At 32.2% G+C, this 106624-nt stretch overlaps 1 protein-coding gene and 1 pseudogene across 1 annotated transcript; one reads left to right on the top strand and one right to left on the bottom strand.

Moving 5' to 3' along the window:
- The first annotated feature begins 8650 nt into the window (after positions 1-8650).
- LOC124365473 lies at positions 8651-65419 on the top strand (annotated as a pseudogene).
- A 16520-nt stretch (positions 65420-81939) lies between these two features.
- Positions 81940-90759, bottom strand: LOC124365231 (tubulin-specific chaperone E-like). Its single transcript, XM_046821193.1, has 5 exons — positions 90727-90759; positions 89717-89831; positions 85744-85875; positions 84703-84859; positions 81940-82118 (listed from the first exon to the last, which is right to left on the bottom strand). Exons 2-5 carry the CDS (start codon positions 89741-89743, stop codon positions 81955-81957), a joined length of 480 nt encoding a protein of 159 aa, XP_046677149.1. The 5' UTR covers positions 89744-89831; positions 90727-90759; the 3' UTR covers positions 81940-81954.
- Positions 90760-106624: the final 15865 nt, after the last annotated feature.

The following is a 106624-nucleotide window of genomic DNA, read 5'->3' as shown; positions in this document are numbered from 1 at the left end:
ACTCAACGTTACTTACAGTAAATTACTGCACTGTCCGAACGTTGACATTGTAAAGAACAAAATAATAATGACTAAATATTGTGTTTTGTGCGGGGTATGCGAATATACCAAGTAACAACGCCAGCACACTAGACAACTCTCTGATGTAGCAGTTGGGTTTATAAACACTCGCTTGATTAATATTTTATAATTCATAAATGGCAAACAAATAATTTTTGGCGCAGGTAATACCTGCCTAAGACCGGTTTGTTCTGAGACAGGAAGCTTAGAAATTGCACATAGTCCTGTTAGGATTTTTGCGCTGTTTCCTGAAGAATAGAATAATCTGGATGGATAAGTTTGGGGGTAGGAGCCGCCTCCTGTCGAGGTCCATGAGAAATAATTTAGGACAATAATCTTAAGTCATGTCCCCCTGAGAAGAAGGGCTGCTCTCAGCCAGCATCTCCAGTCAAAGCAGGCAGAGTAGATGGTATTTGTGTCCTGGCTAGCAAGAACCTTTGACTCTTAGTGAACGAACCCCACCAACTATAACAGTCATCTTCCGTAGTAGGCTAGACATAACGAATTACCCATACGCTCCAGAATCTCAAAATTTGCGGTTAGTGATGTGCCACTCCTGGATACCCATAAGCTTGCCCATATTTAAGTTTCAGATCTTTTTTTGCTGTGCCCAGCGTTGTTATAACTGGAAGGTATAAACCAGCCATAAGTGAACCGTTCTGGGTCCAGCAGCCCATGGTTTGACACTTTCGTTACGGTTAATACGTAAGTCTTAAGGTTATGCCCGTAAGTCTTGTGGAAAAGTTTACCAACTTAGGTAATAGGAAAATGTTCAACGTACGTTTGAATCTCTTGGTAGTCTTAAAAAAGGTAAAGAACGTCTTACTTCACCAGGCAAGTTAGAACTACGAAGCCTTCTCTGACACTTAACCTGAGGGGCAACGGCTTAAAGATGAATTCCGAAACACCATCAACGGCCGGACAAGGGGCTCCTTGCAAGGACAGGATCACTCAGTGGTCACTCGTTCAAGTAGCTGCAAAGCTCGACGTTGCTTATTCGATATCTTGCGATAACCGCCGTATCCGCTACACTGCCATATTGACAATATACTAACATTAGTAGTAGTTATCTTATTACTACAATCTTGCATATTGGTATTAAAATATCATATAAGGACGATTGAGAAATTTTTCCAGTTCAATTCACCTAATAGAGACTCAAACTGCCGAAAAAGGACGAGCTAACCAATATAGTTGCCCTACGTAACAGCAATATATTTTGATGATGAATAATTTTTAAAAAAATCCTAAAAACAATTTAATTTGATTCCTGACGTTTTGAAAGGTTTCTCAACAACATGTATAACAGATTTCACTTATTATTTAAAAAATATATAGATATTTAAAATTTTTGTTATTAAAATAGTATATAGTCGCGTTTGTTTCTCTAAAAAAATATATCACTATTACAATAATTTATCCTTATAGTAATGCAAATAAAACTTGACTTTTTAATATTTTTATCATCGTGTACCTACTTGTGTAAACGAGTTTTAAACTCCACAAGTTTATTTCAACTGTAACTATGCTTTACAACAGTGTTAATGAAAAACGACAAATTAGAAATGAGCGCCAGTTTTCGACATTGGTGTAAATCAAATCAAATCAAATATTTATTTGTTGTAAACATGTTCACATGTATAACAAAGTCAAGGCACCATTGAGGAGGCATGGTCGGCTTCAACTTCCTTAATTGCTATTAAATGAAAATGCCCTGTCTATTTTTTTTTTTATAATCTGTTGAGTGTGATCTTAGGCAGAGAAAAGGAGCACATAATTTGGTATCCATTGTATTGTGACACATAGTATGACATTCGACCCATTTAAAAATAAAGTTCTCGAGCACCTTTAAACAGAATTTACAAAAGTTTCTTTTTTTTAGTATTATTACACATGCTTAGATTGATTTGTTATAGGTATAGCGTTAATAATCATTAGCGTAAAGCTTAATGAACCAATATAATATTAAATACTATCACAAAATTTTCAACTTGGGTTTTGTTATAATTTTCAATGTATTTTACTGTTCAAATTGTAATTTTAAACGTGTTATATGCTATTTATGTTTTATTTTTTGTTGTAGTATCCTTAAGTAATAATGACCAAAGTCTTCTTGTAAAATGCGAGTTAATATTGAAACATGCCTATAAATTTAATTTCTCTTAATGTTTTTACAGATTTTTTGTAAGAAGACATATTTAGTAATATAATGAAATGATTACTTTTCAACAGTAGTACATTATTAAATAACTTTACTAATTTCGTAAAATAATAAGTAATAAAGATAGTATTACTATTCTTCATATGAAATATCTAAAAGGCAGACAAAGATAATGTCACAAAAACACTGTTTTGCAGGTTGCTGCTCTTGTTCTTGCTTCTGCACGTATTTTGTCTATGTAGTCTGTTTCTGGTTCTGTCTGCTAGTGTCATTTAGTGGAGATGTGCTGCTGAGTGTTTTTCTTTGTTAGTGTGCATTTAGCAACACATTAGTAGGGATTTAAGCCATATTTTCAAGTAAGATGTTACCTCTTTATTATGATTTCCATCAAATTAATGCCTCTTTTTGTACTCACGTATATGTAAAGTTATTATAATTTTTAAAAAACCTTTAACCTTGAGTATCATCCTAAAAAGATGATCAATTCCACAATTTATTTTCAATGCTATCAATTGAGCATGAAGGTCTATGAGGGAAATTTGTATGTTATTGATTCCAATGTCAATTCTATTTCATTTCTATTGGCAACTTTTATATAGTAGGCTAATCACCAATTTCTTTGAATTTCAGTATCTTATTTATGTCCCAGGTCATAATTGCCAGCAATATTATTAACTTTGATTAGGGAGCCTATAAGTAATTTTATCTCTGAAAAATCTGTTCTATTTATGTATAGAGCATTTTGGGCTGGAGTGTAATAAGCGACTATACTACCATGACAATCGACAATCAGATCAACTATCAATATTATATAAAATATCTAAACTATCAAATGTATGAAAACATTTGCGGTGTAATTTACATAGATCTATGATTATAATCATAATTAATAATCGCTAGTTGTTTTTATTTTACAAAAATACAAGGTTGCAGTATAATAAGAGGTCACCACCACAATAGAATCATATTTATGATGATCTAAAACTAGGCCTATATAATCAAAAATGTTGACATGAATAATATAAAAACTATCTGTTATGTGTATATATGAAATATAACAAATAAAACAGTTTAACATTTAGTTACTTTTTACTGTTTTTAAGGATATATTTGAAACTATGATTCTATTGTGGTGGTGGCCTCTTATTATACTGCAACCGAAATACAATATTGCTTAATATAAACCTAAAAGCTTATAATGTAATTCGGTTCAAATTATTGTTCCAAATTAATTCAAAGTAAAAATCATATGTATGGCATTAGAGTAATGGCCAGGAGCTGCAAATACAATGACATTTTAAACCTTCAAAATAGCAAAGTAACTACACATTACACTGTTTTCTTTTTTACATTTTGTAGCATCCTGGGTTATTCCATATCAAATCAACCAGTGAAAAAATAATTTTGGACCTTGAGATCTCAGATTTTGTTGAATTTTTGTATGGAAGTTGTACCTACCAAGACTAGTTAAAATGCAAAATTTTACATTTTTCTGCCTTTTGGTTTTCAAGTGGTAAGCTTTTTAAAAATCCACAAAAGGCAGTTTTTGGCCATGTATTTTGGAAAGTAAAGGTTGCAGAACGTTTTTATGTGAACCAAAATTTTAAAATATTTGAAACATAGTCATGTGATATATATCAAATTAAAGAGCATTTTAAATAGAAAAGAAAGCCAAACATTGAGCACTTTAGGTTTAATAGTATTTAAGCTGCATTACTTAAAATATTAAGACATGGCAAAAAACTGCCTTTTTTTGGATTTTTAAAAGCTTATCACTCAAAAACCAAAAGGCAGAAAAATGTAAAATTTTGGATTTTAAGTAGTCTTGGTAGGTACAAATTTTATACAAAAAAAGTTATCAAAATTTGAGAGGTCAAGGTCCAGACCATTAATTGATTTGACATAGAATAACCCTTTATATTTTTTGGGCTAAGTTGGTGTCAGATGATTTTAAGATTGTAGAGCCTGGCTCTAGTTTACATATCTATCTTTACATTATTGTAGATGATTTTAATCTATTGACATACAATCACAGAAGGGCTGTGTGAGGATATTAGAAATACAAGATCCATAACAAAATTATTTAAAATTTTATTACTTAAATAAATAGTCCATTTTCACGGTCTAGACAATTAGAGTTTTCATTTCGTCTGCTATGGTAACCGACATGAGAATGCAATGAATGAGCCAGCCATCTCTCATTCAGTTTAAAATCACTTTTTTAGTAACCCATAGTTAACGATAAATATTTTATTTCATTATATTTTAGTTTTAACAGATGCTTATGACCTAAAGCCTAAAGTTTTAATTTGTTGTTATTCTGTGTTTATGATCAATGTTTTAATATTGAAAATTTTAATTTGCAAATTTTATGATTTGAAAAAGAAGTTCTTACTAGATTTGTTTCCTTGTAGTGAATAAAATTTCGTATGCATATATAAGCCTTAGGTACAATTAACTATTTGCTTATTAACTAAATTATTTATTTGTTTTGGAGAATTTTGATTTAAACTAATATTTTGTTATGAAGAATGAGCATAAATAGAATTGTTTCGTAAACGATATATAATGTTAAGTAGTGCAACCAAATGCTATAAAACCTAAAAGTGTAAGAAGTAATAAACGATAATTATGAAAAATAAATAGTACTTATTAGTAGTAATGAGGAGTTAATATATTAATATGATGTTGGTTTACTGTAAATTATTAACCTTTTGATGTGCTGACTGATGATAAGTTATAGATGGATAATTCAGTAATTTTTACTAATTTACCTTTTAATAAAGAAGATTAATACTAAAAATCACAGAAAAAATATATCAAGAAATCTTAAGTACAACACTTACACCCAATTGTCAAAAAACTTTTCCTTTTTGTAAAGGTTCGATCAAAAGAGATGCTCACATATTTCAGACTAGGATCTAGTTCTTCTATTTAAGACTGATAATAATTCCTAAGAGACACCAGTGGTGGTACTGATGTCATGGAAGATAACTGTAGTTTGGGGTTTAAAATTGACCCAGAGGGCCAGTACCTATGATATGAGAAATTGAAATAACAATCGAGTAGCTTATCAGAAATACAAAAGCTATTCACAAGACTAGAGAAGTGATTTTCATCATGATGTCATGATCCCACCTTGTCATATTATTGCATTTAATCATCTTATTATTTTATGATTCATTAGTGTTCTTGTGGGATATTTTAATTTCTGTATCACACTGAAGCATACATTTATGTATCTTACTCTTACTTTGAAGGAAACAGGATTTTTCCGGACATTTGCTATCGTTCATTGAAACAAAAAAACACTGTTTCAAGATCTGCAATCTGATCTCTTCCTCACGTAAATAACTAACCTAATACATAACTACAAACTAGATTAAAAATAAACAAATCATACCAAAGCGTTGTAGCACGCCTATGTCAGGAATCACAACCGTCATGTTGTGTGTCAGCTTCACAAACTCTAAAACAAGCACTTAATAAAAACTATATACAACACTAATCATTAAAACTGAACTACAGAGTACAGGTCACTATTATGTCTGTATTCGTCTACCAACCACTTACGACTGACCAGAGGCCACTAGCAAATGGAAATCGTCACGGTAGACAAAAACAAGATGGCGGAAATAAAAAAGAAGTAGGACAGGAATGGGCCCCCTTCCATTGACTCTTATAATTTATAATATATATGGTTTGAATTTTGATTACTGATTTAAAGCTTTTGGTATATATTGCAATGATTTATTAATATATTTGTTCAACTTTTGTTAAGTAAGTGACATATTTGCAGTTTTTTTTTATTCTTTCTTCATTTTCAATAATATTATTACACCCCTATTTATTAGCAATTTTAAATACATATCACCTTTCCATTGAAGTAAAGTTCTTAATAGTTGTAAATGTATTTAGTTACTTATAAACTAGGATAAAAAATACTGTTCGTAAATGAGTCAGGCACGAAATAAAAAATAAAAATGTAATAAACAATATAATTCAATGAAATTTAACAATTTTTTAATATTTAACCCATTCTAACTATTTTTTGCCACTTTATTGTCTTGCAAATAAAGTTTCAAAAATATGTACTATATGCCAAAATCTGTATACTTTTATTGTCTTTGTAAAGATTCAAGTGTAAATTGGGATTAAATTCTTATAACATTTTTCTTGTTAGTACTATGTGATTATACTTAATTTTATCAATAAAATATTTATCAAATAACGTGTATGCCTATTATATATCGGTGTAGAGACCAATAACTATATGGTGGTGTGTATCTGATACAGGCAGGGAAAATGGGCTTTGTATGAAAACAATTAACTGTGCATCTTATCACACTTTGATAGAGGAAAAACATGAAATCTGTCCTTTCACAAAATGTAACATAACAGTTCATTGAACTGCACTAAATAGTCTATGTTTTCCCGCTTCAGTATCTCTAAACCTATTTACAATAATTAAATCTTATCATAACAAGCACTTGGTTCTTGAAAAATAACTTTTAAATTTATTTCAGCTGTATTAAAAAAATATATATATATATATATATATACAATTTTCACTATACATTCATAATACACTGGTACACTATCAACTATTGTAAAAAAAATTCATTGCTCCTTAAATGCCAACAGTTTTATAACATTGATAAAAGTTGTAAATATTTCCCTTTTTTGTACACTAATATTTACCAAACTTCTGAAATGCTAAATAAAAACCCTAGTGAAATTTAATATCGTTTTAAATGGTATGGAAGTTTATTGAAAACCTCAATGACATAACCTGTGTACTAGTTAGAAATCTTTTTATTAAATCTAATTAGAGTGAAAATCTAGGATCGATGTACTAATTTTAAACAAGATTAAAAGTTTGCCTTTATCAATATAAACAATATGTCGAAACATCATTTAAAAATAAATTTAATCAATTGATATGTATTAATTCCAAGTTAAAAAAATATATTACATGGTGTGCCTCAAGGATCTATTCTTGGGCCAATCTTGTTCTTATGCTACCTTAACGGCTTACCGCAGACTGTAAAAAAATTCGGGAACTAAAATGTGCTTGTATGCTGATGATTCTAATTTCATTATATCAAACAAATCTTAGCAGGTAATTGAAGATCAAGCACAAAGTGATTTGATCTCAGTCAGAAAACTATTTCTCCAACAAAAATTTGTTACTTAATCTTGAAAAGACAAATTTTGTCTTATTCAGTACTCGCCAAAATAAATGTGTATACAGTCCAAAGATCGAAATTGGACAAGTAAAACTTAATCAATTAGACAGTACTAAATTTTTAGGAATGGTTTTAGACAAAAACTTAACTTGGAATGAGCATACACATGCAGTTCTAAATAAATTATCTTCTGGGTTGTATGCTTTAAGGAGCATATCAAAATTCTATAGGTTGGATGTTTTAAAATTGGTTTATTTTGCCCATATACACTCCCATATATCTTTTGGTATTGTGTGTTGTATGGTGCAACAAGTGATCAAAATTTACAAAGTATTCTTCACATTCAGAAACAAGCCATTCGTATAATGATTAATCTGGAGGATCGTGAATCGGCAAAGCAACACATTTTCAAACTCTAGGTATTCTTACTGTGTATGGCTTGTATAATATTAGACACTGTGGTGGCTGTTAGGAAAGCTGGGGATAGACTTCCTGTATTGGGATCATCACATGGCTACTTAACTAGAAATCGAAACCAGTTGGCAGTACCAAAATTAAATAATTAGAATTTAAGAGAAAAAACCCATTAGTTGCTGGAGTAAAGTTTTACAATAGTATCCCCGAAAATATCAAAAGCATTCCTAATGTCAAATTGTTCAAATTAAAAATTGAAAGAATATCTTGTTGACAAATCATTATACTCATTTAATGAGTTTTTTTTAAAGCAGTGTGGAATAAACTATAGATTATTGGTTAAATATTAATTATACTTTTGTTTATATACATACTGTTTTAGCAAATTAACTTATGTATTTAGTTCTTAAATCTAAGTTCATACTATTGACACCATATTTGTATATTTATTCTTGTAATGTAATGTGCAAATGGTAAATAAAGATTGTTTTGAATTTGAATTATGTGAGTAAAACTCTTTCTGCACCGAATCAACAAGCCAAATATAAAAAACACTCATTAGAGGTTAGTTCCATAATAATGAACTTCTTAGTAACTTCTTACTGAATCTTTCTTGAGAACTGATTAACTTTGTGTTATCTAAACAATGTTTAGTGATGGCCTTATGGCTTTATATTAAATCTATGACAATTCTCTATGTACACTATGTATTGACTGAGAACAAAAATCTATTGTCTAATACAAAAAAGTAATCCATATAACAAAATAATAAACCTTTTCTATGTTGATGGTATAATAGACCCTATTAATTATGTTGTAGGTAAGTTCTCACCAAGACAATGGGCTCTGTATGGAAACGACTACAGAGGGTGAACAAACGAGCAGCTAAATTTCAGTTCACAGTTTCATACCATCAAATTACAGTTTGAAACAACATCAAAATGGTAAGTCAATTGTGCGTTGCTACATATTATATCCAGTTAAATTTCAGTTTAACATGAGCTGTACCTGCAGCTTTGCTTAATTAATCCTAGTTTATGAATCTAGTTTTTGAATATGTTCTGATATTTTATATAATTGTGAATAGATTTTATTATGAACAAGGCTGGACAGTATAAGATTGTGGTTTTTTTCAAGAACTCCTAAGGCAAAACATTTTGGAGATTTTAGATATGTTTCTATAGTGGACTTATAGTAATAAATTTGTTTATTTACATATTGATGGATTTGACATCAATAGGCGTTCAAAATTGTAAAAAAAAACAAATTATTATAGTAAAAAATTTCTTTTTTCGGTGAAATAAACATAATACTAATTATTTTTGTATTTATACTATTTGAGTTAATAATAATTGTGCCAGAGTGAGAAAATGCAAATTACACAATAAAATACATATCTTTATTATAAACTAATAAATGTGACTGTGACTCTAACATTGTATGAAATAAGTTTATGATTTTCTGGTATTTTTTATAAATGGGGTTTTATAAAAAAAGCAAAACTGTTATTTTCAAAACAACTATAATATATTCTCAACATTTAAAACTGTACACACAGGAAACTTGTCAACTATAAATGTGTGTTTAAATTAAAAGACTCTGATTGGAGCTTCTAGTACTGGTTTTGGAGGACAATTCTATATTAAATTAAAAGTTCCATTCAAACAAATTGTTCATAAACTATTAGATTAATGAAAAATGTACTTGTGTACTATCAAATACAGATGAAGCGAAAGTTTGGATACATTCCTCAAATGGAACAAGAAATCATAATGGCGTCTGGTATAGGGAATCTATAAGGCAGAGCGCACCTTTTAGAAACTACAACAACAGTCTTGGGATTTATGTAGAAGTTTTTCCAAATAGTACCCTTACTATGTTATGAAGGCATATATCCTGATAGAAAAATTAATTTATCTAAATAGAAATTTTAGTACCAGGCCAAAATGTTGTGTAAAAAGTTTTTTGTTTTGATTCGTGCTCCAAAAACTGTGTAAATGGAAAATGTGCAATTTTGTATCTTTTTGGGAAAATAATCATATCTATATTATCATTATTTATTCAAAGCTCTGGTTTTGGGCATTATTTTTTATCTATAACATATTCTACTGAAAATTATACACTTAGGCTTATAAAAAATGTTATATGTGTACAAAATAGTTTTGAATAAGTTTGAAAACCATTGAATTTAAAAATATTTTATTCATGGGAAATGTTATAATTGGATAACTAAAACAATATTTTTTTATCATGATTACAGACAAATTCTTACAGCCTACTTAGAAAAGAAAACTGAAAACATACATGCATGAATATGAGACTGACTTTCAGATAAAATGAACACAACTTTTATTCAGTTTTAAAACTTGACATATGTACACGATTTACAAAATGGCCAGATTTCTTTGCAATAGGCCTATTTACATATGTGTTTTATTAGACAAAGAGGATTGCACCTTATTTGCAATTTAAGCAGAGAGTTCTGGACTTATTCCTGCTCTTCTTCCAATTACCTTCAAATTATAATCACAAGTAAAGGGATACACATAGAATATAAAAATAATATTGATATGAGTTGTAAATCATGAATACATATTAAAAAAAAATGATAAAAGTCCGCGGCAATAGATCGCTCGGCTGGTCTTTTTTGCGTAAGTTCCGATCAGCATTAAATCGCACGGTTGGTCCTAAAAGGGTTTAAGAAATTCAATTACATACTTAGTTAAGTACATTACTTAAATCGTATTGCTTGATCATCGTGTTTAACAATATCTCCCGTGTTTTAGGAAACCAAACCGCTTGAGTATCATATGGACCAGGAGAAGTAGGGAGAGTGTATTCAGAGGCTTTGCCTTGGGAACCAACGATGAAAGATCCCTTGCGAGGATTGGTCGTGTGGCCTGTTGCCAGAGAATAAAGAAATATCTGTCACCTTGTTCAAAGATCCTCGTACACAAGAACTGGAGGACAAAGACTGGACGTTCGTTCTTGAAGACGTAAGTTTTTCTTGTTTTTCATCTGTCTGTAATTAAGATTATTCATGCAGTTAGAGTTTAGATCGATATAACATATTATTGATGTGTGCCTAGGTTGCTACACAACTGGTAAGAGACGACAGCTCGCCGTCGCCAACATCAACACATGCGGAAAGTACGCCAGTGTGGAGTCCACCACAGCATCAGCTGAACCTCATTCTCAAGCCGACCACCAAGAAAATAAACTCGGCTACTTTGGAATTGTACATTGTCATGTGTCTTTTTGAGAGAGGGAAAAAGCAACGTAAGTAATATTTTAGTATATATTTAACTCAATATTGTGAATTTAATCCATATAGTACAAATATGAATCACTAAATAGCTTATTAAGCACTAATCTTAAGAACAGCTGGACAAATTTGGATTCTTTAAAGAAATTTTTTTAGAAATCCGAGGAAGAATTCTTTCCAGGAGAAAAATTGAAAAAGCTCCCCAAAATATTTTGAATTTGGAAAAAAAAATATAGTATTCATTAAATAAAATCTATATTTAATGGATACCAAACAGCTGTTGATACTTTCAGCTGAAATTTGCAAAATCGGTTGAAATATTTCTTTACTTGTAAGTTTTTAAATCAGTAGTGTTAAGGCAGACAGCAAAGATAAGTTACTATCTAACTTTTATTGCAGATTGTGCCAGTGACAAATTTAAACAATTTTAATACATTGGAAATGCTACTTAAAACACTTTTTTAAAATCTACCTTAATGAACAAAGCTGTAAATGCTTGCACATAAAATTATGGTTGGCTTTCTTGGCATTTTTACAGTGGTTTAGTGAAAAAAATAATGGACACTATCATGCTTCAATGATCCAGTCTTTCTCAGATTACATAAGAAAACAAGATTTGACGTTTAAAACCCATTATAAATAATTATTTTTAAATGAACTTAGTAAGGATTTTCCACTCTTCCCCTTACACCAGAGGTAGATTACAAGGGCTGGAAGTAGATGTTTTTTTATTTATATTGGTTTCTAGGCCATAACTAGATATGTATATATTTTCCCGATCGGGAAACAAGGCAAGTTCAACTCTGTGGCTTCGACAATATAATTAATTAAAAACCAGAAATGAACCATCAGACAAACTGTCGCCCAACCAAAATACATGGATGGATATGCACCATCATCAAAGTTGTTGTTGAATATAGAAACTGAGCTCCATGTAAAAAATGTAACGTATCAAGTCAATTCCAGGTCAATTTGTTCTCAAGTATTGTGTGGGCAGACAGGCAGGTAGACATATATACAGAAGAGAAATTTTTCCAGTCCCCGAGAGTGATTGACTTTGCAGGTGCTCAGCCAATAAAAAATAAAATTGGATATTGCAATAATGTTTATCTGGGTACTTTCGTTTACTTTTTCACCATCGTTATTCGTAGATTTATTAATTTTAATTGCAAGAATTGAAAACTTTTGTTAATATGAACTCATTTAAATTAAAATGTTATGGTTTGCTTAAAATAAGTAACGTTAAATATTGTACATAATATGAATTTATAAATCACCAATAATCTAATCGGAACATCAGTGATAAATTAGAGATTTAGCATTGAGATTATGACTTTTTCATTTAGAGATTAAAACAATGATGAAATGTTCAAAATCAATATAGTTATGATGTCCTTTTTAAAAAAAAGTCGTACATGACAAGCAAATCTATTAGATTAAAAATTAAATTAAGACAATCAACCCTTTGTGGTCTCATTAAAAAATCGCACCAACTGTTTCCCAGGTCATATTTATTTTCTGCTTTGTTATTACAGATTTTTTACATTATATAAACCAAATGTTTTTAAATACTTTTTTCTGTAATATTTTGTATTTTCTGTTTTTACAAAATAAAGTTAAGAATTCCAAAAGAGCCTACATATTCTTTGAAAATACTTTGTTTATGGGTATTAATTTTTAAATTAAAAATTCAAATTAATAAAAAGTAATTTTTATTTCACACACATAAACATATGCAAAAAGTATGCCGATAAAGGTAAAATAGCACCAGAATAATACCATTAGGGATATGTTTTTACTCACTTTACAGGTTATTTGAAGTTTTTTTTTTTTTGGTGTGATATTTTTCCTCACATGGGATCCAACCTACGTTGTTCGAGGGGTATTAGAAAAATAAGGTTCCCATGATTTTTTTAAAATAGACAGCCCTATATTTCTACTTAGTGTTATACATCAATTTAAAACTTAACAGTTAAGCTATTTTTCCACCTAATCACCGTTTCTGTCAAAACACTCATGTAGACGATGCTCCAACTTTTCTATCCCCATGTAGTAGAATTCTGCCGCCAATCCTTTAAGGAATCGAGTAACCTCTTCCTTGACTTCATCATCGGTACTGAAGCGTTGGCCACCCAAGTGTTCCTTTAATTTTGGGAATAAGTGATAATCACTTGGGGCTAGGTCTGAGCTGTAGGGGGGATGGGGCACAATAGTCCAGCCAAAATTTGTCAGCAGTTCTTGAGTTTGACGTGAGACATAAAGGTCGAGCATTGTCATGGACAAGCCTCACACCACTGGACAATCTTCCTCTCAGGCGGTTCTGGATCACGCATCACAACGATAGCGAGCTTTATCTTTGAAGGCAGCTAGGCCGGCACTGTTGGATGTAGCGAGGCGCGAGTGGTATGGATAGAGAGAGGGACAGCGGATGAGTAAGACAGTGTTGCCAGATTTCTCCCAACATGTCGCATTCTGTCTTGGCGGCATAGGGAACCTTATTTTTCTAATACCCCTCGTAATTAGGTATATTTGGCCCGGGTCCAGGTTTTGGCCTACTTTTTAGTTACAAAAAATAAAAAAAAAACCAGTGACAATATCTGGTCGACCTATAATCGACAGCCAACCTCAAAGGGTTAATATAGATGCGATGTGCGAGCGCTTCACGGAAATACCACAGTCGATAGTCGGTTACCACAAAGTTTTCAGAAACATGTCATTCTGATTCGATTCAACATCACTATCCCTGTTTTCCTCAATAATTTGTTGTTCATTTTGAATACTAATATCAATGTAAAAGCTATCAAAATTCTTAGTTTATTTTATATTTCATCATCATCGATAAAACTTCTAGTAGAGTCGGCCATGTTTCCAAACAAAACACGAATGCAGACGACATCTGAAATGATTTTCTATTTTTCATTTTCAGTGCCTCCTCTTACATCATAAATAAAGATCAAAGTAGTATTTATTTAACACAAATAGAAGTCCAAAGTAAAAAAAAATCCAGCGACAATATCTGGTTGACTTATAATCGATAGCCAACCTCAAAGGGTTAATATAGATGTCATTGTAAGGTTTGAATGTTGGTATACAGGTGAGCTGTGCCAGTCTGATCAGGTCAGCATAGCGGTTCAAGGATAACCTTCTGAATCTTGTGTCAGCTAGTAACAAGCCAAATGGACAGATATATATTTATTTCTATAAGCTCATATCTATCCTATTTTATTTTTAATTCACGTTGGACGATAAGCGGAGGAAACCTCTTATTGCATTTAGTCCTGAAAAAACCTATACGTTGTTTCTGGAGCGACAGGATATTCAGATTGTGGATAGCGTCCACCTCTTGTCGAGGTCCTATGTTACATCCATCATGAGAATGCATTATCTCGTCATGCCATCGTGGATGTAGAGGGAGGGGGGCAGTGGTCAGGATGTGCAGCCCTTATGTTTGAAATTGGAAAGGTACTAAGGGAGCCCCACCCCTCCTCCACAGTCTAGAATTTTTGTTCAATCATGCATTGAAAGGGTGTAATAAAGGCATTTGAGGCAATTGATTGATACTATACTGTTTAATTTTTTTAGTTATGTCTTCTTTATCAATCTTTTTAAATACTAAAGAATTAATAATGAATAGATTAGTAAGTCAATATTCAGGTACAAGAACAAATATTCAATATAGATACAGTGATAGTCAAACCCTCAGTCGTGTTTTGTGATTGTCTTCCAGTGATGAAGATATGCAGAGTATGGCCAGTTTGATGAGTACCAACAACAACAGCGACATCGCTCCACTCGATGATTTTGATGAAGAAGATGATGGTGAGTATTTATTTTGTTAAATAAGGTCCAAAATAAGAAGTAAACCTCACTAATTGGTTATACAATAAAGATATTTTTCATTTCAATCTCCAGTCGTTATCGGTTAGCCGTTGCTGTAGGTCATACAGATAAGTTATAGCCAAGATTCAAAAAGTAATAAAATTAGAAATATTTTTACTGTGTGAGAGTATGCTTCAAAAGTTTTCAAAGTTTACCAATTTTCATGGAAAATATTGCACATATCAGTGAAATACAACCCATTTATTAAAAAAAACCCACACAGCACTGCATTCAGCATCACAGCTGACAATAACAAGTTTCCATACCAACATTTGAGAAGTTAAAGAGTTTAAAATCTTGCGTTGTTCTCATATAAAAAGTTTAGTTTTTAATTTAGGCTGAATGTAAAGAAGTAAAAATTGGATTGGCAGTTCACTGCTGCATGGTCTTTTTTGTCAGTTATGCAAACGGTAGTTTACTACCATTTGGTCCTAAAAGGGTTTAAATATTGAAAAAAACTGTTTTAATTATTATTTCCAGTACTTGTAGTGATAAAAACAAGCTAATTAGTAGATTGTTTCCGAGAAAAATATGATAAAAAAAAGTTGGGTTGTTAATGAGTATAAACAGTATTATCAGTTTGGAATTAGTTTGATCCTCTAGTTCTCTATATTAAAATTCTAAAGTTAGTATCATTTGCTTTTGTATTTAATTATTACAAATTCAAATTAAGAAGGCGGATTTAAGTGTGCACAGACACACATTCCATACAAACATGCACGCACACTCACACGTTCGTGCATGCGCGCACACACATACACACACACATTGTCTTCCCCTTTCCACATTCCTTTTATAAACATTCATTTAGAGCGTTTTGAAGACAACATTCATAACACCTACTGGTTCATGGTGCCTGTGATTCAAATAATCTGGTGTTACTTTTACTGGAAAATTTTCATTAAATGTTTAATCACTCTTAGACAATAAAGTGTGTTGGTCTGTTTCTACAGAGGGCTCTCTGAAGCACAGCCTACACGAAGTGTCAGATCTGACAAATCAGTTGGATATGCTGACAAACAGCCTGAGCGGGTCAGAGTTCGCAAGTACTCCGATGAGTGGTAAGTGTCTTGCTTCACATTCTTTGTGCTGACTTTCAATACTCAGAGGTCATTACCAGCGAGTCACAAGATGACCCCTAGACCAGTACACAGTGCAGCTGTGTATTGTAGTGGTATCACCTTATTTTGTAGTAGGCACTTATGTCAGTAATTACGTCTGCAACATTAGTGCACACGATTACAGTTAGTCTGAAGAGAGGTGATTAGCACCTTGAATTTGCCGGTATTGCAAAGAGAAGGTCTTCTCGTGACTCACCTACAGTAATAACTCTAGAATGTAAAATTTCAGGCCAAATATTTAAAAATAGATTAATAAAATATCATCAGCTTAGTAAACCTAAAGTGGTTTGCTCCTTTTATTTTCATCTCTTTTATTATAATAAATTTAAAACATAATAAATCATGATTTTTTATTATAAAAGCTGGTATTTTTTATTTTTAAAGGCCTAATTAACCTCACAATGGCTATGCATTTATTTGTTATAACCAAACAAAATACAGGAATTGGTATTTATTGTGCTTAATTTTATTTATTATTTCATATTAACAATGGTAGTACAACTTAATGTTGTAATATCAATAAAATGATTAAAATATTGTTTTATGCTGTGTCCGTAAAATATTAATACGAATATAACCTCAAAATTTATACAATTATGGTTATTTTAACCCTCTTGTACTCGTATCAGTTCTAGACACCTACAGTGCTACTAGAGCCTATTAATTTGTAACATTAACACGGAACACACTACTCCTGGTATCAGAAACTCCCACAGGTTTTGATATTGTTTTAGTATGATTTATTAATCAACCCTAACAATGTAAATACTTTGAATTAAACAATAAAACAAATATACTTTTTATTAATATACTCTTTATAAAACGTCTTTTTTTTCTCCACTCCTCTATTTCGCTGATACATCAAGAAGCATGGATGTTTACAGAACTTTGTTGCACACTGTTTGCAGATCCGGTAGCTTCTGATTGTCTTTCCAGAATTAATAGAAAAATACCACCATATTTATTCCAGTCATCACAAATTTCAAAATCGATTTTACTATTTCGAAGTTTTACAAATTGGCACAGCCATGTTTTCCCCTGAACTAACTAAAATAAAAACAATAAAAGTATTATTAGAGGGTGGAAAAGTATAAAAGTAATCTTCTTGTACCAAAACAACTGCAATCATTTAAAATACTGCTGCTAGAGCACAAAATTTGTCAAAAAAGAATGGTAAAGCAGTGCAAGTCAATCTTGAGTTGTGCATTTTGCAACTATAGTGGAGGGTTACCCTAACTTGTAGAGAATTCAGTATTCTATAAACTCCTTGTACTGCATCAGTCGGCTTGATCGAAACCTCTGAACAAGTTGTTTGCATTCAGTCACTGTTATATAAATTAATAATCTAAAGATATTGTGCAATGAAATGTGGATTGATTAGAAGTACATTCACATTGATATACTACTTGCACATAACTTGAATTAATCTGGTGGTTGATTTCTAATTTAGTTGCAAGTTTGAGAGAAGAACTAACTCCTTTAGCTGGAGACGAGAAAGGTTTTCCTCAGATCAGTGATGTGAACGTGTTGCATCCTGAAGACTCCGGCACTTGCCCTACCAGGTGAGTTGTTGATTGACTGTGTAATTAGCGAGCTTCGCACTGATTGCTAAATTGATTGTATTTGGTGGGCTTCACTCCAATTGAAACAATTTTTATATGGATGCAAAGAACAAGCTGATTGTTGCTTTAAAAGAAAGTTGTTATTGTTTGAACATTTCTATTTATTTGAGGTAAACATATTTTATTCTTTTCCATCCTGAATTTTTTACTTTTTTCAAAAATTAATCAAATCAATCAATTTGAAGGCTCAAGTCAAAATCCGCCTTCAAAACACATACCATAACTTGTGATCAAATCTGACTTGGATGGGTGACGGTTGTGGTAACTTAAAGGTCATATACAAGCTGTGTTTTCAAGTAAGTATCTTCTGTGATAGAAAATAATAATCAATCTTTTTGTAACAATTTTCATTTTTAAGAAGTCCACACTTGTATCTACTTTTCTACACAATTGCCATTAATATTAAGGGCTTATATACAAAAATCAACCTATTTTATAGAAGTTTGCCATCTGATTTAACAGTGACAACACAATAGTGTTGATACATTGTTGTCATCGCAATGCTGGCCTCTAAAATTGTATTCATTTGTAAATACACAAAGTAGTTACTGGGTGCCACCAGACTTGGGTTACATGGATTATAAAATTGTTCCATCAAAATGTTGTGAAGAGGTCTTTAGTTTGTTTTGCTGAATTGGACAAGCGTTTTAATGCAGCGAAATAATACTTTTTTTCGATAGTATTGAACATTTGATAACAGTTTCATAGAGAACAATTCTGTAAACTTGAGGAAACTCGTGTGATAATGAAAAAATTGTAAAACATCTCTGTTCATTTTCACTTTATCATTTACTTTCTCACCAAAGTGACAGTGATCGTTGAGGGTTATCAACTCCATTTCTGTGACCATCGTCTTTTGGACCATCTTTTAAGGCTCTTACATATTCACATGCTATTCCATCATTTATAAGGTTTTGTACGTACACTTCACAATTGCAACAGTAAATTTGAATTGCTTTCACACCTATAGAGCTAAGAAAACAACAGTGCATATTTCACTGTTGACGAGATTCTGAATTGACAAGAGGCATTTTAAATAGGCATAAACATTTGAAAACATGATTGAATTTTACCATAATGGCAACAGGTGAAGGAATGTAGACTGTTGTAACGCAAGGTACGGACAAGAACGCTGCAGCAGCGGAATGTTAAAACGATACTTACTTAAGTAAACATCTCTTACTTTATAAAATAGTCAAAACGGTGGCTTGTGACTTGTTCCATATATAACAACACATGGGTTAACTTTCAACGGCTTTACTACCATGTGTAAGAATGTATTTTGATGTATTAATATCTAATTTCTGTATTTAATTTGGTTTCTGTGTTGTAGTTCCAATTTTTATATCTGCATGTTATGTATTTTTAGGCATACTGTATTAGTATTATAAATACGTTTACACAATTTTACCTAATCGTTAATTTTAGTTTTAGTATTTTTATGGATTGTACATAATTTTATTTCCAAGTATTTCAAAGCTAAACCATTTGTAAAACAGAGTTCACGTTTAATAATTTATTTTAAAGTTTTCCTATTTATACCATAAATGAGCTATATTTTAGTTCTCATCTGTGTTTAAAATTAAAAAACTTATGGTTATATATTTTAAAATCATATTAAAGCATTAGAGCTTTTAAATAATTTGCGTGTATACGTGTAGGATTATTTTTGTTTCAAAAAAGTTTAGAAAAACCATTTGAATTGGGCCCGCTAAGTATAAAATATTATCAGATGTATTTTAATTAAAAAATTTACTTCATACTTCTACAACATAACATTGAGGTAATAATCAATCATAGTAAGTTACACAATATAACATTTTTAGTTATTTTTACAAAACAATACTTTATTTGTTAATAAAATGGTTTTAATATTCTCTGTACAGTTTCATTGACAACCAGCAGCCGAAGAATGTGCGACTTATGTTACAACCCCTCAATTTAAAAGAGGTAAGTGAATGTATAATGTACATAGGAAAAAGAAACATTTTAAGGTTATCTAGTAATTGTAGAAAATAAAAGATTATAAAAATAACCATTTATTTAATGAGAATAATCCTTGAAGACTCTTCGAGCAATTGAAAAATCATTTTTTAATAGTAAAACAATATTTTCCAATATTCTAATACTTTCCTTTCGAAACCAAATACCTCGTCCAAAAAATAAACCATATTGGAAAGGATGATTTTGTTCTAATGCCATATATATATATATATATAATTGCTTTTAAAAGAAGTATAAATTTTTGCTTTTGTTTCACATAAAATTTACTAATGACGAATTTGTAAGAGCAGAGATATAAATCAGTTTTATATCTTACTGTTACTTACTTTATACTTACTTAATATATTACTGTTCCCAAATTGAACGAAATACATTATTCCTACTTTATTTATAAAAGTGGTTATAATTTTATAGAAGTATTTTTTGAGTTGTAATACAATTACAAATCAAGAGAATCATATTTTTTAATGATGCAATGAGCTATGGAGTGGAATAAATATTCTTTCCATTTATTGTTCAAGTCAGTATTGTTATCTGTTCCTTTGTTATGGACAGTGACCAAGTTATCAGTACAACTTTGTTATCATTTTGTTTTAACGATGATTCACTCATTATATAGTCATAGGAGATAACCGACCACGAGTCTGTCAGAGTCAATGACTTGAAAAATATTCAAAAGTTAACTAAGGTCATTGTATTGTATTCATTATGTACAAGCTCACAGTATTGTGAAAGTTGGGTACTGTTTGTATGTAGCATCACTTTATTAATTTATCTTAATCAATAATCAATGTGTTTGCATGTACCTTAACACAAACCTGGTTATCATATACTAGTTACCCCTCTCGAACTTGAATAATCTCAGTAAAAATCATATAACCTTTTTTTAGGTTGCGTTGTGTGTCAACAACGTAGTTTTATATTGCGCATCATATTGTAGTTTGCTGATTCCTGTGGTATTTTAAAAATAAGCCTCACCAGCAATTTACATTTTATTTGCTATAGTTGTATTGTAGCCTCGTCAAACTCATTCTGGTTTTAACCCCCCATGGTTTATTTGACAGCAGCAATAATTTAAACAACAAGATTTATTTTTTCCAAGGTTTCCTATAACACTGATGACTGTGAAATGGCTAAGTATACAATTATAAAGTAAATCATGTGTATTAATTAATGGAGAATGAGGGTTATATTTAAAATTCTGTTGTGTATCGGAGATTTTAGTTTGGTTCTGGGTGTTAGAAAGAAAGATCGTAGATTCAGTACAACTTATATCACACATGCAACACCAATTCATTGTTCTGGTGTAATTTGTAAATCTAGACTCAATAATTAGGATTAGTCACAAGCAGCAGCCACTTTTACTTTATTATCAATTTTCCACAGCAGGGAGTATTTTTTGAGTATTTGTTTCAGTAAAAAAAATCTGTTTTGAAGATCCCCTCCCCCGGCCAAAAGGCAAACAAGTGGTTTTTCCAAAAATGTTTTCACATTTGGGTGGAATTAGTATCAAGCTTTACCAATTAAATTGACCTGTTGTGATCACATCTTGTATGTATGTATAGTTTGTTAAAACCATATATTACAAAAAATTTAATTTGCCATGTTGATTTGATTTTGCAAAATTTGATTTTGTTCAATTGTTTTAACTTTAAAAATGAACATGTACAGAAAATGTAGGACATTTTATATATTTATACACCATTATGTAGATCATTAACAAAACAGTGATTAATTCATAAAGCATCACTTTGTGTAATTAAACAGGCTCCTTTCATAAAAGATTGAATTTAAATTTTTGGTGAAATTAAACTGGTGCCATGATAGAAACCATACTGATATTCACTGAGATTGTATTATTGTAATTGTTAGTCACATGGCTGTTCACATCACTGTCTCTGTCTGCGTGTTGTTCACACATTGTGGCAAAAACCAATAAAGCTACTTTCCACGTAAATATATTTATGTACTCTTAGTAAATGTAAATTTTTACTTTACAGTAGATTGCTCAGTTATTTTGATATAAAAATTTATTTTTTAATTTTTTTTAACCGTCAGTTTGTTTTGTTTTTAAATTTCTGTTAACATGGAAGACGGAATTATTTATGTTTTACTCAGAGTAAAACAAATTTTACTACTTAACTTGTTATGTAAGTAAAGAAAAGTTTAGTACAAATTGTTCATTTTGTATTAATTGTGTAATAAATTGCTGCCAATGAGTCAGATTCACCTAAAGTAACCGTTTCCTTAGCCAATTAGTGAACTTTTAAATATATTATTTATTACTTATTATTTATTTATTCCCAAATGTATATATGTATTTTTAAACCGTTCATTTTAGTGGTTTAGGCAGAAAAAATGTCATGCAGAGAAAGATTAATGTTCAGTGTTTGTTAATGAAGGGAATGGAAGGAGTTTCTCTTCAAATATCTGTAATGATTGTAAATTCTATTTTGAATTGTATCTCAAGTACTAATAAATAAAACTTATCAGTGTTAGAGAGAGTTACATCGTAATTCACTTAACTTGTCTACATTTATAAGGTAAGCTAAATGATTTAACCACATGTCTTTAGAAATCCAGTATAAATGTTATCTTTGAATAAGGTTGTAAAATGAGGTGTTCTCATTCACATGCGGTCAGGATCTACTGTTTGTTTTAGGCCGAGGAGAGCCAGCCCCAGCCTACCAAACTGCAGGACAGTACGCCAGGTCAGGACCTGCTGGAGTGGTGCAAGGACGTGACCAAGGACTATCCTGGGGTCAAAGTCACCAATCTCACCACCTCCTGGAGGAACGGCCTGGCGTTTTGTGCCGTCATTCACCATTTTCGTCCAGATCTCGTGTCAGTGTTGCTGCAGTCTCAGTCCTAAATTATACTATATTTATCAGTAGTTAAATAAATTTAAAAAGTTTAGAAATCGTCCTAATTTGTAAAATATAGAGATTCAGTCCAGGGTGAGTTATCCTCTATCTGAGTATTTTAAGAACGGATCATTCCTGGAGTTGCAGTTTCAGGATGAAGGGATCATTTGAATTTCATTCACTGTTTTTGAAGATATTTAAAAATTTACATCATCCGTACAAAAAAAGTTGATAAAAAAAGTAGCAATATTAGTGCCATATGACAAAATTAGCAGACAATTGTTTTTTACACATTGTCCCGAATCATTTAATATAATACAATTTCTTTATTATCTTTCATCACATGACTCAAATATACAAATCATAACCCAAACAATATTACATAAAGTATAAAACAAAATATACATACTGTACCAAACTATGAACAACAAATTTACTTGCTTAAAGTTATATTACAAGATTATTATATTGATTATAATATGTAATATTAATTTATCTTTTTACAATACAATATGAACAAACAAAAAACCATTTTTATTTAAGAAAAATGTGTTGGAATGTTAATTAAATAGAATTTTAAAACCATCACTCATGAATGAGTAAAGAGAACAAATAGACCTTCTAAGGGACATATTTGTACCTTGATCGAAGGCGGTAGTTACCAAGTTTCTATATGAAACACAAATTTTGAAAGGAAGAAGTGACACACATTCACAAACACACAACACTATATATTAATTATGTAGTTTTTTATAACTAAAAAAAGGCAACTATTGATAGATTTGAAACATGGGCTCCAGATCATGATGAGTAAAAGAGATTAACCATTTCTTGATTTTGTTCTTAATGTTGATGCAAGATAGATTGATCTTGATTTTTAGATTTCTAGAGTTCTAGATTTGGGTCAGTTTGATTCATTGCAATTGATATGGGATGAATTAAAACCATACAATAGGATCAGTTGTAAGTATTTTTAAAAACTAGAATCAAATTTAGTTAGTTTATAAAAGAGAGCTATACATGAACTGAGATTTGTGTCGGGTCTATGGTGAAATAGGTTGTATGCTGCCCAAACAGTGGTAAGAGATGTGATAAAGATGGGCAATTTGATTTACCTCTATTATCAATTAAATACTCTAAAAGGTATATTTATTTTATAATAGTATGAAATATAAAATAAGCATTAAATTGATTTTACAAATATAAACTAGACTTATATCAGAAGGTCTGATAGGCAGTCTGATTTATTTTATTCTGCTTAATGTACTTCAAAATTTTAAACACCTACCTAATTTAAAGATATGGAGTTGGAAAAAATATTGAATCATTAACATTGTTTTTTTTTGTTAATAAGGAAAGTTTACATGTGCAGCAAATAACAGTTGTCGTGGTATCTTAACGATGCTAGCCGCTTGTGGTTATCAGTGTCTGTTTTCAAAGCGTAATTGTCTGTTGTTTACTGTCTGAACTGTACAAAACTTCAAGAATTCAGAAAGAATTAATACTGTTTATTTGTTAAGAAGATTTTTTTATCTGTTTTAGACAATAATATTGCTGCTTTCATCAATTTTTGTAAGATATTTTTCCAGATTTTATGTTGAGATTAAAAATTGAAGATCTTTATTAGTCTTTGGTGAGGTACAACAGTGCAATTGACTTGATCTGAATTATAAATAACAACCCAAACGTACAGAAACACATAAATATATGTAGGAACACATTGTACACTAAATAGTCTCCACAATAATAACCAGACAAACTACCAACAAATTCAAATAAAAACTTGTCACCATATTACATTAAACATTCTGTGTTTATTAAATAAACATAATAAATATGCTGTTAAAACTTCCATGTTAAAAGTATTGTGAATTTATAGCCAAGACAGTTAGCTTATTAATGCTATGTTCAGTAACTTAGTTGGGGGTACAATATTTTACAGGTATTTAAGAGAACCAAGATCTTTCTACTGAAAAAGGAGCAATATATACTCTTGCCAAAAAATTTAGATTTTAATTTCTTCTGTCCTATACATACGAAAACAGCCATTTTTGGTATCTCAGCCCAACTCTTTGAACTAAAGTGCATAATTATGAAACAAATTATTTTAAAAATTTATCTTATGTTTTTAAAACGGGAGAATTGTATGATGTAATGAAATTGTTAAACTGTTAACGACTAAATTTAACCATTTAACTTCTGTAGACAACAATTCGTATTGCGGAGCCCATGGCACTGTTCACTTAAAATAAAATTTAACAACATTTTACGACAAAAACTCCTAAAAATGGAAAAAAAAATACTCAGTGCAGGAGGGTCCTAGTATGTAACTAAACCCGGCACACGGGTTGTCACCGCGAATCCAGGAACGCAACGGTGAAAGGGTTAACACAGGATAATATGTTTGAATAGTGACTTAACATTTTTGCTATATATGCTGTCTTAAATGATAGACACTATAAGGACCCTAGAAAGCATAATTAAAATCTTAGAAAATGACAATAATCTAGGTTATCAAGAAAAAACCAATACAATAAAAACTGCGGGAAAATCCTCATACCTACATTCTTCCCCTCCTCTTGAGGGTAGTCCCAAACAGCAAACCCTCCCTGTTGCTAACAAATGGCAGAAAGTTTCTACAATTTGCGATCGTAAGCCACGCAATTATCACCACACAAATAAGAAAATAATAGAACCTGACTTTACTTCAAAAAATCCTTATGATGTGTTACAAAATGATTTTGTATTTGACAAGTCTGTTGAACAGGACTGTAACAGTGTAAACACCTCAAATGTCAGCCAGCGTTCAGGCCTAAAGAAAGCTAACTCAGTACAAGAAAAACCTCTCCACAAGTACAAAACCGTCAATAGCACAAGAAAACAAAAAATGCTTGTATGTGCTGATAGCCATGGGCGCAACTTAGCTTTTCACTTGAACAAACAATCAAAATCATTCGAGGCCGTTGGTTTCGTTAGGCCTGGGGGTTTGGCTGGGCAGATATTAAATTATGATAACATTGATGGGGAGGAATTAGGTTCTGAGGATGTTCTAGTAATAGCATGTGGGTCAAATGATGTGGCTCATAATGAGGCTGAGAGAGCACTCGGTCCAATTTGCAAAACATTGAAAAAATACAGTGATACCAGAATAATACTACTAGATTTACCTTTTAGGCATGATTTAAAGGGATGGTCCTGTGTTAATAAAGAAGTCATAAAATCAAATACCGCACTTGAGAATTTAAGTAAAAAATTTCCTAATGTTTCTCTGGTCAAGATTAGTAAAGCAGATAGACTTTTCCACACAAGGCATGGAAGACATTTGAATCAAATGGGAAAAGATTGGCTTGCAAAGAGAATCTGTGAGGCACTGATCAAAATAACTGAACCGGAACTGCCCTTGTCCCAGGGCACAGACAATGACCAGACGACAGGATTACTGCCACCTTCAGCACGAGTAGAAGATCACAGCAACACAGATCACAGTATGCTGCACAATGAGACCATCAACTCTACCATTGCTGCTGGTGTCACGGACCTTACATCAAGCCCAAAGCTACTAGTTGCGGAAGAAGAGGAGGAAGAGGCATCTTTAGGAAGATTCTCTAGCGTCAGCAATAACCAAGAAACCTACACTTTAAACTCAAGTGTTTGGCCTCCTTTAATACAAAAGTGACAAATAACAATGGTTATAACATAAGTAGAGGATGTAACTATGTGTACAAGGAAAAATTAACGGAATTTTGTACATTATCAGTGGATGCTGTAGACAAGATTTATAATGCTGATGGTTACGAAAACTATATTGATAATTTAGAAATTTTAGAGAATACTTTTGTGAACAAAACTAATTGGATAATGCATTATAATGTACAGGGTCTTATTTCTTTGGCTAAAATAACAGAATTACAAATATTTGTAAATAAATTTCCTGTAAGAATAATTAGTCTCAACGAACATTGGCTTAACAAAACTCAAATATCAAAATTAAATTCTTTGGAATGTTTTGAATTGGCTTCTCATTATATTAGAGAGAATGGTATCAGGGGAGGTTCTTGTATTTTAGTTAGAAAAGGCATGCACTTCACTGCTAGGGATGATCTGTTGATATCTCTAAAAGAAGATTTTGTTTTTGAGAGCTGTTGCATTGAAGTTTCTGGATCCTGTCATGAGAATTTAATAATTGTTTCCATTTACCACAATACAAATGTTTCCAATGTGGATCAGTTTCTCTTGAAACTTGAGAAGCTATTTAGGGCACTTAAAAAGGAATCTAAAAGGAAGAAGATCTATATTATGTCAGACTTCAATATTGACACTTTGGAGTCCTGTAGAAATTACAATATAAGAAACAGGTTTATTAATTTATTGTCTGCATATGGTTTTGTAAATAATTTTAAAATGCCAACCAGAGTGACGAAAGAATCTAGATCTTGTATAGATAACATTACCACTAATAAGAGAGTTAATGAAAGTAAGTTGTTAAATATTGAACTAGGATTGTCTGATCATAGGGCTTTGTTGATGTCTATTGAATACAGAAATGACTTGTCAGCACAACACTTTTCGACAAGAAAAAGAATTTTTTCAACTCAGAATATGGCTTGTATGGTAGGCTCTGTTAGTAAGAGTTCATGGAAATTTTGTGAGTTTAGCACAGCACAAGAGAATTTTAATAGGTTTCTAGATAGTTTTAAAACATGTTTTGAAGTTTCTTTTCCTTATACATCTGTCAAATTTAAATGTGGTTCCCAAAGTGCATTTAAAAATAAGAAATGGGTTACGAATGGGATAATTGTGTCAAGTAAGAAAAAAAGGGCTCTTCACAAAATGGCAAAATATAGCAATGATGTAAATTTTAAGAAATATGTAAAAGATTATAAACATATTTTTAAAAAAGTTTGTGCTGCTGCTAAAAGAATGTATAATTGTAAATATATCAAAGATTCTGAAAATAAAAGCAAAGCTGTGTGGAATGTGATAAAAACTGAATTAGGTATGAATACAATTAAAAAATCTGACTGCATGAATCTCAAGGTACAAGATGAAATGTATACAGATGCTAAGCATATTGCACATTATTTCAATACAATGTTTGTAAATATAACTAAGAATATTGGTGCCAAACCACAGATCAATTCAGCTGTTCAGCTACTAAGTAACGTTTCTTGTAATAAACAAGCCTCATTTGTATTTAAGTGTGTTTGTGCTCAAGAGGTTTATAGTGTCATAATGAGTCTGAGAGACACGAAGTCTGTAGCATGGGATGAGATCCCAGTGGGAGTGCTCAAAGCTACTGCAATGTACATCTCACATCCTCTGGCTTTGATTATTAACCAATCATTCATGTCTGGTGAATTTCCCATCCAACTGAAATATGCAGATGTAAAACCAGTTTTTAAAAAAGGTGAAAAACAGGATCCAAACAATTACAGACCAGTCTCCATCCTATCCAGTATCTCCAAAGTCTTTGAAAAAATAGCACACAAACAGTTATGTAACTACCTAGAGAGTAATAGTTTTCTGTGTAAAAGTCAGTATGGTTTTCGCTCTGGCCATAGTACAGTTGAGGCTGCCTCTAATATGGTTGAGCAGATCCTGGGGGCTTTGGATGGGTCACAGAGTACTGCTGGTGTATTCTGTGACCTCTCCAGGGCCTTTGACTGTGTAAATCATTCCTTACTTGTTAGTAAACTAAAATTTTATGGGATTTTGGGCAACTCTTTAGCATGGTTTCAATCTTTTCTTCATGGTAGAAAGCAAAGAACGCTAATCAACAATAATGGCATTAAAAGTATATCATCATGGGTGAATATATGTGCTGGTGTACCACAGGGGTCCATTCTGGGCCCTTTGTTGTTCATTATCTTTATAAATGACATGCCACATAATATTAGAAATGACCTGATTTTGTATGCTGATGACACAACATCTCTGGTAAAATGTAACAGGGAGCAAGATTTAAAATTAGAAATAATTAATTCCCTAATAGACTTAGAAAAATGGTTTACTTGTAATGGGCTCGCATTAAACAGTGATAAGACACAAATTGTAAAATTTCAGACTGTACAAAATAAGGCTATGTCCAATTTTAATATAGATTTTAAGAACTCGGTGATTGTTACAGTAAATACCACTAAGTTTTTGGGGCTAGTTATTGATAAGAATCTTTCTTGGAGACCACACATAGAACTGCTAAATAAAAAACTGAGCTCAGCTTGCTACCAAATGTACACATTGAGAGAGCTGGTTGATATTAAGACTAGGCTCATAGTTTATTATGCTTGCTTTTTTTCATTGGCACAATATGGGATCCAAGTGTGGGGATGTAGTTCAGGTATTTTCTCTGTTTTTAAAGCTCAAAAGAGATATATTAGAACCATGCTATTTTTGAATCAGAGAGATTCATGTAAAGATATTTTTAGAGATATGAAAATATTGACCATTCCATCATTGTATATCTATAGCTGTTTAATATTTATTCATAATCGCCTAAATTCAGAAACTATAATTCATCATGAACATCAGTATGGCACCCGTTTTAAAGACAATCTGCAATTTCCTCTTCACAAATTAACATTATTTGAAAGCTCTCCAAATTATATGGGAATTAAATTTTACAACAAATTACCTCTACATGTAAAGCAGCTAACACTGTTCAGTTTTAAAAAATCAGTGAAAAGCTTACTAATTAATAAGGCCTATTATAATATTTCTGAATTCTTGCAGGACAATCTGCAGCTTGTGTAGTTTTAGTGAATTTGACAAAAACATTGTTAATGTATGAAATGTTGTACAAACTGTTTTTACCATATAGTATGTATTATTGACAAGCAACCTGTTCACACAAACATGTATAGTTGTATAACTGTGGATGTTATGTTGCAATAAATTTCTTGATTCTTGATTCTTGATTCTTAGTAGTGTATTTTTTCCAAATGTGACAGTGTAAAACTGAAATATTTTTGTTTATATAACACTGTTTGTGTAATTAAAAAAAAAATAAAAATAACTTTATAATAGAGTAATGAAATGTAATCTTAAATTTTTAACATATATTTATAAATATAAACTGCATTAGAAATTACATTTATGAACATGCTTTAATTTTCAACATTATCGTTATTAACATAAAAACATTTCACAAAGATATTAAAAGTTTCTTTCAACAAGTGATCACTTTTAAATCGTTATCTACCTAGAAATCTTTTATGTTTAAAAAGAATCTGATGTGCTGCCAGGACTGCGTGGTGGGTGGCTGGTTCAGTAATTCCAAATGACCGTTGTCCTGTTGTGTCTTTGTTTTAGCCGCAGCATGAAACCTAGCAATTATATAAGAACACCAATAGAGAACCTCTGCTGGCACTTTTGAAGGTCGTGCTTAAGCTTTAATAAGATTTTTACAATACCTTTCAGCATATATTGTTGTTACTCTGGTGGAAAGTCTTATTAGAATAATGCTTTTCCAGTCTCAAAAATAAAATATAGTAATAAACTAGAAAATGGCAATATTAATTCATCCTCATACTATCTTCATACCTTTCGAAATACTGTCACTAGACTACAGATAATTTTAACTACGCATAACGTCAACTGGAATTGTCGTTGCTTACAGGAGTTATGTAGTTGTTGTTGATAACTAAAGTAGTTTTGACTTTCCTTTTGTGCTTTATTTAAGATTTTTAGATTTGTTAAAGGTCAAAAATATGTAAAATACCTAAAAAGACTCTTTTTGGTGTTTCAAAACTCACCTGTTGAAGTAATTTATTTGACTTTACCAGATTTTTAAGCTTTTTCAGTGGGCAAAACAACAGTCTTTTTAAAATGAAATGTACAAGTTGTATGTATTTTTTATGTGTAATAAATTTGTCTTTATTTTGAACTTTTATTTGAGTGACTTTGGTAATATGCTATGCTGTGCGAAATGTAAAAAAGTAAACAAACAATTTTTTTGTAAAAAATAATAGTTAATATCTTTTCAACATAATGGTAATTAATTGTAATGTTATTTCGTTATTCTGTAGCTTTTGATGAAAGAAAAGTTATATAACATGATACACTTGTAATTTTATGTGCACATTATTTACTTTCAACATAAGCTTGCAAAACTCCTAAAAACGTGTTGAACTACAGGTGACTGTAGTCAGCACTTGGAGGATTGAGTGATGCCATTGACATTGAGTCTCTATAGTACACTACTGCTACGTCTGCTAAATACTTATCTATCCACTTCACAAACAGTCACTTCAGTCAATACAAGAAATAAACTAAGTGATAAATAGTCATGCAAAACATATTTTGGCATCATACTATTTTCGTAGTAACTGGTAATCTAAAAAAACAGAATAAATAATTATTTAACTGTATAATAATTTGTGTTTTATATATTTATAGAGAGTTTGACTCGCTGACCGCTCACGATGTGAAGGGGAACTGCAAGAAAGCGTTTGATGCCGGCGAGGCACTGGGCATACCGAGGGTAATCGAACCTGCGGACATGGACATGCTCACTGTCCCGGACAAACTAGCCGTCATGACGTATCTCTATCAGTTGCGAGCACATTTCACAGGTACAATACGAGAACTGAGATTCAAGTGAACAAATTCCATCTCGTAAAAACTATCTTGCTTTTGATATTCCACCACAAAAGAGTCGTATCAAATCAAAACCAATTTAAATTCGAATCATCTACATCCATTTTCTTATTCATAGTGTACATATGAATGGTGTCCATGAGTGTATAATTATAATCCACTGAATCTTCAAAAAAAAATTAGAGAATTGATTAACAACTAAATCTGCTAAGATTCGCCATGTCACTAATTATTATACAGAAGTCTTGTTCATGTCCATTCCATTTTGTAAACGCTTAACCAAATTAATATTATTTTAATAATTATAATTTTGTTGCAGACCTTTTAATAGTATACAGTATGAACTAAATTGTGCTGAAAGGATAATACAAATTCGGACATTTGCCATCGTTATACAAGGTTGAAAAAATAACAAATATTTTCATTATTTGAAAAAAAAATGTTTCTTGTACATTAATGTTGTCACCTTCAAAATACCCCTATTATATATTATACACTTGTGTCAGCACTTCTTCCAATCCTCAAAACACCTCTCAAATTTGATCTTTGGGGTAGCCTTTGGCTCTTTCAGTGATGCCATTTTAATGTCATCTATGCTTGTAAAACAGCGGCCCTTTAGGGTTCTCTTTATTTTTGGAAATAAAAAGTCACACAAAGTCATGTCTCGAGGATATGGAGGCTGGACATCTTTACAGTACTGTTTTTGGCCAAAACTTCGTGAACAAGCAATGAAATGTGTGATCCAGGCGTTTTTTCTGATTGCTTCACCCAAATGGTGTTGAACTTGCAGGTAGTACTTCCATTAACCATTTGACCTTGTGGTAAGAATCCATGATACACTATGGCATTAAAATTGAAGAACACAGTGAGTATAATCTTCATATTCAACTGCACTTATTGAGCCTTTTTCGGTCTAGGCGATCTAGAATGCCTCCACAGAGATGATTGAGCCGTAGTTTCTACGTCATATCTGTAACTCATGTTTCATTACCTGTTATAACACATTTCAGTAGTTCTGTATCATTGTCCTGAGCAATTTCTATTTGCCGCTGTTTTTGTTTAATACAACAATTTTGAAACAAATTTTACTGCCACACGTTTCATATCCAAAACATTAAAAACATTTCAAGGCACAAATCAATTAGTATACCAACATCATTAATGACTTATCTGATCGTAATCGTTGGATAGTGCCAGTGAATGAATATTAACTATTTAATTAATGCATTCTGGTTATTACTTAAACACTGCTACAGATTGAATAAAATTACTTACCTGGATGAATAAAATTGAATGTGTACTGACTGTATCTTGAATTTAAAAAAGTAAACAAATGCATGAAGTCAAGAAAGGTATCGACGGGCTAATGGGTCCATTTAGCATTGATGAGGGGTACATGATTAATAGGTACATAAATACTAATATACAAGGGCTGTCCAGAAAGTATGTAGGTTTTGAAATAAAAAATTAATAACATGAAAGAAAAGACACCTATAATGTACGTTTAACACTTCGCACGCCATTAATAAGTCCATTAACTTTGTTATAACGCCAAGAAAAGTAAAAAAAAATCTTTTTCTTTAAGTTGAAAGCAAATTTTTATTATAACTAAATTATAAAAGGTAAAAGCAAAAAAGTATAAAACAGGGCATCTTATTTAAAATTAGCGTATATATTGATAAAAAATAAACTATTTACAAAACTGTTTTCTAAAATAATTCTGCTATTAAAATTAAATACACCTCGTCGCTCTATAAGACAGGATAAATATTTCAAACTAATCACAACACTACCACACGATGAAGAATAATAACGAGATACGTAGTTTATGTGCACTCGTGACAACCGAGAAAGCAGTAATACACGCCACGGATATGTTTGGTTATGGCTCTGTAGAAGACAGAACTGGCAAGCAGGTGGTCGGAGTTAAGCAAAGGGTACTCCCGTCCCTCTGCCGCATAGTGAAGGTTGTTAATAAATACATCCGTGGATAAGGACGGAGCGTGCACCGGGCATTTCAAAGGCCTTTTGTGAACTAAAAAACTTTTTAAGAGACAATCTATAATATCGGATATAACTGTATTTGGCGTTTTGGTCAAGTCTACCATTCTAATATATCTATCTACGGCGTGGGAAGGGTTAAAAGCTACATTCCTAGGCTACGTATCAAAGTAATCGCTATTTAAATCATATTGTTTGACACAAATCTTGTTGACCCCATCTTTGAAGAACTCCAACTGAAGCACTGTATTGCATGGTCTTCATCGCTGGACAGAGGTGGTGTCACTTGGTGTTAGGTCTAGTTGTATGGGGAATGATAGAACATCTCGTATACAAAAAAAATCTAAGAGCTGTCTGGTAATATTGGCTGTGTGTGGAAATCGCTTTTCCCTCAACGCTTGTACGTATCACCTGTTTTAGTTCCTGCACTACTTCACAATACGTTTTGCATTGAACAAAAATAATTTCCCACATTAAACTTTCCAGAGCTCTGGTAGCATGGAAACAGAAATATACAATATACTGTGTTAACACATTGAACCTTAAACCTATAACATCGAATTTACTCAGTATACTGGCTGTTTTTTGTGATTTAAAATTTTTTTAAATTATGAAGAATGTTTTAATCTAACATATTATATATCAACTTAAAGAGGAGAACACACAGTTTAAGAAAATGTGCCTTTTTATGATAAAATAACTATTTGAACAAAATTATAAAGTAAACAAAATTATGGAAAAAAATAAAATTTGAAAAATTGTAACTTTGTATAAACATTTTATTTTTCACCCCCCTAATGTTGTATAAACCGTTTTTTTTGATATAAAATTAACATAAAAGAAAGAAAGTATTCATGTTAGTACTAATGGAAGGCCTATCATAATCATACTCAGCACCATTCACGTCTTGATCATAAGGCCTAACCTCAAAATCTGGATCAGGATCATTGTCGTTGAGAAAATTCACCCTCCGATCAAAAATCATAAATTTGACCGAAGAGTTTTTCAAACTGAATCGCAGATCTTTTATTTTCATTAAAAAGATGATCATCCTCCTCCAAATCATGCTCAGAATCTGACATATCATGTATCATGTGCATTGTTATTTTGTCTAAACGATTACTCATTCTACACAATGATCAAGAAAAATAAAACTTGTATCACTAAGAAACCAGTCAAAATAATCACTAAACTAACATTTATCACTTTATTCAGTAACAGTGAAACTTTGTTTATAAATAACAATGCTCGCATCACTGCGTCGTCAGTCGGTTACATAACTAAGCAGTTGTGCAATAGTTGAAAATACTAATTTTACAGCTGCATAACTGTTACTTGTCATAAAAAGACATATTAATATAAACAATATAACATAGGAAATAGTCTAAAACAACTAAAGCCTGAGTATAGGTCGGGCGTATACGCGTATAACGGCGTGCGTGCTAGCCCGACCTATACTCGGGCTCCATATTCAATGTGTTAAGGAAGAAAGTTTTGCCATATTCATCCACTGTTTATTCAACTAGATCTATATTTTTCTTTTTTCAGGACATGAACTGGAGGTCCAGCAAATCGGCAAGACAACTGATGAGTCCTCGTACATGATTGGTCGGTTCAGTACAGACACGGACACCGATGTCACGGTTCAGCTGTTCGGTCAGGAGATCATGAATCTCCGGTCCAAGAGAGAGGGCTCTGAGCAGAAATCTGTTACAAACAGTTGGAGGTAGTCTATTGTTGTTAATTTATGTTTGGTTTAGAATAGTACAGGTCACAAACGATTATACAATCACAGTAATATGATCTGTTATCAATATGGGTAATAGTGTTTTTGAAGATGATACTGTTTTTATAACAAAAATAATTATTTCTGTGCTGTGATTCTCAAACTCATATACTTTCCACGGCACTGCTTTGGCTTGGTTTAGTAGTTATTTCAAAGAAAGGCATCAAGTGGTTTCAATCTCTGGACATAATAGTGACGAACAAACTGTTGATTACGGGGTAATCCAGGGCAGTACATTAGGACCAGTTTTATTTTTTATTTATATCAATAATATTTCCAGACTTAATTTATTTGGGAAGCTTTATTTGTTTGCCGATGACAGTTTGATTTTCATTTCAGGTGGTAAAAACTGGCGAGATGTTAAATTAAATGCAATGAGTCAAATCAAATCAAATCAAATCAAATCATTTATTGTCAGGACACTACAATAGTGTATAACAACGTCAACAAGTTATAACATGTGAAACTAGTTAAAGAAGCATACTATTACTAGCATTGTAAAATTCATTTACACTATATATACACTTCTTAAGCAACATGTTTTTTTATGGAGGTTTCAAACCTAGGTCTAGATAATATTTTTATATGTTCAGGTAAAGCATTGTACAATTTGATTCCCAGATACCTAAAGCTACTTTGCGTGCTTGTGTATTTACACTTCATCAGCAACAGATCATTCCTATTTCTCGTAAAATAGTTATGGTTATCACTAAGGCTAACAAGGTCATTCAAGTTATCTTTAACATACATCAAAACACTTAATACATAAACGGATGGGCAGGGTTAAAATATTAAACTTTGCAAACCAAGCTTTACAGTGATCTCTGTTAGATACACCGGCAATCAATCTAACAGCCCTTTTTTGCAGAATAAAAAGTTTTGTTGCATACTGTGTCTTGCCCCATAAGGTGATTCCATAAGTGATAAAGCTATGAACATAAGCATAGTATACAAACAATAAATAATCAATTGAAATTGTGCCCTTTAATGCCCTAATTAAGAAAACACCTTTAGCAGCTCGAGAGGCTATATAGTTAATATGATCATGCCACTTGAGATTCGACTGAACATATATTCCAAGAAACAATACTATTTACACTACTTTTACTGTACAAATTAAGAGGTAGGTCCTGAACTTTTCCAATATTTATGCAAAGTTTATTTGCAGAACACCAATCCAAGACAGTAGAATTCTTATCGCTAAGTTTATTTTACATTGTCCAAGGCTGATTCAGTACTAACCAACAGCCCCAAGTCATCTGCAAAGAGATAAGTATTTACACAGCTGTCATTTAGATTTCCTGGGAGATCATTAATATAAAGAATAAATAATGTTGGCCCCAGTATTGAGCCTTGTGGCACTCCAAAGTTAACAGGTTTAGTTACTGAATATGAGCCATTTAAATATACACATTGTGACCTATTTGTCAGATAAGAGTTAAAAAAATCTAAAACTAATTGATTAAAACCATAAAATTTCAATTTATTGACTAGAATACTATGTTCAACAGTATCAAAGGCCTTTGAAAGGTCATAACTTCTAAAATTAACAACATTTTTTTGTTCAAGGCCATCAAAACAAGCACTTACAAGAGCCTGTACCGCTTTTATGGTACTGCGATTAGAACGGAAACCAAACTGACAGTCATTGAATAACTTATTTGACTCTAAATAAGCCACAATCTGCCCATGTACCAACCGCTCAAAGACCTTCGACACAGCTGGAATAATAGAAATAGGTCTATAGTTGCAATGCTTGTCCATAGGACCTTTCTTATGAACAGGAATAACCTTACTAATCTTAAATATATCAGGATAAGTTCCACTATTAATACATTCATTAAACAAGTAAGTCAAGACCTCACAAATATGTTCGGCAGCAGCTTTTAGTACATGTGCATTGATACCAAAAACATCCAAACATGTGCTATTGCTTAGGCTAAGAATAGCTCCATAGGTTTCCTCCACCTTAATTTCCTTAAAACTAAAGTTAAAATTTATAGTCTCTGAGTTACAGGACTTGTCAAGATAATAAAAATAATCATAGGTACAATTACCAATGTTTTTACAAGTATCTTCCACAGAAGAGACAAAAAAATCATTAAAAGTGTCAGGACTGAGAAAATGAGACTTGGGAACTGGCCTGCTGTTGACTTTGGCTGACTTTTTTATTATGCCCCAAGCAGCTTTGCTTTTATTTTTGGATCTATCTATTACACTATTGTTATGACAAAGTTTAGCTCTATTTATCTCACGTTTGTACACTGCTTTGAGACTTCTATATTTTGCCATTACATCCTTCTTATCCTTAATTGTATTTTGAGTAATAAAATATAACCTATCCAGCTCAGACTTAAGTTTAACAAGACCATCATGATACCATCTAGTACATGAACTTTTAGCTTTTAATTTTAATTTTTTAATTGGAGCAGCACAATTTAAGGCCCATAAAAAAGGTCAAGAAACATTTTAAACTTTACATTGATACTTAAATTAAGGCTATATACATCTAACCAGTTAATTTGGCTAAGATAATGCACAAAAAAGGATACCCCAGACAAGCTCAAAGGTCTAGTTAAGTGTTTAATATGAGACTACTTCCCGTCGATCCATCAATCTCGATATCCGCAACAAAGAAAATGATGTTGTGATCAGAAGCAGGATTATGGAGCACCGACGATTGTCCTCTATCAGGATGTAGGGAAGTTAGTAGGTTATCAATGCAGCTACCCGCAGTTCCACAAGAGTTAGTATTTGGCCTCGTGATATCCGACACAGTCACATTCAATCCAAAACTATCAATTAAGTTTAATAGTTCATGGGTCTCTTCATTGTCTGCCATAAAGTTTACATTGAAGTCCCCAACTACAATAATGTTCATTTTGATGCAGTATAAAGAGTGACTTAAAGACGTTTAAAAAAAATGGTTTGACCAAAATATTCTTTCATTGAATATTTCCAAAACAAAATTTATGCCTATTTCTCTGCATTCTAATACAGAATATACAGTGTCGCTAGAAAGTTTAGGGACACCTGTCTGAAAGAGAAATGTTACAGTTGGCCCTAAACTAACTAATTTCTCAATGCTATTGATTGTTGGCTGTTTTAAGGACATCAATTCAAGTTTTTATTCAAAATTTCAATATTTTAATCTCCAAAAATGTGGAAGAAGCATGCATTAATGTATTTTAAGGAACTGCCAAAAAAAACCTTGTTTTTTAGATATTTTATTTTTATAACTTCTTAACGGCTTGCCATATTGTAATGAAACTTGCACAGTACTTTTATTATAATATGATGATCATTTAAAAAAATATGTCATGTTACAAAATAAATTTTGTACTCAACTGGTCAGGGTACAAATAAAAATTTATTTTCGAACATTTTATAACAAAAAATGTGAGTTTTAATTTCGCTTCTACAAGTAGACGCCTTCATTTACAGACATGCGGTCTGCACGTCATTGTTCCTCTGGCGGTTGTTTTGTGAAACAAGCCTGCGCGCGCATTCCACACTGCCATTGTGACAGTTGTACTGCAATCTTCTTTGTGATTTGTTTATTTTCGCTGTTTTGTGAAAGTTAAAGCTGTGATTATGGGCCGCTCATCTGTGTCCGAGGACATTAAATGGCAAGTTATCGGTATGTATAAAACCGGTAGTAGTTCATACCGAACAATTGCATCCAAGTTTACATGTGTCTAAAAACATGTGTTGAAAATACAGTGCGACGTTTTAACCTAGCCGGTACCGTGATTGATGCCCCGCGGAGTGGTAGGCCACGTAAAACCACGCCTCGGCAGGATCGTAAGCTACTCGTGATGAGCAAAAAGGACCGAAATGCAAGTGCACCTGATTTACTAAGCAGCATGAAACAAGATGATGATCGTTACAATGTGAGTGTAGCAACTGTGAGTTTCCAGACTTAGAGATGCAGGTATGAAATAATTTTACGCTATCCGCAAACCTTTGTTAAATGACAAGGCCAAAAAGACACGCCAAGTTTGGTGCAAGGCTCGATTAGGGTGGACAAAAGAAGCTTGGCGGCGTGTTTTGTTTTCTGATGAAAGCCGTTTTGAACTATTTCCAAGGCGCAGAGTTAGGGTACGACGTACCAATACTGAAAAATTTCTACCAGCATGTGTAGCGCCTGCAGTTCAGGCCGGTGGCGAAGCAGTAATGATATGGGGTTGCATTTCAAGTGAGGGTCCTGGGAGCTTCAGTTCGTTGAAGGCACAATGAACAGTATTAAATATTGTCAAACTCTAGAAGAATTCATGTTACCATCTGCCAATAAATTGCTTGGTGAAAATTACATCTTTCAACAAGACAATGCACCGTGCCACAAATCAAGACACACACAAGAATGGTTCAGTAATCATGATGTTGAGGTTCTGAAGTGGCCACCACGAAGCCCGGATCTTAATCCGATAGAAAATTTATGGAATACCATGGCCAGTCGTCTAGCGAAGAACAAACCCAAGAACAAAGCTGAACTGAAGTTCATGTTGGCACAGATATGGCGGAGTATCAAGAAGGAAGACTGTCTGACACTCATTGATTCGATGCCAAAACGGATCAAAGAATGTTATAAAGCTAATGGAGGACCTATTGATTACTGATTTGTATGTATTCATGTCCATTTTACTATTTTTGTATAATTTAAATATTTGTTTCCATTAAAAACAAACTTTTGTCAGAAATTTGTGTTTTTTTTAAGCCTGTCCCTAAACTTTTTAGCGACACTGTAATTTGACAGATCTAATAATTCATCAGTGCGATAGTTACTTGAATTCGACATGTGGGTGCAAAGAAATAGAGCTCGTAAAACGCTACAAATACCTGGGAGTTATTTTTTGACTCTCGCTTAAAAATGGGTCTGAGCACGTTGATTATGAAGGAAACAGGATTTTTCCGGACATTTGCCATCGTTCAGTGAAACAATAAAAAATAATAAACTAACATATTACTCTAACATATTTACTCTAAACTAACAATAAATTTATTGTTTCACTGAACGATGGCAAATGTCCAGAAAAATCTTGTTTCCTTCACAATCCTTCCATCGTCAAAAATAACCTTCAAACAATGAACGTTGATTATGTCCTTAACAAAATTAGAAAGTATATTTATGCATTTAGGAAACTAAGTGAAATTTTAGACGGAAACAAGATAAAATTAGCGTATTATGCTTACGTTCAGTCACTTCTTTCCTTCGGTAACATTGCGTGGGACGGTGTGTGGAAAAATGTGCGTTATCCAACTGTGTCTCTCTTTCAGGAATCCTCCCTACTTTCACTATGACAGTTATATATAAAAAATTTACTAATTCACATCTACAAAAATGCTAATACAATATTACCAGAAATGTTGCACTATTACCAAACAAGATATTTAGAACATGTTGGTATTAGTAATTAGATTAGATAAATCCTTTTCAAAAACCAATTCTTACTATATTTCACATATTCTATTTAGAAACATATGTAACAAATTTTCAGCATTTAAATTTATTTGAATCAGGTAGTATTGCAAAATTTAAATATCATGTCACAGAACTGTTGTTACAAATTGGAGTCCAAGGATCCGAGACTTTCATTCACTCAGGCTGGGGACCAACCTGACCTTGACCCCTCCTCATCCCCCGGCGCTTGTCATATCACGGTCTTGTGTATGTGGTCTTAATTCTACCGATGGTTTTGTCTAATACGACAATATTATCTCTTATCTTCTTCATCACACAACTACATTTCTACATCTTATGCCTTAAAACACACCGACTCGTAACAGTAACACTTTTTTCGACATCTAGATAAAATACACTTTTTAGTACGACTCTAGCCTACGCACAGGCTGCTTGCCCATGTAGGCTAATTTCCATTTTAGAATATATGTTAATATGTAATAAATAGTTTACTTAAATTATTTAAATAATAATTATCCAACTACTATACTTAAAATTAAGTTGTTTTATTTTATCGCCACTTAGTAAGTATAGTGAAAGGGTAATTTACTATTTATCAAATGTAAATAAATCTAATATCTATGTGTATATGTTTTTCGAAATAAAAAATGTTTCTATTTTATTCTATTTACTCAACATAAAAAAGTGTTTACAACATAATGTATATAAGATATTGGATTTATTCATGAAACCTAAAATCTGTGCATGGTATTGAGCCCTTAAAGCTTTTATAATAAAAATATAAAAATTGATAGGATACTATTAACAAATTTAAGTATAAAATAACTAGCAAAACCAATTATATGACACTGACATCGTAGTTCAAGCCTTCTTCTTCACATTGTAGGAGTAGTACATAACAAATGTTTATTGGAATAATGAAACAAAAACTAAAAATATTCAGTTAATTAAAAAATAAGATTAGGAATTGTAATCAATTCTAAAAATGCATAGTGAATAATAGTATCAGTAAGAAACAAACAAAATAAACATATTTTTACAAAAGATAATTATACAGGATGTTCACAAAAGGCTGTCACAAACTTCTGTAGGTGATAGTGTTCATCATTTCAAACAAAGAATGTCATAATAAATGTTGCCAAACATGTCACAGTTATGCTCACTTATGCGTTGACGGATTTCGTTGGAAAAACTACCATTGAAATTGTTATAAAAATTGAAAAAATAAGTAATTTTTTTTATAAATTATGTAAAACAGCTGATGCCTTTCAAATTACAAAATGTTTAATGCTCCCGACTTGTGCAAGCGTACCTCTAAAGTGGTCATGCTTCTTATGCATTGACTTCACTCTTCTTATTTTCACTTCTTATTCATTGAAACAAGTACTGTTGGAATTGTAATGAAAATGTTCAAATAGTCGGTATCTAGTAAAACTTTTATAACTATACTGGTTTTTTCGTTATTTGATTTTTAAAATTTTCAAAAGATACCATTTTGTTAATACTAAAGAAAATAGCACATTTTTTAAAAAAATGTTTCTCTTATCTATTTAAACCTATGTGCCAAGTTTGATTTCTTTAGCTTAACTAGTTTTAAAGATAATAATTTTTTGCTATAAAAGAAAAAACAAAATGGAGTCTAGCGGCTTAACAAAACATTTCTAAACCTATGTTTATATGACATTTTTTTGCTTGAAATGATGAATACTATCACCCCTAGAAATTTGTGACACCCTTTTGTGAACACCCTGTATACATTATTTATTCTAGAAATATGTATGGAATAACCGTCTTAATTTGAATATGACAAGTTACTTCTTTAAACTATAGCAAATACCTTCAAGTATATTTCCATTACAAGTGTTCTTGTTTTCCAGCCGAAGTATTGATTCATCAGAAGGAGAGACAGAGCGGGAGAGTCTTCGCAGCACATTGCGGCTAAAACTGCCCCTGGTGTCGGATATAAGCGACTCCGGCGAGAAATCCCCATCATCTGTCAAAGATGTAATATTCGCTAGTTCCAAGAGTATATTGGGCAAAGTGCTTTCTCCAACTAAGGAAAAATACACAAACAGAGAAAAAGTAAGTGATTACAGCTTGTTTGATCGAATCTTTATCTTAAGTCTACTTTAATTATAATTGATAATTATATTTATTACATGACATACTCAAAGTTTAATGAGTACATTGTTAAACCTTAAAACTATACTACTTAAATGTATATATGAAATAAATAAAGTACATTTTTCACAGCTACAAAGTACAAAATTAAAAGTATAGGATGGAAGGTAGTTTTTATTAATGCAGTAAAGAGTTTTTTTTATAAATTGGGAGCATTTAAAGTTCTATATGTAAAATATGTTCAAGTTCAATTAACGAGTCTTTAATATTCAAAGACAACATATAAAAAAGTACCAAAGTAAATTGGTGGTGTTCAAGTTGACCGAAGAAGTAAGAAATAGTAAGTAAGAAATCCAAAAGGAGAAAAGAAATAAACATAATTTTGGTACTCTTGAAACAGCTAAGACAGTACTGGAAGTCCTAGCCATTTATTTTGTGTAAGACAAAAATCTTTGAGAAACAAAACAATTTGGCAGAAGGGAAACTAAACGATTGGTAGGTTAAAAATTCTCTCTATTATTTGCAGCCTAAAAAAACAATAGCCACTGGTAACATCAGTTTTGTCAGTAATATGGTACATCGGGTCTGAATTGTCTACAAAGCAGTCCAGGAGGGTCTTGGCCTTTAAGTGAGGTTATCTTTAATAATATTAACCCTTTGCGCTCGAAAGGCTAGTAGCACTGGCAATACCAAGATTGCAGACAGCTTGTGTTAGCATTGCCGTAGTTTGTCCTTGCAACTCGTATGGCCAGTACAGAAAGCTGCACTACTTTCATTATCAGCAGCCATATTTTTTGTTTGCCTCCCCAGATTGAAATTATTTTTCTATATCCTCTGCGTTATTTGCATAGTTATTTAAAATGTTTAAAGAAGAAATGAAAACTAATTTAAAATTTACTTTTAATGAATCTTTCTAATACAAAGAAAAACATACATTTGAGAAATGTAATTCTTAAATATATATATATATATATATAATATATATATATATATATATAGACAAAAAGATATGTAAATAAAATATTATAAAGTAGGCATTTAAAGTTGTGTTATACTCAGACATGAACGATTTTACATTTTTTTCAGTCTTTACATTATTCTACGGAATAAAACTTTTAAAAAATATACATCTATATCTTGTAGTCAAGAATAGTTAGCACATGTCTTATAATAAAACTTTCTAGGTCTCTATCCCTTCAATTAATTCAGTGTATAGGTCCACTACATCATTCGTCTTATTTGCACGGTCATTGTTTAGAAAAGAATTATAGGCTAATTTAAAGTTTACTGCTTTACCTAAAATTTACTTTAAAAAACAGCTGCTCGATAGATTTAAGCACTCACTATTCATTATAAAACAAAGAGAATATTATAAAATAACTGCTATGTTTAGTGGCCAGTGGTGATGGCCGTACGAGCTGAGATAACATTGCGGCAAAAATTAATCCGTGCTTCCGACAAAATGGCGGCAGCCAGTAGAGCTGGCCAAACGACCTCCCAGGACAAATTATAAATACTGCCTTCTGGTGCATAGGGTTAATGATGGTGAAAATTACTTGATTGCAAATACAATAACAAATAATACAGATGTTTGTCATCTGTGTACAGAGCAAGTCTCCCGTGAACTCCGGATCCAGACCTGTATTGATGACCAGGAGACAGTTGACGGACCCTTTTGGATCAGATGAGGAGGAAGAAATGTAAGTTAGGTTTTAAATGTGAAAGTTTGGTTTTTTTTATTTACACTGTTGTAAAGTCTTATGAATAACAATGATAATATAGAAGCACTGCATATGTGTGAAACATGTGGAAATAGCTAAAGAAAAGAAGACAGTTGATAACTAATAATACTGTAATCTGATCAGATTAGTTCTGTATTCTCTCTGCCTACCAATTCCAACCGTTCAATGTTTTTCTCCTAAATGTTGAATTTGAGTGAGGTTGTGTAAAGCTGTCGGGAGATCACTGTTAAGAGTGTAGATTTTACAATAAGGGTAAATTGTAAAAAAATATTTGATCAATCATTGGGTACGAATCAGAATTGTGGTGACACTTCTGGTGTTTATAGTCCATGTGTCACAGGTTAAAAAAAAGTATTTAGTATTTGTAAATGTATTGTCGTAAAATTTTGCCAACACTTAAACACTTCAACACAAAAACATCATCGCTAAACACAATTTCCAATACTATAACAACCAAATCATTTGACGGTATCATGGTTTTTCAATTTTTAGACTATGTTTATGGTTACGGCTTGTTTTACTTAAAATTAAATGACTGTCATCTCCACGGTTAAATGCAAACACAATCTTAAGTGAATATAGGTTTTTTCCTCTGTGTGTTTTGCTCAATAACAAGAAAAAATTTATTTTCAGAAACCAACAAAAAGCTGACAACGAACCAGGAAATAAAGCTCCACCTTCACAAATAAACGTGAGTTTTAAATTAGTTATGTCTTTGAAATTGGACTTTATTAGGGCCATTATTTAATAATTGAATAGCTCATTTGTAACATTTATTGTTGAGATATTACAAAACGGTTTGTAGCCAAAAAACATAATTTTTGTGTTTGGGAAAGAATACAGATAAAACATTTCAACGTCCAAAGTTTGTCTCTTAGAGCACGAAAAATAAAATGCATATTTTATATGAAAATAGAGGCAAAGTAATTAAACAACAATTGAGAATGATAACACCATAATGTACCCCATATATGTGTGTTTTGTTCATAAAATACAGTTTGAGGAGTAAATGAGTTACAACATTTACCTCTTTGTTACAGTTTATGTTGCAGGCAGTGTAGAAAATTGTAATTTTCATAGAGAAATCAGTTATTTACTTGTTTAGATCAATTTATTTCCAACACTACCAGCAATTCGTTTTATTTATAACTTCTGTCTGGACCATGAAACGTCATCTCAATGAAACAATGTTGTATTAAGCTATTCTTGATTTCTTTCTCCAACAGTCTTGATTTAATGAGTCGCTGTTGGGAAATTGCTGTTTATTTATTTATTAGCACAAAAGAAAATTACAATGATTTAATAAGGCTCGTCAAGAAAAAAATATTACAAACTAAATAAAATTAAAATACAAACTTAAATACTATTTGGTCCAAACAGGAAGCAGAGGATATAAACATATAATACAGTATAAGAGTATATACTATATAAGAGTATTTAAACATTAATTACATACTTGTACATACAGTTACATTGCAAACGAACCGATACATAGGTACAATTAGTAGTTTGAAATTAGAGGTTACCCATTTCTGGTGAATCAGGACTGTAATCATGTATATGTGTAAATTTCATTTCAAGCAGGTACTGTTTAGTTAATGTTTTGATAGTATGTAATTATTGAATTTCCCTCCATGCTAAGGAAATTTAGTACATCGGTAGTGTCATGAACAAACTACATTTAAGTTGACTATCTACTCTTGGTATTGTCAGGAACTCCTCCAGAGTGTATATTGGTCTTATCACTAGAAAATCTCGAACTTCTCTCTTGAGTCTATTTCCTAATAAGATCCTGAGGTTGTATGGTAATTTTTGAGTTTTTAGTCAAGGTAAGAAAGTTTTTTTTTTCCATAAAGTGCAGTCCGATGTTGAGATAATACGTATCTGGAGGTGTGACGAGTGTGGTAGTTGTGGATACACCCTTTTGTTTATGGGCTGAACCTATAGACATGTAAGATGGCTTCATGGATGTGAGGACTGTTACAGTGAGTATGCTAAGTGACTGAAATGCTTGCTGACAGCTTTGAAGAGGTTCTAGGCCAAGGAGAGATTCAACTATTGCATAATAAGTTGTTTACACAGCTTCCTGAGTTCCAATCTATTTCTCCATTTTAGTTGTGTAACAACATAGATACCAGAGCTGATCTATTTTAGGATGTCGTTTACATGCTCTGTCCATGAAATATTACTGTCTAGAGTAACCTTTAGGAAATAACCTTGTTAGCCACCGATACATCATGGATACTTATATTTGGTCTTATCTTTTACTGACGTGTACTTGCTTTGTTTTTTCAGGGTTTAGTGCTAAGTAATTATTTATACTGTAAGTGAAGGTAGAATACAAGGCTGTGATGTCAAGAAGTTAAATTAAAGTTTTTTTTTGCTAAGTCGATTTTTATCAGAAGGGTTGTGTCATCTTCATACATTATACAGTGAATGCTGTGGTTTTGTATAAAAGAGGGAAAGTCATTAATAAACTTATAAATAGTGCAGGGCCCAGCACAGATTCCTGAGGGACTCCTCTTGTGACTTGTTGCGGATTTGATTTGATTGTGGGTTGAAAGTATGTATGCGGTGTATTGTAGCTCAACAACCTGAGATCGTCCTTGCAGATAGCTCGTAAACCAATCTTTTGCAATACCTCTAAGTCCTAAGGATGCTAATTTTTTGAAGATCAAGCTGTGCCCCAAACAATCAAAAGTCTTGCTATAGTCCAAGGAATAAAGCTGTCACGTGTTTTTTGTCATCAATGTTGTCAATGATGATCTCGACTATGCTTGATGATAGCATTGGTTGTTGATCTCAGTTTCTGAAACCCATTTGTCTTATTAAAACTATTTATCAATAATTTGGAAAATGTTGAGATCAATGATATTGGTTGGTAGTTTTCAGGTTCTGACAGTGGTCTTTTTATATTTGGGGTGTATTTTAGACATTTTCAGTTCAGGAGGAAAATTATCCTGAAAATTATTTATATATAATTGTAGTGAGGGGTGGAATTAATTCTTCAGCAGAGTGTGTTAAGGTTTTAGGTGAGTATTTATTCACACTGCTAGATTTATATTTTAGGCTTCAGATTGCAGATTTGACCTCTTTTTTGAGTTGTGGGATTTAGTTCGAATGGTCGTGTGAGAAGAGTTGTAGTTGTAGTAGTCATGCCCTTCCTGACTCTTTGCTAATGATGAGACTTCTGCAGAGTAATTTCTGCTATCTGAGCAAAGTACTTGATGAGGTACTCAGACAACTCTATTCATTGCTTTTATTATTGGACAGGAGATGTCTCGGGCAATGTGCATTACTTCTTGGAATATTGCAAAATCATTATCAGTATCCACAGTGTAGTATCCCAGGTGTTTATTGAGAGTAAGGATTTAAGGTAGTCAGCTCAGTAGTAGCTCATTTGTCATTGGAGAGTTTGATATACTCCTTACGGCCAAAATGTAGATACTAGAAAAACTAGTTCTACATGATGGGATATATTTTAAAGTTCACTGTTCTGTTCGTTTTAAGTAAATTCAAAATCATGTTTTATAAGCGGTGAACTACTCCAAGAAATAATGTTGTCTCATAACCAAAGTAAAACCGTTTTTTTTGCTGTTCTTAAACCAGTTAAGTCTTGAATTTAACGAATTTCATAGCACGCTGAGTAAAATGTTCTAATAGGATAGTTGATAGTTCAGGATAGTTGATTTATGTGATTTTCCCATTTCAAGGTATCATCTAATGTAACTCCAAGAATTGTAGAATGTTTTGTGGAAAATAATGTATTTTCAAAACATTTTATTTATATTGGTGCTCTGGCATTTTTTAATATAGAAATTAAGTACGGCTGTTTTTGAAGAAATCTTTTACTTTTAAACCAGTTAAAAATAAAATAACGCGTTCAGAAATACTTTAGAAGCAAGCAAAATTTACTGTGTAACTAATAAACTTGTAGTGTCACTTATAGATAAACTGTATTTAGAAACTGTAAATCGTATTACTGCTTTCAGTCTATAAAATAGGCACATAGCAGAAGTTGTAGTTACAGTTGATATTGCAGTGTGAGAAGTTTTGAGATATTAACCTACAGTATATTGTGACGGGTCTCAAATCTAACTAGTGCTTTTAATTGTGTGTGTTATAAGATAAAAAAAATTATATATAAACACATATAAATAACAAAATATATTATCAAGCAAGACTTGTTAATAAGAAGAATTAATTTTTGGACAGAAAATAATGAATAATAGGTAAAAATTAAACACTAAATTGATAATGTTGACAGGAGGGGGTGATCAACTCTAACAACGCAACACGCAACAACAGCAGAGAGGGCTCAGAGACTCGCTCACATCACACATTCTCTGAGCAACGATCTGGGACCTAAAGTAAGTTTAGTTGTTTGCAGCACAAATTGTGTTTGTTTTTATTAATGGATTGCTTTTCCTACTAATTACTGTGTCAACAGTATTAACTCTCCAAGAATGACAAATATATCAATATATTCCATCACCGTTTTCAAGGATACAGTTTCTTGGCTATACATAAAGGAACAGATTGTCATAATTTATTTTTGTTTCGAGTCAATTTATTTATTTACAACCAATCGCAAGTATGGCTGATCGATATAGGATTGATTTAACTTAGAAACATACATAATGTAGCTATGGTGATTTAATGCAATGCGGATGTAGAGTGAAGCTCCAATTCGAATTTAATTTAATCATATTACATTTTCAAAATATTTACATACATGCAGTACTTAAAATAAGATAAAACTTCTTGAGAAAAATTTAAATAAAGTGTAACAATGAATCCACAATAAGTAGTTATAAATTTAGTAACTATTAATTTTATGAAATTAAATTATATAACTAATTGGACATTAATTTATTATAAATTTATTTCCATTATCTTATTACTATAATATTTAAATGTTTACATAAAAATATTATACACATAAATTTAAAGTGGCCTAGGAAATGAGCCTTCATGGGCAGAAAAGCCTGTGTGTAGGCTCGAGTTGCTTCCCTAGAAATTTTGGACATTTTGTATTTGGGTGATTAATTATATAACATCAACGCACGCACGCACAATGTCAGACTTTAAACAATACACTAAGTGAAAGGTGAAATGAAGCTAAACTTACTTGCATCAGTAATATGCTGTAGTTATGACTCTTTTGTAAGTCAAATTTTGCGTAAAGACTCTTCATGTTGTTATTATTGTCCAAACATGTTGGTTTTATTTTCTTTGAATTATATATCTTCTGTTACCGTTTTGCGTTTTTAAGTTAAATTAATAGATTTGATCAAATCTCAGTTTTCTTACATTTTTTTATATGATACAGGACGTATAAAACAAAAATTATCTACAGTCTAGTGCTTTACAGAAATTTCAGCATATAATAGTGAATCATCACGGTTAATCATGCCATTAATGCAAGGTAATCTGAAATAAGTGTACATTATTAAAAAGAAGAACGTCTTTCACTGGTCTGACTGGACTCCAGCCAGTAGAGTTGTAGAAGTAGAAGTGTTGACTAAACATAGCTGCAGTACGGCATGATGGTGTGGTGTGGTGTGGTGTGTTGACTAACGCCGTGTGCAGGGCCCGAGGGGAGGGGGAGGCAACCGTCACGAGGAGCTGAGGGAGCGCGCCAGACAGCTGTTGGAGCAGGCGAGAAGGGACGTGGCTAAGAACTCACAACCTACTTCACCTGTACAGGTCTGTACTGTCTGCTGAACAACAGTAACTGTAGGTGTACCATCGGAGAAATTAGTTGATTAATTGAGGTCAAATCATTTTCATAATAGTAAAAAAAAACACTACATAATTTGTTTCCATGTAGATATACTAGGATACAATAAGGATGTTGCATCAGCCCTTTGTAAATATTGTGTATTTGTGCCACAGACGTTTTATCTCTTATTACAAGGATAAATTATGTGCTAATATCACCACTATGAGTGCTATGTACGTTTGTCTCTACATCTGTTCTTGTCGTGTTGCACCATGAACAGAGTTAAGTTGATTTTTTATGTTGCTAAGAACTGATAGTACAGAGTCCCTTGTGCAAGTTAGCTGTCTAATATTTTTCTGGACAATTTTTGGGATATTCCGTGCAAAGTATTTTCTAAGGACCCTCATACAAACAGAATGTCGACCAGATATTGCCACTACATTTTGATAATTTGATAATCATATAAATATTTAACTCTATAAATTAAAAAAAGGGCTGGAGAATAAACCTACATAAATACAATCTGGGGACAATGGACACATACTTAATGATGTTATTTTCTCCTAAACTTCTAGCAGTTTTTTTACCACTTTTTTCATCTCCTTTTTCTTTTTATTTTTCATTGACTAATGATATTCTCATCTTACAAAGAAGATAGATTCAATCCTCAAACCATTGTTTTATACATGTTGTAATATATAACAAAGGCAAATGTCCGAAACCCTATTATCGTTTTAAACCTTGCATCGTCATTAACGAAGTTTGAACAAAGAATTACATTATCTACTACGCAGACTTGTCGTACCTAAAGGGTTAACTACAATAAAGCTGTAAATTGATTTTAACTGTAGACTACAACTGGAGACAGGTTTTCTCTAGTAATTATCACATCAAAAATACAAAATACAAAAATATATATAAGTTAATGGTAGCAAGGCCCATTCGTGTAAAGAGATTTATCAATGAATTATCAATAGATTAATTGAAGCAGGATAATCCTTGGGGAGGAGTTTGATAGTCAGAATAAAATAAAACATCAATTTAAAACAGATTTAGGGCATAAACCAATTTTAAGTAATGAAATGACATGAAAAATGCCTTTATTAACTAGGTGGAGTTAGGGCTATCAAGCCCTACCACTCAACCTCATATCGTATAATAGTAAATTTACAATAGTTTGAGTTTGATACAGTTGCAGTAAATTATTAACTTATACTTTAAATATAAAATAACAACATTGCTTTATGTATACAAAATTAAATGAACTTAGAGTAAAAATCTATATTGAAATGAATTCATAACTTATAATTCAAAAGAAAAACAATATATCTTATATCATCGGGGAGAGCATTCCAAAGGCGACAAACCTGAACAGTAAAGGACGTACTAAAATCTCTGATCGATGAATTGGTGAATGTGGCTCCCCTTCTTGTAGTTTGTTCACCGATATCAGTCATAAAGTTGAAATGATCAGATAGATAAACAGAATATTTGGTTTTGATAATTAAACATATAATAGAAAAAATGTGAAGTTTACGTAGTTGGTGAAGTTACTAAGAATGTTTATTCAGTTGAATAATATGTGTTACTATGCGATAAATAGCAACAACAACAAATAGTGAACATTGTGTATTGTTTTAATTTACTCAAGGGTACGAGTGTAACGTTGCCGATTGTTACAGGCGGAGGAGGAGCGCCAACAGCAGTTGCGGGAGCGTGCGCGGCGTCTGATAGCTGAGGCTAGGCTGGGTGTCGTCACCTCCCCTTTCTCTCCCAGTGAGTTGTCAGTCACCCAAAAGTGACATTTTGATAAGTGCACAGAAAAGATATTTCGTCGTCATTGTATGGCAGATTAACTGTCTACATTATGTGAATGTTTATTTACATTCCTGTAGTACCACAGGGTTGTTTAATTCAAAATTAATAACTAATCTTCTTCATAGTGTTAATTTAGTTTTAACATTATTCTCTGTTAATAGGTAGTGTCAGTACTATGTACCCATAAACAATTGTGTCTATGATGGTGTCAGAAAGTTCCCAGACTGTACTCGCACTCACTATTTCTTTGAAGCGACTGTACAATCAAGTGCACCAGTAGCCCTCTGCAGCAATAGTTTTGTGCCTAGTTTTGTTGTAAGTGGTTAGTTTATGTGTTCAAGTTGTGATTTGTTGTGTGTTATCATTACATAGCGATTTATATGATGGTTGATAAATTCAAGCAATGAGCTTGCATCAAAATAGCAGTCACATTGATGACTACTGTTTTGTTTCTGAATCATAACCATAAAACCAACTTTTATCCCAGTTATGATCCTGGATATGAATGTGGGGTCACTTTTAGATGTCTGAGTTCACTGCACACATCAACACGTCACTGTTCAACAGTCAAAAGATGAGGCACAATTTTTTCGGTAACCCGATGCATGCCTAGATTTTCGGTTCAAATTTCTTAACTTCTATTGCCAATACCAACACTGCTACACAAGTCGTTTTTTGTTTTACGACGGTCATCATGAATGACGTGCAGAATTTTTCCAACAGTTCTTCTGTTTGGCTGTTTGGCAAGTACAGTCCGGAAACTTTCTGATATCACCTTGTATAATTGTTTATGTAAAAAAATATTAAGAAACCTATTAGCTATATATATCAATTCAAACAATATTTGTACTGTATTTAACATTGTGTATTTTAGCTAGTAAAATATTGCTATATAACACTTTCAGTCCCAAGTGTTAATGTTACTCTACATCGAGTGTATGTATCCCTACTATGAAACTTCACGTGGTGCTGAGAGTGTTGTAGAGTATGGATGTGTAAGCAGGATTATTTTAGTTCAAACTTTCAAACTTTAATATTGTTCTTATGGGGTACAAAACAAGGTCATTTCACTGTGATAGCAGTTTAAATATTTGCAGTGTCCTTATACTAACACAAAGTACATAATTGTTTATTAATAAATAAGATTCACAATTAAGCTATGAAATTAGTAGTATGAAAAATAGTAATTATTTTTTAGCAGGCTAATGAATTCCTATGAACATTTCAAAAGGTTTTTGTATGTAATTTGATTGACAAAAACTATTGTTATAGTAAATTATATTTTTTTCAAAGCAAAATAATCTTTGCATGTGAGTTAATAATTGTTTCTTATTTATTATTTGTCGTATTTTAACTAGGGGTACATTGTTTAGTTAATTCATTTCCAGATGGATTCTGTAAATAATTTAAACACATTTCATTACAGTATTTATTTTCATAAATTGTTAAATTAAGTTAAAAAAGTAAGTGGCAAGTAATATAATGTTAAATTTTTTTTTAACATTAAACATTTTTAAAACAATTGCTACTTACAAAACAACATGAGTTTTACTAGTTTGGCTCTACAAAGAATGGTTGTAAAACTATAGATTATATTATTTACTATTCTTACATTATTAATGTCAGTAATTCATAAACAAATTTGATGTATGATGATGATGCAAAGCTGTTGTATAATAAAACTTCAACTGAGGACTTGGCAATCACTTCTGGCGTACTAGTACTGTCACAAATAGTGACTTAGCATTTAACACCACCTGAATAGCCCAAGACAATCTGAATGTGTGTCAATTTACCAGAGGTTGCAATGAATAATGGATTTTGTATCAAACACCAAAATCATTAACCCTACAACTGGCAGTCGCCTGATTATCAGTCGATATTAATGTTTCTGTAGTGGCAGTCGCCTGAAAATCAGTCGATTTGACACGTGCCCGTTTGACATCTGTTATAATTAATACACGAACTAAACTGCAATGATTCATATACCACTGGAATCAGAAATAGTTGCTGGTTTGTTCGATGTATTTTGTTTTGTTTTGTATGCCATGATTTAAGTATGACATATTGAAAACGAGAGTTGTTTGTAAACAGTCGGCCATTGTTGTTGTATTGTTACCCGGTCGCGTTATTCTTGTCCATCTAAAACGTAAGTTTATTACATGAAATAAGTGTTTTTATGTAATAAGTGTGTTTATTTATGCGTATAAATTCTCGTATATTGTGTTTTATCAGTTTATTTTGTCATGTTATGAAGAAATATATGTGAAAAAATATATTAGTGAGATTTTGTGTTCTAGGCTATGTGCAGTGTTGTGATAGTTTTAGTTAGCTTTAGGATCATTTTCATATGCGATGATCATGATATAAAGCTTCTTTATTTATTTTTATAAGCTTAATTTTAATGTATTTTATGAATTTTTCGAGTAATAATTAAGGTTTTGATGAATTTTTGTAACACAGTCGTATCCATAGCAACGAATTTAGCCGTATTGTACTATCTTCAGATTAGAGTATTTCATAATTGTTTTTAATTAAAAAAAGTGTAGTAAACTATACATTTTCTAAAACTATAAAAAATTTTCAACATTTTGGGTATTTTGGAAATATTTTTTTTTCACACAATATGTCTTTTATAGGTGCACCCCCACCACTTTTACATACCTTTTTTATTTTTTGAAAACAAACTTAGTAAAAAAAGTGATACATTTCTTATATTTTTGGGTTTTTATTTCCATGAATAAAAAGTAAATTTTCTTGTGAAAACAGTGATATATAATACATATAGGTTTATATTCAAATTATATTTAAAAAAAAATAAAAACCAATACTACTGCAAAACACCTCAAAATGGCCTGCCACTTGAGGAAATTTCAACTGCCAGCTCGAGGGTTAATAATTGAGTTTTTGTCAAAGTAAAAGGCGTTACTCATATAACTGGAAAAAAAATTTTTATGCATGAGTAACACACATTTTAAAGTTAAGTAACTTTGCTTTTGTTTATTTGTATCGATTTATTAAAATGTTGCAGGCAAAGAAAATACACCAAGTGATAAGTCCAGTGAGCACAGTTCTCCGCTGCATTTAAAATCTCCTTCAAAAGTAAGTTGACTAGATTCTATAGAAATTGTCTCATATCGTTGGCGATCATAAATCACCCCTCAGTGATAAATATAAGGCATTGTGCAAGTTTTCAAAAGTTTATGAAGATTGTTCCGAAAGTAAATTGTTTTATTCATAAATAAAAACTTACTCGTAACATTACAGTTTTTTATTATATATGTTTGAAAAAATTACTATCAAACTATTTTTTAACTTTTTTTGTTCTCTTAGTAGCTGAAAAACGCTGGGTTCTCATTGTACTTAGTCCTGAATGAACCTTTGCGTTTGCTTTTGGAGTAACACGATATTCAGGATGGGTAAGATTCGGGGAAGGGACCGCCTCCTGTAGAGATCCACGAGGAAGGATTTTAGGGACTATAATATTTCAGTCATGCCATTCCCAGCAGGAATCACTTCTGGCTGGTTTATACCTTCCAGTTGAACCCACCACTGAGCACAGCAAAAACCGATGTGTCACTTAAATCTGGGCAACCTTATGGATGTCAAGGAGCGGCACATCACTAACTGCAAATTCTGAGATACAAGGGTAAATCGATAAGTCTAGTCTACTGCGGGAGATGACTGTTGGAATTGGTGGGGTTCGTTCCCTAAGTATCAAAGGTTGTTGCTAATCTCAACAAGGGTGTGCCACCCCCTGCCTGCTTTGACTGGAGAGGCTGGTTCAGAACTGGCCTCCCCTTTTTTCAAGGGGACATGACTTGAAATTAGTGCCTTAAATTCTTCCTCATGGATCTCGATAGGAGACAGCCCCTACCCCAAACCTTACCCATCCTGAATATCCTGTTACTCCGGAAGCAGCGCAAAGGTTCTTATAGGGATAGTTGCAATTTATAAGCTTCTTGTCCTAAGAAAACAAAAAAATATGCCTCAAAAAAGAGGAGAGCAGCTATGACCATTGACTGTGTAACAGCCATCCCCAGCCAGTGGGCAGAGGTAGCACACTCTTATGTCTAGGATATCAACTGCTTTTAGCACTTAAGGACCCTACCAACTCCAACAGTCATCTTCCACAGTAGACTAGAGCTATTGATCTACCTTGCAACCCATTATCTCGACATTTATGGTTAGTGATGTGCCACTCCTGGTTATCGATAGGGTTGCCCAAATTGAAGTGACACATTGGTTTGTGCTGTACCCAGGTAGGTTCAACTTGAAGGTACGAACCAGTTAGAAGTGAACCCTCCCATAGAATTGTTCAATATAGTAACATTTACATAGAAGCACTCATCTTATTTAGGTACAAGATGTTCAATACCTATTGAATAAAATTCTCCCCTATGCATGTAACCAATCGTGGCAACGAGATGTGAGCCTACTCTGTTAATTGGCTTTTCCGTTTGATAGTGAGATAAAAAATACCCATCTTTTATAACTATGTGATTAAGAATTTTGTCACCTTCTTCATAGTAACAAATAAGAAACAGCTCTAAAGCTGGTCCATTCTGTTTGTTTTGAGTCCATCATCCTAAGTTTGGTTACCCATCAAGCACAAAATTTACAATATCTAGGTTTCTCAGTCTTAATTTCATACACTACAGTTTTTCTATATATGTAGAAATGCTTTGAACAACTCTGAACCTTTTGATTTTCCGTAACATGATTGATTTGTTCGGTGAGACCGTCGATACTACAGGCGGTCTGTGGTAATTGTGAACATATAGGTTGTATATAAATAACTGTCTCTACCAAGTGTTTATAAATCAATCCCCATCTTAGATATTAAATCAAATATTTTATTTTTTATGGTGCGAAATTGTGACTGCCATAAAAAACAAAGCTTAATTCTTAAGGTTTATTCCCTATAAATTAATCAATTTAGTTCAATATGTACTACAGTGTTGGCAATGCATTTCTCCAGCCGCTGTCGAACATCTGCCACTGAGGTTTGCAGCATCTGTGCTGGAATGTTTGTTAACACTTCCCGCACTCTGTTTTCGAGATTCTGTAAAATGTTTAGCCTGATGTTGTAACTCTTCTTCTTTCACCCAACACCACAAAAACAAATTTGGGTCATTTTTCATTAATTTGACATAAAATTGGGTATTGACTTATCGAACACACTGTAGATTAAGCTAGTACTAAACTTAACTTTCTCAACAGTACAAGTTGCTCGTACAGTCTCTACATAGGTCATCCACCCGTCAGTCTGAAGCCAGCTAGGGCTACCAGAACATTGTTAATACTGTAAAAATATAGTGGTTTAATACGGCCGAAAACAGTTGATTTTTGACCGTTGTTAAACAGGTTAGTCAAACCCTGCTGATGATGAGTCATTGTAATAGTAGTCCTGCTCAGTAGAAAAGAACAGCCAATTCAGACATTTGGCTCATGGACTCAGTGCGAAGTTACCATCCGTAAGATTGTCTAAACGCCTCCAAGGCCGAATCCTGCCTAATGGTGACATTTACATGACGTATTGATATGTACAGTAGCACCGAGCCATTACCGCGGCTGATTGGGACAATCGTGGGTTCAAAGATAGATGGTGGATATTGGTACACTTATCAACAATTGCTTGTACTTAAAATAAAAAATTATTTCTTTGCCAACATTTTAATAAAAAATTAACTGGTTATATAATCCTGTTATAATATCCACCACTTTCCGACAACCAGATGTTTTCGTTGTTTAACTGTGAACTGAATTCTTCAAGAAATTTCCTTATTTTTCATTTGTTATTGTGACTATTAGCCGTCTCACATGCTGAAATGAACAAATCATAAAAATCATCACACAACAAAACTTACACAGTGCTAATAAATTGCAGTTAGACAAGAGCTAATATTTTGATATAAACATGTGCTCTTGACATAGTAACATAGTTGTAAACTAGGCTAAGACATTTGTAAAGCAGCACTTCATTCATCCTAGTACTTAAAATAGCCACCAGAGAGCAGTTAAGGCCTGTAGGTAGGAAAAAATAAACAATAACCTCCCGTGTCTAAAACAGTTTTAAGATGAGAGTAGCGCTGGTGGTGCTCGGTTGCCTTATTGCGCAGCAGTTAAGGGGTTAAAAGAAAAATAAATTTCACTGAAATTCAATAAAAACAGTATATTCTTCAAGTAAATGGACACTCTCTACTCTGTAAAACTGATCTGGATAAGCCGGAGATACGGATAAATAAGATACGCTAGCTTATGAATTTGTATCATAATTCTGTAAACTCCAAATAACTTGAAATAAAAACTATGATAATCGTATTATCATCACTTCTCAGCCACGTCTCTGATTTAGCACAAAATATTTGTATGTGTCTGCGCTAAATAAAAAAATTTGTTCAGCTAAAATTATTCTCATGTTTGTTTTTTAATAATTATTCAATCTGGAATACCTTCGTAAGTCAACAAGAGGTCATAAAACATATATTTTAACATACACTGTGTTATAAAGAATTCCGTTTTTTAACAAAATTTAATCTTCATTGTGTCATATTTTTAGGGTGACAATGAAGAAAACACACCCCCTTGGGTCTTGAACAACAAGGAAGAAAACGTGACAAAACCCGTTGTAAATTCACCTCTTCACTCTTTCACTTCGTTAATGGAGAGAATATCACCAGAGAGACAGCCTCGAGGGGTAAGTTAAAGTTGTTTAGTTATATATTCAGTTAAAACTTTCACATTGAAATTAATAACTGGATCTTGTGTAACCAGTTTTCTGGTATTTTTTCTGTGAGTTTTGATCATGAAATTTGAATAACTTATCCAGAGAGTGCATTGGATACATAAATTGAAAATGTATTCATTGGGCAATAAACCCATACTATCTCAATTAAACCAACCCATGTTGGTAATTAAATCATTGATTATTTCTCTTTTTGTGCTTGGCATACTGCTGATTTGTACATTTCACTTAATTGCTGTATAACATTAAATCTGGTATATCATTTACAAAAATCTTTTTAAGTTTAACACAAATTTGGTAGATCAGAATAATTATGGCAGTGACCAAGTTAGATAAAGATCATCCTTTGTTCATATTTGACATAACCAATGTTTTAAGTAAATCCAGTTGCTACAATAATAATTAAATTTGCAGGTGAAATTGGACTGTTAGGGTTAAATTAACATATTGCGATATATGATTTCAGCTTGGAAAAGACGTGATCAACTACATTCAAAATGAACTAGAGGCGTTAGAACGAGAACAGAAACAAATTGACAAACAAGCTGCCATATTAGAAAAAGAAATTCGGAAAGTGATGGAAACAGGTAAAGTTTGCGTAGATAGTACAACACTGATCTTGATTAGTTTAAACCTGTTGATGCTCTCGTTTGACTCAGCATCAAAATTAAGTTTAGATTTAAATAGTCTTTCCAGCTCAATTGGAAAAAGTAGATAGATTTTGTGTCAGCAACATATTATATATTATCAATTTATCCTAATGGGATTTTATATACACCTTTTCAACATCTCAAAAAATAATCGAGACACAAAAGATTGTTTATGAGTTTAGGAAATGTTTAAGCATTTCAGAACACATTTTGTTTTTCTCTAGATACATAAATAACAGAACTGGACAATGAGCATAGCCAAAATATTTAAAAGATACCAAAATTTCAACTTGTTTGGGCTTTTTTGGTATACTTATCATTTCTATAAACTGTGCTGTATAAGGTAGATATACGAACTTTTGAATGGAGAGTGGTTTTGTGTTCTGGCAGCCACGTTCAGGGAAGTTATTCAACTAAAGGGGCAGTATATCAGTCACTACCTCTAACTTCATCCATGTATGTTTTGCTTTTTCAAATTGTATTTCACTAACAAACCAAATTATTTTCTTTTTTCTGGTGGTCATAATGAATTATTTATGATCAAACATTTTAAATATTCCACATTATTATGGCAAATAAAATTAGATACATAACCATAAATAAAATGTATGACGTGACCCTAAATTCAGACATACAACATGTTTAATGTTCAATATAGAACAGCAAAGAAACAACTTCTCACAGCCAGTTGAAGATTTTATCAACAGATTTGAAGAAGTTTTAAAAATATCTTAAACACCGATATCTGGACCTCTTCTTCAAGCGTTAAAACCTAACCTTAAATTTAAGCACTCGTTAAAGTTAACAAAATTTAGTGTTTAATTTAAAAACAATGAACAACTCAGTTTGCCCCACTGGTTGTGTTCAATTGTACGTTAGGACATTTGAAGTTATCTACACAGCAAGTTACAAGAACTGTTATTGTTGGCCAGTTGCCAAGTTCGAGAATTTAGATTTTTGTGAGAAGTTATTTTAATCAGATTTTGTCACCTCAGAAATGTTATTTGCTTGGGCTACTTTTATGTCTTCCTGCATGTACTTATGATGTTAAGTGTTGGAGTTGATGTAGGAGGGAGTTTAATAGTTCTATAATCTTGTTGTATTGTCCAGGTACTGACAAAGACAGAGAAGAAAGTCTGATGGCAAAATGGTTTACTCTAGTCAACAAAAAGAATGCCCTGCTCAGAAGACAAATGCAGTTAAATATACTGTAAGTATGAGACGGTTACACCATACTAGACTTTTAATTATTTACTAGGATCTTAAAAATGGTTTTGAGTTTAGATTCTGATTATATTTTGGAGAATTTATTTTTAACCCTTTGATATTATTTGACGTTATATGAATGTGCCGACGTACAACCTCATTATGTGGTTTCATCTTGTGGCCAGTTCTGGAACTTTTCCAACTAAATATGTATAAGAGAACGTTGTAGACAAAACAGGAAATATATTATGTTCATACAATTTTTTATTTAGTTTGTTTTATTTTGTTGAATATTAACAGGTTTCAGTCATCTATTTTGTTGAATATTAACAGGTTTCAGTCATCTGATAACAGTTATGGTGGTGTGAGTAAACAAAGTGTTGACATTTGTGGATTATTTGCATTAGTAAAATTGTTTTTTTTTCTGTAGAAAGGTGTTTGATAGTGTAATATGTTATCTGAAAGCTATAATAAGTTATCCAAATTACAGCTCAGGATAGGATGTTTCTTTCCTGTCTAACATTAATGAATAACTTTATTTTAACATACAAAAATAACAAAATTATTATACCAGATTTATTGTGGGTTTCATTATGAGTATTTGAGTGAAAGATCATGGATATTTTACCAAAATTAGTAAGATATTGAGGCTGTACTAAACCTCTGTGTATTTATACTAGCTTTTTTCATGAAAGCCTGCAATAGTGGTCACCATGCACGCTGAAAAAACCGCATCAAAGGGTTTACATGTTATAGGAAAAAGTTTTAAATATAGAAAAAATAATGTAATGCATCAGTACGTTTATTGACATATTATTTCAAACTTCCCAGTTCTATTGCTAACCTTCATCTTGAGAGCCTGTCCAACAACATTAACTTCTTTCTAAAGTTGTGTATATTTTCAGAGAGAAAGAAGATGACTTAGAAAGAAGGTTCGAACTTCTCAATAGGGAACTTAGAAGTATTTTAGCAATGGAAGGTGAGTTGTAAATGTACGACTAATGCATAGTTATTATATAAAACAATATTTTTAAATAATTTTATTTATAATATCTTTGGCCCTGAAGTTGGTAGTCGTTTATTTTTGAACAACACGAATCACCACTGTAGTGTGGCAGTCATTCAAAATTGAACTTCATGATGTCGTCAAATGATTAAATTTTTATAACATTTAAAAATATGTTTCAACAAGATTGTCAATGAGTGGCACCCATATTTGGAATCATCTAATAAATTAAACTGTTCTAGGTATGATTTTAGTTGTTAACATACAATTTTCTCATACATTTATGATATGGAAGGAAGTAAAGCTATAAGTCTATAATTTGAAACATTCTTCACATTGTATTTTTGGGGATTGGTATAATTTTAGATATTTTCAGATGTGAAGGAATACACCCGTGGTGAACAATGAGTTTACCAAATGAAATAAAATTCTGCCAATGCTTTTTTTAATCCCTTTTTTAATCACAGTAATAAGTATATCATCATATCCAAGAGTTTTTATTTTTTAAATAATGGATTACTTTTTCCACATATTTACACATTTCAGTTAAAAAGATGGTTTTAACAGGCAGTGCTCAAATGAATGATTTTTAAAATTAAAGTGCCTATTACATAAAGTGCTTCGAGGTTCTAAATCCTTAACTATATTTACAAAGTAGTTGTTAAACATATTAGAGATTACTTTAGGATCTGTAAATTTAGTAACCCCTTCATTCAAAGTTATATATGAGTAATTTTGTCTTTTTGGCCCCTACTTTGGAGTTTGTTATATTCCATACAGCCTTTTGTATGTTACAAGATTTAGTTATTTTTCGATCAAAATATTCAAATTTAATTTGATTTAATTGTTGTCTTAACTCTGTCTTTTTGGTTTTCACAACATTTTTTAAAATTTATATCTTGCTTGGTGTTTTTCCTTTACTCTTTTGTTGTATGATTTCTTGTTTTGTAGTTTAATTTCCTCAGTCAACCAGTTGTGGTTTTTCTTATTTTCAGTTATTATTAACATTTTGGGGAATGCTTGTTCAAATTAAAAGCAAATAAGTTGTTAAACGTATCATATTTATTTTTAACATTGGCAAAATATACCTCTTTCCAGCTCTCATTTTCTAAATGTTTTGTGAAGTATTGTATATTTTCATGAAAAAATGTACGTATTTCTTTTTTTAATTGGCTTGGTTTTGCTTTAAAGTGTGATATTATTAACTGCAATAGTTGATCATTGTGAGCTGACAGGCAGGATATAATTCCTTTAACTGACAAGTTACATTGTTCTATGTTTTATACAAAAAAGTTGTCAATTGCTGATTTTGAACAATTGGTTACAGTACCCTTGTTGGAAAATCAACTACATATTTTATTTTAAGGCTATTTAGAGTATATTTTGGTCATTTGTATTTATTGTCATTTTTAAACATCGAAAAACAAGCTGACAAGCTTTCTTTTAAACCAATTAATCGATTCCTCTCAATACCAAGATTTCTGAGCTTCTTGAAAAGTTGGCGGAGGTCCATACAGACAAACATTTTACTGTTTAAGTCTGAAGGAGTTTGGCCATGGGGATATTGTTAGATTCTATTAAGTCAATTCATGCTGAGAAAATTGATTTTCAAGGATTAAAGGCATGTTTGTAGTGAGCAAGTTGGGTTGTTATATATGTGTAATTGTGAACGTTTGGAAAGGATCAGTTTTGTATCACTTTAAAATATGTGCTGATAAAGACATTGAGTTTGCAATTGTTAAAACAAATATATAAAGAGCACAGTCACATTTAGACCAAGTCCTGAGACAGATTACAGGTTTTTCTTAATTATGTGTTCTCTTATGATGTTTCTAAAGGAAACTCGTTTGAATCATTATTATTGTTCCAGACTGGCAGAAGACAGAAGAACAAAAGCTCAGAGAGAATCTCCTACTGGCTGAATTAGTTAATATAGTAAATAAGCGGGATGAACTTGTGCATCATTTGGATTCCCAAGAAAAAGCGTGAGTTGCGGATATTTTTATAAACATCGTTTTATATAAGAGTTATTTTACTTTTTATTATTTGGCAAAGTAACTCAAGTATTACTTTATTCAAGGGATAATCAAACTAAGTTAACTTTTAAATAACAAATCACTGAACTATACTGGTCTAAATTGATTAATGCAGATAAAAAAAGAGCTGCAGAATAAAATCTAATCTAATAATTTGTGGTGTCAACTATGTATTGTGTTATTTGGTGGTATGAGTTGTCACTTTTATGCTAATGTACTTAACATGTTGAATGCACTGACGCATGGGAACATAGGGAAGGTATTAATAACGTTAATCTAGATTTTATGGTGAAAAACATTGGGTTCAGTATTAGTTGTACTATAATGTACCTTTTTTTTATTACTTTCTATTTCCAGTATATCTTATCAACATAATGTAAAATGTTGACTTTTCTCATTTTTATGGTTTCAAATTAAATTCAACAATGAATTTAAATCATTGTTCTAGTTGAATTTTCCAGTGAGTGCTTTAACCAAAACTATCAATGAATTAGATCGAAATTCAAAATGTAAAAATATTTATTTTATTAGTGTTATAACAATTAAACAGCAATTAAAAATTCATTTCCATGGAAATTTCTGTTGTTTTATAGAAATTAGGCTATAATTTTCTTTTAACCCTTTCGGTATGAAGAAATCCCAAGAAATACAAATGTTGTGTTTACATACACATGTGCCTGTAAAGTTTGAAAAAAACTAACTTTACTTTTCTATTAAATTAATTGTATTTATTACTAATATACAATATTTCTGTGAAATATGGGTTTTCATTGAAATTTGTGATTGTAAATACATTACAAATTATCAACTTTAAAAATGTATGAAACATGAGACACACAACTTTTTCAAAGTGCCATAAAAATTGTATATTGTAAAATTGTAGTGTTTATTGAAATAAAACATTTTGCATCCGGAATTTTTGTTAAGAATCTTTTTACCCACTCAACGTAAGGTTTATTTTTTATAAGTGCATTTTTTTTATTATTGCTCTTAATTATTACATTGGTTTTGTAAGAAGATAACAAACCAATAACTAATAATAAGAAGATAATAATTGGTTTTGTTGTTAATTTGTTTACTGACATAGAATTGTTAATGTACAATTTAAAAAAGGAATAATTAATTTTTATCAAATAATAAGGGAGTTACGGGCATAGATTAAAAATAGTGTTGAACATCCTAAAAAGAGTTTTTTTTTTTATATACTAATAAAAATCTATATTTTTCAGTAAAAAGTTGCCAATATTTCTCAGACACAAATAAAAATGTTGGTCTGGTACCCAAAGGGTTAACCCTAGACGTGGCAATGTTACCAACTATAATACATCAACACCTTCACTGAGTGATTTCGACTGCTGTCTTGCACTATGTAAATAAGTTCATGTCTGTTGACAGTATCGAGGACGATGACAAGATCGAGAGAGACCTCAGCCGAGTGGGGGTGATACACCGCAACCACAACTGTGTGCTACAATGAGAACGCTATCGTCTTGTGTCCCATTAATTGTAACAAATCAAAAGTTACTGTCTTGATGTATGTATTCCACATTGGAAGTATATTAGTAATAATCAAAACAATAATCTAGGACCTCCTTTGTTAATCCAAACCATTCTCATCAAAAATTTTATACTTCCCGCGACATGACATTTATTTTAAGGCGAAAAGAAGCAAAAGTTTGTAAATTTTGTTATCGTTGTTGTTATGTGTGTTTCATTAGTTGACGATTTACAGGGTAACATTTATAAGTTTAGTGTTTTGTTTATTGAGTTAGTCGAAAATCAATCAAACAGTTTTGCATTGTTCTTATGTAAGTATTTATTAACCACAATAAGGGCAACAAGTGTAGAGATAATGATTTTGGTACTTGAAAAAAGTAGTACAAAACTAAGTTGTGAAGAGTGGTTGTAGCCAACCATGAATAAAATAGTTTTCAACTCAATGGCTTATTAAATACATACATTATAATATTTCTGTTTGAGGATGTTATATATAACTAACAAGAACAAGAAAAGTTGAAAGTACCAAGATTACATCTTGCCATTGGACAGAAAAGTTGTGAAAAAGTTACTTTGCTTACCGTATCATAGTTCTACATCATAATATAGCTTTTCCTTCTAAAAGAAAAAGTGTTTACTTGTAATTAATACCATAATAAATAGTAGATAATATAAAATATACATCATTTAACACAATACTCAAACTAATTTAAAAAAATAAACTAACATTTTAATTTATATTTAAACAAAGTCAGTGAGTAATGTTTTGTCCTCTATGACTGCTTCTGTGTGATAAAATTATGGTACCAATTAAGTGCAATGATAAGGAATTTATTATGGATTTAGTAACTATATTGCTAGTTGTATTTTTTTTAACTACTGTTTTGTGTGTTTCGTTGTATCTTCAGTTGTCGTAGAGACAATTTTGCTAAAGTTCAAAATAATATTAAAAATAGAGTATACCCGTTTTGTTGGTGAAATAGTGTAGATGTGTTCATTTTATTTTTTAAACATTTTGTTAACTCACTGGCCTACTTTAATAATAGTAAAAAAATGTATTTTTAAATAATTAAGAATTGCATTATTAAAATATTAATTCAACCCGCGATTGTTTACAATTGCAGTCTGATATGCACCCAGCTTTTGGAAAGCGCGTTGTATGCCCGTTAGGCAATATCCATTTACTTATTGCGTTTTTATTATTTGCCTGTCTTGGGTTTTGTAAAATTTGATTCTGCACTTAAATAAATACCTTACACTATCGTGTACCCTGTCAGGCGCACGATTCTTTAAGTTTCAAGGTAAATTAATTCTTTGGGTACTCTTTGGGGTACATGGAAAAACATATTGAAATCTTTTTTTTTAATTTGCGAAATCTACATACATTTTTCATTATTCTTAGATGTTTAATGTTAAAAAAGATTACGGTTTTGAAAAATATAAAAATTTGATGGCAATTTAAAAAGTCCTAAAATAAGCCGTCGTCATGAACATTTTAATTGGTGAAATATCTCTCTGGAAGTTTGAGTCAGAAGTAGGCCAATGGTTTAACACAATTATCTCACTATGACAGTTAGCCATTATAATTGTTTGTCTTCTAGTCATGGAAAGAGACATTTGTTGAATGAGACCAATTTTTGCTGTTTTAAAGTTCCTTCACCATGCAGACAGACGTGCTAAGTTGTAAGTGCTAGTTACAAGTATTCATGAAGTTGCTTCTTTTAAGCAATTAATTTTTTTGTAAAAATCTGTTTTTTCTAATTAATTGCCTGATTGATAACAATTTGTGTGTCATACTTATAGTTTAATAATGCTGAGATTTTTGTACACAAAAAATTATTTGTTGATGCATGTTGTTACAAAATTGAAATGTTATACGTTGTCTCCAATTTTAAGAAGTGTTATTTTCATTTCCATCCTAGCATTATATTGTATATTTAAAGTACACAAATATTATCAAGCAATGTTTGGTCGTGTTGGACGATAGAAAGGGGATGACTGGGATGATTGTACCTTTGTTTAATTTAATTAATTCATTATGTTATTAGCTTCTTGTAATATAATATAATTAATGCACTTTTTTTGTCATGCAGCTATGAGACCACAACAATCATAAGGATTACTTACGTACAGTTTAACATCCTTGCAACTCTTATAACTACACCATAATTAATTGTGTAATAGTGGTTTAGGTTTGCGCAACCATCACATTATGATTGCCTTAACGAACAGGATTGAAATGAGGTACGACACGAGTTGAAGCAGAATGTTCCAAACACGAACCATAAAAAACTATTACATAAAGCTTTTAAGAACTGTAATGTTGGCATCATTGTAGGTTAACCACAGTTCAAGACAGTTGAACAGTTGATTGTAATGGAACAAGAACCTATAAATTGCCTTATGAAATTAACACAATACAAGATTTTAATACTTTCAAAAGTAAATTAAAATCATTGATGCTGAGAAAGTTTCTGTGTGCAATAGAGAAACTTTTTGATTAACGTAATTTAAATGTATGTTTTAATTAGCCTTTTAAGTTTGCAATATAATTTTCATAAATTTTAAACAATCTGTTTTACATTATTAATTGATTATTTGTTGACAATTTAAGTAAGCACTATTGTAAAAAAAAAGATTCATGAAGGCCTAGCGTACTTTTGGTCTTCATAAATTATTTTTGAAAACATTTTATGCATATATTATCTTGAAACATTTTCCAAATATATATATTCTTAATGTTTTTATATTCTGTACATGTTGAAATTTGAATAGCGGATTTGAATAGAATTGAACTGCTGTTTGTATCATATTATTTAATTTACTTTATTACATTTCTGCCGGATATCATTCAATTGTCTTTTCCAGTTATTTGACTGCACAAACTAACCAAATAATTTTATTTGTTAAGGATGGCTAGGTTGATTATTGCTCTTGTTTTTATTGGTTTCCTCTATTGTATGTTTGGAACAACTGATAAGTTTTCACATACAACTGTTGTTTTTACTGTCTAACAGTTCTTTTACATTACATATAATTATGAAACGTGAATCTGACATGATTCTGCAACTTCATAAGGTGTTGTAGATAAAAAATAATTACACGTCATCTAAACGCAATTACTCATTATTAAAATTTTGACCAATACAGGTAAAAATATTTATTACTGAAATAAATACATACTCTCTTACAAAACATTAGAATAAAGGGATAAAAATGTTGAAGCAATTGACCATTTAAAAATAAATCAGATCATGATCTCGCACCAGTGTCATTGCAAATTTTTGATAACAGCAGACTTCAACTGAGGCAATAGATTACTGTTTAAACTTATGAAATTCTTGATGTATAGAATGTTTTAGATGCTCTACTTGTAATGGTGGTTTGTATGGGAGTTGTTGTGGTCTCATCGATAGATAGTTAGACACAACTAGTGTAAATATCCTGCGTGTTCCTTACAAGTAAGAAGTACTGATCAATTACTTTGTGTGCTTCTGAGTGATAATTAGCGATTAAATTTACGTTAGTGAGTAAATTATTTAAATAAAGCTTTAATAGTTTTTGCGTCTAATTGTTAGAATATTGCCTTCAATTTTGTAGTTAAGATATGGAATATTTTTTGTTACTCTTAGCCATATGTGTATATAGAGTGTAATATCGCTTGTGTACAGTCGACTCGGAAGAGAGTGCGCAGCACAAATCTGTATAGTTGCTCAGAGTTAACATCTGGTTTTTTAATTATTTTTATAAGCAAACCTTATATATTACAGTTGACCTTAAGATTTGTCATAATAAGTTGCATGTGTTAAATTAAGGATCAGTGCACACAGGTGGTCTGTGTGAGAGTGTAGCAATAGAGGATCATTTTATTTTGTGACACAATTATAAACTGTTATTTGAACCTCCAAGTCAACGTTTTGGTTGTTAATTTTGTCACTAAACAAAAGTATTCATACCTATATAATACAAATTTTAAGTAATTTTTATTGTATAAGAAAAGTAGTCTTTCAAAATCTATGTGAAATAACTTTTCGGTTTTCAAAAGATTGTCTTACATTTTGTAAAAATAAGATATTTGTAAAGAACATTTTGAGTGGTACTTATTATTGATCAATTCTATGAATGAAAATATTTTTAGTTACATATACCTAAACAGATTTTTGGCACAAAATGTTAAACTTTACCTTTTTTAAATCTGTTTCTGACAAGATTCTCCCCGATGCCATCTACTTACACTAACCAGCGCTGTACTTCCTCCCAGTGTACTCACCTCACACTGTATAGTATTTCTTAGTTAGCAGTTGATTCTCCGGCTTGTCACCCCGAGTTGATCCACACCCCTAACTTGAATCTGTACATTGGTTATCTTTTATGAATGAGGTATTAATTTTCGGCCCCAGTTCATGTTAATATTTCAAAAATAATTTTGTAATTTATTTGCATTCCGCATATATCTTAGCTGTGTTATGTTTGTTCTTTACAACTGTTATCAAGAGCCTCTTTGTTTCCCATAAATGATTTGAAATTTGTTTTCCATTATGACATTTGTTGCTAGATAGAAACTGTGCACAAGTACATGAATTGTACATAATAAACACATTGTCTAAGTCTCTCAATCACCATTGTTTTTTTTGCCAAACGCTAATAACAGAGATGGTTGTTACTGTGATTCTTATAAATTTAAATGGTTTCAACGTCACTGTTGTGTTTCAGATCGTTGTAAGCTACCTTTGGACTCATTCCAAAACATTGAAAATTTGTTTTTAATTTGTTTTTCCTCTGACTGAAGATTTAGTATTGCATAATAAGTCAAAATGTATATTTTATTTATTTATTTCTAGTACTAATTATATAAGTGATACAAATATGGCCCATATTCTCCATTTGGTTATTTATTTAGAGAATAATTGCACTTGGTGTACTCATTTTCGTTCTTTGAATTTTCACTTGTGCTGAAGTTGTGGCTCAAATACTTGTGTATTATCATATTTATACAAGAAATAATGTATCTAGAGAAGAAAAACTCATGACGAGTGTGTAATCTTTAAAGGTTATTATTAAATGAAAACAGGAGATTTCTGAAGTAATAAAGTAATATTTTACCAAACACAACAAATTAGTAAATCATAAGTTTTTATCTATGTGCTAATGTAAAATTACAATTAAAACCATATAAATACAGGTTCCTAATTATGTATGGCAATTAAAGATGCCAGTCATTTACTCATTGTTCCAATATGCTTATACACTATGATTACTAACTGAATTGTGTTTGAACAAATGCAACGTGTAATGTTTCGTCATTGTATACTTATTAAGAGCTTATTTCTAAGCACTAGAACTGTGCATTACGAGGTGATCTTTAAACTTATAGCAATTTAAAACTCTAAAAGTAATACATTACATCAATACTCATCTGAGGTTATATGTAATACTTTCTATAGCTCCTTAATATATACAAATCTGTAAAGTGGTTGAAAATAATTTTTTTTATAAATAAACTAATGTCTAAAAGAGACTGAATGCATGTTATTGTATCTGAATTTGAAACCCTTAGCAGTTGAATTATAACACTTTCAAGTCCAGATCGTAATTTAGGACAACAACATTTTCCTCGTCAATCAAAGGTCCACAAGATGGACCGTGCAAGTTATCTCAATACAACTTGTCATGGTTTCTTTTATTTCTGTATTCAGTATAACTGTTATATCTACACCACCTGTTTGGCAACTCCTCCGTTCGGCAACATTATTGTACTAGCTCTACCGTCTCCACCAATGTACTCTACAGCACACTTCAAGGTGTTTAATTTAGCAATACACCAATTCCGACGTTTCTGTGTTAAAAATGTATCAACTGATAAAAATGGATTATTTCTTTGTTCTGCTGCTTCTTAATGGCTAATACTGACAATTAGAGATTGATGATTTGAAAACTGCAATATTTGAAGATTTTCAGGATCTTTCTGTGGCCTTGCAGTTTATATGTGATTGTAACGCATATGTATCGGCACTGTATACTAATGTAGGTGGAAATAGAAACCAATTGGCAGTACATAAACACTCGTTGGAATTTCATTATAAGAAACAAAGCTCAGCAGGAATTAAATTTATAAATAAAATTCCAAAAGACTTACTCAGTGTAGAAAATAATTTATTGTTCAAAAATCACCTAAAAATATTTTTAACCAATAAAGATTTATATTCATTTGAAGAATTTATGGAAATATATAAATATTTTAAATAAAATATGACTGATCCCATTCTTAATTTGTATAATTGTAAATGTAATTGTACAAATTATAAGAATAAAGTTGTTTTGAATTTGAATTTAGAGCAGAGATAAGTGCAGCATGTCATAACATTGCACCATTCTAAAATTAAAAAGATTTTTTATGTAAATTCTGCATAAACTATTTTTCTTTCAGTACTTAATTCAGTAGTGCAGCATTGCAGACAAAACTGTGGTTAATATGGTGGCTTATTTTCTCTTGAGAAGAATGCAAGAGCTATGGAGTGCAAATCCCATGGATTTTTTATATCCATTTAAAGGAGAATACGTGTTAGGGGGACCTAAAATACATTGTGTACTGAGGTCCATAGATCAATGTCACATGACTTTAGAATATGGACTGGCTCAGGTTACAAATTCATTATTTAAAAAAAGACAATGCTGAACTTTTTATTATTTGGAGAGCTTAGTTCATGTTGTTTATTGGATCAGGGATAAAGCATTGAGTGTGCATTAAGCCTGAGAAATATTCCTATGCATCAACTGATTATACTAATTTAGTGGCAATCTCGTGATCTGTTCTCAGAACGATCATTTGAGATAGAATCTGTTGTTACTGAATTAAAATAAAATTGGCAATGAAATCACATATTACTGGCTACACTATACACATTTGCAAATGCAATATTTAATAATGTTGAAAGCTATCCAAATTGGAATAAAATTTATTTATTTAGAACTCTTTGTTTAAAGTTTGTTTTGACGATGGAGAGATTGTGGATTTTTCCGTATATTTGCCATCATTCAGTGATTACAGTAATTCAGTATCACTAGATCTGCAATTTGACCTCTTCCTCAGATGAATACAAACCTAAGACACGACTACAATTTAGGTTAAAATAAATAACTCGTAACAGTGTTGTGACATGTATAAGTCAGGAATTACAACAACCATGTTGTATATGTCAATTCAATGCACACTGACTATAAAACCATGCAATTTATAAAAACACAAAACACTAGTTATTAAAACTTAACTAAAGAATACGGGTCATAATAGGTCTCCAACAACCAACCTCAGAGAACTGACCAGAAGCCAATAGAAAATCATCATGTCAGGTTTTGAGAAGTTCATCCAGAATGAACCAATAATAATAAAGGCCTATTCCTGTTTATTTGCCACCGTCTTTTTTCTGCAGTAATCACTGAATGTTGTAAAATATCCGGAAATATACTGTTTTAGTTAATTATAACTCTTATTTAAATATATAGGACTATACAAAAAAAACTTTTCGACTTTACTCCTTTCTTCTATTACCCTTCTAGGATTACTGCATGGTCAGGTTGTCTATACAAAAGACCTCAGCTATTTTCCCCAACCCAATTTTTTAATAGTGTTTGTATAGTATATCTTAATGAGTCATATGTTGGTTGTTCTCATATATCGATAGTTATATTTTAATTAAAAATAATACCTTTTGTCTAACATTTATTTTCTAAGTTATAAAAAAATGCTATGAAATCTTAACAAATGCCACAACAAAGCTTGCCATCACATAATTGTGTGTTAGTCAATTAGGTATAGTGGCATTTAATATATAAACATGATTGTTATAATAAGTTATAGACAGAGAAATGTCATTGCACATTTTCCATCGAGATCTTCAAAGAAACGTGAAGGAAAAGGCAGTTCTAGTGTTTAAAGCAAATTTTATGTAATTTGTTGCTATATCTTGTACAAATAAATTTCTATAAAAATTTAAAATCTGTTATTTTTCCTTTGTAGATTTTATATGGAATTAGGTATAGTTATAAAAATACAATTTAACTAGGTTGTAATCAGGCCCGTAGCTAGGCCCTTGGAGGCCCCGGGGCAGAAAGTCCATTCGGGGCCCCCCTTTGTTATATATTTCGCACTTTTTTTAATTACTAGATATAAGCATACAGTAATTGGATCTTTAGGCTTAGAATTTATGTGCATTTTTTTATTATTATCCTATTATTATTATTATTATTACCTTTTTTTCTTATTAAATCTATAATACTTAATTGTTTGCTTAAACTATGTTTACAAATTTCTACGGTAAGTCATAAACTGGTAATGATTTTATATGCAAATTTGTATGACTCCTGGCCCTGGTGCCATTAGTTTGGTTTTTAGAGCCATTATTTTTTCAGCTTACCATTGTGATTGGTATTCTATTTATAGTGCTGAAAGGAAAATGAAAAACATAATTATTTTTTCAAATTTTATTCACAATAGATAATAAATAAATAAAGACATAAGTGCTGATGTCTTAAAACTTTTTAGTCTCTTCTTAGGCCTACATCCAAGCAATGTAGTTTAGTAGATAAACATACAAGTAATATAATTAATTATGTAATACCTTTGAATACACAATAAATTGTATATTTATTTATGGTGTTTATGGTAATACTGGTAATACCATTAATTATATATGATCAATGGTGGTAATACCCACTCATTCTCAAGTTTAAAATTGCCCAACTAGTTTGATAGTGAGAATGCAACTGAACTTACTAAAAAGACTTTCTTCTTGACTTGACACTAGCAAAAACATCAATAATTCGGTCAAAATCTATTTTTCGGGCTCTGTCATTTTCAATAGACAAAAGAGCCAAATCAGTGAGACGTTGTTGGGACATGGAGCTTCGCAGGTAGTTTTTGATGAGTTTTAATTTTGAGAATGATCTCTCTGCTTTGGCTACTGTCACAGGGACTGTGAGGTACATAAAGCATGCTGTTAGTACATCCGGGTAGGTTGATGCTAGGGAACTGTTTTCAATGAGTAGGAGATTTGCAACTTCTTTTACTTCTTTGAAATCCTTTAATTTGGATTGAAAAGCATTCCTTACTGATAAAATCTGAGCTTTGAACAATGGCGTTACATCATCTGAAAATCTGCTTACAAAATTATCAGCTTCACAACGCAGTTCTTCATCTGAACATGAGGCCAGGAAAGAAGGGTGACAAATTTTATAGGCATCAATCACTTGCTTCATGCCTTTAAAACGGTTGTCAATTTGTGACACTATAGTATCAACCATTGGGAAGAATATTGTCACTCTGAAATTGCTTTTAGGATCTGTCAGTCTTTGGTCTTCACAAAGTTCATCAAAGTGCTTTTTTACCTTTCTTGCACGTTGGCCAATAAATTCATGGGTAATCGTAATCCCCCATTTTGAACATACTTCTTCTGCTTCACTACAGACTTCTTCAAAGGACCAACGAAGTTCGGTTACTTTCAATAAAGCATTGCCTAGGAGATCGTACGCTGTCATTAAATCAATAGATTCCGTTTGCAAGGATTTTGAGGCAATGTTTATTTCCCCTAATATTTTGCACTGGACAGTCAAGAGCAAAACAAAACTAAAAGATTCTAACCTTTTTTTGAGCCCCTCAGCTTCATTCCTTTCCTTTGGCTTTTTGCTTGTCAAAATTATTTTATTTAAGGCTTTCATTACATCACCGAACCTTTCCTTTAAAGCGTACACAGCTTCATATCTCCCTGCCCAACGTGTAGGGTTTAAAGTCTTTAATGTTACCTTGTCTTTAGGAACAGGAGCCTTCGGATTCTCTGTACAACCAGAAACGACTTTTAGTTCTTGCCACCGAACAATGCTGTGGCCAAAAAATCTGTAAATATTTTGCACCGTCTCAAAAAATTGTGCTATTTCTCGATTGCATTCAACGGCATCTTTAAGAACCAAATTCAAATTATGGCTGGCACAGTGAATGAAAATAGGCATGGGGTGCAAGTTCTTGGATTCTCTTTTGTACTCCATTATACACACCACTCATGACCGATGCACCATCGTATCCTTGTCCTCTGCATTTTGTTATGTCAAGGCCTTTTTCTGAAATTGATTTTATGATGACGTCTTCTAGCCCCGAAGCGGTTTGGTCAGTAACTGCTGTGAAAGATGTAAACGTTTCACAAATTCTCAACTCACAAGGTTTTCCGAGTTGGTCATGGTCAATCTTTACATAGCGAAAAACTTCGCTTAGCTGATCTACTTTACTTACATCTTGTGTTGTGTCGTAAATTATGGAGAAAAAAGGCGCACTCAAAAGCTCTTCTTTAATTCCACTAAGCACTTCACTAGCCATCAGAGAAATAATTTCATTCTGAATTGTTGGACTGAGATAATTAACAGTACCACTTGGCCTTGTAATTAGATCTTCTAGGATAGTGTCATATTTTGACAGCAATTCAATCAATGATAGAAAATTACCTTTATTTCTATCAGTGATATGCCAACTGTCTCCACGAAAAGGAAGGTTGCATGTTGCCAACATAAGGGAGACATCTAAGACCCTCTTCAAAACTTTCCTCCAAAAATTCCGCTCCTCCTTCAAACCTTTTTCTAGTGCATCGTCTATTGAGCCATGACGTCGCCATTGCTCATAAACCAAGCAGGAATCAGCATGGTGCTGTGAATTCTCATGTGTCTTTATGCGATCAGACAAATGTTTCCAGTCCCTTAATCCTGAATCCCATCCTCCTACAGGTCCTTTCTGGGGAAACAACCAGCAAGGTTGGCAATAAACACAATCCAATTTGGACGAATAGCACAACCAAGTTCTTTTCAGTTTGAGCCCAGACTTTGACTTCAGGGTAAAATAATTGTCTGAAAAGGACCTACCTTGTTTTCCATCATATGGAAATGGGCCAACTGGTTGATAGGGTCCTAGTCCTAATTCAATAATTCGTTTTTTCACCTCTGGATCGATGATCTGGTCTGGAAAATGGGGTTCTCCGGTGTTTAAACAAGTTTCATTAATTTTATTCGTCCGGCTACATTCCACCTGTAAGTAGATTGCAATGCATTAGTATTTTTTTCTTACAAACATGATCATAACAATAGGGACTTACTGTAATTCCATGTTTACATGGAAGTAATACTGTTTCCTTCCATGTAACCATGGAATATTTTATCGTAGGGATTCCATGTTTAGGGCGATAAAACAGCATATGTTGTTATGTTGAAAAATATAATATAAGTATTCTGTACTTGGCATGTCTACTTACTTGATCATTTACGCCGATCAGTTCACTGCTTGACGTAGGACTTGTTGGAGGTTTGGCACAATTTTCTTGTTGATGCCCTAGCCCTAGGCATGTTACTTCTTCATCAATACTTTCTTCAGCGTTATCTTGAGCTGTAACTTCCTCTTCAATCTCATTTCCTGGGACTGAGGCTGCAATAAAAAATAGCAAGTCAAAATAACATTAAGTTACATATAACATATAATTTAAAGCCAATTTTAATAACATTGTAAAGATATAATAAAATATATAAAAATATATAAAAAAATATAAAAAGAGTAGATACATGGCCTCATAAATAATGAATGTGCAAGCGAGTGTGGTGCATTTTTTACATCATATTATCACAAAAAGATATAAAATTACTATGATAGATATTCATGCTGTGCTGCTGTGCATGTATAAACAAATAAAATACCTACACAGAAAGAAGTAGAAACCAAAGGAATCATAAAAATCACATAAAAAATTAAATGACCACTACACAATAGTAGGTAATATGTAGCCTATATATGACTAGTGATAAATTCACAAACAAACCTTGCTTATTAGATTAGAATAGATTGCAGTCTGAGTCAGACACAGTGGTCTAAACTCAATCAAACATCCAAACTCTAGTTAAATTTTAACACAGTTAATTTTAACATAGTTAAATTTTAAGATATTAATTATATAGTTATTGGCCAAGCTAATTAATTAGGCCTAAATACCGTATCTAAATTCAAACCACTCACCAATTATTGGTCTAGTTTTCAGTACTAGATGTAGATGTGACATTAGTACTTTTAGTTGTAGTAGTACTAGTAGTAGGACATAACCAAGCAGATAGGGTGGAAGAACACTTTGAAGCATCCTCTTCTCTTTTCTTCTTGTCTTGCCTTTTCTTTGCCCCACTTTGATAGCTTCTTTTCATTTTAACAAATACAAGAATAAGAATACAAATTGTATAACACTTTAACACCGTAACAAACGAGTAACGGACGAACGCCAAAACGTCAGTTTTTGGTGTTAGTTTACCATCAACATAACATAAACCTTATCCGGGCTGTCTGTCACTAGCTCACTAGTCGTAGTCACTCTCACTGTCGTCTGTCAGCTGTGGCAGAGGCAGACGGAGCCGTCTACGTCACGTCGACGTCAGGACGAGTTTATTACTGTTGGGGAGGGGGGAGTAAGGCATACTTAAAGTGCAAACTGCATTTCTTTAATTGCGTAACAACTGACAGGCTGATTGATAGTCTGTCTATTTTTGTTACGAAATCTCTGTGAGAACAATATCTGTCCATTATTTTATATTGAAAAGCTATTTAAATATTTTTTTATAAAGACATTTTGATGATTCGATGAAATATCCCTACGACCCTACAGTAATCAATAAATTTCACATAAACTTTAATTTCATTTTCAATTTTTCCACCTTCATTTGGGGGCCCCCCCTGGCCGGGGGCCCCGGGGCAATGCCCCGGTTGCCCCAGCCTAGCTACGGGCCTGGTTGTAATGTATCTCATCCTTTTGTGCCTATCAATATTAGCATCTTGAGAGCTTGTCTTATCCTTTCTTCCTATGTTTCAGCACAAAACCTTGACCTGTTAAGTCCGCCTCATTTTTCATATATGGAAATAATACATTTTTCCTGGATTACTTCAGTTATTATTTTCTGATTCCTCAATTGTGTACATATTAATTAACTCATTGGCGCCTTTACTACTGGACAGCTGCAATGCTCTTGTGGTTTTAGTGCCAAATGCTAGCTTTTACTAGAAAACATTTCCCAAACTTATTTTAAGAGTTTTTTTACTGAAAGTTTTACCAAATTGTTGTTTGTAATTATAAATTATGATACAATTCTAAACTAACATACTATTTGGATAATCAATTACGAAAATGTCAGTAACAGTCATTTTTGGACTGACCTTGTCTGATAATTTCTATGTTTTACTAAACAGCTGATTCCAACACTGTGTACAGTGAAATATCAGTCAAGTTTACCAACTATACGAATAGTACAATAAAAATTCCCTTCATACAATCGTACAAAAACGTGTTTTATGAATTATTTGATGAAAAGCACAAGAAAATTACAACGCATATGGTATTTTTAAAATCAGTAAAAAATCTACTTTCTTTTGATTAATTAAAAAATGGGTCGTATTAAAAAACTCAATACCTCCTGCCTGCTTGCCTTGAACAATTTTTCATTATAATATTTAAAAACTAGAAGAACTAATGTAAAAAAAGTTTTAATATACTTACTAATAAGAGAGCTCTGACAATTTGAAAATTTTGAAAGAAGAAAAAGTTTTTTGAGCGCAGCGAGTGAATGATGCAACCAATAATCTATGTGACCACATTAATTTGTTGGTTGTTATTACACACAACTTGGTCCGTTTAATCTTTGCTGTATCTCTTATAGTTTCCAAGATCCTTTCAGTGTGCATAAAATTTGGAACACACTGTATATGAATGTAGCTTTTTGATTTTTTAAAATTTTATGTTTTTTTAATAACATTTAAATTTTCAGAGCTCTGCTATTTTTTGTCCCATGAGTACAAACTGGTGTGGGGTATGCGAGAGGGAGGCCGTGTTGCATACCCCCATATTACATCTCAAGAATACAAGTCTGTTAGGCTCATTGGTTTTACTAATTAGCAAATTATATTTTTTCTACAACATTATAATAGTTTGTCTCTTTTTTTAACACTTTCCAGCTGAAAGCTATGGCTCCTTAGCTGTTTAAATTAGTCCATTTGGCATTTCAAGCTCTTGTGTTACATGACTTTTTATGTGATTTGCTTTATTGTTATGGTTCAAAGTAATATCCATAGAAACACATTTAATCATTTCCATTGTGAGAGTATAAGTTCATTTTGAAGCCTCATAAAAAATAAAAATACTATTTTGCACACTTAACAAGTAGCTATAAAATAAAAACCAGTTAAGAATGAGAGATAAAACTCGGTATGCATTCATATGAATGAAAAAAATACAAATGAGAAATTAAGTTTCATCTTAGTCTGAGATCGTGAGTAATAAATAATACTTCATCTGGATAATTAGACATAGAATGGACCGTATAGGAAAATAAAACCTCTTTTACATGCGGTAATACTTTATTTATGTTACAGGGAAAATTAATATTAAACTGTTATTAAAAAATACAACAAAATAAACTATAAAAACCTTGTTAAATGTAACAAAGAAACGTAGCATTACCACCGTACTGAAATCTCATCACCGTCCTCGACAGAGTAGTAATCCAGTGTCTTCAGCGGGCTTGTTCATCTCTACAATAATTTTGGCGTTCTGAAACAGTCCATGAAAAATAAATTTGTTATTTTTAGTTGCTTTAACTCGAAAATTAACACATTTGGTTGCTAATTTGTGCATTATGTAATTAGTAATAAATAGGGAAGTATAATTTTTTCTAATTATAGTTATAAATATTGTGACTGTTTATGTAAAACCACCATGCTTTTAATACATGGAAACTTAGTTAACTCTAGCTAAGAGTATAAATTACTATAGATCAGGATGTTAGGGGGGAATGTATGACGATTCAATCGGAACTGTTACTATTTTTAATAGTGACTGTGTTATATGAAATCAAACAACCAAAGGAGGTGAGTTAACTGATTACAATTTTAAATTTAAGACAAATTCAGTTATAAATAATTATTTTTTTATTATATAATCTTATCAAAATGATATATATAGTGTTATACAAAAATATAATGGTGGCTCTGTGTGTGTGTTTTACTCAATCATGTACAAATTACATTCTATGTATTGTGTTCTCAATGTTTAGTGTTTTTACTGTTTATAGTTTTTGAAGGAGTTTTTAGTTCTTCCGCTACCTCATGGAACAAGACAATTTGCGCACTTCAGAAGTAGACAGATACTTGGACAGTGATATTGAGATATCAAAGATACTCAAAGACTGACACAAAAGTGAATTATAAAAAGTAAATGAATCGTTATTGTATGTAATGTAAATACTTGATTTTAATTATCATTTTGATAATAACAATAGAATGTAACACAGTTTTATCTCATCTCCCTGACAACCAATTTAGGAGCTTATCATAAAAAAACATGAAAAATGTAAGTGAATTTTGATTGTTTTGTTAAAAAGTATGCTTCATAATTAAGTAATCAAATAAAAAACTGGTTTTACACGTAAAAAACATTGCGCTGTTTTGAATAAAAAATATTAAAACAGATAAAAAAAAAAGTAATAGAATATTGACCGTTTGCTTTTGATTTTTTTTGTTTTTCTTACTTAAAATTTTTTTTAAATATATACTAAAAAAATTAAATAAAAAATTATTTGGAGAAGCAACAAACACTATTGTTGAACAACCAAATAGACTAAAACGTCCTGAAAAATTTACTAATTTATCTGTATCCAAACTCATTTTATTAATATTTTAGTACACGCATGCATTTTTGCTAAAATCAATTCAAACATTCTGTCCTAAAGAGGCTAGGTTAATTAATTCCTCAATGGGTTAAAAATGTATTCAACTGTTATATACAGGGAGTAAATTAAGTTCTGACATGCCTGGATATATTCCAAACGGATTAAGGTATCGATGTACAATCTTCACCATATATATTAAAATACTTTTTTGGACTTTTTGAAGGATACAAATATTTTTCCCCTCATTTTCAGAGAGGGTAGAGAGTTAAACCCTTTGCACGCCAACGTACCTATATTACGGCTGTCGGCTACTCAACTGAAAATCGCCAACGGCCGTAATATAGGTACGTCACTTTTTTTCGCCTGTAATTTTCTTATAGTTCATCTGATTGCAGTGAAATTTTGACTAATCGATAGTCGATTAGTTGCTTTGAAACCACAAAGTAGTTTATTCCTCTATGGACTGTTTTGTTTGGTCGTATTTGAGCTTCGCAGCTGTTGGATTGTTTGGTCGAGAGTGAGGTTACGTTCGTGTTGCTGTGCGTTGTTTACGTTTGTATTTCTCTCATTACTTTTGTTGTTAGGGCATTTTTATTATTTATTTGTACTGAAAATTTAGTAAAATGAATAAGAGAAAGAGAGAGCAGTCACCAGTGAGTGAAAATACACTGTTAGGTGCATTACATGACACAGGATTCATGGCATTCATGCCATTTGTTTTGGCAAACACCAATGTTAGACTCCATCCGTGTAATGTAAATATTGAACATATTCTCCTTTAGTTATAGTTTTGTGATTTTTAACAGTGAAAGACTGAGGGAAGATTATTTTTGTTTTGTGTTTCTGTAAGATTTATTTTAGCATAGTGACAAATATTGATTTGTGAATATAGTATAACATTACATACAACGTCCATGCAACTTACAAAAACTGTGCTCGTGTCACATTTAGTGAAAAAATCACAACTGGACTTCTATATAAAGGTAGGCTTTTGAAATTTTGTAATTAGGTTAAGGAATAGATATAGTTTACTAGGATATAAAAGGAAATCAGCATAAATTTTTTTGAAAACACTTATTTGTGCTAAAAAAAACTTTTTGAAAATTTTACAAAATTGTTTACAAATGTATACACAAAACCCACTTGCGGTTAGAACAAACTATAAAATTAAAGCTAAAGAGAAATTACTAGATAAAGAACCAAATGGTTTTGTTACAAACTGAAAATTAACTGAGTAGGGTTAGTATAAAGCATACCTTTGAACTCTTCCGACAGAGAGTTGGAACAGCACCCCCAGTATTAAAACATTTTCGCCACCAAAGGCAACAAATTCTTGATCTGCATGGTTTTGGGCAATGACATGGTGACCGCTTTGTCTGGCCCTTGCAATGTGACCCGCACCAGTGAAGAGGCTACGGACTGGTTTGTCTTCTTTAACTCAGATTCTTCTGCTGCTCCATATTCTGTAACCGCAGATTGAGAATCAGAATAAAAAAAATATATAATTGACCATTAAATCATTTTAACTCAGTAACTGTGATTGTGTTGTATTCACATCACCTTTATTGTAAAGCTTGAGCTGAAACTTTTCACTAAAAGTAATATTTAATTTTTTTATTATTATTTCCTACGTAAGATGTTAGGAATATAATTTGGTGATTTAATATACAATATGTATATGTATAGTTTACTGATCTCACTGAGAGTAAAACGTTGGACTCTGACAACTTGTTGAATTTCATTTAATGAGGACAATCATCTGACAACAGGAAACACAAGATTGTTTTGTAACTGTAAGTTTTGAGAGCAAGGAATGTCACATGAACAAACTTGATCAACTTCTACTACACGTCGGCAGGCAGGGCAGGGGAGAGGGGGTAAGGGAGTAAGATGGGGACGTTGATAACTTCATGATGACCTCACAAACTGTATTTTTAGAAACAATGATCTTGTGATATCGGTGCTGTTTTGTCTGCTTCAAATGTGCATTAAGACATATTGTAGTGGTAGATAGTTACATTTTTAACAACGTAAGATCTGAGGTTTAAATATTGCACATTTCTGAATGGTTATCGTTTTCTATTTAAAACTCATTCATAACCTTTAGAATTTTACGTAGGCAAAAAAAAAACTAAAAACAAATTGAGTACATTAGTTTAATTAAATAAAAAAGTTTAACGAAACAAACAGTGTCCCGTTATTTTTTATAACTACAGAGTGCTTTCAAAAAGTAAACTGCAAACAGCGGTTTGTACTTGCTGTAATAAATAACATGTTCTCAAATTACAATTCCGTATCGGCTTGTATAATATCATTTCAAAAAAATATATATATATAACTTGTAATGTGCAGAAAAGAGGGTAACCTAGTTGAACCTTTAACCCTTTAAGGACCAACCGTCTGATTTATCGCCAACGACATACTATGCGAAAAGGACCAGTCGTCTGATTTATCGCCGGCAGCGTACTATGCGAAAAGGACCAGCCGTCTGATTTATCACCGGCGGACTTTTCATACTTTTAAGAGATATTTTAATATTCTTTATGGAATAAATATACTATTTTCTATTCCCTGTATGTTTCTTACTATGATATCAAATTTTAAACGTCTTTGGAATCATCAGCTTGGTGAAAAAAAATATTTTACGGCCATGTTGCATCGTAATGTTGTGATGGTACTTTGGGATTATACCGACCACACCCAGACATGAATCGTTATTTGACATTTTGCTTCTACTGATTACTAGATTAGCGTATAACAATATTTCGTCAATATAAAACAGGAATTGTCTTATTGCAAACCCCTCCCCATCCTCAGACAGAGGTCAAAGTCGAGCGGGTCTAGTAGATAACATGATTGCAGAGTCTCGCCGCCCGTTCAGCTGGTGCGTCGCTTTGTTGTACTTCCGTGTTTTATCCCTACATTTCTACAAACACAAAAATTCAACAAAAACAAACATTACCAAACAAAAACTAAACTCTTTATTGAAAAAAACACACAAAACTTGTTTTTATGTACCGTGCAAAAAACTTAAATAATCATGTGATGCCGCGCGGCCTGCCGCAATCGGGATTCTCGAGAAAGATAAGATAACAGCGACAACAATACCGATCACAATACCTGGAAATGCTTGTTGATTGATGGAATGTTAGTTCTGTTACTCAACTACATCGTTTTATAACGTTCTAAGTTCATTGAAAAAAGTATAAGCGTTGGGGGCATATAACGGAATCTGACCCCATTAACAATTGATAATCGTTGTAAGTTTGTAATTTTGTAATTAAAGAGTTGTTTTTTCGTTCTATCATGTTTGTTTCTATAATAAATGTATATTTTTGTGTTCTTCATACTGGTGTGGTCGGTATAATCCCAAAGTACCGAATAATATCCTTAGTAGCCTATAAGGTTTTGTATGTTAGGCTAATGCTGAAAAGTGTGTTGTAACTAGTGTTACAGAAAAATTTAATTCATTTACAAACTTTTTATATTTTATTCCAGGGCTTTCAAATTTTGTACAGTTATAGAGAATTATATGTAGAACTAATAAATACCATTTACAGATAATTTATTCTTATTTTTAGTAGTTATTGAAGATCAAACTCAATTTTTTTAATTTTTTTCTTATTTTTATTTAATAAACAGAAAAATCAAATTGTATTTTGCTATATAATGACTTAAATTTATTTTTTCACAATGAACAATTTAATTATAAACATTTTAAGCCTAAAAACAAATCTGTACAGTAATTAGTTCTGAAGATATGATTTTTCTCTCAAACGCTTGAAAAATCACACATTTTTAATATGCACAGTTCTTGGAGCATGGCCAGAAAAACGCAAAAACTTTCTTTGCACATGTCAAATTTTGGTCTGGTCCTAAAAGGGTTAACATGCACTAGATCGAGGGCTAATATTATTTAGCATATTATATTGCTGTTATCAAAATAACATTCCATATGATTTTTTCAAATTCGCTTTTTAGAACATTGAGCACAAATTTTTTAAAGATTATGTTTTAACATGTAAAGGAAATAGAAACCAGACTTACTTTTAACAATAATGGGATATCTTGGATGCGTAGCGACAAACTTTGTCTTGAGGGCTTCATCGTTTGATACTTCAAGCCATTCTCTGCCACATTCCTTCAAATACTCTAGTTCTGCACTCCTCCTTTCTTCTCTGGTAACAATTTTACGGTTCAGCACCTTCAAGCACAATAAGTATTGAGGCACTTTGATGAATTTATGAAGATTATTGGATTTAATGCAATATGAAGATTAAAAGGATAACAGGATTGTTACAGCTATCACTTTATGTTAGAACATAAAACCTTCATAATCTGAAAAGCAAGAACATAGCCTGGAAAACATTTTGAGAAGGGTCCAGATAACTGATATATTCCCGTAGTGGACAGAGAGGAAGGCCCCATTTTGTTTCTTAAAAAGTTCTTGATCCGTTTATTAGTTGAGAACGATCTTTCAGCAGTACATGTCAGTAATACTGAATTATTAAAATAACAATCGTTTACTAAAAAAGTAATTGAACAAATTATAAATTTGGGGGTCCGGACTCTTTGAACCCCATTGCTGGTTACGTCCTTGCTGACAAGTTTTATAAAATACATATGTGTATAAGTTTATACAATATAATGCTATACAAGATTATACTTAAACAACAGTTTAATGTTTATCAAACTCAAAAACCATTTGTTGTTTATTTATTTAAGATCCACTTGCTTTTCGGAAACACGTCTCTGTCAAGAATTTAATAGTGAAGTTATTTTATCTTTTATTTTAATCTTATTTGCATTAATGCTTTAGCCTTTTACAAGTCTATTACAGAAGAAATACTTAAGAGTTAGCCAGTAGCAAGTCTGGTAAGACTTTGGTTATACATAAAATAGAGACAACCCTTCAGACAGTAACACTATAAATTATGTTTCAATAGAACAGTGTAATAAATCAATAATTAGTTAAATCTTATACAAATTTATACTAATAATTACTTTTACTCTTTATTATTCAATGTTTAATTATATTTTACCTTATTCTGGGAAATACAAAAACTAATACAAAAATACAATTATTACCTTAAGAGTTCCAATCCTGCAGACAACCTTGTAGTATACAGTCTCGACAGAGAGATTATCTTGCACAGGATTATTAGTGAATTTCAATTCCTCCAGCTTTGGAAGTTTTTCAAGTTCAGAAATATCATTCCACTGAAAATATCCAATTAAATTAAATTTACATTTAACTTGTAAACATGAACAATAACACAAAAATACAAGATATTACGTTACTTCTACAAGTAATATCATTCAAAATTTAATTTCATTTGGTAACATAATATTTTTAGATTACATCATGTTTCTTTCCACTTATAATAAATATATTGCTTTACACATATCATCGTGGAATATTTGAATTTCAATATCACTAACAGCAGCGACAGTAGGTATGATGTGTCTGTCCCAGTCAATATTTAATAATACATTTACTCCCTATCTATGGCACATATTCTCACAACACATTTACTGCGGATCAGTACTGCGGAGGTATGTACTCCAGTCCAACACAGGTGGAGGGAGGTATGTATTCCAGTCAACACAGGTAGAGGGAGGTATGTACTTCAGTCAACACAGGTGGAGGGAGGTATGTACTCCAGTCAACACGTTATGAGGTATGTACACCAGTCAATACATAAGGAGTTATGTACGCCAGTCAATACGTTACGAGTTATGTACGCCAGTCAATACGTTAGGAGGTATGTACTTCAGTCAACACGTTATGAGGGTATGTCCACCAGTCAATACATAAGGAGTTATGTACGCCAGTCAATACGTTAGGAGTTATGTACGCCAGTCCAATACATTTTTTTTTCTCTCTCAGGAAAAGTAGCTTATAAATTGCACTAGTCCTATAAGAACCTTAGCGCTGCGTCTGGAGTGACAGGATATTCAGGAGAGCTAAGGTTTGGGGGTAGGTGCCGCCTCCTATCGAAATCCATGAGGAAGAAATAGGGCAATAATCTCAAAATCCCCTCGGAAGAAGGGGAGGCTAGCTCTGAACCAGCCACTCCAGTCAAAGCAGATGGGGTGGCACACCCTTGTTGAGGCTATTAAGAAACTTTGATAGTTAGAAAACGAATCCCACCAAACTCCAATAGTCATCTCCCACAGTACACAGTAGACTAGGACCTATTGAATTACCTTTGCACCCCAGAATCTCGACATTTGCGGCTTCTCATTTGGACAAGAAGCTTAGAAAAATTGAACCTAGTTCTATAAAGACCTTTGCGCTGCTTCCGGAGTGACAGGATATTTTGGATGGGTAAGGTTGGGAGTAAGGGCAGTCTCCTTTCGAGATTCATGAGGAAAAATTTAGGGCGCTAATCTCAAGTTATGTCCCCTCGTAAGAAGAAGCCAGCTCTGAACCAGACTTCACAGTCAAAGAAAACAGGAGGTGACACACCTTTATATCTAGGATGGCAACAACCTTTGACTCTTAGGGAACAAACCCCACCAACTCCAACAGTCTTTTATTGCTGTAGACTAGACCTATCAAATTACCTTTGCACCCCAGAATCTCGACATTTGCGGTTAGTGATGTGCTGCTCCCTGGACATCCATAAGGTTACCCAGATTTAAGTAACACATTGGGTTTTGCTGTGTCCAGTGGTTATGTTCAGTTGAAAGGTATAAGCCAGCCAGAAGTGATCCCTACCAGGTTCAGTCAACACGTTTGTATGTACTCTGGTAACATTTTAGGAGGTATGTACTCCAATTAAGATGTTAAAGATTATGAGCAGAGTAAAAATACAGAGTGGAGTTTCTATCTGTATCTCTTTACTGCCTGTGTTGTGTTGCCTGTTTAGACTAGTTTGACCGTGATTTTGAACTTTGTTGCAAGGTATAAGGTATTGTGTAGTGTGCACTGCTCATGATTGGCTGATTAGGGGATTAGGTTAACTGCTTAATTAAGAATTGAGTATTTTATTAAATATTATAATATTTATCATAATATATTTTATCATATTATGAGAACTGTACTTGAGAGTATTATTGAACACGAATCTAATTTAAAATTTAAACAATTTTTTTATTTAACCTTATTTGTAAAAACTGTAACTTGTAAAATCAATCTTAAAAGACCATATTTCTAAACAGAACACTTCCAAAGATATGGGCTGTCAACCCAAAAAATCCTGGTCTTCATCCTGCAGAGTGTTTTGAACGATACCATATACCGTGCTAAAATATAAAATTATTAGTGTAAGTATCAAATTTTATATCTCTATGCTATAAATTACAAATAAAATAAAATTATTATACAATATAATAATCTATAATATACTTTATTGACTTCCAGTTTGCTAAAAAATGGGTTTTTACCGAAAATATGCTAAAATAAATACGAGCTGAGGGGGCAGACTGGTGAAAAAAATCCGAGAGTGGAAAGGGTTAAATTTCTTTTCTGAAATATCCTTAAAGCTGCACTGGAGAACTATAACAGACTATGACTATGAGTCACCTGATGGCCCCCAGGAGGGTTCGCTTCTGGCTGGTTTATACATTCCAGTTGAACCCACACTGGGCTCAACAAAAACCCGATGTGTTACTTAAATCTGGGTAACCTTATGGATGTCCAGGAGCGGCACATCACTAACCGCAAAATGTCGAGATTCTGGGGGTGCAAAGGTAATTTGGTAGGTCTAGTCTACAGCAATAAAAGACTGTTGGAGTTGGTGGGGTTTGTTCCCTAAGAGTCCAAAGGTTGTTGCCATCCTAGATATAAAGGTGTGTCACCTCCTGTTTTCTTTGACTGTGAAGTCTGGTTCAGAGCTGGCTTCTTCTTACGAGGGGACATAACTTGAGATTAGCGCCCTAAATTTTTCCTCATGAATCTCGAAAGGAGACTGCCCTTACTCCCAACCTTACCCATCCAAAATATCCTGTCACTCCGGAAGCAGCACAAAGGTCTTTATAGAACTAGGTTCAATTTTCTAAGCTTCTTGTCCAAAGAGAACAAAAAAAAAAAATCACCTGCTGGGGAAGCATTGGTCCTCTTAAGCGCTTTAACCCCTACTTGGTGGCATGTACTGGACCTGGTATAATGAATGGGATGATCCAACTAAACTAGCTGTACACTCCCACACAATTCTATATCAATTCTTAAAAATACTCTATGACCCTCTGTCAAAATTGATATCATTCTATGCATGTTTGCATTTTGTGTTGCAATTTGCACAGAGCTACTCTACAGTCAACATGCACGTGTAGCATGTTTCTCGTCCATCATGATAAAACTTCAGCGATTCCTTCATTCACTAAACTGCCATTAGAATCACCAGATTTGTCACATCTTGGTTGATAAATTAGGTCTGCATTCCGATCACTGCAAACTCAAAAACTAAGAAGTCAGAAAAATCTAAAATTGAAGAAATGTCCTCATCGTTATTATGACTACTTCATACCGTACTGACTGGAGCACTATCAAAATGTAAACAACTTGAAAAACTATAAAACAATAACATTCTGTTTGAAACAACCTGGTACGAGTACAACTTCACCATATTCTCCCGTTACAGTTCCTTACTTGGCCCTTAGCCGTCAAATGTTATTACAGTGTTTGCAGTTTGTTAGTGCAATTAAACAGCACTACTGTGGAGTACTGTAGTTCAAGTAATAAACACTACTAGAGGCTAATGTTTTATCACCTCACCATACCAGGAGTTTGGAATCAAGCAACTCTTGGGAACCTGTTACACAAGTATGGTAGTCAAGGAATTAAACAATAATTTGTACTCCTGGAATATAAAAAATATAAAAGATGCTCTTGTAGAGGTTGCTCGATGCTAAACAAATCCGAAAGCCTACACACAAACAGCTGTTCTGTAAAAGTACAGACGGGTGAAGGCATGGTTTAGAAACCCAAGTTCACTATTCATATCAAGTAATTGGTATATAGCCGTTGTTTGTACATACACATAGTACAAGAGGAAATCAAACAATGAGAAGTTGTGCATGCATGTGTGAGGTGTGTTTGTTTGATAGAACATACCTTTGAAATATTGTTACTTGAGATCATTAGACACTGAAGACTTGGAAAGAGGTTCTGGGAAGCAGGTATGGAGATATTTGTGAGACCTAAGTCACATAGATTCAAGGTCTCCAGTCTGAAATCATAAATATATTTTAACTTGTCTATTTCAACAACCTCTCTAACATTTTTTGGTTATAAAAGTATGTAATGAATTGATTGCAATGTATTTAATTTGTTACGGACATTGCAAAATAAATTGTTACTAAACTATTCCAAATAATCTAATTCTGAAATCAATAGATACATTTTTCCTAACACAGAAATTAATCCTCAGCAAACTAGTTTTGATAGAGGTCAAAATGGGAGTTAAAAATATGAAACGATAATATTTTATCAAATTATATTTTTTTTTAGCTCGATTCACTTACTATTATTTATATTACACAATTATGCCATAATAAAAATAAATGTACATAAAAAAACCATCAGACAATTACAAAAGGAAACTGAAAGTTATCACTTTAGGGGGCCTGTATATGGTTATCTGATGCTGATTTAACATGTATTTATGTAAAAATCTAAGAAAAACATATACCTGACACTTTTTATTTCATGTTTTTATTAACCCTTTTGATACTCACCCATTTCGGCCTTCAAGCAAATTAGCACGACTTACAATATATTTCTTTTCTAGGGAAAATTTCTGTACCAGTTTCAAGAAAAACCATATTGTGTGTTTTTTACAATGCAAAAATTGTATTCTTTAGGCTCCAGAATACATGTCCACTAGCCTACTGATTCTGTTGACTAGTTGGATCATTGAGAGTATACCCTGGAAGGTTATGATTGAAAGAGTTTAAAATAATTCTGTTATTTGTACACATATTCTTACAGATATATGTCATGTTTAACATTTACAGCAAACCATTACAGTAAGAAAATACTTGTATGTTAGAGTTACAACAAACCCCATCAAGGGTTTAAAATATAGAAACAAATCACACTTTAGTAAATTAAATTTGACTCACTTTTTAAGCGTACCCAATTTATTTATTTTCCTCCCACTGAGCTATTGAGTTTCCTTCCAAATCCAACTCTATCAAGTTTTCTAGTGCATACATTGGCAAGCTGATGTTTGTTATTTTGTTAAATGGCACCTGAAACATTAAAAAATGATAAAGTCGTCAGGAAACAGTACATACAGTAGGTGATAGGCTACATCATTTGTCATTTCATTATAACTAGTTTCGTATAACTAGTTTAAAATTCAATATCATTAAAATAATTTAGGTACACCTCTTCAACTGATTAAAAGGCTTTCGTTTTCAGCCACTTAACCAAAAATTTCTTAAAGTTCTTTGTGCACACTGTTTTGACACTATGAGGCAACTTATTGAAAAGATTTGTACCAATGTAGACAAAGTTATGTTGGGACTTGATTAACCTAGTGTGTCTCACTGTCGATTAGATTTGCAGACCTGATATTGTGAAAATGTACAGAATTTCTTAATCTAACCAAGGTCAGATTTTCTTTGTCACACGAAGATACGTACGAGAAATCTTTGACAGAAGCACAAGGGGGAGAATCAGGATAGCGAGATCATAAGTGACTTATATTATGTGCATCTAAGACATCAAGACAGGATGGCGGCGTGGTATAAGGTGCTACTCTAGGATGCGATAATTGCCCTTGGTCGTATGTTTGATTCCCACACCTGACATTAGGGGTTTTTGCGGTCTGCTGTACACTTACGAGAGTCACAAGTGTATGGTAGAGCAGGCTGGATTGGATGGAATTTGAAAGGATCAGTGTACTCCTGTTTAAATGTACTGGACCCAAAACACCTGTTTTATAATAGCTTTTAAGAGTTAAAAAACCATTTCAACTAACACCAAACCAAGAAATCCTGTGCTTAAACTGGTGCATCAAAAGTTGAACATGAATAAGTATTAATCTAGCTTATTGAACATTGGTATTACTGTTAAACTACATGGTGAAAAGAAGTATCAGCTATTTGTAATACTTAGCCTAAACAATTTTATTAGTACCTAGCACACAACTAATATAAAGAATAATCAGAAGGAGCAAATTATACCAACTTGCAGTCTTTCTAGTTGAGGCCACATTTTGGAACATTTCGCAGATCTGATCCCAAGTGTAATTCATGTGCCCGGAGACTAAGTGCGTCATTTGGTTGAAAGCACTCGTCAAGTTCTCTGGGTTGTCTGGGATTTCTAATCTGTTGTCACTGAAAACAGTAAAACAATTACTACATGAGGTATGGGCTTTTACAAGTGACAGCAGTTATAACGAGTTTATTCACAGAGATATGTAATGGTGCACATTCATTTTTTTGCTTCATTAGTTTTTTAAGCCCCCCTCCCTACAAAAAAACAGTACAACACAGTATATTTTTCTGAAAAAACACAGATTTCGTTAACAATATATAAAAACTGTTAACAATTTTAGGAATATACAAAAAAATCAATGTTTTTCACTAATACTAATAAATCATCTTAATTTTTAGTATATTTTAGATCAATAGAAGTTTTTTAAATACTTGATTAGGTTTTTTACAACTTTGAATCAATATATTAATGAGTAAAGGCTTCATAAAATTTACAGAAGAAAAAACATTTTGTATTTATTTATAAATCTCCATCCCCAAGGCAAAAATACATTAAGCACAAATTACCACATTGACTGTAGAGTAGAATTATCCCCAGGGATCCAAAGAGGGTTATAAAAATTCAATTTATTTTTATCCATATGAACATTGATTTAGAAATGTTAATTTCTATTATCAGTTTTAACTACATTAGATAACATGAATCAATTGTTTAACAAACATTTTCAATCATTCTTTAAAGGGAAAAATAAATGAAATAATTGATTAACTTACTTTATTCAAGATTAGCTGTTCTTTTTTTTAACATTCCCATTATTGCAATATATTAGATTATAGTTTCTGTAAAAGGATTTTGCTTGCTTTGTTATACAGCAATAAATTGGATGGTTAACAACAGTTTGCAATAATTCTTCACTAAGTAAAGTAGTTCAAAAATATTGATTAGATTTTTGGCGGCTACCACTTTTATTTTGTTGTCGTCTGAAAAATTCAGAAAGGTTTAGTTACTGTTTTAGTGTTTTTATCTTATCTCAGTTCTGGTTATTAGAGTCTTCTACATCTGCATGAGGTTGAGCTATCTTTCTTGCCTTCTTCGCCTAGGGCGAACCTGAGCTAAAACAATTATTAGACAGAGTAATATTACCAAAGTGGACTAATCTGCTCCCTCAATGTCCTGGTACGGTGTAAACCGTACCTAGCCTCCTTACAAGGTCCACTTAACTTCTGAAATTAATGATCAAGCCTTTAGTATTCTTAAAATTCAGTAAAATATCAGTAATTGCCGAGATTCAATTTTTGTAATAGCTAATTATTTACCCCAAAAAAACTTACTTAATGATATCAGCACAAAAGATCATGATTACAATACAAGACAGAGAGACAGACTTACGTATCCAATCCATAGAACTAAATTATTTTATATGGGTTTTAGTTAAGGGACTAAAATTTTACAATAAAATTCCAATATCGCTATCCTCTTTGCCTCTACAAAGTTCTCTATAAAATTAAAAAATATCTTAATAGAAAAAGAATATTATTCAAAAATGATTTTCTAATTGATGCAACCTTCATTGAATAAATTACTCTCCAACCATTTCAAAACTGTTTAATGTATGTATATATAACATGTACTGTATAGTGGAGTTAAGTATATATATATATATGATTGATAATGATTATTTATTTATCAATGAATTATTAATTATGTATATACATTTTTTTTTAGGATAAGGATATTTTAAATTATATTGACAAGATACCTGTTCATTGCAGATCTTATCTACTACAATTATGTAATGTTTACGTGACAATACATTTCCGATTTTACTATTTTTGTAGAATAATCATCCCAAAATTAAAATACAAGTAATTATCATATCGAGGGTCATGAATGCTAAGAAATGTCTCAAGATTGTAGTAAAACAGACCTGATATTAAGAAATTGCATGGCCGGAAAATTGACAGTGATCTCAGCCAGCTGGAGCCAAGAGTTGAGCAGATTCGAGGCAAGGTCCTACATGTCTGGCTCTAGGACACATGGATGGCAGTCCTTCTCCAGCACTGCTTACCTGGAGCTTGGACAGGCAGACTATCTCCAGGCTGGAGAAACAGCTGTCAAAAACATTTGTGTTAATTTCTTATCATAACCACATTTCAATTTAACATGAATGTTGATGTCCTTCACCCTAAAATGGTATGATGTGATTTTTATGTTACGAAACACAAATATGATTGTACAGAACTGGTTGTCTTGTGGATTGTACCAGCTGATTGTTTTCCCTAGGTCAGTGTGCCTGCAACCGTCTTGCCGATGGGGTTACTGTTGTTGAGCCCTTGACGTCACTTCATGAATATTACGACATCACACCAACAATGTAACTTTTTCACGTGGTGCTGTGTTTTAGTTGTAATTTGATTTTTCTCAGTTTCTGTGAGTTTAGAGTGTTAAAACTGTATTTTTATCTATCGAAATTAATTACCATCATCCCAGGTTGACAGACTTTTCACATAGTGAATACTTTGATACAGATGAAGATGAAGGAGATAGTGGAAGTAAATCAGAAGATAACATTTTAGCCTGCTCTGAAAATGATAACTATGTACCTTCCTATATAGAGAATCATCAGATGACAAATCTCATAGACAATTCAAAAGAAAACATCATCATTATGCAGGAAACAATAAGGATTCATCATCAACACTAGGGAATTGTTGGCCTGTACTCCTAGATTTCACAAGTTCTAGAAGCAATGGACACCCCTGAACCACCTAGTTATTGTGAAACAAACTTTGTAACAACTCCATCTGCTGAATCTGGCGGTAATAATACTTGTCATCCTCAGTTAAGACTTGACAGCAGTAATACTCAAACTACTCTTAGTGCTAGTCCTAATTTTTCAGGCTCTGCAAGATTGACTGCGCAGTGAACAACAAAAAATAAAAGGAAAGCATGGTTATTTCTGGTCTGAAGAGCCATCAACATGTAGAACAAAAATTGCCCCTAAATAACCTAAAGGTAAGGGTTAAGATCTTAACCTTTGGATGTGTTTCATTTATTTTTTCCTGACACTGTGATATATTTATTTGTAACTCACACAAATGAAAAAGTAGATAGAAAACAGATTAATTACAAAACTATTCAGTTTTCTAACAGTCAAACCTCTCCTACAGAGATAAAGGCACTTTTGGGTGTTCTGACATTCTCTGCTCTCAACAAAGACAACACCCTAAATACAGCAGTAACATTTGATCCTTCTGTAAGTGGTTATGTTTATAGAGCTTCAGTGAGAAACAATTCCAATTTCGATCGGGCTGTCTAAGATTCAATAGCAAAACTACTCGAGATGAGAAAGAAGCGACAGATTGCTTTGCAACTATAAGGGACCTTTGGGAATCATTTATGAATTTGTGCATTGACAACTATGAGGGTGGCATGAACCTTACAACTGATGAGCAACTGCTCCCATTTAATGCAACTACTCATTGCTGCAAGTAAGATTAACAAAAAATTTGTAATTTTTAAATTAAATATAGTGTTTTGAATTTTTCTTTCAGACAGACCACACTAAAGATTACGTTAACTTCTAAAAGATTTTTCTTTTTACTTATACACACTTTTATAAACATATAACATACAAAAATAAAAAATATATAAATATATTTAAAAAATCAAAATATATACATATATATATATATATTGTATGTATTATTTTTATATATTTATTTTATATATATATATTATATATATATATATATATATATATATATATATATATATATATATATATATTGGTGTGGTGTTTTTTTTATATGTATATTAAATATATTTTTACCTTTTTTACTAAGTTTTTGGTTTATCATTTACATCTTACAAAAAAAATAACTTTGAAATTATGAAAAATACGACACCATACCAATCAAGTAAATTTGTAATATCATACCATTCCAGAGTTAAGAAAGCAATGCATAAAAAAAAAACTGGTAGATCAATTTAGTAACTAACATACACTGTTTTTAACTTTTGATGATTCTTCGCACTTTTCAAGGTGATGGAGAATTTTCAGTGTAAGCACGAATCAATTGGAGAATCTTGTTAAGGGACTTCAAGGAACAAAAATAATTATATACAAAATTAAATATGGATACATAGTTATGATACTTTTGAAATTGAATTCCCAAAGTGTTCTTTTTTGGAGTTTAGGTCAAACAAAATAGACTATTAAGCTAAAAAATTCAAATGATGCACAAGTGTTCCTGTTTTAAAATTGTTATATATTTTAAAACAAAATTGTCAGTATTTTAAAACTTGGTTCAATACCATAAAAACATATTTTAAAGGACTCTGAACCTAATATATGTTAAGGCAATAAATAGTAGGGGAATCAGCAAGATTTATCTAAACAGAGCAGTGGAAAAGTTACACACAATGTCACAACACTGATGTGTTTACTATTACTAATGGCTTCCTGAGGCAAGATGGTGGAATGGAAAATTCACAACTCAACCTATGGAACATAACCTATATTGACTTGTGAACTTTCTATTTTCTCACCAATATCAATGTTTATTATTTCATATTATGTGTAACAATTCTGTATTTTCAAACTGTTTCCTTTTTTTATTCCTTTTATTTTTCCTAGTATTTTTCATATACAGTATCTCTCCCTTGTGCATCTAATGTATCAGAATCAGAAGGCTTTGTTCTTGAACATAGAGAACAGAATTGGTGTTGGTAAACATTACAATAATTAATATACAAGAAACATATAATAACTGAACAGGAACAATGAATGTTTGATAGTCACTTAAGCTGAGCAGTGAGTCAAGAACGTGTTCATCGTGTAAATTGGTGTTGGTAAACATTACAATAATTAATATACAAGAAACATACAATAACTGAACAGGAACAATGAATGTTTGATAGTCACTTAAGCTGAGCAGTGAGTCAAGAAACGTGTTAGATCGTGTAAATTGGTGTTGGTAAATTACTAGAAACATCATTAAACAGGACAATGGAATTATATGATGAGTCACAAGCTGAGCAGTGATCAACGTGTTCATCGTGTAAATTGGAAACATTACAATAATTAATATACAAGAAACATACATAATAACTGAACAGGAACAATGAATGTTTGATAGTTCACTTAAGCTGAGCAGTGAGTCAAGAACGTGTTCATCGTGTAAATTGGTGTTGGTAAACATTACAATAATTAATATACAAGAAACATACAATAAACTGAACAGGAACAATGAATGTTTGATAGTCACTTAAGCTGAGCAGTGAGTTCAAGAACGTGTTCATCGTGTAAATTGGTGTTGGTAAACATTACAATAATTAATATACAAGAAACATACAATAACCTGAACAGGAACAATGAATGTTTGATAGTCACTTAAAGCTGAGCAGTGAGTCAAGAACGTGTTCATCGTGTAAATTGGTGTTGGTAAACATTACAATAATTAATATACAAGAAACATATAATAACTGAACAGGAACAATGAATGTTTGATAGTCCACTTAAGCTGAGCAGTGAAGTCAAGAACGTGTTCATCGTGTTAAATTGGTGTTGGTAAACATTACAATAATTAATATACCAAGAAACATACAATAACTGAAACAGGAACAATGAATGTTTGATAGTCACTTAAGCTGAGCAGTGAGTCAAGAACGTGTTCATCGTGTAAATTGGTGTTGGTAAACATTACAATAATTAATATACAAGAAACATATAATAACTGAACAGGAACAATGAATGTTTGATAGTCACTTAAGCTGAGCAGTGAGTCAAGAACGTGTTCATCGTGTAAATTGGTGTTGGTAAACATTACAATAATTAATATACAAGAAACATACAATAACTGAACAGGAACAATGAATGTTTGATAGTCACTTAAGCTGAGCAGTGAGTCAAGAACGTGTTCATCGTGTAAATTGATCTTTCCACAAACCATTTTCACAGGATTGTCTTCAGCTCGGCAGGAATTAGATTGAAGTGCTTTGCTCTCGCATATGAAGGTTTCTTTCAAATAGGGCAGTTCTGTGGGATGAAATAATGAAGTCTTCTGCATGTAGTGTAGGCCGTTTATGAAAATGTTTGTTTTTTTGGTAATTCAAAATTGCAGGTACGTGAAGAGACTTGTGAATTTTCTATTTTCTCACCAATGGGGATACATAAGTTATTTGAAGGAATCAGGATTTTCCGGACATTTGCCATCGTTCAGTGAAACAAAATATCAGTAACACTACGTTTTAAGATCTGCAATCTGATCTCTTCTTCAGGTAAATAGCTAACCTAACACATAATTAATTACAAACTAGGTTTAAAATAAACAAATCATACCAGAGCGTTGTGACACGCACATGTTTGTGTGTCAACTTCACTAACTTTAAAACATGCACTTAATAAAAAACTAAAACACAACACTAAATATAAAAACTGAACTACAGAATACAGGTCACAATACATCTGCCTTCGTCGACCTACTACCTACAGCTGACCAGAGGCCAATAGTAAATGGTGATTGTCACAGCAGAAAACAAGATGGTGGCAATACAAAGGAAGGGGGACAGGAATGGGCCCTTTTTCATTATTGGTTCATGCTGGATGAACTTCTATAAACCTGGTGGTTTTTTCTGTAAAAAGCATTGGTTTATTACAAATATCTAATCTGTGTAATACTTTTGGTTTTCTTTCTAGTTCATCTTTTAGAATTGGTAACCAAAGCAGCCTAATCTCGACTGATGGTTGACTGATTGGTTGATCTGCCAATTTAATGTATGTTGCCTCTATTAATTTCCTTTGAAATCGAACAGTATTTGAACAATCACATATCCTACCTTTGTAATTGTTTCACCTCCTCAAAGCCAACCATTTCCACAAGGGGAGCGTTTCATAGCCCTCTGGAGCTCCTGCAGCTCTTCTACAGTCAGCGTCAACTCATTACTGCCATAACGCTCCTGGATAGCAGAGACACACGAGCGACCAAAGTCTGCCTTCTCTATGCGGATGAACGATCCGGAGGTCGGGTGACTTCAAGAAAATGAAAATAAAATTAAAACTTTTATGTATTAACTATTTAAAAATTATGCCCTAAATTATATTCTAGTTAAAATTGTCAGAACGTTAATTTACACGACAACCCCTGATCTCTTTGAATACAGGCAAATTCAAGCAGCTAATCACCTATCTTGAGACTATAACTATAATGTTGTAGACGTGATTACTGACTTAAGTTCCTGCAAAATAAGGTGATACCACTACAATACACAGCTGCATACAGGACCAGGGATCATCTCGTGACTCGCCTACAGTATATCCTTGACATGTATGCAAGAGAAATTTTCTCCAATGGGACTGGTGTTATTTTGTGTGTCATCCCGATGAGGAATATGCACATAGCAGCTACAAAACAAAATGCTGGTGCTGTTTTAAAATAATGACTGGTTCAAACTCCTGTTAAATGGGTAGTTACAATATAACATACATAAAAAAGGACTTAATTGTAGTAAGCTTTTGTGCCATTTCCTAGAGGCTGTCAAATCAGAAAGGAAAAAGTTTCTCAGTATCTGAAAAAAACACTGTTTTTGGGCAGTAAAAATTAATCTCAGATATTTACTTTTAACACATTCACTGTGACAGGCTGGATATCCAGCCCCCCACTCCACTCTGACTCATTGCATTGCCTCAGTATGAGTCACTTCTGGTTGGTTTTATAACTTCCAGTTGAACCTACCACTGGGCACAGCAAAAACCGATGTGTCATCTAAATCTGCAACCTTACGGAATGTCCAGGAGCGGCATATCCACTAACTGCAAATGTAAATATTTTGGAGTGCAATGTTAATTCGATAGGTCTAGTCTACTGCTGGAGATGACTGTTGGAGTTTGATGGGATTCGTTCCCCTAACTATCAAAGGTTCCTTACTGGCCTCAACAAGGGTGTGCCACCCCCCTGCCTGCTTTGACTGGAGTGGCTGGTTCAGAGCTGGCCTCCCCTTCTTCCAAGGGGACATGACTTTGAGATTATTGCTCTATTTTTTCCTCATGGATCTCGATAGGAGGCGGCCCCTACCCCCTAACCTTACCCATCCTCAATATCCTGTCACTCCGGAAACAGCGCTAAGGTTCTTACAGGACTAAGTGCAATTTATAAGCTTCTTGTCCTAAGAGAACAAGAAAAATGGGGAGGGGGGAAATTTGTGTGCTTGTTACCGTGTGCCGGTTCCATGGTTTCTTTTGAGGAAACCATTTTCGGATTGCCATCTTGGTTCATTTTCTCAGTTGTATGTTGCGTTTAGTATGAAGATGATATTTTTGAACATTGTTTCAGAGTGAATATTGTTGGGAATGGAAAAAAGTCAACTTGTTGAATTCCAGCCCCGGAAATTACATCATCCAATTCCAGTCAACAAGGATTCCTGGACACCTTCAGTGAAATTTTTGGATATTCCAACATCATTTTGGGTGGGTAAAACCATTTTTATTTTTTCTGCATTATAGGTTCAATGCGAAATTTCCTACAGCGAATGTGTTAACCCTTTGGACTAGCAATCACACAAAAAAATTAGAGAGCGCACTACGAGCAACCTGTAGAAACCCTGATAGCCAAGTGGGAAGCGCTAAACAATTTTCACAATAAAGTTTCGTGATAAATAATTCTCTTGCCTGAATATGTATGCAATCTAGCGGAATAGATAAGTAACACTTTCAAGTAGCTTCTGTTGTTCCCACTGGATCGCAATTACTCTTTTGATTATTTCTTTTCAGTTCCAATTTATTGCCGGTGTTCAATCAGTTGTTCCACGTAATCAGCTGATTCTATTTCCGTTTGTATACCATCCTGTTGTTACATCTGATAATATTATGTAACCTCATTTTTATGTTGCCAGTTGATTTTAGTATGTTTGTAATAAAATAGTGACAATATTTTATTTTATATTCATATTTTGTAAATTGAATCATTTTTGTGCAGAATTAGAATATTATCTGTATAAACACACACAAAAATTCAAAAATGTTAAGTTAGGTATTTTTATAGTACTCCTACAGTAAACCCAAAACACATGAAAAATCTTTTTAATGAAAAAAACTCCACATTTTAGGGCACTCTTATCGAGAAAAAACCTGCTTGTCAAAGGGTTAAATAGTACTCATTGAAAGAAATTCTCTCCAGGTGTACTATGCAGATAGAGCCCACGATATAGACTTCAGTCCTGGGAAGTAAATAGTACTATGGACATAATTTACAAAATTAACTTAAATTACAGCCTTCTAGGTGTTAAAAGAAAAAGGAATGATTATGGATTTACCATTGTTATATGTTACAACGTAAAATAACATGTGTTCGTTATTGTAACAAACGACAAAGTTAAAGTAAACCTATTATCCCACCATCCATCAACTGTCAAAATGGAGTTAAAAAAAAAACACTGATAGTATTAGTTTGATTAATATGCATGCTTCATAGTGCTGTGTTATAATTACAATTAATTGGTATAATTACAGTTTAATTAATACTTATGACATGCAAAAAACAAGTATGACAAATTTACAATACATATCAAAGCATTGCTCAGTCAGTATAAAGTTATATTTCTGATTGAACAGATTTTTTTCGTGCCAGATTTAATAAAATATTCAAAGCATGAAATATTTTCTGATTGTGTCATTGTTTTGGGAAAAAGTATTTTGCTGATTCTCCACAAAAACCCTTTAGGACTACTGGTTTCCACTTCATGGAACAAATTATTTAAATATAATATTATGGAAGATCCAATTTGGAAATTAAAAATTTGTTATAAAAACTTATTTACTTACTTAAGGTGCTCAACTAAATTTTAGTTTTAAAAACATTAGTTGTAAAATTCAACTCATACTATTACAAAACCAATATGCTTAATTTATGAACAAACACTCCAATAAATGAGAAATTTTTATTTTTGTGAGGCCTTTCGTGTTCGATGAACAACATTGTCAGACCCACATAACTGAAAGGGTCTGGAGATGTGTTCATTGAACACGAAAGGCCTCACAAAAATAAAAATTTCTCATTTATTGGGAGTGTTTGTTCATAAATTAAGCATCATACTATTTGCTTTAAACAGAATGTTATAATTTCAACGTGTTTTAAACTATTGTACTCCCTCTCACCCACTGCTTTGTATGTTGATGACAGATTAATGAACAAAGTAAATTGATTCTTCATCACAGAAAAAACCTTAACCATGTAACAAACATGTTAGGAATCTGTGTTGGGGTCCCTTCTTGTTCTTGTGCTGTCTGAACAATTACCCAATTTTCCCTCTGATTTCAACATGAAATATCCCCTTCACGATATGAAGAAAAAGGTAGATTTCATGTGTGGCAGCCATCTTGAAACATGAGAAACTAAGAATAGAACCTGATGCATTGTAAGTTTTCAAGGGATAATAGTGCAAACATGATGGCAGAAGGACTCTTGTGGTTGGCATGTTAATAATACAGTAATACCACTTTCAAATATTAAGAACAGGGTTCACACAGAAATACTCAGGTTTCGCTTATTATAGAATACATATTTACATAGTGCAATCTAGGTGAGGAGGCATTCTGCATCTGATGAGAATGCCTCCTCATCTAGATTGCACTACTTTTTGTAGTCTAAGTGTCCCTGATGTCGAAACGATGGCAGGGGGTTCTTTTTGAGCTTTCTTCGTTCTTTGTCGCTGATTGTTTTTGGGTCGCTTCAGGCGAACATGACTCCAGATTTCAGGAGTCAAATCTGCGAGAGCATCAGATTTAAGATGCTGCACGCAAGAGAAAGGTAACTGGAGCTAAAAACTCAACATTCGCACTACTTCCTAGTTGTACATATGTGATATCAATAATTTAATCACTTCTTAACATCTTCAAATAATATCACGAATCTACCTTAGACGAAAAAAAGAGATGGAGAAAACAAATTTCCTGGGGGACTTACTATTGACAAAAATCTAAGCTGGGATGATCATATCATGCACGTTTCAGAAAAATTTCCTCTGGACTATATGCCTTGCAAAGAATATCTTTTAGTTGTAATTTAGAGACACTAACAATAATTTATTTTGCTGTAGTGCACTCCCATATTTCGTATGGAATATCTGTGTATGGGACAACCACCAAGGAAAACATGTTCTCAAATTCCAAAAAAGGAGTATTAGAATAGTGAAAAAATTGAAAAACAAATGATAGTGTTAAAGACCTTTTTTAAAAGAGCTTGGGATTTTTACAGTATATAGATTATACATATATACATATAATTATATAATAATTATATATATAATTTTTTCAATAAAACATTGAATCACAAAAAGTACTTGCTCTCTGCCGGGACTTGAATCCGTATCTCTCACTTGGCAGGTAAATGTGCTACCATTTAACACCACAGAGCCCTTACTTTTTATGATCCAATTATTTTTTATTTGGCCGTATCTGTGACATATGTGTTTAAATAACCAAACTAACATATGATCGGAAGACCAAACCTGTCAAACGACTTTTATTTACATTAATCAAATTTTTATAAATGGCAATAGCCTAATTAAATTTTTTCAATAAACATTGAATCACACACACACACACGCACGCACACACACACACACGTACATTGTACAAATATGTTTTATATATTTTTATATATAATATGTTTTGTGTGTGTGTGTGTGTGTGTGCCGTGAGTGTGCATGCGCGTGTGTGTGTGCGTGTGTGTGTGTGTGTGTGTGTGTGTGAAAGTATAAAATATGTAAAAAATATAACACCCCTTCCATGTTAAGAGTGAGCCACCAAGTACAAGATGTGGTATTACACTGGACAAACATAAACTGCAGTTTTATGAGAAAACACTAATTACATGGGAAAAAATGTTTAAATAAAAACTCCATTAGCAATAACTGCAGAGAAAAAATAAACACAATATTTACAAAAAAATTTAAGTCTTACTTAATTTCTTTATCTCTATATTCATTTTGGGAGTTTTTATAATTCTGGGTTGAGCTGTTTTTTTATATAAACAACAATATATCAATTTGTTTTAATGTATTTGTTTGCATTGTTTTATGTATTTATTTAAATTATGTTTGCTAACTTATTGTTGATTACTGAAATATATTGTTATTGTTATAGTTCCCATAGTTAAAAAATGTTTCTTTTTACTTTTTAAGTTATAATATTGTTAACTATTTCTGTATTTTTTAATTAAATCTGTGTTATGTCTAAAGCTGCAATTATTGGCGCATTTGTAATTAGGTTGACTATTGGATTAGAGTATTTTATCATGTTATAACCTCTTAGTTTATAAGTATATTAGTTAAGTTATTTTTATGACGTCATTCAATGTATACCAAAATGTATATTCAATGAGTAAAGAGATTTGAATTCAATACAGCAACACCAACTGAATGCAAAATCAATTTGTACTGGATTTAGAATTCAAAAAACATTCCTTGTTTCCTACCACTGTTTTTTTGTTTACTTGATTAACAACATGTGACTCTAGTTTCACCTGGTTGGTGGGAAAAGTAGTGTTACGCCGTGTGTTGTAGAAACCGTTGTGTTTTGGCACCCGACTCGGGTCGTCCCCACTCGACCCCCTAGCCACAGCACCTTGTGAGCTGGGTGGGTTACCGGATGTCCCACGTTACCGCACTTGTATGCGCATGCCATATTACCTACCGCCCACACGCCGACCCACCCTTCGGCTCGTCATGGTTAACCCACACATCTCCGTCTACAACATGAGCACAATCCACATGTAGTATTCAGGATAACTTGTGTAGGTTGTATTCACAGTCAAACTACTTCAAAAATCACACACTTTTTTAAGAACAATAGAATCTAAAATTTAATCTTATCATTTTCAAAATTTTCCCAATTTGAAAATCACAATCAAGGTAAACCTTCGTCACAACTTGAAAATTTTCAAATGAGACTTTGTTTAGAGGATTTGAAATAATTCACAACAAAAACTGATGTAAAATAGATTATACCCAATTTTTTTTAATTGGACACTGTTTTAAGGACGGCTATAAATTTTTTGTTTGTTTAAACAGTACAAAAAGATTATAGGAAAAAAAAACTTAATGAATAGCCTATAGTCTAAACAAAAATAAAGCGTCATCAACAATTTAGGCAATAAAAAATGCTTAAAGTGTGAGTTTAAAAAAATACTAACTAAAATATATAAAAGCAAATAAAAAAATAATTACTCTATCAGTTCGGCGCGTGTGTAAAATTTGGAACATAGATATAAAGCTCTTTGGTAAATATTGGTGGTAATGACTTGTAATATCACTAATGAACACTTAATACACCAATTTTGTCTACATTAAACAATTTCAAATATAGACACGATTTTAGAGTAAAAAATACCAGTGACACTTGCAAAATAATAAATCTCAAAAAATCAAAAGTAATTATCATACTGACTAAATCAGTGCATGAAGTAATATATTTAAATTGTATGTTTCTCATACATACGTCACTCACTTATTTGGGAAATCAATTATTTAGGTACATATTTCCTTTCAATGGTAAATAGGGGAAAAATAAACCAATATCAGCTTTCTTTGGGTCTTCTTTTCTGCTTTCTGGTTATAATGAAAATGTTGCTTGCCAGAAATGATTTGTTGTTTTTTAGGATCAGTTTTGGTCTTAGGATACTAAAATTAAAATTAGAGTATTTATATTGTGGAGTCAATCCAATTCAATCGGATTGACTGCACAATATAAAACCTTATTTTTAGGTTTTTTAGTCAATATAATCAATCCTGACCTACCAACCAATAAATAAATACTTTCGGATAACCTTGAACCAAAATAAAACCCAGCTTTAATGAAGAATGGGGGGTTTTTTTTTTTCTGTAGAGGAATGCATTGACCCTTTGTAGACAATAATATGGTAGCAGTGGACACACTCATATCTCTTGATCAAAAGCATCTCTATTGAGACAAGTTTTTAACATTGACAAATCTTTGTTCCCATGCACATTGACCAAGTTTCTAAAGGAGACTTTCACTGATATTTACAAAGTAAGTAGTATTGCTTATGTTGTTAAATGTATGATGGAACAAAGACTTTAAACTTTGAGGCTGACTCAACACTACAAAATGTAATCATCATACAGGGATATACAGCTGTTACAAGTGGAAATCCTATTATTGAGTACCCTTTTTTTTTTTTACTAAATAAATTATTTTTTTTCAGAATGAAAGCAAGTTTTTAATTGTGGGAAACCATATATATCAATCTTGAAACAAGAATGGACTCTTATGCTGAATAAATGTAGGCTCTCTCTGTTTATCACACCATACACTATAAAGTACTACCTATAGTGTCATTTACCCTGTAACAGTCAACTAATTAATACATATGATTAAAATTTAATTTAATCATATGATTAAAAAATTCTATTTGAATAAATTCTATTTTCTAAAAACTAATAGATTAAAATTTTATTGTTTACTTTGGGGACTTAACTTGACTCAATTCATGTTCCTCAACCATCAGTGGTGGTATCTGAGGGGGGGGGGGGGAAGGAGAGCAGTTGCACCTTCCTCTCCTCCCATTACTGTAATCTATTCATAATTTATTTTTAGAAAACTTCTGTTGTTTCTATTGAATTATTTTTTTATTAACACACTAAATGAAAAATATACAGTCTAGAAGGAATAATAATGTGAATGTTAATAGGAAATTACAAATAATTCACGAACACTCTCTTGTTTTGCTACTGACGTGATGATTGTGAAGAATAATGCTGATAAACTACACTTCTAAC

The sequence above is a fragment of the Homalodisca vitripennis genome, chromosome 6 (assembly GCF_021130785.1).
Source record: "Homalodisca vitripennis isolate AUS2020 chromosome 6, UT_GWSS_2.1, whole genome shotgun sequence".
Classification (NCBI taxonomy): Eukaryota; Metazoa; Arthropoda; class Insecta; order Hemiptera; family Cicadellidae; genus Homalodisca; species Homalodisca vitripennis.
This window is presented reverse-complemented; position numbering and strand designations above follow the sequence as displayed.

Excerpts from the sequence above, each read along its gene's own strand:
- LOC124365231 (XM_046821193.1), bottom strand. The coding sequence starts at position 89,743 with ATGATCTCAAGTAACAATATTTCAAAG. Across the intron at positions 85,876-89,716 it reads CAAGTAACAATATTTCAAAG|TGGAATGATATTTCTGAACT; the intron begins GTATGTTCTATC and ends GGATATTTTCAG. Across the intron at positions 84,860-85,743 it reads GCAGGATTGGAACTCTTAAG|GTGCTGAACCGTAAAATTGT; the intron begins GTAATAATTGTA and ends TTGTGCTTGAAG.